The 138,605-nt window shown below is 42.5% G+C and overlaps 2 protein-coding genes, 1 long non-coding RNA gene and 1 pseudogene across 9 annotated transcripts; 3 read left to right on the forward strand and 1 right to left on the reverse strand.

Moving 5' to 3' along the window:
- The first annotated feature begins 8,130 nt into the window (after positions 1-8,130).
- On the forward strand, positions 8,131-46,223 carry LOC125111850 (UDP-glucuronosyltransferase 3A2-like; annotated as a pseudogene).
- A 2,847-nt stretch (positions 46,224-49,070) lies between these two features.
- Positions 49,071-81,564, forward strand: CAPSL (calcyphosine like). Of its 2 annotated transcripts, XM_047767160.1 has the most exons (6): positions 49,071-49,150; positions 65,284-65,420; positions 68,409-68,586; positions 68,860-69,069; positions 72,313-72,416; positions 81,003-81,564. In XM_047767160.1, exons 2-5 carry the CDS (start codon positions 65,284-65,286, stop codon positions 72,412-72,414), a joined length of 627 nt encoding a protein of 208 aa, XP_047623116.1. In that variant the 5' UTR covers positions 49,071-49,150; the 3' UTR covers positions 72,415-72,416; positions 81,003-81,564. The 2 variants fall into 2 exon arrangements, with proteins under 2 accessions (XP_047623116.1, XP_047623106.1); XM_047767150.1 differs by lacking the exon at positions 81,003-81,564 and having other exon boundaries at positions 72,313-72,581.
- Positions 81,565-91,822: 10,258 nt separating this feature from the next.
- On the reverse strand, positions 91,823-126,436 carry IL7R (interleukin 7 receptor). 4 transcript variants are annotated; one of them, XM_047767189.1, is made up of 10 exons: positions 122,072-122,286; positions 119,329-119,376; positions 117,563-117,701; positions 103,149-103,306; positions 99,733-99,786; positions 98,199-98,356; positions 95,310-95,478; positions 94,279-94,372; positions 93,292-93,367; positions 91,823-92,887 (listed from the first exon to the last, which is right to left on the reverse strand). In XM_047767189.1, the coding sequence occupies exons 4-10, from the start codon at positions 103,255-103,257 to the stop codon at positions 92,384-92,386; spliced, it is 1,164 nt and encodes a 387-aa protein (XP_047623145.1). In that variant the 5' UTR covers positions 103,258-103,306; positions 117,563-117,701; positions 119,329-119,376; positions 122,072-122,286; the 3' UTR covers positions 91,823-92,383. The 4 variants fall into 4 exon arrangements, with proteins under 4 accessions (XP_047623145.1, XP_047623154.1, XP_047623128.1 ...); XM_047767198.1 differs by lacking the exons at positions 119,329-119,376; positions 122,072-122,286 and adding an exon at positions 126,261-126,436; XM_047767172.1 differs by lacking the exon at positions 119,329-119,376 and having other exon boundaries at positions 122,072-122,283.
- Positions 98,692-118,022, forward strand: LOC125119764 (uncharacterized). Of its 3 annotated transcripts, none has more exons than XR_007133163.1 (5): positions 98,692-98,863; positions 103,635-103,682; positions 108,992-109,172; positions 114,754-115,464; positions 117,493-118,022. It is a non-coding gene; the product is annotated as an uncharacterized LOC125119764 (long non-coding RNA). The 3 variants fall into 3 exon arrangements; XR_007133164.1 differs by having other exon boundaries at positions 114,754-115,366; XR_007133162.1 differs by lacking the exon at positions 114,754-115,464.
- Positions 126,437-138,605: the final 12,169 nt, after the last annotated feature.

Consider the following 138,605-nt stretch of genomic DNA (forward strand, 5'->3'; position numbering starts at 1 on the left):
TGTGCTTTTTTGTTCTTGTTTGTTCCCTTCTATTTTGTTGCTCTCTTCCCTTGTGATTTGATGACTATCTTTAATGTTATTTTTGGATTCCTTTCTCTTTTTTGTGTGTGTATTACAGATTTTTGGTTTGAGGTTACCACCAGGTTTATATATAGTTGTCCACATATATGGGGTTCTGGGGTTTGTGCAGGCTTGATAGTATGTGAATTGGGTCTTCACATTGCCAGCTTCAGTGGTCCTGGAACTGTTGTAAGCCAATTGGTGGGTGGGATTGTGACTAGATCATTGGTGGGTAGAGCTGGGTCCTGGGGTCTCTGGCTGTTGGGCTCTGGCAGGGGGGCAGTTCAGGTTGATATATCAATCTGCTGGTGGGTGGGCCTGGGGTCCAGGGGTTTCTGAGGGGTGTTGTCTGCCCACTCATAGATGAAGCTTGTTCTGGGGCTAGAGCTGGCCCAGTGGTAGGTGGAGCCAGGTCCCAGTGTTTCTGACTGCAGGGCCCTGGGAATCCCAGAGTTGATGTCAATTTGCTAGTGGGTGGGGCCTGGTCTCATCAGTTGGCGGCAGGGTCTGGGGTTCCTGGGGCTAGTGCTAGTGCACTGATAGTCAGGTCTGGGTCCTGGGATCTCTGGTGGGTATGGCTGGATCCTGTACCTATAGGTTCATGGGGTAGGCATGGATGGCACCGTGTGCCCCCTTAGGCTAGCTGCTTGGCCTCAGGCATCCCAGCATTCCTGATAGGCTGGTGGGTAGGGCTGGGTTCTAGAACTAATAAACTAGAAAGAAGAGTCCAAAGTGGTGTTTGCCAGCACTAGTGTCCTTGTGGTAGATGAGCTGCCAATACTATGTCCCCAGGGTGAGCTCCAGGTGCTTCTTGCCTCTTCAGGAGACTCTCCAAGATCATCAGGTGAGTCTGACTCAGAATCCTCTCAAATTACTACTTCTGCCCTGGCACCTGTAGTATGTGAGATTTTGCATGTGCACCTTTTAAGAGTGGAGTCTATTCTCACAGCCTTCTGGCTCTCCCCAAAGTAAGCTCTGCTAGCCTTTGAAATCGAACATTCTAAGGGCTCATCTTCCCAGTTCAGGACCCCCAGACTAGGGAGTTGATGTGGGGCTCAGACCCCTTGCTTTTGGGGAAGAACCTCTGCAGTTGTAATTATCCTCATGTTTATAGGTTGCCCACCTGGGAGTATGGAACTTGACCACACTGCATCTCTACCACTCAGGGGCTCCTTCTTTATATATTTGGTTGTGGAAGAGCTTTTCTACTAGTCTTCAAATCTTTTTCATCAACAATTTCTCTGTAAATAGTTGTAATTTTGGTGTACCTGTGGGAGAAGGTGAGCTCAGGGTCTTCCTACTCCACCATCTGGCCACTCTCTTGTTGACTTATCTTTTTAATAATAAGTATGAAATAAAACCATAGCCAGAGGCAAAAGGAGAGAATTCTTACCAGCTGATTCTTTTTTTTTTTTTTTTTGTCTTTTTAGGGCCACACCCGTGGCATATGGAAGTTCCCAGGCTAGGGGTCAAATCGGAGCTATAGCTGCCGGCCTACACCACAGCCACAGCAATGCCAGATCTGAGCTACGTCTGCAACTTACACCACAGCTCATGGCAATGCCAGATCCTTAACCTACTGAGCAAGACCAGAGATTGAACCTGTGTCCTCATGGATATTAGTCAGATTCATCTCCTCTGAGCCAGGATGGGAACTCCACGTCTTAACAAAGCAAATACTATAAGATATACTTTAGGAAGAAGTGATCCCATAAGGAAGGTCAGAGATGCAAGAAAAAAAATAAAGAGCAGAGACAGAAAATGTATCGGCAAATCTAGGCAAGTATTGATAAACATAATATTTAAATATTAGTAATTCATATAATTAAAATATTAAATTATATGTAATTTATATAATACAATTAAAGTAAAAAATAATGTTTTCTGAGGTTAAAAATATAGACTCAAAATATGTGACAAAAATAACATGTAAGTCAGGAGAGGGTAAATGGAACTTCTAGGGTTCTTAAAGTTGCCCAGAAGTAGGTATAGATATGGGTTAATTTTTTGACCTTGACAAGTTGTAAAGCTATGCTGTAAATCTGGGATAACTTATTTGAAGAAAAGCAATAAGAGGGAAATCAATAAGGGAGAAAAACAGAGTGGTGAAAAAATATTCCACACTCCAAAGGAAGGCAAAATGGAGAGGAAAAGAAAGAATGAGAGGGAGAAATAGACGCGTGATAGATGTAAACCCATATACTCCAGTTCAAGTACAACGATTGGCAGACTTAACAGCATCAAGCCAATTGCCATTTCAAGAGGTACATCTAAAACATAAGGTTACAGGAGGGTTGACTATAAAAGGATAGGAAAAGGTAGGTCATGCAATGCTAGTGGCAAATAAGACCTGAATAATTAGGAATAACATCAGATGAATAGACTTGAGGTGAAAAGCTTTACTAGAGACAAAATTGGTACTTTTACAATGAAGGTTAGTTATTTCTCTGGGAATGTGTGGTACCTGATACTTTTAAAGGTATATGCATCTAATGATGTGACCTCAGAAACTGAAACAAGGAAAATTAGAATCATAGTGGGAGGGTTTAAAAAAAAACTTTTTTTTTTTTAAATCCAATCTTAGTCCTTCATTTTACAGAAGAATTTGTGTCTAAATGGGTTTTTTTGTCTTTTTTTTTTTTTTTTTTTAGGGCCAATCCCGTGGCACATGGAGGTTCCCAGGCTAGGGGTCCAGTCAGAGCTGTAGCTGCTGGCCTACGCCACAGCCACAGCAACGCGGGATCCAAGCTGCATCTGTGACCTATACCACAGCTCACGGCAATGCCGGATCCTTAACCCACTGAGCAAGACCAGGGATCGAACCTGCAACCTCATGGTTCCTAGTCAGATTAGTTTCCACTGAGCCACTCCAGGAACTCCAAAAAAAACTTTTTAATGACAGATTTCTAATATGCGTAAAAGCAGAACTTCTGCACATCCAACAAGCTTCAATGGTTATGAACTCCTGGAAAATTTTCTTTTCTTTATATTCCCACCCACTTTCATCCTTACCTTCATCCTCTGCCTCAAATTATTCTGAAGCAAATCCAAGACATAATATTTCATCTATGTTCCAGAATGTATCTGAGGAGACAAGGTATCTCCTTTAAATACCCATAATAGGAGTTCCACTGTGGCTCAGTGGGTTAAGAACTTGACATAGTCCGTGAGAATGCGGTTTTGACCTCTGGCTTTGCTCAGTGGGTTAAGGATCTGGCTTTGCCACAAGTTGTGGCATATGTCACAGATACAGTTCGGATCTGGTGTTGCTATAGCTGAGGCATAGGCCAGCAGCTGCAGCTCCGATTCAACTCTTAGCCTGTGAACTTCCGTATGCTGCAGGCATGGCCATAAAAGAAAAAAATAAAATAAATAAACATAGTAACATTGTGATGCCTCAAAAAGAATAATAACTATTTAATGCCATCAAATACTATGCTCCTTTCTCTGATATTCATAAATTTTAGAGATATTTGAATAATGCCATCAAAAATTGCAGTATTCCTCATACCTGACCTTCACATCTCCTTCTTTGTGTGATTTCCTTAGTAGCATTTGCCATTAAAATACTATAATTTTTATTTTATTTTATTTTATTTTATTTTTTTGTCTTTTGTCTTTTTAGGGCCGCACACGTGGCATATGGAGGTTCCCAGGCTAGGAGTCCAATCGGAGCTACAGCTGCCGGCCACAGCCACAGCCCCCGCAACACCAGATCCGAGCTGCATCTGTGACCTACACCACAGCTCATGACAATGCCATATCCTTAACCCACTGAGTGAGGCCAGGGATTGAACCCAAAACTTCATGGTTCCTAGTCGGATTCATTTCTGCTGCACCATGACAGAAACTCCAACATACTATAAATTTTAGTTATTACTGTGTTTAGCATCTGTCTGCCTAGCAGAAGAGTACCTGAAATATAATTAGCTAGCAATATAATTGTTGCATACAAATGAAATTAGGGTTAGATTTTTTAAAAAGCCTTTATTTTGGTAGTACATTATGAGAGGTACAAGAATAATATATGGGAGTTCCCGTCGTGGCGCAGTGGTTAACGAATCCGACTAGGAACCATGAGGTTGCGGGTTCGGTCCCTGCCCTTGTTCAGTGGGTTAAGGATCCGGCATTGCCGTGAGCTGTGGTGTAGGTTGCAGACACGGCTCGGATCCCGCATTGCTGTGGCTCTGGCGTAGGCCGGTGGCTACAGCTCCGATTGGACCCCTAGCCTGGGAATCTCCATATGCGTGGGAGCGGCCCAAGAAGTAGCAAAAAGACCAAAAAAAAAAAAAAAGAATAATATATGGGCTGGAGACCTTTGATGCCTTTAAAGGCCCACTTCTCTCCCTTTCTCATCACAATGGCCGAGGCTGTGTAAAGGATGCATCATCAGGTGCCCACCCTCTGACTCCTGCCCAGCAGCTGGTGGGCTGGACCAAATAAATCCTCCAGATGGGGAGTTCAGGGCACCTCAAGCTCCATGCCTTCCAGCAGCTGTGGTATGAGCAGTACCTGCTGGGCATCCTCTTGTTCCTGCTGGTGGTCACCCTGGGCACCGTATGGCTCTGTGGGAAGCTGCTGGGCCTGGTGGTCAGGTGGCTGTGTGGGGCAAGGAAGCTGAAGGAGGCCTGAGGCCACGCACAGTCTTGGGGGGATTTTTGGGTGGCCACCAGTTCTTTGAAAGCTTTCTCCAGCACTACCCCCCACTACCCCGCCGATGTCCTCCTGTTCACTTTCACTTGAAGATGCACATGCATTTCTCCTCACTATTTTCTGCCTCTGTTTAGAAATATTTATGAAGAACTCTTGGGCTTCTTTTAAAGAATATTGTGGTAAAATTTACACCACAGAAAATGACCATTTAACCATTAAGCATACAGTTCAGTGGCATTACATACATTCACATTGTGCAAACATCACTACCATCCAATTCCAGAATTATTTTTCATCTTTCCAAATTAAAACTTATACAGGTTAAATGATAACTCTTCATTTCTGTGCCCTTCACCAAGCTCCTAGCACTACTTCTGTGTCTATGAATTTAATCTCAGGACTTCCAATTGCCTCAACCAGTGGACCCCACTAATCAGACACAGCCTGCTTCCTTTGTACTCATAGTCCCTACACGCAGCACTCTGATGCCTTACCCTCCCTGTCCAGGAGCCTCCTCTGTCTCTTTCCCAATTTCTCCTTCTTTCACTTTTCATAAAACTCCCATGAGCTCTTTGGCCGATTCTTCCAAGCTGGCCTCCACTTGCATCTCCTTTCCATCTCTCCTCACAGCTCAGGACACCTGGCCTCTGTCCTGCAGCTCCGTAGGGACACACCTCCCAGGACCCTGTCTTTGGTCTCTGCCCAAGTCCCGTCCTGCACAGAACACTTCCTTGGTTGGTCAGGCCTGGAGCTGCCTTTGGTCCACAGCTAATGCTGCCCATTTCCCACCTTTCACAGTTGCCTCCTCAAGATCCCTGCTGCAGTAAACGAGGTCAGAGAAACCTAAATGGAGAAATGGAACCTACGTGTAAGGCTTGAGGGCCTCATGTCCAGGGGCCGTGGCCAGAACCAAGCCTCCTGATTTAGGAAACATGCATCTGCAAACTCCATGTAGCAGAGGACATCCATACATGTGGTTATGTGATGACACTTAGGGGTTACCTTCAGTTTCTAATAACAGAAACCAGAAAAAGACTGGTTTAAACACCAGGGCTTTTGATTGTCTGATTTTTCTTTCTTCGACAATGCCTGGTGGCCGGCAATGGAGTGCTAGTGGCTCTGCCATGTCTACAGAAGTTCCTTCTCTCTCCCTTTCTCTCCCTTTCTTTATACACACACACACGCACGCACATTATACATACATATTCTTTCGTTCTCTTTCTAAACTCAAGCACAAAACAGTCTGTCTTATACATACTTTTCATGAAATGTTTCATCTTCAAATGATTATGTTCCCCTATTTGCTTTTTCATTCTCAAGTGGAATTAAGTTTCTCCTTAAAACTTTCAAATATATGGTATCTGATGGGTTAAAAATATAAAGAAGAAAATATTAGATATGTGCTGGCCCTGGGAGGGCTATGGTTTTTGATTGCTTAATTCTAAGTTGATTAAATTGATCTTGCAACAATTAAAATGAAAAATGATGCAGCTGCTAGAAATACTTCCTGCAGAAATAGGGATGGTCCACTTGCCAATGCTAGGAAAAGATTTTCTTTGGAAATCTGCAGGACTGAGTGTTTGGTGTCTACCTTCTTTGTGAATTCTGAATCAGCAAGAATGTCACACACTGCCAGAAGCATGTCACATGGAGGAATGCGTGTGTGTGATACAAGATTTTATTTTTATAATTCTTATGAAACTCCTTGAAATTGTCTATGGTGATAGTCCCTTAAAAAACGGATGTGAAACTCACACTGCACTAGCACTTTTCATGAATAAGTTACTTTCCAAAGAAACTCTCTGAGCGATAACTTAAGTCTCTTTCCTTTGGGAATTAGCGTCTGAGATCCTGAGCTTGGGAAGCTAGGAGAGATTTTTAAACAGGTACCTGGGGAAATGGGCATATGAGCTTATTAGAGTAGTTCAAAAAGAGATGGCATCCCATAATTTCCAGATGGACCCCTAATAGGCAGTTGGATCTGAATCACTTGCAAGTGGAGCTTTCTTCAATGTGATATCCTAATGTCCCTACCATTCCTGGTTCAGAGTATTTTCTATCCAGAGGGTGTGGTGATTACCTGGACAGAGAGGGGTTAAGGATCAGCACACTAACCCCTCCTTCCTGCTGCCCCAATTAGGGGAGGGTGAGTTCTGGGACCAGCTCAGCAGGTGAGAGCTGAAGAATGGGAGCTATGCAACTTAAGAAAAGGTTAACATAAAACAAAACACAGAGACATTTATCTTAATCAGAGGTGGGAACCGAGGGACTCAAGGTCTCAGGGACCAAGAGCGCTGCCTCAAGAAACCACACTGCTTTTATGTGCTCTTGAGGATTACGTCAAGTGAGGAGGGGGCTATAGGTGCAGAATATAGTTTTTTTTTTCATTTTTTTGTTTTTTATAAAAGTCATGTACCTGGTAGCTGGTTAAGCATTTACTCTGACCTTTAGGCGTTTGACAATCTTTAGCGTTGAAGAAGCCTGGCATCAGCAATCTATGCATGGCATCTAGAGAATCACCATTGTGCTTCTATAGACGGCATGCCTATCTGCAGCAACCCAGCATTGCCTGGGTTTGCACCTAGTTCTCCTTGCTAAGGACCCCTCATAAACCCCTTGGGGCCATGAGGCTCATCTTCATCTAATCTTAACAGGACATATCATGCTGTGCAAACAGAATGCCTATCTGAACAGGTCCAGCAGGCTTAGACCAACACATGCCTAGGCCAATGCATTATGTCCTCATTCAACTGACCACATGAATAACTTATGCCTTTTGGTCTTCGTTCTTAAGCTTTTTTTTTTTGTCTTTTTGCTATTTCTTTGGGCCACTCCCGCGGCATATGGAGGTTCCCAGGGCTAGGGGTCGAATCGGAGCTGTAGCCATTGGCCTACACCAGAGCCACAGCAACGCAGGATCCGAGCCGCGTCTGCAACCTACACCACAGCTCAAGGCAATGCTGGATCGTTAACCCACTGAGCAAGGGCAGGGACCGAATCCGCAACCTCATGGTTCCTAGTCGGATTCGTTAACCACTGCGCCACGACGGGAACTCCCGTTCTTAAGCTTATTTACCAGCACTGCAACTGTTTTTCAAGCAGGAATATGGGGTAAAGTAAAGCAGGACAAGATGGAGTTTTCAGCATAGAAAATAGAAGCGGAGAGGCTAAGAAAAGATTGTAGAAATATGTCTCCCAACAGGTGAGGACAGAACATCCAATGGTGTCCTTACCGAGGGAGGTGGGGCCAAAGGGTAAGAGGATAAACCAAAGGGAAGAGCCAGACTCTTATTTTACCTCTTTCCCAAGCTCGCAGCCTGCGCCTTCATTCAGTGCCTGAATGCCCCGTGTACTGAGCTCACGCAGGTTCCTGTGCCCCTGGCACGTGGCACAGGACACGCAGCACAGGGCTTTGCTCCATACTGTCTCAGGAGTGAAGATGGGGGTGCAGTGGGTGCTGTTGCTAGTTGGATTTCTACTGCCCAGGCTCAAGCTATCAGAGGCCGCCAAAATCCTGACTTCAGTGGGTGAGTGCTTGGCTGGAGAATCCAGGCAGGCACGTTCCAGACTCCTGTGCCAGACTCAGGCAAATAGCCTTTAACCAGAGGTTTTCCAGACTGGGCTTGTGTCCCAGGCTGGAGGAGGGAGAGGTTGGTGAGGGCTGTGGGGCAGAGACAGGCCTTTACCACCAAGGTGAAATTAGTTCTGGAGAAAAGAAGAGATTTCTTTCCTCTCTTTTTATTTGCTCTGGATGCGCTTATCTGTGCACAGCTGGGGCCAGAAATTTAGATCCAGTTCTGAGCTTGGGACCCCAGGCCGCCTCTTCCATGGTGCCTGTGGATGTTCAGAGGCTCACCCTAAACTTCTGGGTGGTGTGCAGCAGTTACCAGGAGAAAGCAGAAGGTGAAGTCACTTTCAAGTTCTTGAAGCCTGGGGACAGGTGCTCCTGAGGGCTGTAGCACAAACTGGGAGTGTTTCATTAGTAGGAAACCTGGAGAACTGACCCAGCAGATGGGAGGACCCCAGGACAACAGAGCAGTGGGGAGCCTCTCTCTCCTTCACCCCAGCTGCTGGAAGTTTTTGAAGGACAGTGAAGCAGTTAATTCTGCATATTTTGGACTCAACTGTATTTCCTTTACTTTAGCCTCCAGGAGAACAGAAGACAAAAGGGAAACATTTATCAGGATAAGGAGTCCTCATAGGATGGAGTTTCTCTAAGACTTGTATTTGACCCATCCTGAAAGGACAGTACACTCTCTAGATCACTTTTGATCCCAGAGAATCTGGGCATCCTAATGATGGAAGAAACCACAGAATTCATCTAATTGGGTCTGAGAGGGAAACTGACGGTCAGGGAAGTGAGGTGCCTTTTCCAAGAGCACACCAGACCCCCTTCTTGGTACATACTGGGAACTTGCGGTTTCTTACCTCAAACCCATCCTCTTCCACAGATTCCACTCTTTCCCTCTTTACAGTGGAGATTTCTAAAAGCCAGTATTTAAACCGCCCCCCCCATTTAATTTTTTTTGTGTGTGTGTCTTTTTAGGGCTGCACCCGTGGCATATAGAAATCCCCAGGCTAACCATCACCCTAATTCCAAAACCAGACAAAGATACCTCCAAAAAAGAAAATTATCGGCCAATATCTCTGATGAATATAGATGCAAAAATTCTCAACAAAATCTTAGCCAACCGAATCAAACAACATATCAAAAAAATTATACACCATGACCAGGTAGGGTTCATCCCAGGTTCACAAGGATGGTTCAACATACGCAAATCAATCAATGACATACACATTAACAAAAGAAAAGTCAAAAATCATATGATCATCTCAATAGATGCAGAAAAAGCATTTGACAAAGTCCAACATCCATTCATGATCAAGACCCTCGCCAAAGTGGGTATAGAGGGAACATTCCTGAATATAATCAAAGCCATTTATGATAAACCCACAGCAAATATAATACTCAATGGGGAAAAACTGAAAGCCTTCTCACTCAAATCTGGAACAAGACAGGGATGCCTACTCTCACCACTGCTATTAACATAGTTTTGGAAGTCCTAGCTACAGCAGTTAGACAAACAAAAGAAATAAAAGGCATGCACATAGGAAGAGAAGAGATAAAACTGTCTCTGTATGCAGACGACATGACACTATACATAGAAAACCTTAAGGACTCAACCCAAAAACTACTTGAACTGATTAATAAATTCAGCAAAGTAGCAGGATATAAGATTAACATTCAGAAGTCAGTTGCATTTCTGTATGCCAGCAATGAAACATTAGAAAAGGAATACAAAAATACAATACCTTTTAAAATTGCACCTCAAAAAATCAAATACCTTGGAAATCACCTGGCCAAGGAGGTAAAGGACTTACATGCCGAGAACTATAAAACTTTAATCAAAGAAATCAAAGAAGATGTAAAGAAATGGAAAGATATTCCATGTTCATGGATTGGAAAAATCAATAGTGTAAAAATGGCCATACTACCCAAAGCAATCTACAGATTCAATGCAATCCCTACAAAATTACCCATGACATTTTTCACAGAACTAGAACAAACAATCCAAAAATTTATATGGAACAACAAAAGACCCAGAATCGCCAAAGCAATCATGAGAAACAAAAACCAAGCAGGAGGCATAACTTTCCCAGACTTCAAAAAATACTACAAAGCCACAGTCATCAAAACAGTGTGGTACTGGTATCAAAACAGACAGACCAATGGAACAGAAGAGAGAACCTGGAAATAAACCCTGACACCTATGGTCAATTAATCTTTGACAAGGGAGGCAAGAACATCAAATGGGAAAAAGAAAGTCTATTCAGCAAGCATTGCTGGGAAACCTGGACAGCTGCAGGCAAAGCAATGAAACTAGAACACACCCTCACACCATGCACACAAATAAACTCAAAATGGCTGAAAGACTTAAATATACGACAGGACACCATCAAACTCCTAGAAGAAAACATAGGCAAAACACTCTCTGACATCAACATCATGAATATTTTCTCAGGTCAGTCTCCCAAAGCAATAGAAATTAGAGCAAAAATAAACCCATGGGACCTCATCAAACTGAAAAGCTTTTGTACAGAAAAGGAAACCAAAAAGAAAACAAAAAGACAACTTTCAGAATGGGAGAAAATAGTTTCAAATGATGCAACCAACAAGGGCTTCATCTCTAGAATATATAAGCAACTTATACAACTTAACAGCAAAAAAAAAAACCAATCAATGGAAAAATGGGCAAAAGACCTGAATAGACATTTCTCCAAGGAAGATATACATATGGCCAGCAAACACATGAAAAAATGCTCAACATCGCTGATTATAAGAGAAATGCAAATCAAAACTATCATGAGGAGTTCCCGTCGTGGCGCAGTAGTTAACGAATCCGACTAGGAACCATGAGGTTGCAGGTTCGGTCCCTGCCTTTGCTCAGTGGGTTAAGGATCCAGCGTTGATGTGAGCTGTGATGTAGGTTGCAGACGCGGCTTGGGTCCCGAGTTGCTGTGGCTCTGGCGTAGGCTGGCAGCTACAGCTCTGATTAGACTCCTAGGCTGGGAACCTCTATATACGCAGGAGCGGCCCAAGAAATAGCAAAAAGACAAAAAAATAAAATAAAATAAAATAAAAAACTATCATGAGATACCATCTCACACCAGTCAGAATGGCCATCATTAAGAAGTCCACAAAGAACAAGTGCTGGAGGGGGTGTGGAGAAAAGGGAACCCTCCTGCACTGTTGGTGGGAATGTAAACTGGTACAGCCACTATGGAGAAGAGTTTGGAGATACCTTAGAAACCTATACATAGAACTTCCATATGACCCGGTAATTCCACTCTTGGGCATCTATCCGGACAAAACTCTACTTAAAAGAGACACATGCACCTGCATGTTCATTGCAGCACTATTCACAGTAGCCAGGACATGGAAACAACCCAAACGTCCATCGACAGATGATTGGATTAGGAAGAAGTGGTATATATACACAATGGAATACTACTCAGCCATAAAAAAGAATGACATAATGCCATTTGCAGCAACATGGATGGAACTAGAGACTCTCATACCGAGTGAAATGAGTCAGAAAGAGAAAGTCAAATACCATATGATATCACTTGTAACTGGAATCTAATATCCAGCACAAATGAACATCTCCACAGAAAAGAAAATCATGGACTTGGAAAATAGACTTGTGGCTGCCTGATGGGAGAGGGAGGGAGTTGGGAGGGAACGGGAGCTTGGGGTTATCAGATACAACTTAGAATAGATTTACAAGGAGATCCTGCTGAGTAGCATTGAGAACTATGTCTAGATACTCATGTTGCAATAGAACAAAGGGTGGGGGAAAAATGTATACATGTAAGAATAACTTGATCCCCATGCTGGACAGTAGGAAAAATAAATAAATAAATAAATAAATAAAATTGCATGCCAGCACTATTAAAAAAAAAAAATTTCCCAGGCTAGGGGTAGAATCAGAGCTGTATCCTAGGACCTACAGCCACAGCAACGCCAGATCCAAGCCACATCTGCGACCTGCACCACAGCTCACGGCAACGCTAGATCCTTAACCCACTGAGCAAGGCCAGGGATTGACCCAAGTCCTCATGGATACTAGTCAGTTTCATTTCTGCTAAGCCAGGAGGGGAACCTCTTAAGTCTGTTTTTTAATGATAGAAGTACTGGGGCAAAAAAGCTTCTTCCTTTCTTGAAAGTACACTGTTCTCCTGCCTCATACTCCAAGGAGGGAGTTGAGGTGGTTTAGGAGGTGCTGGAAGCCCTGCTTCTGCCCCAGAATGCACTGGGACTGATCAAGACCCACCTAATGGCTGTGTCTGAGCTGACCCCTTCTCCCTTGCACCCATTTCTTCCAAGAGTTAAATGAGAGGAAAAACAGGCAGTCTGAGGGCGAGGGGTACTGTCTTTTATATGATTTATGTTACCCCAGGCAACACAAGTATGTGTACAAAAACTAGAGTAGGCAGTTCCAGTCGTGGCTCAGTGGTTAATGAACCTGACTAGGATTCATGAGGTTCGATCCCTGGCCTCACTCAGTGGGTTAAGGATCTGGCGTTGCCATGAGCTGTCGTGTAGGTGGTAGACGCAGCTTAAATCCAGGGTTGCTGTGGCTGTGGTGTTTGCCAGTAGCTGTAGCTTCCATATGCCACGGGTGTGGCCCTAAAAAGCAAAAACAAAACAAAATACCCCAAAACCTAGAGTAACTACTGCAGATACACTGTTAATGTAATTCTCCACCTCTCTCTACTGTCCCAATCACTGTGGAATTTCATCTCCCAAACAACCCCACCTCCTAACTTTGGCAGATTCTATCCCTTCCCTCATGATCTGACTTTTTCTGCTGCAAAGACGCATAGATGCAAGAAAAATGCCCCATGATGGTACATGATTTTAGACAGGGTATTTGCGTGGTGAAACTTGTGCCTCTCCCAAGGATTAAGCTTCTCTTTCCTTAGGATCTCAGAATTGTTCTAGGATGGGTGATGTCCCAGTCTCTCAGGCATGTAGCATCCTGTAGGTTCATCCCATGGACTCCACAGTTACTCTGCATGTCTTAACGGATGTGAAAAATTCAGGTCCTAACTGAGAACTTCCCATCCAGTATATTTGAATCTCTGGCATTTTGGCTCTAAGTGATGGCTCCACAACTTTCTCTTCAATGGCTCTTTCCTAGACTCAAATGCAAGCACCCATATGTCTGATTCCTAAACTAGCATAAATTTCCAAAGAGAAGGATCTCAGAAATAACTCATTGTCTGTTAGGAACCCTTTACACCCACACACATAACACTGTGCCAGCTTCCACCAGGGCAGTTATTTCTTTGGGAAATGCTATCTCCTCAGGTCCCCAGCTAAAATGCTGTGTGTATCTTAGGATCAGGAACTCCTTAGGACCTAAGTTCCGAGAATTGCATTATACCAATGTGGAGGCCACAAGCCGTAGAGGGAATGTTTTGGTGGGAGATTGCTGTAGGTCAAAGATCTGGGCAAGCAAGATGTCATTATCTGGGCTGGGGCTTACCCAGTGTGAGAGCGGGATGGGAGAAGCCTGTCTTCCTCTACTTTCTGTCGGCTTGCTGTTACTTTACCCTGGATTTTCCCACACACCCATATCAGTTTTAGACCCTTTGTTCTCATCTTCCCCAAATCAATGTTATATATTTTTTTCTAGGTGGAAGTCATTGTCTACTGATGAACCGGGCATCTCAGATTCTGCATCTCAGATTCTTCAAGATCATGGTCATAATGTCACTGTGCTTTCCAATATGGGAAGTTTAATGGCCCAAGGTATCTTTCTTGTAATTACTGAATTCTTCTATCCCAGCCAAAGAGAGGCAATGTCTTTTGTATAGTACTGTTACCAAAAGTGGGGTCTGGTGGTTCACTGCTCTAAAGCCAATAAAAAGACAAGGTTGGTGGAAAGGAAAGTTTGCTTTGTTTTGGAGGCTAGCTATGAGGCAGGGGTAATGGGGGAAGTGTGGACTTCTGTCCAAAGTCTGACTACCTCCCACTGACAATTAGTGGGTAAGACCTTTTAAAATGTGTATAGGCTGAGGGGAGTTCCTGTCGTGGCTCAGTGGTTAATGAATCCGACTAGGAACCATGAAGTTGTGGGTTCTATCCCTGGCCTTGCTCAGTGGGTTAAGGATCCCGCGTTGCTGTGGCTGTGGTGTAGGTCGGTGGCTATAGCTCTGATTCGACCCCTAGCCTGGGAACCTCCATATGCTGCGGGGATCAGCTCAAGAAAAGGCAAACAAACAAACAAACAAAGTGTATAGGCTGAGGGAGGGGGCTACATGTAGAAACAGCACAGTCAGCTCTGACAGTTGTCTTGAAATTGGTCATGCAGTGGTTTGACCAGTTTCATCTTGATTGTTTTAAGTTCAGTTAATCTTTAGTTCCGGGTTTTTTTGGTTTTTTTTTCTCATTTCTTTGAGGCCAGTTCTCAAAATTGTGGCAGTTTATGTCATGGCTACTATCCAGTCATCATGTAGTTAACTTCTTCCACCTGGCAGGAAGGTTTAGTGTCTATAACACAGCTCACAAGATGTGGCTCAGAATATTATTTCTAGTCCTTTAGGCAGAACTTGACTTTGTTTAATGACTTAACTCTCACTCCTCTGATTAAGCTTATTCTTTGACTAAGAGTTCCTGTCATGGCTCAGCAGTAACGAACCTGACTAGTATTCATGAGGACGTGGGTTCAATCCCTGGCCTTGCTCAGTGGGTTAAGTAGCTGGCATTGCCATGAGCTGTGGTGTAGGTTGCAGACACGGCTTGGATCCTGTGTTGCTGCTGGCAGCTGCAGCTCCAATTTGTCCCCTAACCTGCGAACTTCCATATGCCGCACGTGTAACCCTACAAAGCAGAAGGAAAAAAAAAAGACACACACACACAAAAACCCCGTTATTCTTTGACTACAGTTTTTCTACAGACAAAAGGCAGGTGGAGGACATGGGTAGGGAGGACCATAGGATCATGTTCCATTTCGGTACTGCTAAGCACAAAATCTTTTTGAAGCTCATTGCATTGAAAGAGTAGACAAAATGTGTGTTTATGTTTGTTTGTTTGTTTGCTTGTTTTTGTCTTTTTGCCTTTTCTAGGGCCATTCCCACGGCATATGGAGGTTCCCAGGCTAGGGGTCCAGTCGGAGCGGTAGCCACTGGCCTACGCCAGAGCCACAGCAACGCAGGATCCAAGCCGTATCTGTGACCTACACCACAGCTCACGGCAATGCCAGATCCTTAACCCACTGAGCGAGGCCAGGGGTCGAACCCACAACCTCATGGTTCCTAGTCAGATTCGTTAACCAATGAGCATGGTGTTTATGTTAAGTGTGTGTTTATGTTAAATGCTGGATATCTTATTAGCCTCCACATTTTATACATCCATGCTTTACCCCCTTATCTGGGTGTCACTTAATTTCAGGGATCCATTAGTGCATTACTATTGAAAAGTCAGCGGCTTCTCATGAGTTATACATAGTGATGTCAGAAGTTTTTGGAGTTCCTGCTGTGGCAGAGTAATTGAAAATCCAGCTGTAGCAACTCAAGTCACTGTGGAGAAACAGGTTCGATCCCAGGCCTGAGGCAGTAGATTAAAGGATCCAGTGTTGTCACAGCTGCATCGTAGTTCACAGCTGGGGCTCAGATTCAATCCCTCGCATGGAAATTTCCATTTGCAGTGAGTACCACCGCAAAAAAAAAAAAAAAAGGTATATATATATATATATGTGTGTGTGTGTGTGTATATATATATATATATATATATATATATATATATATGGAAAAAAAGTTCTTGAGTCATTGAATCCAAAGATTTTCAGCTAAAATGAAGCTCATGAATCTTGTCAGCTCTTCTCTGTTGACAGACAGGGACACAGAGGCTCAAGGCACTTAAACAATTTGTTTGAGATCACATAGCAAGTTAATAGATTGGAGAATCTGGAACTTTAAGCTCTGGGTTTCTCTATCAGAGTTGCTGGAGCTTAAACAAAAAATTTCCAAAATTTTTTCAGCAGCTTTATTGGAAAAAAAAAAAGCTTAAGCAATTATAAAATTGTGAAAATGAACTTCAGGTTTTACTATTTTTCAGACTATTTTAAAAACAGTTTTAATTACCTTCTAAAGTGGGTTCTAGAGAAGGATATTGTTCACTGAATATCCTTTCTATTCATACCCCTTTTTATTTGCCTTGATTGTCAGTCTGTTTTTGTATCTGCCTTGACTGTCAGCCATGATGGTTCAGTACATGATCATTTTAGTTTGCTGGTTTCTATGGCTTTGAGAAGCTGCTGAAAGTTTAGACCCTCTATCTCTTTAACAAATATAAGCACTCCAAAATCTACACACATTTTGGGGGTTCCTAGATTCCCCTTAGTTTTATTCTTGGGTCCAAATTGTAATGGTCCAGAATTTCTTTCAATATTCACATATCAATGAAAATTCCTGAGGTTTCGAAGTGAAATATTAATTTTTCTCTTTAGCAATAGACTTCAGTAAAGGTCTGCAAATAAAGAAAACATATGCTTGAGCGATGTTTGCTGGCCTGACTCAAAACTCAGTGTACTGAAACATTTAAACCTGTTTTCGCTACCAGTTTGGGTAACTTCCCTACAGTGATTTTTATTTACAACTTTAATAAACAAATGACTTCAGAAATACTGAGGTAGCAGACATCTCTAATGCTTAGATGTAGTGTTGTTCTAATCAATAACTGAAATCACAAGTATCAGATGCCACCCTAAAAACAACCTAATTGTCTGAAGTTCTGGCTCTTCCCCTTTTCCTCAGACAGCTTCTCTATATCTTTTGGTCTACCAGGTAGATGTTCCCCAGGTAACAGGTACTCTTTGTTTTGCGGGGACTGTGCAGTTACATCTCTGATCCTCGGGAACTGGCTTACAGACACTCGAGCCAGTATCTGCCTGGAGGAACTTCGTCCTAACCTGACAGGTCTTCCTCCTTTCAGCCCGTTTGTTCTGCTTTCTTTGTCTGTAGGTAGGACAGCAGGGCAGCAGCTAAAATAAAGAAGCTGTATCTAGGAGTTCCCGTCGTGGCGCAGTGGTTAACGAATCCGATTAGGAACCATGAGGTTGCGGGTTCGGTCCCTGCCCTTGCTCAGTGGGTTAACGATCCAGCGTTGCCGTGAGCTGTGGTGTAGGCTGCAGACGCGGCTCGGATCCTGCGTTGCTGCGGCTCTGGCGTAGGCCGGTGGCTACAGCTCCGATTCAACCCCTAGCCTGGGAACCTCCATATGCCGTGGGAGCGGCCCAAGAAATAGCAACAACAACAACAACAACAATAACAACAACAACAAAAAAGACAAAAAAAAAAGAAGCTGTATCTTGGAATTCAGGATCTTAATGGGACTCATGGACTCTTTCCTTTATCTATCAAGTGGTGCACCACTTATCCCTGAGAGTGAGATATGCAATATCTTAGTCTGCTGTCATCAAGGTGAAGTCAGGGTTGGGGGTTTATAGAACTTAATAAAATATAACTTCCTTTCCCTCTGAATTTTATTTTATTTATTTATTTTTTTGTTTCTTTTTATGGGCCGCACCCGAGGCATATGGAAGTTCCCAGGGTAGGAGTCAAATTGGAGCTGCAGCTGCCGGCCTACACCCTGGATCCAAGCCACGTCTGCAACCTACACAAGAGCTCATGGCAACGCTGGATCCTTAACCCACTGAGCAAGGCCAGGAATCCAGCCCACATCCTCTGGATTCTATTAAGATTTGTTTCTGCTGTGCCACAATGGGAACTTCCCTTTCCCTCTGAATTTTAGAACCAACTGAGAGAAAGTTAATGGAGTTAGACAGATGAAGATCAAAATGTCACCTTTATCAGGCTGGTTGAGGAATGTGTCCATTTTTATTAAGTATCAAGTCTGAGTATGCTTAGAAAGAGTCCCTGAATAATCTTGGGGTATTATTCTATCTCATCAATGATGGTGGCCATTTCTGGCTTTGGCTGGTTTCTTCATATCAATGCATTGGAAAACTCCAGTTCCTGAGCTTTCTCTCTGTGCAGCTCTCTTTCGGTTTTCTGGCATTCTGCATCTTGAATTCTAGGTGCTATCACTTCCCCCACATCTGGTTTCCTCTCAGGGAGATGGCCAGGCCACGTTTGCATATGTCCTTCAAGAGCTGTATCATGGAAATTTTCTTTTCTTTTTTTTTCCTTTTTTGTCTTTTCAGGCCACACCCAAAGCATATGGAAGTTCGCAGGCTAGTGGTCGAATTGGAGCCATAGCTGCCAGCCTACTCCACAGACACAGCGGTGCGGGATATGAGCGGCCTCTACAACCTACACCACAGCTCACAGCAACGCTGGATCCTTAAACCACTGAGTGGGGCCAGGGATCGAACTGGCATTCTCACGGATACGAGTTGGGTTCTTAACCCAACTGAGCCGCAATAGGAACTTCCTGGAAATTTTCTTAATCCAGAGGTCAGTGTCTTGCACTGCTTTGTGTCCAATGTAAAAGCCATTTTTATCATGTATTTGGCCTGTATATAAATATGTAATGGTGCATATTAAATGTGTACATATACACAACTGTGAAACTATCAACATAAATAAGACAGCAAAATATATTTGCCACCCCCAGAAAATTTCTCATGTCCTTTTGCAATCCTCCCTCTTGGTCCTCCCACTTTCCTATTCACATTGCCAGTCAGTGATTCATATGTCACTATATTTAGTGAATCTAAAATCTCCTAGATTTTATATAAATGGGGTCATAATTATGTACTCTTATGTTTTGGTTTATTTTACTCAGCATAATTATTTTGAGTCTGAATATTTTGCGTCTGAATAATTCATTCCTTTATATTGTGTCTGAATAATTCATTCCTTTATATTGCTGAGTAATGTTCTGTTGCATAGATCATCACAAAGTGTTTATTTAGTTGCCTGTTGATGGACATTGGGGTTGTTTCCAGTTTTCAGCTATTAAAAATAAGGCTACTATTAACATTTATGACCAAGACTTTGTGTGAGCATGTCCTGTCTTTTCTCTGGGTTAATTGCTGGAAAAACAATGGCTGAATTGTATGTTAGGTGTATGTTTAACTTTTCTTTTTTCTTTTTTGCCCACGGCCAGGGCATGTGGAAGTTCCCAGGCCAGGGATCGGACCCGTGCCATAGCAGAGACCTGAGCCAGTGCAGTGAAAATGCTGGATCCTTAACCCGCTGCGCCACAAGGAAATTCCCTTAATTTTTAAAGAAATGGCCAACTGTTTTCTAAAACGGTTCACCAGAGGTGAATGCAAGTTCTATAAACACCAAATCCTTGTCAATACTTGGTATGGTCTTTTCAGTTTTAGTCCTTCTTGTGTAGGTGTTTAGTTATATTTCATTATGGTTTTCATTTGCATTTCCTTCATGGGTAATGATGCTAAGCATTTTTTATGTGCTTATTTTTCACTCATATATCAATACCGGTGAAGTGTTTGTCAAATTTTTCCCTTCTGTTTGTTTGTTTGTCTTTTCTAGGGCCACACCTGTGACATAGGGAGGTTCCCAGGCTAGGTGTCGAATCAGAGCTGTAGCCGCTGGCCTACACCAGAGCCACAGCAACACCAGATCTGAGCCGCGTCTTCGACCTACACCACAGCTCACGGCAACACTGGATCCTTAACCTACTGAGCGAGGCCAGGGATCAAACCCCCAACCTCATGGTTCCTAGTTGGATTTGTTAACCACTGAACCACGATGGTAACTTCTATTTTTCCCATTTTTAAATGGAGTAGTTGGTTTTACTAAGTTTTCAGAGTTCCTGATATATATTTTAGATATCAGTATTTCATCAGATATAGCTTTTGCAAATATTCTTTCTTAGTCTATGGCTTTTCATTTTCTTAACACCGTCTTTTGAAGAGCACCAGATTTAGTTTTGATGAAATTGAATTTCATGCTTTTGCTACATGTATTGGTATGACTATATGATTTTTTTTTGTTTATTCCACTAATATGATGAATTTCACTGGTTAATTTTCAAATGTTAAACTAACCTCATATTCTGGGAACAAGTCCCACTTGGTCAAGATAAATATTTCATCTTAAATATTTTCATATTTGGTTTGCTTACATTTTGGTTTAATATTTTACATCTGTGTTAATGTGGGATATAGTTCTGTGATTTTCTTAGAATTTTTTTTTTTTTTTTGTCCTGACATTGGTATCAGTGCAATACTTGCCTCATAGAAGTGTTCCCTCCTCAATTTTCTGGAAGCATTTGGGTAGAATCAGTATTATTTCTTCTTAAAGTGTTTTAGCCACTCTGAAAGGAGATAGGATGGACCCACCCCTGCATCCCCACCACCATCCCCCCTCACCCCCACCCCCTCCACAATCAGGATAAGATGTTGAGAACTAGGGCATAACATACATAACAAGAGGCTATCAAAAGGCTTGTTAACAACCTGATGAGGCTTCTTGGAAAGAGTAAGGCAAATCTACACTGGTCCAGGAATATATTGAGAGAGCTGGAAAAGGAGAGTAAGTTGGAATTTTTATGGTGGTTAGTAGTTGGGGCTGAAATGATGGTTTCCATTCACATTTAACTGATAACCAAAATGTGTTATGGTTCATTTATTTTCATTTGGACATGTTTAAATAAGCCATTCTGACATTTTGTGAGACCTATAATCTGAGGCTGTTGAGGGGTTGAAAGTTTCATTGAACATTTTATTCAAAAAAGACCAGCAATGTACATTTTGAGAAGTAAATTAATTGTGCCTTAGCCACAATCATTATGTTTTTTGCTTTTTGTTTTTGTTTTTCTAGGGCCACTCCCGCAGCATATGGAGGGTCCCAGGATAGGGGTCGAATTGGAGCTGTAGCTACCAGCCTATGCCAGAGCCAAAGCAACACGGGATCCGAGCCGTGTCTGCAACCTACACCACAGATCATGGCAATGCCGGATCCTTAACCCACTGAGCAAGGCCAGGGATCGAACCTGCAACCTCATGGTTCCTAGTCGGATTCATTAATCACTGCGCCACAATGGGACCTCCCACAATCATTATGTTTAGAAATCCAAAAAGGATAAGGCAGCCTTAGCTGTGTATTGTGTCTTTAGTGTGGGTAGAGATGTGTGTAAACTTGATTTATATTTTGGGTATCAATAATATAGCAAGAGATTCTCAGAATTCTTACCCAGATGGGGCAATCTTTACTCTTTATAGGTCTATTCAGAATGTCGATTTATTCTTGGGTTAACTTTGGTAGTTTATGTCTTTCTGGGAATATATCCATTTCATCTATGTTACCTAATTTATTGAAATCTTAAGTTCGTAATGTTCTTTTATAATCCTTTTTATTTCTGTTTGGCCACTAGTGGTGTTCTTTCATTCATTTCTGGTTCTAGAAATTAATCTTTCTCTCTTATTTGTTAATTTCCTTGATCTTTTTATTTCCTTGGTGTTTTTTTTTTGTGTGTGTGTGTTTTGTCTTTTTAGGGCCTACCTGTGGCATATGGAGGTGGTTCCCAGGCTAGGGGTCTAATCAGAGCTGTAGCTGCGGCCTACGCCAGAGCCCAGCAACTTGGGATCCAAGGCACGTCTGCAACCTACACCACAGCTCACGGCAATGCTGGATCCTTAACCCACTGAGCAAGGCCAGGGATTGAACCCGCAACCTCATGGTTGCTAGTTGGATTCATTTACGCTGTGTCGTGACAGGAACTCCAGATTTCCTTGTTTTTTGAATCTCAATTTGATTCGTTTCTCCTCTCATCTTTATTAAGTCTACCTTCTGTTTGTTTTAGGTTTAGTATGCTTTTTTAAGAGTTATAAGGCACAAAAAGAGGTTATTGATTGAAGTCCTTCTTTTTTAATATAGGTGTTTACAGCTTTAAGTTTCCTTCCTAAGTGCTGCTTTAGCTACATCAGTTTTGTAATATTGTATTCTGCTTTTGTTTACCTCAAAGTGTTTTCTAATATTCCTATTGTTTCATTCTTTACTCCATTGGTTGCTTAAGAGTATGTTTTTTCCTCCTAACTTTATTTATATGTTATTGACACATGACATGTATAAGCTTAAGCTATGCAATGTGATGAGTTGATATACATTAATATTGTGAAATGATTACCACAAGATTAGTTAACATCTCCATCTCCTCATACAATTATTATTTTTCTTTTATGCTAATAGAATTTAAGACCTATTTTCTTAACAACTTTTGAGTATATAAAACAGTACTGTTAACTGTAGTTATTGTACTGTACAGTAGATCTCTAGAATTTATTCATCTCATACATGGAAGTTTGCACCCTTTGACCAACATCTCTCCATATTCCCCATCCTCAGCCCCTGGAAACCAGCATTCTACTCTCTTTATATGAGTTTTGATTTTTTAAGATTCCACATATATGTGAGAACTTATGGCATTTGTGTTTCTCTGACTTATTTCACCTAGCACAATACCTTCAAGGTCTATCTGTGTTTTCTCAGGGCAGGACTTCTTTTTCTCTGCTGAATAATATAAGGGTGTGTGTGTTTGTGTGTGTGTGCACGTGCGTGCACATCACATTTTCTTTATCCATTAATCTACTGATGGACATGTAGGTTGTTTCCATATCTTGGCTAGTGCGAATGATGCTTCAAAGAACATGGGAGTACAGATATCTCTTCAAGATGGTAACTTCATTTCTTTCATGTATATTCTCAGAAATGAGGTTGCTAGATCATATGCTAGTTCTATTTTTAATTTTTTGAGGAACCACCATACTATCTTCCATAGTGGCTGTACCAATTTACATTCCCACCAACAGTGTAAGAGAATTCCTTTTTCTCCACATTCTTGCACCACTCATTATCATTTGTCTTTTTGATAATAGCTATTTTTAACAGTGTAAGGTAATCTCTGTGGCTTTGATTTGCATTTGCTTTTGATGACTAGTGAAACTGAACACCTTTTCATGTACTTGTTGGTCATTTGTATGTCTTATTTGGAAAAATGTCTGTTCAAGTCCTCTGCTCATTTTTTTAAAAAATTTTTTTATGGCTGCAGCTGCAGCATATGGAATTTCCCAGGCTAGGGGTTGTATCAGAGCTGCAGCTGAGGCCTTCACCACAGCCACAGCAATACCAGATCTGAGCTACATCTGCAACCCACACCATAGCCTGTGGCAACACCAGATTCCACAACCCACTGAGTGAGGCCAGGGATCGAACCCACATCCTCACAGAGACTACATCATGTCCTTAACTTACTGAGCCACAATGGGAGCTCCATCTCTGCCCATTTTTAAATCACATTATTTGGGATTTTTGTTTGCTTTTGTTTTTGTTTTTTTGCTATTGACTTGCATGGGTTTCTTATGTATTTTGGGTATTAACCCCTTATCAGATTGCAAATATTTTTTCCCATCTGTTGATTGCCTTTTCATTTTGTTGATTGTTTCTTATGCTGTGCAGAAAGAAGCTTTTGATGTAGTCTCACTTGTTTATTTATTCTTTTGTTGCTTGCACTTTCGGTGTCATAGCTAAAGAAATCATTGCCAAGACCAATTTCAAGGAGCTTTTTCTCTATGTTTCTTCCCTAGGAGTTTTAAAATTTGGGGTTTTACATTTAAGTCTTTAAGACATTTTGAGTTATATAAAGAAAGGGCCCACCCAGTACCACTCTTTGCAAGTGAATATTCAGTTTTCTTAGTACTATTTTCTGAGCATACTATCCTTTCCTCATTGAGTATTCTTGACTCCCTTGTCAAGTATTAGTTGACTATATGAGTGGGTTTATTTCTGGGTCCACAATTCTGTTCCATTGGTCTGCATGTCTAATTTTATGCCAGTACTATATTGTTTTGATTACTATATCTTTGCAATAAAGTTTGAAATCAGGATGTGTGATGCCTCTAGCTTTGGTCTTTTTTTCTCAAGATTGCTTTAGCAATTCAGGATCTTGTAAGGTGTTCCAAACAAGTTTTAGGATTATTTCTATTTCTATGAAAATGCTATTGATATTTTGGTAGGGTTTGCATTGAATCTATAGATGGCATTAGGTAGTAAGGACATGGTAACATATGAATTTGATCCACGAACACAGTATATCTTTCAATTTCTGTCTCTTCTTCAGTTTCTTTTATCTATGTCTATTTTCAGTGTGAAGATCTTGGGTGTCGAGAGGCATGTTTCTACAATCTTTTCTTAGCCTCTCCGCTTCTATTTTCTATGCTGAAAACTCCACCTTGTCCTGCTTTACTTTACCCCATATTCCTGTTTGAAAAACAGTTGCAGTGCTGGTGAATGACTTAAGCTTAAGAACAAAGACCTAAAGGCATAAGTTATTCAGCTGAATGAGGACATAATGCATTGATCTAGGCACACCAGACCTGTGTGGATTGGCAAGCTATTTGCACAGCATGATACGTCCTCTTAAGAATAAAAGAAAGAGGAGCCTCATGGCCCCAGAGGGTTTATAAGGGGTCGTTAGCAGGATATGCATTAGCAAGGAGAAAGGTGCAAACCTCGGCATGCTGATTGCTGCAGATAGGCATGGCTTCTGCAGAAGCACAATGGTGACTCTCTAGATTCTATGCAAGATAGCTGAGGCCAAGCTTCCTCAAATGCTAATAATGATTGTTAAATACCTAAAGGTCAGAATAAAAGCTTAATCAGCAACCAGCTATGTGACTTTTAAAATAACTTAACCTATATCCTGCACCTACAACCCCCTCCTCACTTGACGTAATCCTCAAGAGCACAATAAAAGCAGTGTGGTTTCTTGAGGTGGCGCTCTTGTTTCCTGAGACCTTGAGTCCCCTGGTTCCCACCTTTACTTAAGATAAATGTCTCTGTTTCTTGTTTTATGTTAACTTTTTCCCTTAAGTTTCATAGCACCCGTTCTTCAGCTCCATCCTGCTGAGCTGGTCTCAGCACTTGGGTAAATTTATTACCAAGCATTTTATTATTTTTGATGCTGTTGTAAATGAGATTGTTTTCTTTCTCCATTTTTTCTCAGAGAGTTCATTGTTAGTTCATCGTACAGAAACACAGAGGATTTTTTATGTTGACGTATCATGTAATGTTACTGGAATTTGTTTACTTGTTCTTATCATTTTGAGGTGAGTCATTAGGATTTTTCATATATAAGATTACATTAGGAGTTCTTATTGTGGCTCAGCAGGTTAAGAACCCAACTAGTATCCATGAAGATGCAGGTTTGATCCCTGGCTTGTTCAGTGGGTTGAGGATCTGGTGTTGCTGCAGGCTGTGGCTTGGGTTGCAGATGTGGCTTGGATCTGGTGTTTTTGTGGCTGTGGTGCAGGATGGCAGGTGCAGCTTTGATCTGACCTCTAGTTTGGGAACTTCCATGTGCGGCCCTTAAAAAAAAAAATCTTGTCATCTGCAGACAATTTTACTTCTTCTTTTCCAATTTGGATGTCTTATATTTATTTTTCTTGACTAATTGCTCTGGCTAGGACTTCCAGAACTGGGTTGAATAAGAGTGGTGAGAGTGGGCACTTTTGTTTTGTTTCTTAGTGAGAAAACTTTCTACCTTTCATTATTGATTATGATGTTAGCTGTGGGCTTGTCATATATGGTCTTTATTATGTTGAGGTCCATTTTTTCTAAACGCAATTTGTTGAGAGTTTTTTTTTTATCATGAAAGAACATTGAATTTTGTCAAATAGTTTTTCTGTATCTATTGCAATGGTCATATGATCTTTGTATTTCATTGTATTAGTGTGGCATATTACATTTATTGATCTGCATATGTTGAACTGTCCTTGCATACCAGGGATAAATCCTACTTGATCAAGATGTATAATCCTTTTAATGTGCTATTGAATTTGGTTTGATAATATTTTCTTGAGAATTTTTTCATCTGTATTTGTCAGGGATATCAGCATATTCTTTATTTTTTTTTTCTTATAGTGTTTTTATCTGACTTTGGTATCAGGGTAATGGTGGCCTTGTAAGATGACTTTGGGAGTGTTCTCATCTCAAAATTTTTGGAAGAGTTTGAGAAGAATTGCTATTAATTCTTATTCAGATGTTTGGTAGACTTCACCAGTGAAACCATTTCATCCTGGGCATTTCTTTGTTGGCGGTTTTTGATTACTGATTCAGTCTCCTTACTTGTTATCAGTCTGTTCAAATTTTTGATTTCTTCATGATTCAGTTTTGGTAGTTGTATGTTTCTAGGAATTCATTCATTTTTTTCCAGTAATAGTAATTTCCTGTGATCTTATGTATTTCTCTTATGTCATTTGTGATGTTTCCTCTTTCTTTTTTATTTTGAGTCTTCTCTCTTTTAATCTTGCTAAAAATTTATGTTTCATTTATCTTTTAAAAAACTAGCTCTTAGGATTTGTTGACTTTTTATATTGTTTTTCTTGTCTCTATTTTATTTCTGCTCTAATCTTGTTATTTCCTTCCCTCTGCTAACTTTGGGCTTAGTTTATTCTTCTTTGTCTAGTTATTTGAGATGTAAAGTGAGATTCTGAATCATTTGAGATCTTTCTTTTTTCTTGATGTAGTCAGTTATTGCTATAAACTTCTCTCTGTGAACTGCTTTTGCTTCATCCCATAAGCTTTGGTATGTTGTGTTTTCATTTTCATTTGTTTCAAGATGTTTTTTGATTTCCCTTTTGATTTCTTCTATGATCCATTGGTTGCTCTGTAAGATATTCTTTAATTTACATACATTTGTGGATTTTCTAGTTTTCTTCCCATTATTGCTTTCTTGTTTCATTGTCAGAAGTATATTTTGTCATATTTCAATATTCTTACATTTGCTGAGGCTTCTTTTGTAACCTAACTTATGATCTATCTTGGAGAATGTTCTATATGTGCTTGAGAAGAATGTGTATCCTGCTGCCAGTGGGTGAAATGTTCTGTATGTGTCTGTCAGATTCATTCAGTTAAGGGATAGCTCAAATTCAATGTTTCCTTAATGATTTTATGTGTGTGTGTATGATCTATCTGTAGTTGAAATATTGAATTCACCTACTCTTATTGTATTTGTCTATTTTGTCCTTCAAATCTGTTAGTATTAGCTTAATGTTGGGTACATGTATATTTACAATTCTTATATCCTTTGATGAACTTATCATTATATAATGACATTTTTGTCTCTTGTTACTTTTTTTTTTTTTTGGTCTTTTAGCCATTTCTTGGGCCACTCTCTTGGCACATGGAGGTTCCCAGGCTAAGGGTCGAATTGGAGCTGTAGCCCGGCCTACACCACAGCCACAGCAACTTGGGATCAGATCCGCATCTGCAATCTACACCACAGCTCACAGCAACGTCAGATCCTTAACCCACTAAGCAAGGCCAGGGATCGAACCCGCAACCTCCTAGTTCCTAGTTGGATTCACCAACCACTGCACCACAATGGGAACTCCTTGTTACAGTTTTTGACTGAAGTCTGTTTTGTCTGATATAAATGTAGCTATTCCTTCTCACTTTTGTTTTTCATTTGCATGAAATATCTTTTTCCATGCCTTCACTTTCAGTTTGTGTGTGTCCTTAAAGCTGAAGTGAGTCTTTTGTAGGCAGTATGTAGTTGGATCTAATTTTTTCAATCCATTCAATCACTATATATCTTTTAATTGGATTATTTAATCCAATTAAATTTAAAGTAATTGTTAATAATCTTTTAATTGGATTATTTAATCCAATTAAATTTAAAGTAATTGTTGATAGCTTCCTATTTCTGTCTTATTAAACATTTTCTGACTTTTTTTTTTAAGTTCCATTGTTGCTTTCTTCATCTTTTGCTATCTTTCTTTAAGTATTGGTGATTTTCAGTAGTGGTATGTTTTGATTCCCTTCTCTTTATCTTTTGTGTATCTACCATAGGTTTTTGCTTTATGGTTACAGTACGGCAAACATAAAAATTCGTATAGATATAACAGTCTATTTTAGGCTGATAACTTAATTTTGGTTGCATATAAAAGCTCTACCCTTTTACTCTTCACCTAATATTTTAATGTTTTTGACTTTACAGTTTACCTATTTTGATACTGTGTATCCATTAACAAATTATTGTTGCTATAGTTATTTTTAAAACTTTCATCCTCATTAGAGTTCAGTGCTTAACACACCACCATATCAGAATATTAAGAGTGTTCTAACTTTGAGCATATATTTAGCCTTACTTGTGTGTTTTACATTTTCATATGCTTTCATATTACTGATTAGCATCCTTTCATTTCAAGTTGAAAAACTCTTTTCATTATTACTTGTAAGACAGGGCTCATGGTGACAAACTCTCAGCTTTTGTTTGTTTGGGAAAGTATTTATCAGACCTTAATTTTTTTTTGTTTGTTTTGTTTCGTTTCTTTTTTCAGCCATACCCACAGCATATGGAAGTTCCCAGGCCAGGGACTGAATCTCAATTGGATTTGCAACCTAGGCCACAGCTGTGGCAATACTGGCTCCTTTAACCCACCATACTGGGCTGGGGATCAAACCAGCAACACCTCAGAGCAGCCCCAGTCTGTGGGAGCTGGCTAATTCTGGGATGTATTGGGAGCCTGGGTTTACAGGAGCCTTTTGGGAGCCTTGTGCCCTGGCAGCTAGCTGGCTCAGAGTGGGCCAGGAGCCTGAGTTTGTTGGAACATTGTATCACAAGGGCCACCTGGGGGCATGGAAGTCAGCTAGCACTAGGATGGGCCATGAGCCTGGGTCGTAAGAGCCTTCAGAAGTCTGGGGCCAATGTGGGGCCATGGAAGCTGGCAGGCACTAGGATGGGCCAGGGACTCGGATCTGTGGGAGCCTACTGGAAGCCTGGTACCATGGAAGCTATCTGTGACTGTGGAAGTCAGCCTGGTGCTGGGGTGGGCCAGTGCCAGGGTCCATGGTAAAGGTGGGTCTCACTTCACTTTCCTTCTTCCGTGGGGAAGGTATCTATCCATCCCTTTGCTGAGCTACCTGGGCTTGCTTGAGAGCTAAGATGGGTAACGTGTATCTATCTTTCCTACCCTCTTCAAAGCATTTTTTGTTCTCATTTCTGTGCTTCACCCATATGCTGTAACCCCTCACCTGGAATTCTTAGCTCTTGTGAAGTTATTTTTGTGCATGGGTAGTTGTTTAACTTTATGTTTCTGGGAGGGGAGTGGAACTAAAAATTCTTTTAAGACCATTTTGCTGATGTCACTCTAAGAGTATGTTTACTATCCAGTATTTGCAAGTTTCTCAAATTTCGTTCTATTTCTAGTTTCTGGAAGTTTCTGTTATGGCTTAGTGGAAACGAATCTGACTAGTATCCATAAGGATGCAGGTTCAATCCCTGGCTTCACTCTGTGGGTCAGGGATCCAGTGTTGCCTTGAGCTGTGGTGTAGGTCACAGGTGTGGCTTGGACCTGGCATTACTTTGGCTGTGGTGTAGGCTGGCAGCACTAGCTCCGATTGGACCCCTAGCTTGAGATCTTCTATGTGCTGTGGGTGCGGCCCTTAAAAAAAAGAAAAAAGAAATTTGTTTCTAATTTCATTCTACTATGGTTAGAGAAAATAACGGTGTATTACTTTTATTCTTTTTAGTTTACTGTTTGTTTTTTGTTGTTTTAATGGCTTCTGCATTGTGTATCCTGGAGAATTTGCTATGTGCTTTTGAGGAGAATGTATATTCTGTTCTTGTTGGGTAGGGTGCTTTATAGATGCCTGTTATGAATGGTTGGTTTGTAGTATTGTTCAAATGTTTGATTTCCTTGATATTCTGCCTAATTTTATAAACATTTTGTTTCCTATATTCTTACTTTTTAATCTTCTTTGCATTAAGTGGATATTTTCTAATTTAAGTTCTTTAACAATTTTTTTTCACTATTTTAAAAGTTTTTTCCTTAGCAATTGTTCTAGGACTTACTATATACACCTTATACTGTATACATCTTATCTCACTAGAATTACCTGCAGAATTTCAGTAAGATATAAAGAAGTTACTCATCAATAACTCTATTCCATTTCCTTCTTTTCAATGGTATTTTTCCTATGCAAATTACATATATAAGTAGTAAAGACCCAACCATAGTTTGCTATAATTATTACTTTTAATTATTTTTGTATCTTTAATGAAAGCTTAGAGAGGAAAGGAGGGCAAGTATATATATTATACATATATACTTTTGTTCTATTAAATTTACTACATTTAACTTATATTTTTCTTCATTATTTTCTATGAGTGTTTGTACCCACCTGGATTCTTTTTCTTGGCCCAGTATGGCTTTGCTCTTCTCCATTGCTTCAGTGCTGTTGGTGACAAACATATGACATTTCCCTATGTTATAGACACAATAATATATTATACATATTGTTTTATAGGAGTCCTTTTAAAATTAATTATGAAAACCTTTAAGTACATAGGTCTTTTTCAAAGAAAGACTAAATATGTTACAGTCTGCTACTCTGTGCTGCTTCCTGGAGGGTTAAGCCATGGTGGATCTGCATGAGTGGATGAAGAACTATTTCTTAATTTGCTCTATCCTTCTTTATCTTGTGAATGCAAATCATGTTGGCTTTGAAATCTAGATATGTTGGGAGCTTGTCTAACAAGTAGAGATCTTAAATGCTGGAGCCTCAGGTGTGGGGTTGAAACCCTTTGCTTCTTAGGAAGAAGCTAGGAGTTGTGAGTTCCCAGTTGTGAGTTGCTGTGTCATGGGTTGGGTTTATGGTAAGAGTGTGTCTCAACCTCTCCTACCCCATTTTGATGTGGATTTTTTTTTTCTTGCTCGCTCGTTAAGTAGGAGCTGCTCAGCTAGTTTCTGAATTTCTTTCAGAGGGAATTAATCCATATGTAGCTATAGATTTGACGGGTCTATGGGACGACTGGAACTAATAGCTTCATTCATTTGTACGTGGATATCTAGCTTTTCCAGTATCATTTGTTGAGGAGATTGCCTTTTTGCCTTGAATAGTCGTAGTCCTTTGTCAAAAATATTTGGGTGGAGGGCTCTCTATTCTATCCCATTTGTTTACATGTCTGTTTTTATACCAGTCCCATTCTGTTTCATTACTGCAGCTTTGTAGTAAATTTTGAAGTTAGGAAGAGTGAGTCCTCCAGCTTTGTTCTTCTTTCAAGATTGCTTTGGCTATTTGGGATTTTGAGATTTCATACGAGTTTTAGGATGGGTTTTCCCATTACTGCAAATGCATTACATCATTGGGATTTTGATAGGGACTGCACTGAATCTATAGATCATTTTGAGTAGTACCGACAGCTTAACAATATTGAGTCTTCCAATTCATGAACATGGGATGTATTTAAATTTATGTCTTCTCTAATTTCCTTCAGCACTGTTTTGCAGTTTTCATTTTTCAAATCTTTCACCTCTTTGCTTAAGTTAAATCTCATCTTTTATTCTTTTTAATGCTATTGTATATAGAATTATTATATTTAGAAAATATTTTTTAATATTTTCTAAATACTTCCTTTTTAGAGTGTTCATCTATAGTATATAGAAATGCAACTGATTTTTATGTGTTAACTTTTTGTCCTGCTATTTTTATGAAGTCATTTATTAGCTCTAATCTTTTGTGGAATCTTAAGATATAAGATTTCAACATATAAGATCATGTCATCTGTGAACAGAAGTTATTTTATATCTTCCCTTCCAATTTGGATGTCCTTCCTTCCTTCTGTCCTTCCTTCCTTCTTCCCTCCTCAACTCTTTCTTCCCTTCTTTCTTCCTTCATTCCTTTTTTCTTCCACCCTACCTCCCTTCCTCCCTCCCTCTTCCTTTCTTCCTTCCTACTTCCTTCCTTCCTTTCTCCTTTCTTCTCTTTCTTTCTTTCTTTCTTTCTTTCTTTCTTTCTTTTCTTCCTTTCTTCTTTCCTTTCTTCCAGTGGTTGAAAGAATGAGAAAGCAAAGAATCTTCAAAATGCAAACATTCAAATGTATATACAGTTATTGGAATAAACAGAGTATGCTATCATGCTAATACTGATCTGAGTTCTGTGGCATATTAACTATGTCTCTATTGTTGTCCTCTTAGATTTAGCAAAGAAGGAAAAATCATACCAAGTGTTCAGTTGGATTTCACCTGAAGATATTGAAAATGGGGTATGGAAATATTCTGATTTCTTTGAATGGCAGGTAATTTATTTTCTCAATGAAAGACCTACTGTTTTAGTGATACAAAAGAATGGATGGATGCATGGATACTTAGAATGAGTTTAAGAGAAATAGTTCGGTGGATGAATGGATAGAGGGAGGGATCAATGATGGGGTGGTGGGTGGATGGACAGAGTAGATGAGTTTCTCATTACCTAGTCTGTATACTGTTCCTCTTCCATGAAAAGCATGAGTGGATTTCTACATAGTGTAGGGGGATTATTTTTCCTGGATCTTCTTGGCAGTACTCCACCTACAGTCTGTGTATAAGCTCGCTAACACAGAAGGAGGGATAGACAACTTAATTTCTCATTGTTGATAAGCAAAGCAGAACTAACATTTATATGTGTATTTTATTCCCTTCTCCTCATCTAAATTCAAGAATAGAAAAACACTTGGGAACACTGATTTTTCATGCCTTGAAATTTTAGTCTTTTAAACCTATTAAAAAAAAAAAAAAAACCCAAATACCTGGATGATACACAGGAGGGATGAGCCTGAGAGTTTTTGTGATTACTTTTTGGGGATATATAGAAAGTTCTTCTCTTTGACAAAGAAGAGGAAAGACAAAAATCCATGCCTCTCTAGGTTAATTACAGTGGCTTAACCCCCCTCTTATTTCTTTAAAAATTTTATTCACCATCAAGGTTACGTTCAAATTTGACTTTTTCCCATAAAGTTTTCTTCCTCACCCAAATTGGAAGATCAGATTCTCTCTCTCTCTTTTTGGGGGGGCCATACCCACAGCATATGGAAGTTTCCCAGGCCAGGGTGCCACAGCTGCACAACACTGGATGCTTAACCCCCTACACCATGGCAGGAACTCCCAAATTCTCTCTTCTTCCAGAGAACTGATCTAAAGTACTCATTTGAAATTTTGATTGTGTCATCCTGTGTTGTTAGGGCTATATTTTTAAAGTATTTGTCTTATCTCTTCTCCCCCAGCTTGGTTTCTTTGAAGGCTGGTCCTACATACATGTTAAGTATGGTGCAATGTCCGAGCACTGATTAAGGGTCTAGTTTTGAAGACTTGTGCTTCATATTTTGAGTTTATCTACGACATTTGGCATTCTTTATGTAAAATCATGGAAAAAATGTAACAGGATGATTTCAGCTAATCATCATCACTTCAAATTGATTTTATTTTATTTTTTTTGGTCTTTTTCTAGGGCTGCTCCTGTGGCATATGGAGATTCCCAGGATAGGGGTCTAATTGGAGTTGTAGCCACTGGCCTATGCCACAGCCACAGCAACGAGGGATCCGAGCCGCATCTGCAACCTACACCACAGCTCATGGCAATGCCAGATCCTTAACCCAGTGAGCGAGGCCAGGGATCGAACCCTCAACCTCATGGTTCCTAGTCGGATTCGCTAACCACTTAGCCACGTCGGGAACTCCTTGAAATTGATTTTAAAGAGCAAGTCAAGGTCTGCATATTGTTAATGTGTTTTCAACCTGCGGGCCTTCTTAAGTGGGCTGATGTGGTGTAGTATTGTATAGGTTTTGCTGGGCCATTGATTGTCTCAGTCTTTTATTCAACTAAGAGGCCCATGGGTCTCCAAAATCCTTGCACCTGTGACCTCTGGTCAGAAGCATTCTTATCTGTTTCCCAATATGCTATACAAAAAGGATCATTTTCTTTGCAAGCAATGATGGGAAGACATTGAAGGAGAATATTTCCTGAAATAGTGCCTTATGGCACTGAATTAGATGTCAATAAAATTTTAGCATTAACTCTGTGAATACTCCAGTGAGGATGAAGTGGAAAGACTGCTAATAAGTTTCAAACAGGTTATTTTTGTTTGTTTTAAATCATTTAAGTCCTAATACTAGGAAGTTATAAATCTCATGTTCAGGTTAGACTTTAGATCCTAGTATTATCATCAAGAATTCCTTGTGTGAGACAATGAGTCAAGCGCAGGATATATAAGTTTGTTTTTTAAAAGGTGGTGTCGGGAGTTCCCGTCGTGGTACAGTGGTTAACCAATCCGACTAGGAACCATGAGGTTGCAGGTTTGATCCCTGCCCTTGCTCAGTGGGTTAAGAGCTGTTGCTGTGAGCTGTGGTGTAGGTCGCAGACGCGGCTCGGATCCCGAGTTGCTGTGGCTCTGGTGTAGGCCGGTGGCTACAGCTCTGATTCGACCCCTAGCCTGGGAATCTCCATATGCCGTGGGTGCGGCCCTAGAAAAGGCAAAAAGACCAAAAAAAAAAAAAGGTGGTGTTATCATCAACATTGGACTCTGTCATTAAGTTACTTCCACAGTTTATCTGAGAAATGAGATAGTCACTCATAAAAAGTCAGTATACAGATGAAAATTAAACAGAGAATTACAGAATATATCAAGTAGACATAGAACCATGAGTTCTGCTCCAGTCAACCACAGCTCCCAGAGCAAAGGGATCTTGAGTTGGCATTGATGGTGGGTGAATTTGGATTGGCCAGAGAAAGGGGAGGGGAATAAGTGAGACTATTTTAGGGAGTAGAAGCACCTGGACCAAGGTGTCCAGAGCAGAGGTATTTCTTGGACAGTGGTAAAACAGGTGGGTAAAATAGGCTGTTAGATATGGTCTTACCTCCAAAGAGTACTTGTCATTAATTTTTTTCTTACAGAGAAGCATTTGAAAACCTTATAAAGTTAATGGAACAACGTGGGACTCGATGCAGTTATTTGCTAAGGAGAAATGATATCATGGATTCCTTAAAGAATGAGAACTATGACCTGATAATTGTTGAAGCATTTGACTTGTGCTCATTCTTGGTTGCTGAGAAGCTTGGGAAGCAATTTGTGTCTGTTCTTCCCACACTGTTTGGCAGTATGGACATTGGACTACCAAGCCTCCTGTCTTATGTGCCAGCATACCGTTCCCTCCTAACCCACCACATGAACTTCTGGGGCAGAGTGAGGAATTTTCTGAGATCATTTGACTTGTCCATGAAGCACTGGCAAATGTACTCTAGCTTTGGCAGGACCATCAAGGAGACTTTCCTAGAAGGCTCCAGGCCTGTTTTATCTCATCTTCTAAAGAAAGCAGAACTGTGGTTTGTTAACTCCAACTTTGCCTTTGAATTTGCTCGGCCCCTGCTTCCCAACTCTGTATATATTGGAGGCTTAACGGTCAAACCTGTTAAACCAGTACCACAAGTAAGTAAAACCTGAGCAGTGGATTTGGATTTCATGTAAAGGCCCTCAGTGCAGAGTTGGAGGCTCCCCTGCTTTGTGATCCTGGGAGTGCAGTACAGTGAGACAAGCAAAACACCTTGGGTATACTTTTATTTTGTTTTATTATTGTATGTTTTATTTCACTGTTGTAAGAACATTTACTATGAGAGCTAATCCTTTAACAAATATTTAACAGTACAATACATTTTTCTTGACTATAAGTGCCATGCTGTGCAGCAGCTCTCCAGATCTTAGGTATCCTGTTTCACTGAAACTCTTCTTCCACTGAATAGTAACTACCCATTTCTGCCCTCCTCTAATCCCTGGAAACCAGCTTCCACTTTTTGCTTCTATGAATTGTGACTATTTTAGATATTTCATATAAATGAAATCATGCAGTATTTGCCTTTCTGTGACTGGCTTATTTCACTTAGCATAATGTTCTTAAGGTTTGTCCATGTTTTCATATATGGCAAAATTTCCTTCTTTTTAAAAGCTAAATAGTTGCTGGTAGTAGCACTTGTGGTCCTTTGTTATTTCTGTGGTGTGGATTGTAACTTCTTTTTTTTTTAATCTTTTTTTTAAGGGCCTCACCCACAGCTCATGGAAGTTCCCAGGCTCGGGGTTAGATCAGAGCTGCAGTTGCCGGCCTATGGCACAGCCACGGCAACTTGGGGTCTGAGCCGCATCTGTGACCTACCCCAGAGCTCACGGCAATGCCAGATCCTTAGCCCACTGAGTGAGGCCAGGCATCAAACTCGTGTCCTCATGGATACTAGTCGGGTTCGTTACCACTGAACCATGAAGGGAACTCCTCCTTTTTCATTTCTAATTTTATTGATTTGGGCCCTCTCCTTTTTTTTTTTTTTTTTTAATGAGTCTGGCTAAAGGTTTATCAATTTTATCTTTTCAAAGAATCAGATTTTAGTTTCATTGATCTTTTCTATTGTTTTTGTAGTCTCTATTTCATTTATTTCTCCTCTGATCTTTATTATTTCTTTCCTTCTACTAACTTTGGGTTTTAAGACAACCTATAGAATGGGAGAAAATATTGGTAAATGATATGACTGAAAGGGGTTAATTTCAAAAATATACAATTCAATACCAAAAAAATACCAAACAACCCAATCAAAAAATTGGCACAGGATCTAAATAAACATCTCTCCAAAGAAGACATACAGATGGCCAAAAGGCACATAAAAAAATGCTCAGCATCACTAATGATTAGAGACATGCAAATTAAAACCACAAGGAGGTATCACCTTGCACCAATCAGAATGGCCATCATCAAAAAGTCTACGAATAATAAATGTTGGAAAGTTGTGGAGAAAACACAGATTGGTACAGGGAACAGTATGGAGGTTCCCTAAAAAATAAAAGTAGAGTTACCATATGATCCTGCAATTCTACTCCTGGGTACTCCTGGGCAGAGAAAACTATAATTCAAAAAAGATATATGCCCCCCCCCCGCCATGTTCACTGTAGCACTATTTGCAATAACCAAGATATGGGAGCAACCTAAATGTCCATTGATGGATGAGTGGGATAAAGAAGATACAGTGGAATATTATGGATTATGTATAGAGTGGAATATTACTCAGTCATAAAAAATAATGAAATAATGCCATCACAACAACATGGATGGACCTAGATATTATATGAAATGAAGTAAGCCAGACAAGAGAAAGACAAATATCATATGATATCCCTTTTATGTGGAATCTTTTTTTGCTTTTTAGGGCCACACCCACAGCATATGGAGGTTCCCAGGCCAGGGGTCCAACTGGAGCTGCAGCTGCTGGCCTACACCATGGTAACAGCAATGCAGGATCTGAGCTGCGTCTGGGACTCACACCACAGTTCACGGCAGCACCAGATCCCCAACTGAGTGAGGCCAGGGATCAAACCCGCAACCCCAAGGTTCCTAGTCAGATTTGTTTCCACTGTGCCACAATGGGAACTCCTATGTGGAATCTTAAAAAAAGATGCAAATAAACTTATTCGCAAAATAGAAATAGACTCACAGACATAGAAAACAAACTTACGGTTACCAAAGTGAAAAGGTTGGGGGGGAGATAAATTAGGAGCTTGGGTTTAATATATTTTACATCATTTTTTTTTGGTATATACTTTAACTGCTTATTGTGGATGTAGATGATTTTACTACTTTTGTCTTTCAGTCTTCCTACTAGCTTTGTAAATGATTGATTTCCTACCTTTGCTGTATATTTGCCTTTATTGATGAACTTTTTCCTTCTGTAATTTTCATGTTTCTAGTTGTGTCTTTTTTTTTTTTTTTTTTTTTGCTTAGAGAAGTCTCCCTAACATTTTTGTGATATATCTGGGTTGCTGGTGCTTACTTCTTTTAGTTTTTGCATGTCTGTAAAACTTTTCACTTCTCCATCAATGAAAGCCTTGCAAGTAGAATATTCTTGTTTATAGGCTTTTCACTTTCATCAGTTAAAATACATTGGACCACTCACTTCTGGCCTGCAGAATTTCTGCTGAAAAGTCAGCTAATAGCCTTATGGGGGTTCTTTTGTACATAACTTGTTTGTTTTCCCTTCCTACTTTAAATACTCTCTCTTTATCTTTAATTTTTTCCATTTTAATTACAATGTGTCTTGGGATGGTCCTTTTTGGGTTGATCCTGTTTGGGACTATCTGCACTTCCTGGAACTGAATGTCTGTTTCCTTTCCCAGGTTAGGGAAGTTTTCAGCTATTGTATCTTCCAACATGTTCTCTACCCCTTTCTCACTCTCTTTTCCTTTGGGGACCCTGATAATGCAAATGTTAGTATGCTTGATGTTGTCCCAGAGGTCTCTTAATCTGTCCTTATTTCTTTTTATTCTTTTTAATTTTTTCTGTTGAGCTTCAGTGATTTCCATTGCTTTGTATTCCAATTTACTGATTCGTTCCTCTGTATCATGTATTCTGTTGATTTCTTCTAGTACATTTTTTCATTTCAGTTATTGTATTCTTTTTTTAAAAAATTTTATTAGTAACTCCTCATTTTCCCCTCCACCCAATTCCTGGCAACCACCATTCCACTCTTTAATTCTATAAATTTGTCTATTTTAGGCACTCATTTAAGTGGAATCTTGAAGTATTTATCTCATGTTTTTGACTTATTTCACTCAGCATAACATCCTCGAGATTCACCCACACTGTCACCTATTGCAGAATTCCTTCTTTGTTAAGACTGAATAGTATTCCATTGTATGCATATACAACATTTTCCTTATTCATCTGTCAATGGACATTTAGGTTGTTTATACATCTTGGCAATTGTGGATAGTGCTAATACCTCTTCAAGATCCTGATTTCAATTCTTTTGAAAAAATTTTTTGAATTGGGGTCTGGATCATACAGTAGCTCTGTTTTTAGTTTTGTTGAGAAATCTCCATACTGTTTTCCATAGTGGCTGCACCATTTTGCATTCCCATCAAGAGTGTACAATGCTTCTTATTTCTCCACAGCCTCATAAACACTTGTGTCTTTGGTTTTTTTAATAATTGCCATCTTGATAGGTGTGAAGTGATATCTTTCTGTGATTTTAATTTACATTTCCCTGATGATAAGTTGCATTTGTGGTATTGTGGTGACCAGAGCTGTTTCCCAATCAGATTTTATCAGTACAAGATAACCAGGCTTACCACACTGATTTGATATCATTCCCACCAAAAGCAAAAAATTTAAATTGTAGTTAGCCTTTGTAGCCTTATTAATATTTCCATTTAGCTCTTTTATATTGGAATATTTACTCATAAGTTGCAACTACTGATTATTGTTTTATTCTCTTGAAAGAGTCCATCTGAAAAGGAGAAAAAAGCTTTGTGCTAGAGAGAGAAAACTCAGAAAGGAGAATCAGGTAGTTGCTCAGGAAAGATCTCTATGTATATTTGGAACTTCTTGAGCACCTGAAATAATTCTTACAAAGTTAGACCTTTGATTAAACTGTAAACTAGAAATAGAAAACTTGTCCCAAAAAATGAATTAGAACAATTTCCAAGAAGATCACTGAACATTGCAATGTTGTTCAGTGGCATTTCTGGCATGGTCATAGTTAAGACAATGTCATGGCTAAAGCCAGGAAAACAAAAAAGTGATTAAAGAAGGTGCTAATAAATAGAGATTCTGCTCAAATTGGTAGGGGGAAGTATGCATCAAGTGAATCTGATATGTAGGCAGCATTGTAAACTACTGCTTGTAATCTCAAATTGTAGTTTGAGATAGAGGTTCTCAAACTAATTGTTGTATTCTTCATCTCTGTTTGGTTGTTCTTTATACTTTATAACTCTGTTAAAAGAAATTCTAACTTCTCACTTTGTTTATCCAATCTTCTCTTGAGTTTTTTGATTATCTCTATGATCATGACCTTCAACTCTTTATTTGGTATATTTCTTATCTCCACTTCACTTGGTTCTTCTGGGGTTTTATCGTGTTCCTTTGCTTGGAACTTATTCCTCTGTCACCTCATTTTTCCTAATTTTCTGGTTTACTTCTTCTTTTTTTTTTTTTGTCTTTTTGCTATTTCTTGGGCCGCTCCTACGGCACGTGGAGGCTCCCAGGCTAGGGGTCGAATTGGAGCTGTAGCCACTGGCCTACGCCAGAGCCACAGCAACGCGGGATCCAAGCCACGTCTGCAACCTACACCACAGCTCACGGCAATGCCGGATCGTCAACCCACTGAGCAAGGGCAGGGACCGAACCCGCAACTTCATGGTTCCTTATCGGATTCGTCAACCACTGCGCCACGACGGGAACTGCTGGTTTTACTTCTATGTGTGTGTTAGGTTTGGTTACTTTTCCTGACCTTGGAGAAGCAGTGTTTTGTAGGAGTCATCCTATGTGTTGCAACAAGCACTGCCCTCTGATTACCAGAGCCATGTGCTTTAGGGGTACCCTATGTAGGCTCCATGATCCTTCTGTTGTGGCAGGATGACTCCTTGGGCTGGTCTGGTAGGCATGACTGGGCCTTGGTTCAGTTGGTTTCTTGTGTGGAGGCTGTCAGCCACTAGTTGGCAGGAATGGGTCACAAGGCCACTGACTGCAGAGCCCCAGGGGATTCTGGGGCATAGATGACATGATGGTCCATATAAAAATCTGAAAGAGTAAAAAAAATTCCTAATAAGCAATTATAGCAATGTCATAGAATACAAGTTCAATTTACAAAATTAACCTCTTTCCTATATACCAGCAATAAACAGGAAGAATGTGAAATTTAAAACAATACCATTTATTTTAGCCTCACCAAAAATGAAATACTTAAGAATGAATCTAACAAAATATGTACAAAATTTGTATGAGGAAAACTATAAAACTCTGATGAAAGAAATCATAGAAGAACTAGAAAATGGAGAGATATTCTATATTCATGGATATGAAGACTCAATATTGTTAAGATGTCAGTTCTCTGTAATTTGATCTATAGATTCGATACAATCCCAGTAAAAATCTCAACAAGTTATTTCGTGGATATTGACAAACTGATCCTCAAATTTGCATGGAGAGGCAATAACCCTGAAAAGCCAATGCAATCAAAGTTGAAGGACTGACATTACTCAACTTCATGATTTACTATACAGCTGTAGTAATTAAGACAGTATATTGACAAAGAAGAGACAAATAAGTAGAACAGAATATAGATCCCAGAAATAGATATATATAAATTTAGTCAACTGATCTTTGATAAAGTGTTAAAGGCAATACCATGGAGAAAAGATAGTCTTTCCAACAAATAGTGCTGGAACAACTGGACATCCACATGCAAAAAAAATCTGGACTCAGATCTTACACACTCAACAAAAACTAACTCAAAAATGGACCACAAACCTAAATATAAAATAGAAAAGTATAAAACTCCTAGAGGATAACATAGGGAAAAAATCTAGATAAACTAGAGTTTGGTGATAAATATTTATTTATTTATTTATTTTTCCATTTTACAGGTGCACCTGTGGCATATGAAAGTTCCAGGGCTAGAGGTTGAATCAGAGCTAGAGCAACAGCTGCTGGCCTACGCCACAGCCCCTGCAATCCCAGATCTGAGCCTCATCTGTGACTATGCTGCAGGTTGCAGCAATGCCTGATCCTTAACACACTGAGTATGGCCAGCAATCAAACCCATGTCTTCATGGACACTATGTTGGGTTCTTAACCAGCTGAGCCACAATGAGAACTCCGGGTGATAACTTTTTTTAGATATACCTCAAGCACATTCTATGAAAGAAAGACTTATAAATACACTAAATTGGAATTGAAATTTTCTGTTCTGAGGTAGATATTGTCAATGAAATCAAAAAGGAGCCACAGACTGGGAGTAAATATTTGCAAAAGACCTATCTGATAAAAAAATGTTATTCAAAATATACAAAGCACTCTTAAAACTCAACATTAAGAACACAAATTGATCAAAAAATAAGCCACAAACCTTAACAAAAACCTCAACAAAGAAGATATGCAGCTATCTAATAAGCATATGAAGGAAACAAATGACAGGTATTCTCCCAGCATGTCCAGGTCAGCCTCCAGAAAGACCATGATCTCCTACTGGGCCAAGGACAGCATCATGCCTTCTCCCAAGCACTAACATCTCTAGTCTGACATTGGAAGACTCCCTAATGACCGTATCTCCCTGGACTTAGAATGAAGGATGAAGATGACTTTGATACTAAGGCCATATTTTCAGTGAAGAAAAAGAGATTCCCACTACCTCAACTTTCATCTTCCATAAAACATTGTTGGGAGTTCCTGTCGAGGCGCAGTGGTTAACGAATCTGACTAGGAACCATGAGGTTGCGGGTTCGGTCCCTGCCCTTGCTCAGTGGGTTAACGATCCGGCGTTGCTGTGAGCTGTGGTGTAGGTTGCAGACGTGGCTTGGATCCCGCGTTGCTGTGGCTCTGGCGTAAGCCTGTGGCTACAGCTCCGATTAGACCCCTAGCCTGGGAACCTCCATATGCCGTGGGAGCGGCCCAAGAAATAGCAAAAAGACAAAAAAAAAAAACCCACAAAAAAACCCCATAAAACATTGTTATATATGAATGGTCTGGATCTAGATGTTAGTGCTACAGTGTAAGTACCTCATGGACTCTAGGGGTGGCTGGTTACCTAATGCTCTCTTCACATCCATTAGTGAGTATTCAAAGTATACATATGAGAAAATGTGTCCGAAGGTCCCATAAAAATTACTGCAAGGCCATCCATCCAGGGGATCTGAGTATGGTGCAGAGGGCACTGAGCCTGTCTTAGGGTCTATGAGAATAGTTTCAAGGCAGTGAGCTCTAGTTGTTAGCAGGAGAGTGTATTCATTTCTAGGCTTTCATGAACAACAGTGTTCACCCCCTTTCCTTTTTTACCTCTCCCCAGGAATTTGAGAATTTCATTGCCAAATTTGGAGACTCTGGTTTTGTCCTTGTGACCTTGGGTTCTGTAGTGAACACCTGTTGATTAAAGGAGGTTGTCAAGGAGATGAATGCTGCCTTTGCTCGTCTCCCTCAAGGGGTGATATGGAAATGTACGCCTTCTCATTGGCCCAAAGACATAAAATTGGCAGCAAATGTAAAAATCATGGACTGGCTTCCTCAGAATGACCTCTTGGGTAAGGAATTCCCAGGTCTACTTCTCTCTTTCCATTTATGTATCTTTGGGGTTCATCAAGGCTCTGACCTCTGGTTGGGCAGTCCTACTAGCATGAGAAAGGGCAGCTGATAGCTAAAGGTAAGTTTTCTGAGGGCAGAAATGGAGTTCTTGAGGAATCAGTCTGTACTTACTAACGGGCCGAAACAGCCATTTTCCCTTCTTTTCTATTCCAGTTCTGACACCTACAGCTAGAAGTGATACTGTTTTTAGCTTATTTTGACCCCACTTTATTTGGCACTAAAGAAGGTCACCCAAACACCCTCCAAGAGTTTGTCAACTCTGAGAACACATACCAGGGCCATGTTGCCAGTATTTTCCATAGCCTCCTGAACACCTGTTCAGCCACGTGCTGTTATACAAACACATATCTGCACAGATTGATACATCTTCCTTAGCTATAACAGGTGTGAGCAAGTCAGACCTTTACAAAGTTTATGTCGATGGTGTTTGAAGGGTGTGCCATAATATCTGAGTGTGAGATTGAGTATCCTCACAGTATCCATGAAATTCTCTGGTGATAGCGAGCTCATTACATCCCAGCATGTTTTCTTTGTCCACATACTGCCACAGTCACTGACTGAGTCAGAGGTTCATAGCCAAGATTATGGCTCAAAAACATGTTGGGAATTTAAGATAGAGAGCTCTGCATGTTTAATTCATAGGGCGTAAGGCAGGGAAAGAGAAATCTCCTTTTCTAAGAAACTCAAGTGGATTCTGATTCACATTTCTGTTTGAGAGGCAGAGCTTGAGACGGAATCTTCATTATTAACATTCGTTTTAGTTTTCTCTAAATAAGGGTAGCGTGGTACAAGAACCAGAAATACTAAGTGTGTGGTCCCTCATTCCCTGCTTTAAAGGTTTCTCATAAAATTGAGGAAAAAAACACATGCAGTGCAAGTTTCATGAATGCCACATGAGCTGTGGTCTCAGTGAGAGTGTTAATAATTCAGATAAATGAGAAATGAATGAATAGTGGGAGAGAAGGAGACCTAGAGAGCCAGAGATCAATTTAAATGAAAGACACACACACACAAACAGAAAAGAAGAGAGTGACTCTGTGAGAGAGTAATAGAGAGAACAGAGATAAGAGAAGCAAAGATAGAGACAGGGTGGAGAGAGATGGATGGATGGATGGGTGGGTAAGTGGGAGAAGGGATATGCCTTGTATAACACTCTTCTCTGTAGCTTTCCCTGGGTTCTGAGTCTGAGTTGGATTGTGGCTGAGGTAAGGAGTCTCTGTACAGAGACAAAGGCAGAACTTTGTATCTTGTGATATCTACACCTGAGTGTGTCCTAAGCTAAATCAGTAAATTTCTTTTCTTTTTTTTTTTGTCTTTTTGCCATTTCTTGGGACGCTGCCACGGCATATGGAGGTTTCCAGGCTAGGGGTCTAATTGGAGCCTTAGCCATTGGCCTACGCCAGAGCCACAGCAACGTGGGATCCGAGCCGCGTCTGTGATCTACACCACAGCTCACAGCAACGTCGGATCCTTAACCCACTGATCGAACCCGCAACCTCATGGTTTCTAGTCAGATTCGTTAACCACTGAGCCATGATGGGAACTCCAGTAAATTAATTTTCTTTAAAACAGCTTGAGGTCCCTGGGTACATTCTTTTGCCCTTGCTGCTTTCCTCTTTTTTTTTTTTTTCTTTTTAGGGCCACATCCATGGCATATGGAGGTTCCCAGGCTAGAGGTTGAATTGGAGCTGCATCTGCTGGCCTACACCACAGCCACAGCAATGTCAGATCTGAGCCATATCTGTGACCTACACCATAGCTCACGGCAACGCCAGATCCTTAACCCACTGAGCAAGGCCAGGGATGAAACATGCGTCCTCATGGATGCTAGTCATATTCGTTTCCACTTAGCCACAACGGGAACTCCACTGCTTTCCTTTTTGTTCTGAAACTTTTCATCATGAAATGTGCTTTCTTTCTTATTTTTCAACAGCTCACCCTCACATCCGCCTTTATGTCACCTATAGCGTTGAACAGTGTCATGGAGGCCATCCAACATGGCGTGCCCATGGTGGGAATTCCTCTCTTTGAAGACCAGGGTGAAAATATACTCTGAGTTGAAGCCAGAAATTTCGGAGTCTCTCTCCATTTAAAACAGGTGAAGGCTGAGACATCAGCTCTGAAGATGAAGCAAGTCATGGAAGATAAGAGGTGTGCATCGCTCTAGGCTTGTGGTTACTTAAGCTGAGTGAAGACATAAACTAGTAAGGGCACCATGTGGGTCTGTTTTGCAGTAAACACTGAAACATCCAAGACACAGAATAGTATGTGTGCACTTTTATTTTTTATTTTTTTGTCTTTTGCCATTTCTTGGGCCGCTCCCGTGGCATATGGAGGTTCCCAGGCCAGGGGTCTAATCGGAGCTGTAGCTGCCGGCCTACACCACAGCCACAGCAACTTGGGATCCGAGCTGCGTCTGCAACCTACACCACAGCTCATGGCAACACTGGATCCTTAACCCACTGAACAAGGCCAGGGATTGAACATGCAACTTCATAGTTCCTAGTCAGATTTGTTAACCACTGAGCCACGATGGGAACTCCATGTGCATTTTTATATATAAGCACTTTTAGCATCAAGCATGGATCTTTGCATGCATGCAGGTACAGCTTGAATTTTTCAAGGGGACTCAGCTGGACAGTTGCAAAGAAAGGCCAACGGTTCTCCTGGAAAGGGAATCTTTAGTGCATGAGGTGGAAAGTGTGTGTGTTCCACAAAGTCTCTAAGACTTCTGAGACCACTTGAGTGACCCCTGCTCCTGTCTCTGCCAACAGGTAAAAATCTGTTGTGGTGGCTGCCAGCATCATCAGGCGCTCCCACCAGTCCCACCTGACTCCTGCCCAGTGGCTGGTGGGCTGGATCGACCACATCCTCCAGACGGGCGGTACAGGGCACCTCAAGCCCCATGCCTTCCAGCAGCTGTGGTATGAACGGTACCTGCTGGGCGTCCTCTTGTTCCTGCTGGTGGTCACCCTGGGCACCGTGTGGCTCTGTGGGAAGCTGCTGGGCCTGGTGGCCAGGTGGCTGTGTGGGGCCAGGAAGCTGAAGGAGGCCTGAAGCCACGTGTAGTCTTGAGGGGATTGTTTGGTGGCCACCGGTTCTTTGAAGGCTTCCCCCATCGCTGCACCCGCCCCCCCCCCCCGTCCCCCCACCCCTGATGTCCTCCTGTTCACTTTCACTTGAAGATGCACATGCGTTTCTCCTCACTATTTTCTGCCTCTGTTTAGAAATCCTTATGAAAATGTAAACCGGTCTCTTCTGACAAAAAGTAGACTAATGATTGCATGGGGCCATGGACTGTGGGAGGGCGGACTGTACATCAGGTGATGGAAATGTTTTGTGTCTTGATTGCAGTGGTGGCTTTGTACGGGTATACATCTGTCAAACCAGGCAGATGCAGTTTGCTGTACACACATTAGACCTTGAAACTGCGTTGAAAATCTCTATGGATGAGATAGGCTTTGAGGTCATTTTCTACTGGGGCACCTTACACTTTAGTGTTCAGTACAGATTAGCTGCATTTGAGTATAACTAAAAATGCAAATAGATAATAATTTCTAAAAGAGTAGAGCTAGTACAGTTTGGAAAGGGAGGAGATATATGTGTACAAGATGTAGGGCCATTTCCTGGAGAATCAGAGGACTAATGGCAAAAGCCTGGGATTAGGGTCAAGTTCACACACCCAGACCTGATTCATGTCTATCTTATGACTGGAACCTGGGGGCTTCCCTAAGTACAACATAGAATCACACATTTGAAAAATGATAAGCACGGGCAAAATATTTAATTTTTGCGCTTTAGTGGGCATGAAACAGGACATGAACTAAGGATATACATATAATGCCTGTTCGGGGAGGTATATATTAAGAATCAGAAGTGAAGTTCAATATAGCACTTAGGTTCCTTTCATTATGTAGTTACGGTTCTGCTTACCTATGTCTCCACTACTGCCCATGACAATCCTTTATTGATTTTTTTTTTTTGTCTTTTTGCCATTCTGGGGTCGCTCCCACGGCACATGGAGGTTCCCAGGCTAGGGGTCTAATTGGAGCTGTAGCCACCGGCCTACGCCAGAGCCATAGCAACGGCAGATCTGTGTAGGGCGTCTCTGACCTACACCACAGCCCACGGCAACGCCGGATCCTCAACCCAGTGAGCAAGGCCAGGGATCGAACCCGCAACCTCATAGTTCCTAGTTGGATTTGTTAACCACTGAGCCACAAAGGGAACTCCCCTTTACTGATTCTTTGTGTGCCTGTCTACACCACTGCTCAGTAGATGTGACTTTCTCTCTTGCCAGCTTCTCTTGTTTCGTTGAGCACCCCTCATGGCAGGCACGGTGCTTATGCTCTTTATTTCAATGTCAACCAAGTGTTCATTCATGTAAAAGGAAGGACGCATGCGTGGTCTTAACACAAACTTCTACTTGGTGCAAGGACTTCACTTCTTTTGAAAAGCAGCTTTTCATTGAAATGTCCTTCATATGAATGCATTTTCTCCAGTTCAATAATTTGATTCAGCCAACCCTGACTGATTTCATGTGTGTACAAGGTACTGTGCTGGGTCCTTTGGAAGCTGCAAAAATGAACCAGATTCTTTCCCAGTCCTCTGAGGGCTCTGGGTGGGTTTCTCACTGTCTTACGGATTAATGAAAAGGCATATTTATCTGTCATTGGTGGTGCATTTAAGTGATTGCTCCTTAATAGTTTGTTTAGCTTTGTAATTTCATTTAGTGAGACTCACAAGAAAGGCTTGACTCCATGATGTCACTGGCCACAAGAAGGGGTATTTGTGGATGAAACAGTTAATGGTGTATGGAAAAGACACTCAGAACTACCCTGGGGTAGAGCACGTTAATTCCTGCCGGCGTCACCACCTTCTTAGTACTTGGTATAGGTCACAGACCATAGGTAGGGTCCTCTGGAAGCAGCATCTAACCCCCAAAGAGAGAAAAGGACGTATTTTTGAACAAGTTTGCCTCTCACCTCACACCCTGCTGGAAATCCCCTCAACCAAGACAAATATTCATTCAAATCCATAGAGAATATCACCCCCTTGACCTCCAGGGCAAGTCTGAGAAGTTGACAAGACAGCTGTAGAGTCTGCGCTAGAGATTGTAGAAATCAATGACCACACGCACCTGAGAATATATAGAAGATGAGAACCAGTCTTCATAGTTCTAGTTGTCTGTTCTCTGCATCCTTCATGATGGAAGCAAGAGAAGGGATGGAGATGATGAAGGAGGGTGGATGTCACAGGTACAGTGATGAAAGGGAGCATAATTTAGGTGTTTTTTGTTTTTCTAAACCAGGTTACTTCTCACCTGGCAAACTTACTGTTAAGGAACAAATATAAAAAGAGGTGAGGAGTGAGGGAGAAAAAAGGAGAATAGAGAAAATCAAGGATGGAAACAGTGGGAAAGGACATCTTCTCAGTGCCTGGTTGTGGAGTAGGGGGACTTTGCATCACCTGCGGTCATTATATCCCTCTGCTCCTGTGTGTTGTGGTTTTAAATCTCACCCGCTAATAAGATACTCTTATTACCCTTATAGCAGTAAGCCATCTGGAGATAACAGAAGGGCAGGGAAAGATTTGCCTATAGAAGTAAGAGAATTTGCTCAACATTATCTTACAAAAACCCATGAGGCAAGTTTTATGCCCTTCTAGAAACCAAACAATTGCCGGCCAACTTCCTGCTAGCTTCTCTCCTAGGGCAAACAGCCTGGGCTTTCACAGTCACAGAATTTCCTAGGCAACAGAAATGTAAACTCGAAAAAAGGCAGGGCCAAGATAGGGATTGACAATGAGCTGAGCCACTGAGGCGGTAAGTTTTGCAGCAGTGATTCCAAGCCATCCAATGGACAGGGAGAGGGCAGACCAGGAGGTGTGAGGATGAAAGGTAAGAGGGAGGAGGAAAGGGGGGATGGGAGGGTACCCGTCTTCCCAGATGCAAGAGGGCGCGTCCTTAGTTTCAGTTCAGAGCAACTGGTGGCAACAGGTTAGCATTTAAGGTAAATCAAAGTTTTTATCTCTGGTATTGATTTGATTACTATTGCTACATTTTAGCTAAAAAAGAAAGAAGACCGTAGATGTTATTTTCTAAAAAGAAAACCAAAAAGTTGATGGGAGTTCTTGGCCGTCTGTCTAGGGAGGAAATAGCTTAGTACTGAGAGAGGCTTTTGTCGTCTTTGTATAAAGGTGCTCAGATAAAAGCGTACAGAAATCAATTGCGTTCAGTAAACAGGAGGGAAATAAACATCACTGTGCAGTCATCATGTACTGGCTACTCCAGTGTGATGTGTTTGGGTGAACTGTGGTAACTGGCCTGTATGACCATGAATAAAACTGGGCTTCAAGAAGGTTAACTATCTCTGAGTCAGAAAACAATGAAAAGATTGAGCTTTGCATCAGATTTTGGTGTGTCTGACATTCAAAGTTGTACTATTTCTGCTGTACCCTGCCTGCCAAAATGACCACTTAGAATCAGATATGAATTAGAATTCTTGTTAAACGGACACAGCCTGTTAAAAATGATATCAGAGAGTTGATTGGGTCAATCATGACTTTGAGAAGGACTTTAGGAAATGGCAATACCATTTATCCAGGAGTCCACCCCTCTTGTCTTCAGTGGGGGGTGCAGTTAAACCATATTAAGTAGATGGAATTATTTCTTGTTTTTAAAGCTCTTGTTTTTTTCCCCCAAATCTTACAATACAGAAACCTTTTAATTTTGTCATTGTGCCTTTTAAATAGTGATATTTAAATTATGAACTTTCCTCTGCATTTATATTCGAGTAGTAATTATTTAATAACAATAGTATTGATTAGTTCCCATGGCAGTCTGATAGCATTCTGTTAAGTGCAGATATTATGATGATGGGAGACACAAAGGATATAGCCCTTGCCTTTGAGGGCCTTTTAGTCTAGGAGAAGAGGCCATCCTGAAAGGAGAGGCCTAGGTCACAGTGCAGTGTGGATGTGTGTGGGCTTTGCACAGATTGTACAGAGGAAGATGCAAGCTCTTTTACTCTGGAGAGAGTGGTTATGTGAGGCTTCACCATAGTGATTCTACAAGGAAGAGCAGGACTTCCCTAGACCAACAAGGGAGGGAGGGCGTTCCTGAAAACGGGGCTCCAGGTGCAAAGGCACAGAGGTAGAGACCATTATGTTGTGTCTGGGGAATGCAAGTGGGTGTAGATGCAGGATAGATTTTGAAGGGGTGGAGATTAGGAGAAACAAGACTGAGATAGGAAGAGCCAATGTATACATCAGACACCAAGACATACCCTTTTTGCCTGTATACAAGGTGGGGGGGGGGCTGCCAAAGCGATTTAGACAAGAGTATGAAGTTCAGATTTCCATTTTATAAAGGTTGCTCTGCCAGTCATCTGGCAGATGGACTGGAGGCAGGGAACCAGCTAGGGGCAATTGCAGTAACGGAAATGGGGGATGACCAGGTGCTGGGCCAAGGTGGTCCCCATGGCAATGGAGGCAGGGGAAGGAACAGATTCAGGAGGTTGCAAGATGGTGAAATTTTATAGGAATCAGCTGATGATTCAAGGTAGAGGATGAGATGGAGTCTAAGATAACGTTCAGTTAATGACCTGGAAAAATGATGTTGCTGTTTCCTGAGGCAGGGAATAAGGAGGAGAAGATAGTGAATTTGGTTCTGGAACATTAAACTTGAAGTGTCTGTATGTCACTGAGGTGCACATTTGGTGCGGAAATTTGAAATCTGGCTCTGAGGCTCAGGAGAGGGAATGGGTTAGAAAAAACATTTAGGAGGCCTCACTGGCTCAGTGGGTAAGGCTGAGATTGCCTCGGGATGTATGAGAGTGAGAAGAGGATAAATAACTGAAGCCTGGGAAACATGGCATTTAAAAAGGCAGGCAGGAGGAATTCCCGTTGTGGTGCAGCAGAAACAAATCCAACTAGTATCCATGAGGATGCAGGTTCGATTCCTGGTTTCGCTCAGTGGGTCGGGGAACCAGCGTTGCTGTGAGCTGTGGTGTAGGTTGCAGATGAGTCTCAGATCTGTGTTGCTGTGGCTGTGGGTGTGGCCCTAAAAAAAAAAATGGTAAAAAGAGAGAGTCCAAATAGGTCAGATCTGAGAGGAAGGAAGAGAGATCCTGAGAGAAATCAAGGAATGAACAATCAATAGAGTCAACTGTTGGGCAAAATGAAGTAGGGACTGACAGCTGAAGCTGCCAGTCAGACTAGCAAAGCCTTCCTGAGAGTACGTTCTTTGGAATGACAGAGTGGAGACCAGACTGCTGTGGACTGAAGGATGAATGGAGCATGAAAAAGTAAAACACAGGAGGCTCTTTCAAGTAGTTTGGCTTTGAAGGGTGATAGCTAGAAGGAGCCAAGGGTTGAGGGGCCACTGAAGACCAAGAACTAAAGGGAGGAGCTGGTCACAGATATAGAGGGGGGAGGGGAACCATACAGAAGGGGGAATGCGAGTTACAAAATATTGGGTATAAGACAGGCTACAAGGCTGTCTTGCGTATCACGGGGAATACAGTCAATATTTTGCAATAATTGTCAATGGAGTGTAACCTTTAAAAAGTAAACTGTTCTCGATTTTAAAAAAATAATAAAATAAAATCCACCTGAAGTATGGAAAAAAAATAAAGGGAGGGGTTGATGGAGAGGAGGAAAGGGCATAGCAAAAAGTTGAGGGTCCAAGGGCAGATGGGATCGATCTGTGCTTTAGGTGGAGAGATTATCCTTAGATGCAAGGACATTCAGCACAGGAGAGTAAGGACGAAGCCTATACCTTTGTAGACTTGGAGAGGGATTATGGGAGTGAGTTCATATCTGGTGTCTCCATTTTTATTATGAATGTCAAGACAAGGTGTGAAGGAGAGTGGTAAAGGTTTGAATTAGCCTCTGGAAAGACTGGAAGAAGAATCTAACCAGTGTTGTATAAGCGTATAGCGGCATGTTTCTGAAAGCACTGGTCCACCCTGACATGTAGGTTTGTTCAGCTGCACTTTCCAGCCTGCCTTTAAGGGGAGGACACAGACGAATTGAGCCAAGTTAGGCTCATAAGGGAGGGTGGGAGATTGAAAAGTGAGGGCTGAGAGAAAGAAAGCACTGGTAAGGAGTGGTCAGAGTGGTGTATTAAGGTATCTGGAATGGAGAGGCAGGAAGTGGGTCCAGAAAGGAAAACAAGGTAGGTAATGGCTGCGGTGAAAACACAGGGTCAGGCATCTAGAGGTATCATCAGGTCACAAGCATCTATGGTTGGAAGAAGGAAACTGAAAGGTGAAAAGAATATGGAGGTTGAATCTTGAACTTGGAGAAGGGACAGCCTTGACTGGTGGCAGAATGTAAGAGAGGGTCTTGGAAAGCCGTGTAAAAAGAGTGGGCAGATGAAGTTAGTAGAAATCAAGGAGCTCCAGGAACCTCAGGGCTGCATGGTGGGTGGGCTGTCTAGATAAGCTCTGAGGTTCTGCAGATTGGTGGGGTGCTTTGGATGGAGAGGAAGTCTCTACAGCAGGACCCAGAGTCTCAGTGATTTAGGAAATGACAGAGCCAAAGAGGAATGAGGGGAGGATGTCCAGCTGGGCTGGACTTCAGAGATGGATGTGAGGATGGGTCATGATGTGGAGGTGGTGGGATTCCCCTTAGATACTGAGGTTCCTTAGTACTTAGCACTTGGGGTGAGAAGTATCTCCATCTGAGAAGAATGCTGGAGTAGAGTTCCTTATACAAATTCAGGTACCAGTCAGCCTCTTGGCGGGAAATGGGCAGTGCATTCAAAAGTAATAACAGAAAAAATTTAACAATGGACAATTTATAAAGACGTGGGTGGGGCTAAGGTACTTAGATAAGGGAAGAGGAAACTCCCCAAGGCTGTCACAGTGTGGGGGGAGGGTTGGTATTTGTCCTTGGACCTGAAAGGGCAGGAGGATGTCAGCAGGAGGGTTGCAGTAGGGAGGGCTGCCTTTGATGGAAGATTACAGTTACTGACAAATTGTTGGAAAGGAAACCAGGGACAAAAGGACCCCAACCTTTCTCCTCTTCCCCTCTGATCTCTTGCTGTTGCTTCCCATGGGTTGAATTCAGCTGGAAGCTCAAAAGCAGAGAAGTCTGATTAATGCATTTCATAGGGATCAACCTCCTCCTATAGCACAGATGTAGATGGAAAATAGATCAAAGGAGGGGCTGGGCAAACAGAGGGTTGAGCTCAGCAGTGGAGATAATCCAGATAATTGAGAGACCCATGAGAATAAGGAGATGTACAATGAAATAAGGGGTTGAGGAAAAGCTGGCTGTCTCTGTATGGAAGGAGCTCTTGGTCCTGAAGGCCATGCCTGCCTGGTAACTTGTGGTGGTGATGGGTGCACAGGTGCAAGGGGTGGGGGTGTTTAGTTCCCGGTTTCAACTGTTGTTTTCATCTCTGTGATTAATGAATTAAATAGACTTTACGCTACTGAATCTGCCCTGTAAAATTTTGCCCTTTATTCTGATCTCAGACAGTTCTGTATACTGAAAAATAATCAAGGTTCACAGAAGCAGTTTTCTACATTTCAGAAACAAACAAGCTGACATTTGTGAGAAGACAGCATTACAGAATGATTACTGTGTTAGAGAAAGGGCCACAGCTGCCTTCTCTTGATACCCTGATATCCATGAGCATTTCCACCATTCATGATATTCTTGGGAGAGGACTTTCTTGCATAGCTCTAGCCATAGTTCCATGGCCACACAGGATCTTGCTTTCCTACCAGTTTAGGGAAAAAAAACAAAAAACAACTTTTTTTTTTCCTATTATGGCTTTTCAAAATCTGAAGTCAAATGGAATTAAAAATTTTCACATACTGCAAACTATAGAATGTGATTTGATTGAGCAGGACAGTCCTTGATTGAAAGGTGGATTAAAGATGCTCTTACATTCTTTGGAAGCTCTGCTTTGTGTGTGTCATCTCTGCTGTTGACCTTGACCTCAACAAGAGCTCTTCACACAGAAGAAAGGCACAAGTGAATGCTCTCTGGTAGCTTACAATGTCAGTTATTCTTACTAAGTGTGCTTTGGCTTTAGTATTGCTAATAATCTTGCCTCAGTTTTTATATATGAGTGACTTTGGGTGACTACAGTGGTTCCTTGCTTTAAGAAAATGAGTGTTTTCTGAAATGTTGTGGGTAATTTACAAAGAACCCTGGGGAAGTGGCAGGCACAGAAGATCCCACGTAGAACCTTGGATCTGCTGTTTACATCTGAACTGGGATGACCTCTCAATCTCTTTGTACCTCAGTTGCCTTAATTTGTGAAAAAGGAATATTTCCTTCTAATGAATGTAGAAGTACTTTGTAAGCTATCAGAGTAATCCTCAAAAGTTACCTTGCACCAGACACATTTTCTGTACTGTCCTGACTGTGCATAATTTGTAGAACACAGGCTACCCCTTCAGCAGAAAGCCTGACAGAGCCCATGATCAATAAATGTCCCCTCATGCAGTTGAGGCTACCTTTGTGTGGTCCCAGGGGGCTATGCACTCTTCCCATGCAAGACCAAATACTAAATAGGTGAGTCTTCCTGCGCTGGAAGGTCACTGTTGCAACTATTCACCTTGGCTGTTGTGGGGTAAACAGAGCCACAGGGAACACATAAACACCCATGTGTGACTATTTTCCAATAAAACTTTAGTTACAAAGCTGGGTCGAGGGGCTCATTCAGCCTATTGATTGTTTGCTCTCCCCAGGTCTAGCTCATTTTAGGTCATGTTTGCCTAAACTCAGCGTACCCTTGATAACTGCCCATGTTAAGGTGAATCTTCCTTGCTTTGCCAGAACCAAGATGGAGGGGTGAGAAATCACTAAGGTGCTCACTTCTGCTCCCAGGACTTGGTTAATCTTCTCCATCAGGCGACTGGGTGGCTCCATGGGTCTCTGATAATGCTGTAGAATGAGCTGACTTAGAGGTGCTTACAATAAAAAAAATTTTTTTTAAATGTTTATGTTTTTAAAAAGTTTGTATTATAGTTGATTTACAATGTTCTGTCAATTTCTTACTTTCTGGAAGAATTCTATTTTGTCTGCCAACAGTGGCAGAAACTGCTAGTTGTCTACTACCAAGCCAGTTTCCTTCTCTTTATAAACAGAATCTGGAGAATGGTTAATGTCCCCAGCCTAAAATTAGGCTTCCCAGCTGTCTTAATCCATTTGGGTGGCTACAACAAAATACTGCAGACTGGGTAGCTGATAAACACCAGATCTTTATTTCTCATAGTTTTGGAGGCTGGAAAGGCCAAGATCAAGCCCCCAGCAGGGCCAGATGAGCGCCCTCTTCCTGGCACAGACATGGCTTCTGGCTGTGTCCTCACATGGTGGAAAGGGTGAGAGATCTCCCTGGAGCTTCCTTTGTAAGGTACTAATCCCACATCTGAAGGCTACCTAAGCACCTCTCAAAGGTCCCAACTTCTAATACTATCATTTTCAGGAGTTAGGAGTTCATCACCTGAATGTGGGGGGACACAAACATTCAGACCATAGAACCAGCCTCCTTTGCAGGAAAGGCCAAGAAAATTTAAGTGAAAGGAGTTGGAAGGAGTCTTCTGGGAACCAATTTACAAAAGACTGACTTGGATGGGAAGTGCCTTCTTTTTGCCTTTGCCCATTTTCTTCTCTGTTTTCTGGAATGCGGATGTAATGGCTGGAGCTGCTATGATTATTTTGTAACTTTAGGCAAATCTGAGGGGGAAAAAAACATGGTAAAGTAGAGAGAGAGTAGTTTCTTGGGACTGTGATGACTACCTGAACTGCCTCCAGACTTCTTTTACATGAGAGGAAAGTATACCTCTATCATTTTTAGAGAAAACTAACCTGTTTCTGTTATGAGTAGCTGGAAGCAATCCCTACCCTGGTGTTGACATTCTGATGTTGAATTTCAATTCATTAACACTTCTTGGTTTTCTGGAAGTATCAGTTAAGAGCACACAGGTTGAAAATAATTATCTGGGTTTCTAAATGGCTATAAAAAATTAAATAGAAAAATGATGCTAAAAGAAGCATTTTAAGTGACTGGAAAATAATTACTAAGTAGGTAATTTTGGTGACTAATGTTGCAAAAGGGCAAATGGCTTTTACACCCATCTAAAAAGTGGAGGAAGATGTACACTTGGGGTTTGTCTTTGCAGTGGGTTTGAAATCACTGAGGCTAAGGCCTCACGGCGCCTGAAAAACAGGATATTTAGAAGGAACGTGTTTGGTTCTAAGAGTGTAATAGAAACCAGGGAGTTTGGGAGAAAAGTCTTCCTTTCCTTTCTTTTCCTTTCCTACCTCCTTTTCTTCCTTTCCTTCCTTTGTTCCTCCCTTCCTTCCTTCCTTCTATTTGCATTTTGTACACAAATCCAGCCAAAGCTTTGCTTACCTTTATGTAGTTTAGATATTTTCTCACTCTGCTTCTTTTAAGTTCTGGCAGACTGCCTGAGTCAGAATAGATTGCAAGCAGTTTCCTGGTAAAAACCCCAGAGACATAAGGCAGAGCAGAGGGGAAGAGTGAGGTGGAGAAGGAGATGGCAATGAGAGAGCTGTTAAGACAGCTCCTGCATTTCCCAGGGGACACTCGTTAATGACAAGGACCCCTTAACCCCTGGGGCCTCTGTGTTTGTATCATATTGTGTTCATTACATGGATCCTTGAATATCATGCTAAGCAGTTTTCCCCACACTCTTTCATAGCCCCAAATGCTGCAAAGGCTGCTAAATGTTGATGAAATTCTGAGAGAAGAGTTTTACTGTGCTTCTCTTCCTAGTTCTCATGGGAAGTCAAGGCTCTCCTCACACTGGATTGCTAGTTATTTTACCCAGGTAAAGGCAGATATCTACTAGGTTCAACACAAACCCTGCAGGAATGAGCTTTTGCCAGTTCTATCAGGCATACTTTTGGCTGCAAGTTGCATTGACCAACAACGGATTAAGCAAATAGGAGCTTATGTTTTTCATATGACAGGAGTGTCGAGTCAGGCAGTTGCCTACATGTTCAGCAGCTCAGTGATGTTAAGGCTCTATGTTGATATCACTGTGATTCCCTTGGCTCTTTCCTCGTGATTGCAGAAAGACTGCCACAGCTCCTGACGTCACATTCTTGTTCATGGCAGGAGGAAGCAAAAGAGAAGTGAGAGCTCTCCCAGATCCCTTAGCACTTTCAGATGAGTCTCTTTGGCTGGAAAGACATGGCCACCCAAATGAAGGTGGAAAGTAGCAGAGAAAGCAGATTGGAATCAGCTGGTTGGCAATGTCTAGAAAGTCAGTGTAATTCAAATTTAGCAAAGTTAAAACTATCTTGAGGAATGTGAACTCCTTGAAGGGGCCTTGGCTGTCTCATGCTTTGCTGTTGTGTGGCATACAATAAGTGTTCAATGAATATATGTTGAATTCAAGACCAGGACTAGGGTGAGGCACGGCAGATGCCTAGGGCAAAATATTTAAGGGGATGCTCACTTTCAGGCTTGGGCAACTTCAGAGTTGACATGTGCCAAGTCCTGAGATTTGAGTACCTCCTTAGACCTAGATATATACTTTACCCAGTCCTGGTCTCAGCCCTGGCTGAATGACTATAAAATGAAATTTAAAGACGATGTGTGTTGGAGTTCCCGTCTTGGTGCAGGGGAAACAAATCCAACTAGGAAACATGAGGTTGCAGATTTGATCCCTGGCCTCACTCGGTGGGTTAAGGATCTGGTGCTGCTGTGAGCTGTGGTATAGGTTGCAGATGCGACTCAGATCTGGCATTGCTCGGATCTGGCATTGCTGTGGCTCTGGCGTATGCTGGCAGCAACAGCTCTGATTAGACCCCTAGCCTGGGAATCTCTATATGCCGAAGGTAGGCCCTAAAAAGACAAAAGACAAGAAAACAAACAAACAACAAAAAAACAACCCCCAAACCCGGAAGATGTGTGAAGTAAACACTATACACAAAAAGTTATGAAACACTGTTCTTAAATTGTGCCATACCATAAACATTAAAATAAAGAATTCACATTCCAAAGATTGGTAGAAAGAATAAAAGACTATGATTTAGCAGAGATGGGCTCTAGGGAAACCTGCATATTGACAACAGCCCAAATATGAATTTTAAACACCTTGAGAAACTGTATTTCTGTGCAGAGAAAATTTGGTAGGATGCCAGACTTCAATTACATCTTATTTCCACAGTATACTTATGTTATTAAAGGGAGAGATTAAATACCGTCATACTTTAAATCTTATGTGAAGGTTGGCAATCCAAACAAAACCCAGATGTTTCATATATTCCCACATTCAAGAAATAATTTAAAAAATAATTTGTTGGAAAAAAAGGGGGGAGTTCCTGTCGTGGCTCAGTGGAAACGAACCGGACTAGTATCCATGAGGATGCGGGTTCAATCCCTCGCCTCGCTCAGTGGGTTAAGGATCTGGCATTGGTGTGGCTGTGGTGTAAGCCAGCAGTTGCAGCTCTGATTCATACCCTGTCCTGGAACCTCCATATGTTGCAGGTGCGGCCCTAAAAAATTCAATAAATAAAAAAAATAGTAATTTGTTGAGGGGAAAAAAAACCCACCTTGCATATCACTTTATTAGAACAAACTAACAAAGCAAACAAGCAAACAAACACTACACTCCAAAAGGAAGGGATTAAGTGAAATTGTTCATCTCAACCAGAAGGAGTTCACACTGAGTCTTAAAGTATTGAAAACCTGAGCAAGGACCCCGAGGTGAGAGAGAGTATGAGAGAATATGTAGGAGCCAAGAGTGTCTTGCTTTGCTCTGTGCTGCTGTCACCTGCCCTCCTCTGTTGGGAAATCCTCCCAGCACCCCAGGGAATATTTTCCTTGAAGCCTTGCCTTTCCTTCTCATTTCATGGGCTGACTCTGATCTCCCACAGCGATTTATCAGCACCTTGTACAGCTGGTGAACATGGTGGCTTTGGCAGAAGTGGAGGTCAGCCTTGACTCTGCCACTGCCTTGTGGCACATTCTCAGGCAAGGGTTCTGGGTTTTCTGGATCTCTGCTGACTTCTGTCTCCTAGGACCTTCCACCAGGTGAGGTGACTGGCTGATGTGTGCAGAGCATGGAGCAAGGGCTTGGCTCCTGGCCTGGTTCTAATGGTCATTAGCTATCCTCTCTGCTTGCCTGCATCTCACCCTGAGTTAGTTGTAACCTTCCCTCTAGCCTTTCCCACAAGGTCTTCCTCCTGTCAGTCCAAGGTGACTTGGTCTCTCTTACACCTGAGATTCTCAGTCTTACTTGTGCATTAAAACCATCTGGAAACGTGATAAGGCAGATGCCCAGCACTCACAGCTAATTTGCTGTGTCTGGGGTGGAGGGTGGGCATCTTTATTGCTTACTGGTATCTCAGCTCCCCTGTGGGTCCCAGATCTTTCTCTACAACAGGGCTTCTCCACCTGGGCGTGACCAATATTTCGAACTGGAGAGTTCTCTGTTGTCAAGGGCTCTCTGCTCCCATGCTTAGCAGCATCTCTGGCCTCTACTGTCTAGATGCCAGGAGCATACCTCACCCCTGTTGTGACAACCAAAAATGCCTCCAAACATCGTCAAAGTTCCCCTTGGGGGCAAGATCATACCTATTTGGAATCACAGCTCTGCGATATCACCTGAAGAATCAGCACAGTCCCTCACATAGCCAGAGGTGCTCAAGGTCTGTTTAGCCGAAGGAAGCTCAGATGGTTTGATAAAAGAACTCTCATGACATCAACCACACAGACACACACCTGTCATTATGCCTTTTCTGGGCTTTCTCTGTCTCTCCTGCAGAGACCACAACTCTCTCTAATCTGTCTACATTTTGCATTTCAGTCTCAGACCGAAGACAGCCTAGCCATCAGATAGGCTACTCTAAGCATTGGGATCTAGTATTTATTCTGGAAAGGCACTTTCTCAGGGGAAACTTCCTCAGGAACCACGGGGTTTTTGCCACCTACCACGTTATAAAAACTAGTTTTTTGAATGGCTTGGAGCCCATAGATGTGGTATAATTTTCCCCAATCATTGCCTTCAAACGCAGTCCATTGTACTGAAGATCCACCTCTGTTTTGCCAATTGCTGGCTTTAGATGCAATCCAGGCATTGAAGAGAAAAATGAAAGGATGTAATTCAGCCTGTTGTCACTAGGTGGCAGCAAAGACAACTCAATAAAGTGCCGCCTGGGGCTTGAGCGTTTCCTTCTTTGCTAAAGGTTCAGCTTAAAGTTTTCACTGAACTTAGCAAGAGACTCGCATGAACTCCACTGAGAATCATGAAGAGACAGACTTCAATGCATTTTCAGCTTTCCAACCCGTCCTACAGTGACTGCTGAAATATAGGCAGCTTTGGCAGTGGCAGGCAGCTGTGCTCCTGGACAGTGGGATGAGGAAGCCTTAACTGGATGCAGCTCGATGAGACCTGGTGACCATTGCTGCAAGTCTCCTTTGGCTTTGCTGCTGGGGGCTCTGTTCAGCCTGTGTCCCAAATCTCCAGGCCTTTGCCATGTGAATGTCCAGTCCTTGGTGGTGAGGGTGGGGAGCAGCAAGAGCTATGTGTGGAGTTGGTACCCCTCCCCTCAATTGCCCTGTGGTTACTGTCCATCTTGGATCTTTTAATCTTCTGTCTACTCCCCAATACCTCCTTCCAAAACCTATCGCCTGGCTGTCATCAGCATGGTCTCATCTCCTACTGGTCAGCCTGTCCCACTCTTCTATCCCCTTTCCACACTTGATCCAGTGGGGTCTTTTTGTGTGTGTTTGTTTGAAGTATAATTGATTTTCAGTGTTGTGTCAATTTCTGCTGTAGAGCACAGAGATCCAGTCAGACAGAAACATAGATCCTTTTTCTCATAGAGGGGTCTTTGACAGTCCAAGCTGCTGCTACCTCACTTGAAACCCTTTGTGGTTTCCTGTTGCTCTCAGTACGGAATCCAAACTCGCTACTACGGTGTCTCAGGCTCTTGGGAATCTGATGTCTGCTTACCTGCCCAGTTACATCTTTCTCCACATTTCCACTTTTCAAATTCCCTCTCACTATCCACAGATCTGTCTCAACCCCTAAAAATACCCCTATTCTTCAATCCTACTGAAATACTTGCATTTCTCTAGTTACACTCTTTTCTCTCTCACTTTGGCCTTAGCACTTGGAAAACAGACACTGCTCTTCTTTCTCTCTTCCCCACAACCCTTGTCTGGTGGACTGCCACCCCCTTTTAGGGTTAAAGCTTAGACATCACCTCTTCCTCTGACAAGTCTTGAGGAAGCTCCACTTCAAGGCTGTTTAGCTGCCTCTTCCTGAGTTGCCCGCAGCTCAGCTGTGGGGTAGCTGTGAGCTCTGTCTGTCTTGGTCCCTCTTTCCCCCACTCCTAGCGCAGTGCCCACGCTTACTAGACGTTTCCTGCAGGAACGACCCAACAGGCTCCTGACCCCCAGACATACACTGAAGCGGAGCCAACACGAGGTGGCGCTGCGGCCACACGCATGGGGCAGCGGCTGGGGGAAGGAGGGGGGCAGCCTCTTCCCTACCCTGCACAGTAGGGGCTAGATGGGCTTTTGTCACCAAGCTCTTGCGCAGTGATCTGAGAGGGTCTTCTGGAGTCAGGGACACTTGTTCAGTGCTGCGATGTCGGTGACAGATGTTTGGGAACAGATTGTTGCCCCCGGTGCCTTCATGCAAACTTCAGAGGCTCGGAGTGTCGCTTTTCTTCACCAAAATTCTACCCCACCCTGCTTTCTTCCAAAGCCCCAGTTCTTAGCAGTTACCTTTCCTGCCCTGCTTAACTAGGGGGCTTCAGTACTCAGATGTAAGATTGTGAGCTGTTCATTCCAGGGCTTCTTTCTTGGCATAATCCTTCTGCACTGGTGCCCTGAAAATAGCACACAATAAATATTAGCTATTTGAATGAACTGGGTCATTCAATACTTAGACAGTGTAGTGAACATGGGCATTTCAAGTACCACGGTAGGCTGGGTGGCGGGAGAGAAAGTATTTTTTTTTTCTGGATATTTCAGATTAGACTAAAGAGGTAAATGCTTGCATGGCCCCAGGGTAGGGTGGGGTGCCCAGGTGCAGTGGGTGGGGTGCTTTCCTCGGTTCCACCCTACTCTCCTGTGAATGGAAAGCATCAAATTGTGCTTTGAAATGCTTTTGTGGTATTTCACAAAGGTGGATGGAGGGATACAAAGAACCCTGCTTGGTCAGAAGCCAGGAGCTTTGATGTTGGTGAGGCTTTGAGGTTGCTTGACCAACACAAACCCTAGTTTGCAGAGGAGGGGTGGCCTGGGATCAACTTTCAGGGTCCCACAGTCCCAATGGTGTGTGAATTGCTATGAGTCACACTGACTATGGGACCTGGGCAAGTCACCCAATTTTTGTGCTCCCCAATTTCTTCATCTAGAAATATGAATCACAGGAGTAATTAGCTCATAGGTTTTTAAAAAAATTGAGATGAAATTCCCATATGGTAAAATTGGCCGTTTAAAATATATAGTTCAAATACCTTATTACACAACCACCACCTACATCAAGTTCTAAAGACTGTCATCACTCCAAAAGGAAACCTGTATGTACCCGTTAAACAGTTACCCCCCCCCATGCCCCTCCTCCCAGGCCTTGGCAACAACCCACCTGTGCTCTGTCTCTGAATTTGCCTTTTCTGAGCACTTCATGTAAATGGAATCATACAAGATGTGACATTTTATGTCTGGCTTCTCTCACTGAGCACCATGTTTTCGAGGTTCATCTACATCTTAGCCACTATTAGTACTTCCTTCCTTTTCATCGCTGAATAATACTCCATTGTGGGGACAGATCAAATTCTGTTCATCCTTTTGTCCACAGAGGGACATTTGGGTTTTTTCTGCCCATTGGCTCTTGTGAACAGTGCTGCTGTGAACATGGGTGTAGGGAACTTATTATAGTCCCTGTTTTCAGTTCAATGAGAGGGTTGTTGTGAGGGCTGGATGCATGCTTACTGCATAGTGAGAGCAGGAAAACAGTCGTGATTAAAGCTGTTACTTTTAAATGCTGAAGGCATGCAAAGAGGGCCCCTCAGGGGTTCTTTCTCTGGCCACAGCTCGGCTCTCAGATTCCGGAGCCAGACCTGGCTTTTTCCAGGCTCTCCCCACCTGCTGCTTGGCTGGTGTGGAACGACAGGGCGGAGAGGGGAGGGTGGGAAAGGCAGCGGAAAATCGGGGAACTGAGGGCGGGAGGAGAGCGGCTGAGGCAACCGCAGGGCCAGTAGCGCTGGGGGTGGGGCAGGGGAGACCCAGGGCTGGGGTGGGTGTAGAGCAGGCAGGGCACGTGAGGGCTGCCAGTCCCTAACTCCTGCTCACGCGCGGGAGGGCCGGGCTGGTGCCACTAGCAGCAGATGGTCAGGGGCAGACAGGGCCCACGAGGAAGGGAACGGAGATGGCTGGACGGTGAACTGGTGGCCTTGCCCGTTGAATCCCTGAACACAGGATGGCGAGTGTGGCTGAGGTCAGGGTCGGCACCTGGGGACCAGCTCTGGGAATTGTCACCTTGAGATCAGGGGACACAGTAGTCACAGGCAGATGCAGGTTTTCAGCGTTAATGCTGCCGGGAAGGCACCTGATCTGGGCAGATGTCCTTGTTGGATGAGAGTGTGGAAGGCTCTCGGCACCGCCTGCCAGGAGGGCGATGCAGGCCCCTGAGGGCCGCGTGCTGCCGCCTGGAATTGTGGGAGCCTCTGCTTTCCGGGCTGGAGAAGGCACGGAGGGTTCACAGAGCGATAGCAGAGCAATTTCTTCCTAAAGTGCAGAAAGGCAGCTGCAACCTAGGCAGGGAAACGCCTCCTCTGCCTGGTGTGTGAGGGAACAGAGAACTGTCCCCCTTTGCCTCCGCGTGAAGGGCAAGGAGGGACCGGCCAGGTACTGTGGGAGGCGCTCTGGGAAGTCTGTCCTGGCCTGGGCTTTAGATCTGAGGTTCTCTCTCCCTGAAGTTAAATGAGGACTTTGTGGGGAGACCTTCTGGGTTGTTTTGGAGGGAGCAGCCTTGGAGGCACGAATCCGAGGTTTACCCTTGCTGAGGAAAAGAGAAGGTGCCAGCACTTGGGGGAGCCTTTGAGTCAAGGGCAGAAGCCTTCTCACAGCATGTTTTCCTGCGCCTTGAATGCTGTTTGTTTTGCACATCCATCAAGCTTTCTTAACTCCTTTCATTCACAACTCACCCTCAAAAGGAAATTTCTAGAATTCCTCCATTTACTGGGTAGGTGGGCTTATAGAAAGGTTACTTTCTTGGAGTAGAGATGGAATTTAAAGATCCTTTAATCCAGTCCTTTCATGTAACAGAGGAGAAGGAATCAGAGGCCCTGAGATTTGCTCAGACCTCACGGGAAATAGAACCCCTGTCTCCAGGCTCCCAGCAAAGTGGCTTTTCCACTATTGTGTGGGTTTCTCAAGCCCCAGCTGCAGAATTAGCACAATTCCTTGCTCACGGACTCTCCATGTGGTGTTCCCTCTCTCCTATTTCTGAATGTTTAAAACACATTCAGGAGAGAGAGAGAGTGAAAGAGAGAGAGAAAGAGAAAGAGAGGAAGGAGGAAGAGAGAAAGAGAGGGAGGGAGAGAGAGGCTATTTACCTTTTTCTGTCCTGAGAACCTAGTTAGGTATTAGTGGACACTCACCCATTAATCCAGGAAAACATACTAGTTACTAATTAGTAGGAATCATCAAGGCCTAAGTGTTGAGAATCTCAGTGAAGACAGAAGCAACAAAAATGTATGTTTAGACCAAAAAGAAGAATATTACATCTGGAGTCAAAGGGAATCTGGGGAATTCTAAATGAAAGAATAAAGCATGTATATAAGGATGGTTCAAATAGAGTTTAGAGAAATGGGACTTATTTTTTATGGCAGGAGGAGGGCTTCTGAAAGATGAAAGCGGCTGGGGGAATGGCTGGGTATTTAAAGCTATTGTCCAGGCTACAGCGGTCTAACGTTCCCAGGACTAAGTAAGTAAGTAATAAATATGCCAGCATGCACTTGATGTAGCGGAAAATGGGAAATTCTGGGAGGTTTGAGACTGTTCTCAGGAAAAGGGTGAGAGACCGTGCTGTGAATGTCCTTCTCGGCGGGGTTGCAGTCCCCCTGCCCGGCCAGAGGCAGGTGGTTGGGGAGGCCTGAGCCTGTTGACACGCCATGGATTCCCTCTCAGATGGCGGGGACGGCGCGCCACGACCGGGAGATGTCAATCCAGGCCAAGAAGAAGCTCACCACAGCCACCGACCCCATCGAGAGACTCCGCCTGCAGTGCCTGGCCAGGGGCTCTGCGGGCATCAAAGGACTTGGCAGGTAGGACCCGGCCTGGGGGAGACAGAGGACAAAGGCAGGGCATGGCCAGGTGACCTGGAGCACATCATTTCCTCCCAGGGGCTCAGCTCCTTGCTTGTACAATGCAGTTTGGAGGCACTGATCTCGAGGTCCTGTGTGATTGTTTTTTTGTTGTTGTTTTTTTAGGACTGCACCTGCAGCATGTGGAAGTTTCAAGGCTAGGGGTCAAATCAGAGCTGTAGATGCTGGCCATAGCCACAGCCACAGCAATGCAGGATCTGAGCCATGTCTGCGACCTACACCACAGCTCATGGCCAGGCTGGATCCTTAACCTACTGAGCGAGGTCAGGGATGGAACCCTCATCCTTGTGGATACTAGTTGGGTTTGTTTCTGCCGAGCCACAAAGGGAACTCCTGGAATGTCACTTTCTATAGTCCCCCACATCTCAGACTAAGCCCAGCTCTACCAGGAGCCCAGGATATGGACATATTCCTGGTGGCCAGGCTGTCACCGTCCAATCGGAGGACCAGCTTACTTCCCTTCCATACTGTACCACCTCATCTTCCATCTCTTTCATCCTGGGTCCACATCCTTGTCCTTGGTGCAAATGCTTCCTGAACACCACCCTCTTGTTGGCCCCCTAGCCCGTTCACTTGAATCTCTCCTGCCACCTACGCCTTCTCTACCCCCTACCCCTACCAGCCCTTCCGCTGTTAACCAGTCTATCACGAACAGTCACGGCCCATCCTTGGTATTCTGCTTGAATGTGCCCTCTGCCTCCTCTCCTTTACCGATCTGTCTCTCCCCTAAATTTCTTCTCAATTGAAGTGTTGGCTTCCCTTTCCCCCCCTTTCTATGATTATACTGGGGTCATGTTTCTTTGGGGACACTGAAGTAAAGTGTCATTTTCATCACATCAATCAAGGATGCACGCAAACTATCAATACGAATGATGGCTGTCGGTGTTGACCTTGATCACCTGGGTGAGATAGTCTGTCTAGCTTCTCTGATAGTTGCTCACTTCCCTGAGTTTTTATATTGGACTCTTTAAGGGAATTTCCTATGCAGAGGAAATTCCCTAGGGCATGGGGAGGATCCTCTCACCTTTTAGGACAGAGAATAAGCATCATTTCTTTGGAATTCTTCTGCAGAAGAAATTTGTCTCCTCTCCCACATTTAGCTATTTACTTAGTCATTTACTTACACCAATATTAACTCATGGATACTTATTTTATACTTTGGGTTATAACCCAGCGCTATTTTATTGCCCAAATTGTTCCTATTTTGGTCTTGGGAGCTCTTTTCAGTTGGACTTTTTGTCCCCTTGGATTATCTCCATCAATGTAGGGTTTTCCCCCCTTACTTTCTGGTATAAGATACTCCCAGCTCATCTTACATATTTCCTGCCCCAATTCTAGAATCAGCCATTTCTCCAAGAAGCTCAGCTCCTTTTTTTGGAGAAATGTGTTAGAAACCAAGATCTAGTCTCTAGATGTGCTTGTTCTTACTGGGGTGTTACTTCCAGGTCCTCTTAGCTGATAGAACAAGGAAATATATGTGTGTATGTTTATATATATGTGTGTGTGTGTGTGCATGTACACTTTATATGTATTCATCTATACTTGTGTTAAGATAAACATGAGTGTATACTGAAGTCTCCAACTCAAACCATTGCCCCTGCCACATGGATCAGATCATTCTGGCTTATCTAGAAATCCCCATTCCTACAGTGGGAAGAAAGCCTGCCTCCCACCACCCACCATCGATTCACTTAATTGTTCAGTTCCTGTATGCCAATATGGCAAATGAGAATTCTTAACTCACGTCTCCATGGGAACTATCTTTATTAGCTAGAGTGCAGTGCTTATGTGCAGTTCTTTTCCTCTTTACTCTTATAGACTCTACTCCTTTCCAGAGTTATGAAGTCAGCATCTTCACCCTCCCATCCCCCTTTAGGAGACTGTCAAACTTTCATAATACAGTTAGAGTCTCCTGTCACAGTCTGCAGGATCCTCTGACCCCCTAAATAATTTTTTCTTTAATGTGCACTCTATAAGGGTTACTCTTGGTCCTGGGAGGGTTTATGGGCTTTAGCAAATCCCTACTGTCATGGATCCCCCACTATAGTAACATAGAAAATAGTTTCACTGCCATTAAAAAATCCTCTGTGTTCACCTAGTCTCTCTCCCCTTTTTGTCATCTTTTAACCATCTTTTTGTTTTGTTTTGTTTTGTTTTGTCTTTCTGCCTTTTCTAGGACCACTCCCGTGGCATATGGAGGTTCCCAGGCTAGGGGTCTAATCAGAGCTGTAGCCGCCGGCCTACACCAGAGCCACAGCAAATCGGGATCCGAGCTGGTCTGCGACCTACACCACAGCTCACGGCAACGCCGGATCCTTAACCCACTGAGTGAGGCCAGGGGTCGAACCCACAACCTTATGGTTCCTAGTCAGATTTGTTAACCACTGAGCCACAATGGGAACTCCCATCTTTTAACCATTTTTATAGCTTTGCCTTTTTCAATTTTTTTTTTTGGATTTTTAGGGCTGCCCTGCGGCATATGGAAGTTCTCGGGCTAAGAGTCAAATTAGGGCTGTAGCCGCTGGCCTATGCCACAGCCACACCAGATCCAAGCCAAGTCTGTGACCTACACCACAGCTCATGGCAACACTGGATCCTTAAACCACTGAATGAGGCCAGGGATCAAACCCATGTCCTCATGAATACGAGTCAGGTTTGTTACTGCTGGGAACAAACCAGGTTGGGAACTCCCTAGTTTTGCCTTTTTCAAAGTGTCATATAATTAGAATCACACAGTAAGTTTTTAATGATTAAGTTTCTTTTCCAAGAAACTGGGAAGAGGCTCTTCAATCTGGGGGATAAGAATCTAAGAATTTTCTATTTTACTACAAAAAACCTTGAGAGTGGCCTGCGTTTTAAATCTTGATGTTTACATCTTGATCTATGTGTCCTTTTTATTCTATTTTTTTTTGTGTGCATTATCTTCAGAGTGTTTCGAATTATGGATGACAATAACAACCGAACCCTTGATTTCAAAGAATTTGTGAAAGGGTTAAATGATTATGCTGTGGTCATGGAAAAGGAAGAGGCAGAAGAGCTTTTCCGGAGGTTTGATAAAGATGGAAGTGGAACAATAGACTTCAACGAATTTCTTCTCACATTAAGAGTAAGTGGTCCATGAACCATTGTGTCTACTGAGCTTGGCTTTCACCAGGTTTAGGTTGGCTATGCTGAGGCTTTATTTCAGAAGCTGTGAGCACCCTGTGGAGGAGATGGGCAGGAGATTGAGGTGTAGGGATTTTTTGGAGCAGTCAGATCACACATCATTTAATGGCACTCAAACAACTGCACACCGTTGAGAGGAATAAGATATTTCATCATGGAAGACACAAGAAAAGCTCATCTGTGTGTGTGTCTGTGTTTTTTTCTATTTATCTAGCCTCCAATGTCCAGAGCCAGAAAAGAGGTAATTATGCAAGCATTTAGAAAGTTAGACAAGACTGGAGATGGCGTGATAACAATCGAAGACCTTCGTGAGGTGTACAATGCAAAACATCACCCAAAGTACCAAAATGGAGATTGGACAGAAGAGCAAGTATTCCGGAAATTTCTGGATAACTTTGACTCACCCTATGACAAAGATGGAGTGGTGAGTAAAAGAGCTTAATCTAAATGAAGTTTCTTCTGTCCAATTTGTGATCGTGAATGGGAAATAGGCTCTAAGCCCTAAAACATACTTCTACTGTATCTCATAAATAAAAGGAAAATGTTTCCTTGGTGACTATCTAGAAAGCTGAGAACAAAAGTAGTAAAATGGCTGTGTGTGTGTGTGGGTGTGTGTGTTTGTGCACATGTATAGGGAGGGGAGTCACAGACCACTAAATACCCGTCACCTGGAGACTGCCATATTTTGATTAAACATACTATTTCATGATCGCCATGTGTAACATACATGACTAGCCTAAGTCCAATGACCTCGATGATAATAACACATGTTTAATTTCAAAATGAGACCATACTGCAATCTGGGGGTTCATGATCCACAAGCCATTTCAGGATGCTGATGTGCCTTTTTTACACGTCCTCAGGAGTATCATTGGTCATCACACTTTGCTATGTGGAAACGCCATTTCAGGGAAGCATTCAGTGCAGGGAAGGCCAGGTTTACTTGGGTTTAATCTTTGGTGGGCTTCGAGATAAGCTTGCACCTCCAAAGGACCATGAACTTAAGAACAAAAACAACCACCTTCTCCATTTGTAACTTGTCTTCAAGTTACCAATGCATCGCTTGGTAGAGTGGGGAACTGTATCCCCATACCTATATCTTGGCTGAGATGGAAATGTCATCTGCTTTTATCAACAGCCATATGTGGGATTTTTTAACCCAGGACCAGTTCTGCTCTGAGGTGTCCTGAAGGGTATGGTGATGGGGAAAGGAATTCCCTGCATGGCTGATGCAGCAGCAGCCTGGGGAGGGTTACTCCTGATGCCTTTGCCACGCTGGAAGGATTCGTGGGACAGTGGGCGGGAAGAAGAGATGGTGGCGATAGGAAGAGGAAAGAAGATTTCCCATTCAGCAGGGAATTTCCCCCAATTTTTTTTTGTGAAACTTCATGGTGAATCTTACGAGTGAGGAGAGAAGGGGGTAGAAAGGAGATCTTTATGTCCTTTCCGCTGACATTTTCCTGCCAGGGACAGAGAAATTCCCTCCACTTTAGTCTGAAGTGATTGCAGAGATAGATAAAAAAGGAGCCCAGATTCTGTAGGGCTGCCAAATGTGAAGGGACAGAAACAACAGAACTGTAGGTTTTTCTTCCTATGTGGCTGGCCTTTGATGTCTGAGATGGCAGTGGAAAAATAGTCAACGGCCATTTCCCCAAATTAGCCCAGCTCATATGGGATCCCAGGGTGTACATACCTCCCTTCTGCAGGTGGTTCCTCCTCGTTGCCAGGGGAAACCTCAGCTGCCCTTTTCTCTAACCCAAGTCAAAGTAGCCAGTTGTTGTGATTCAGCTGATTTCAAGTTCCCACCCTGTCTCTTTTGACATTTATCTTAACATGCCACATTAAGTTCTCAAATACTCATAAAAGTATTTTTTTTTCTTTTTAGCAGTTGCAGCATTTGATGTCACCTGACTTTCGTAGACCTTGTATAAGTCCTCAGTTCTGTGTGTGCTAATCGGCTGGGGAATGGAGTCATAAATGTAGGTTGTTGGCTCCCCTGAAGAAAGGCAGAATCAGACTTTTTTAGGGGGGAATGAAACCCAAAGATTTATAGTTTCAATAAATGTCCCAGATGACTCTTACATCTGTATGTGAGGTCCTTGCCTCTAAAAAGATGCAGAAGTACCTGATTTAATTGCTAAATACATTCTGCACATTTAGCATAATTATAGAGCCAAGTAATATTTAGTGAGCACTTACTATCTCCTGGACATGGTGCTAAGGGCTTTACAGGGATACTCCATATAAAAGGCATAATGAAAACATTTCAGAAGAGTGACATGCAATTCAAACTTTTCCATGTTGACTTGTATATGCACAAGGAACTGTTCATATAAAGAACTCCAGATGGAGTTTAAGGCTGGATAACTGGGGAACGCAAAGGAGGGAAGAAATAAAGACATTCAAGAAAGGAAGACATTAAGGGTGTACTAATTTTAACAAAAGCTATGTGCATATATTATTTATTTCTACTTCCAGACACTGATACGCACAGTTCAATTAGTAGCTCTGTCCATCCAATGCCTTTCTTCCTACTGCTTTTTACTGTTTGTGGGGGGGAGAAACAGGGGGAAGAGTTTGGTACATGGAAAGAACTATGACACCTGTGACTTTTTTCTCTGTTCCCTTGTCATTTCGGCACAAAGGGCAAGTGGGTCAACCAACAATTCTTGGAAGAGATGGCTATGTTTCCAAAGATTCGGTAGGGGAGGAGTTTGCCATCGTGGACTAGAAAGGGATTTTGAATTATTTATGGACTTCACTTTTTATGCTGTTTTCAGTCAATTTGAGGGCTAACTGGAAACTCAGGAAGTTTCCAAAGCAGCCATCATTATAGTGTCTGCATCCTTCCATGTAAGCAGGTCTATACTTTGAGTTGAATTGACTCATCACAGAGATTAAACCAGAGGACAATTATGTCCCTGAATCAACTAATCGTGTCAGCCAACGTGGATGAATTAGCATCTACCTACCCCCTCCACCTATTAGAAAATAAATTGATAACTGTTTTTTTTCTTCTTTCTAAATGGAAAGGAAAATAAAATCCTAGTGTAGATGAACACATTAGTGGATGTTCCCAAAGAAGCAGACAGAGGAGGATAGAGAAGCCAGATGGGGTTAGGGGGGCTTGGAGCAAGGGGTTATCTTTGTAACTCTCTGTGTGTGCCTGGAGTGAGTAATGTGTTTCTTTAAAAAAAGCATGAAGCCATGGAGTGTTTAACAAGAAATCTGTTTCCTGACCCTCAGGACTGAGCTCTGTCTTCTCAAAGGTGAAACATCTCTTGTCTTGACACAAGGACCTGAGGTGGTGTTGCTGATGTGTCCCAGAAAGACGGCATGAACTGCAATTAAAGAACCCTCATTTCATAGTCTGAGTTTCAGGCTCCCTTATCTGAGCAGGTGGGCTTCTGCTCGTAAAGGCAGACTCGGCCTACATCTCATTTTCTGTTTTAGGTTGGTTTGGAAAATTTCAGGGCTTTCTTCCTCTCTTCCCTTTGGCGACCTTCAACCCCACTTTTTCTCTTGTTCTAGATCCGGTTCTCAGTAGTGTTGCTCAAAAGCCTCCTTGACTGAAATTTCCCTCCCTTTTATAGGTCCTGGAGATGGGCCTCCATCTAAATGGTGAGAAGCAAAGTTTTGTTTTCTGTTTCTAACTGTTCCGCTGCAGGTGACCCCCGAGGAGTTTATGAACTACTATGCTGGGGTGAGCGCGTCCATCGACACCGATGTGTATTTCATCGTCATGATGCGAACCGCCTGGAAGCTCTAAATGTATGGCTTGGGGATCAGGACCTTGAGTGCTGCCACGTGGCTCCAAATGATTAAACATCAGCTCAAACCCAGGATCTTACTTGAGTTCATGTTCATCCCAGTGTTTCTTCCATGTCCACACACACTGCATCTTCTCTGGCAGAAACAGAGACATCAAGTATTTAACTGTGACTTCTCTGAGGCTTCTTCCTTAGCTCTAAAACAGGGGTTAATTAAAATAAGATCCAAGAATCTCCTAGTGCCAGGCTGGTGTGTTCAGGTGTCTAGTTAACATTAGATTTCTTCCTGGGCTGTTGATAACATCTGAGTTTTATAATCCCACCCATGTCCCCAGTGTGTCTCTCCACCACCTATGAGATGGTCCATTTCTAGGTGGAAGACTTTATTTTTGTGACGGACTGTAAATCTTTCTGTGCCTCAGTTCTGATGTGGGGACCAGAAGGAGCCTCCACATTGGCTTCTATTTCTTTTTGTTTTAAGAGCCATGCCCATGGCACATGGAGGTTCCCAGGCTAGGGGCTGAATCAGAGCTACAGCTGCCAGCCTCTGCCACAGCCACAGTAACACCGGATCCGAGCTGCATCTTCAACCTACGCCACAGCTCACAGCAGTGTTGGGTCCTTCACCCACTGAACCAGACCAGGGATCCTCATGGACATTATTGTCAGGTTCTTAACCCACTGAGCTACAACAGGAATGCCTAGCCTCTATTTATATAACTGAATCTTGAGTTTCTCTGACTGTGGTTTTGGGAAACCTCAATTTGGTGAATAGGTTTAAAATGACATATTTGGGTCATTTTAAAGGCTCGTGTAAGACTGAAGGCCATTTCCTTGAGCAGTAGAGCAAGAGTTCCTGTGGTTAAATTGAGGCTGGGCCGGGCTCTCAGAATTTATGTGGGACATGTCGCCTTGTGAGTGGGCAGATCGTATCAATGGTCTGGTGGAATGACCAGCTCTCCCCTCCTTGCCGTTGGCCCATCCTGCCGAGGTTCCCACCGGCGCAAGGTGGTGGCGTGTGACACAGACTAGGATCACAGGCACGCTCCAAAACAGAGTTTCCATCTTGACACCTCATGGCTCAGAGCCTTCTCCTCCCAGGGCTAAGCTTTGGCTTCATATTGTCGATACGTGGGAATCTTCCCAGGAAAGACGTCTAAGCAAAGGCAGCTCCTACAGCTGGAAAGTAGATATTGAAATCCCAGCTCTTCTTGGGTGTGTTCTGATTCTGGGCCAGAGATAGAAACATGGTGACTGGCCCTCTGGCTGTGGGGCTGGAGGCAAGGACCTTGTTACTCAGGGGCAGTCCTACCTCTGGTCACTTCTGTCCCTGGCTGCACTCCTTCCCTGGTTTGGGGGACACAGGCAGGGGTAATGGTCCCCTTTAAGACCTTACGTATTAAAGTGGCTCTGGATTTAGGGTCAGAATCCACTTGCCATGCTTTGTGCCAATTCATTTGTTTACATTTTTAAATTTTTATTTTATTGATTTGTTTAGTAGAGTAGAATTGATTTACAATGTTGTGTCAATTTCTGTTGTCCAGTGTGGTGACCCAGTCATACTGGATGCTGGGAAGGCCTGGGTCAGGAATGAAACTCCAGCTTTGGAGAGCCGACTCAAAGAGAGAGCGGGGGGTGGCTACTCAAGAACAAAACTGGCGTTGGCCGAGAGGAAACAGCCTGGAGGGACAAGTCTAAGGCCCTCATATTTGAGGGTGTAAGCTGAGGAAATCACTTGTTTCCTTTTTACTTCGCAGATTTGGAACTTGAGATCAGGACCTACATTGATTTAAACATTGTGGAAGTAAGAATTCCCATCGTGGCTCAGCGGTGAGCGAACCCGACTGGCATCCATGAGGCCTCTGGTTCGCTCCCTGGCCCTGCTCAGTAGGTTAAGGATCCGGTGTTATCGTGAGCTGTGGTGTAGGTTGCAGACACAGCTCAGATCCCGCGTTGCTGTGGCTGTGGCGTAGGCTGGAGGCTATAGCTCCGATTGGACCCCTAGCCTGGGAACCTCCATATACCACAGGTGCAGCCCTAAAAAGACAAAAAGACCTAAATAAATAAATAAATAAATAAATAAATAAATACTGGGGAAGTAGAGGCTTCCAGATGAGACTTATAGCAGTCACTAAAGAGGACACCTGCTTTGTTTCTTGTTGAGAAGATAAACTCTCAGTTACCCTGACGACAGGCTGGAAAACGGACCTTTTTCTGAGCATGAGAGGACCCCGTTACCACCAGCTGTGGGGGCAAATTAATTGCATAAGTCTGGTTTTCCATCGAATTGATTATCTAGGCTTACGCAGAGGGTGGCAGTCCAAAAGATGCCAAGTTTTATGAAGAAGTATGTAGAAATGATGTAGAAAGCCAGAGGAATTAATGAAATGTACGGGGGGGGGGAGAAATCCATGTTTTCTGCAGCCTGCACCTTTAGATTGTGATGAGGGAGAGACCCCCGGTTCCCTGGGCAGGGTGGGTTTCAAGCGTACTGCTCTAGATAATTTGGGTCTTTGCTTCCAGGAATGACTCATGCCTCTGCTGAATTGGGGCTGTAGAACAAGCATGTGATTCTGAAGAAGGACTAGGTTGCAGTGATCAGCTTCACTCTCCTAAGTAGGACTTTGCTTCCTGTCTAATTGGGGCACATGGCACAGCTATCAGATTTCAGATAAACCGTGCCTCACAGTATAGTTGGTCACATTCAGTCACCTCCCTCCCAGCAGGTTAGGTTCTGGGCTGCAGAGAGGGTTCCACCACGTCCCCCTTACCCTCCATCAGCAGGATCTAATAACCTGACGGTCAGAGATCACTCCACTCTGTTCTCAGTCTTCACTTTGATTTCTGGCTGAGCCAGGAGTCATTCATCCTTTAATTCTCTTCCTTCTGATAGCAGTGGGAGGAAGAGAAAAGGGGCATCAAAAAATCCTTTGCTAATCTTTTCCTGTGTATATTTTCTTTTAACTTAACTTGTCCGTTTAAAAATTACTCCTTTTGCAATTAAAGAAATTTTAAAAAAGATAGACTGACCACTTGGGTCATAAGATAAAACACAAAGTCTCCAAAACAATGCTTAGGAGCACTTAATATGCTGAGCCTGGGCCCCAGAGAGGAAATCACACAAACAAGCCAAAGAGAAGGAGGCAATTGGCAGCTTTTCATAAAACAGGAACAACATATGTAATAATTCTGAGAATCAGGATTGGTCAGAACAAACCACCAGTATCAGCACTAAATCTGGGTTTCTAACTCCTCCAAAGGGAAAGAGCCAAGGAGACCCTGACCCAGCCACTGTCATGAGCTGGTGCACCCCCTCCCTGAATCCCAGTTGGAGGGTAAATGAGAAATCCAAGATGCATGAGTTGAATTGTAGACCAAGGCAGAATTCTTCCAGCTGGCCAGCAGGGCTTATTTTCACAATCACTGAAACCTTAATAGGATTTCTTCCCAGGCCCAGATGGCCTTCAGAGGACAATGTATGGTTCTCTGTGCTTTGGTGGCAAGCATGGAGTCACATTTCCTATGGCAATTGCAGCTTTTAAGGCGGAGCTGAGCCCCTTCCAAGTAGGCTGCAGGTTGGCTTTGCAAACTTCATGGTTTTAGGGTGAAAATACAGCCCGTCAAAAAATATGTATCAAGCCACTGCCATGCTCTATGTTCTGTTCTAGGCTATCCCCCTATTCTGGGGATAAGCAACATGCTAGAATAAATGCAAAAAAACCTGCTGGCTTTCAGACCAACCTAACTGCCCATAGTCTTGAAGAGATCAGAGAGGAAGGAAGCATGGCTTCTAAAGTCCCCTCTCTGAGTGTCATCTAGCTGGGGCCCCTCACATGGTGGGGGGTTGTGGAACTGTGTAGTAAATTTGATGAGTATAATGCCATCAGGGAAAATGTCCCTCTATTCTTGGAGGCAGATCACTGGGCTTGGCTTCTCTTGGCCAGTGTGGCTGGCCTCACTGAGCCACGAGGGTACAAGCAGGTGATAATTCAACCCTCATCAGGCTCCCTCCAGATGCAGTGTCGTCTGCTGATGTTTAATCAAGTGGAGGTTAAATGAACCAAATATATTCTCTCAGATGGTGTGTGGGTGCCATTCTATTCTTCATGAAATTCTCCTAACAGCTTCTGAGGAGTATACCTTTTTGGATTTACACTTACCTCTTTTGGGCATAGGAAAAAAAAAAAAAAACTTCACAACTTCCAGTTTTTCAGATTAGTCAGCAAACTTGCTTTCCTGGAAATTAGAGGCTGTTCTTTTAAATGAAGAGCTTGTTGAAAGAGGCAGCAAAGCTCTACATTTTAGAAGTGCTTATGATTCAAGGAAATGCAAATATGCCGGGGGTCTGACAGGTTGTCGTATCATGTTATTTTCACGTAATCTATCCTTTGAAAGCCACATTTCTAAGCATGGTTTTACTCTTCCAGGTTCTTTATATGAAAACTACGTAAACCTTGATGGCGATTGATGGAGATGGCTAAGTAGTTGTAATAAAAAAACCCCCACTAAATGAATCCCCTAAAATGATGGGTTTATAAGCGGATGACAGGTGAAACTCTGTTGAAAGAAACATAAACAAATGACTTTCGGGGTTTGTGAAGAGCACCGTGTGAGCAGAGTTCTTTTTGCCACCTCAGTTGGTGTGGTGAGAGGTTGTGGTGAAACAGCTCTTCCTCTCTGAGAATAGCACGACTTTCTTGTTTCATTCTCACACCTGCTTCTCCAAAGCCAGTATTTTCCCTCATCAATAGAGTGGTCCACCTGAAAATAGGAGCAACCAACCAGTGGCTGAGGTTGCACCTCGCCGCCACCAGCAAGGTCGATGGCTTCTGGAGGAGAAGTCCTCAGAATGTGATAGCCTATTTTCTTTTGCTCTGGATTCTTCTCCCCCTCCTTCATAAACACAGTCTATTCATTTATTAGGGCTCGGAGTATCGGCAATGTCCTAAGAGACATTTGAATCGCTGTGGATGCAATTTCTGTGTCCCCAGAGGTCTTGTCAGTACTGTGGATTTCCGGCTCCCCCTCTTTCTCCCAACAGTGGACCCATGGGAAGCGGTTCAGATGTGGGAAGGGTCGCACCCAGCTGCCCACAGAACCACCCTTCATCTCCTATTTCATCCTGCTCTAGACCTCGTAATAGATTTACTGGGGACCTGGTGACTCGTAAATTTCAGGCTCAAGCACCTGACATTTCAAGCAAGATCTGAGCTCGGTAATCTTGTCATCAAGGACTTGGGTGCTAATTTTTTTTGCTCATCTTAACACTTGGCACTCAGGGCCTGGTACTGATTCTGGGAACATCTTCACCTTAAACTTGAAAGGTCTGAGGTGCTGGTCTCCTAGAAACGGCTCAGGCCACATGCTGAACTGAAGATGATCAGTGCTCTGAAGGAGCCTTAGAACAGGTCTCGGACCTGCAGCGGAGAGAAAATTACAGGTACTGAGTGGCCTGTGCCTCCCAGGGTTAGAGTGAGCCCCAGAGTGCTTCCACCTTGATGGGATAAAGTGCTGCCTAAGTACAGGGTATTATCAAATGTCAGGCGTTACTTCAGGACATCAAGATGATTCCTTTAGTCTCCAAGGAAACTGGGAAATAAAATATCGTTCCACAAATTTCATACTTAGTCATGCCTCCAATCTCATTTGCCAATATCATTCAACATCCATTTACTTAAGTTTATCTTTGAAGCTGCAAAGTAAGGTGCCATTAATCCAGGCTCCAGGTATTGAGCTCATTTAGATAGGGTTTGAGTGGTAGTTTATGTTTCATCTCATGAAAAAGCATGGGACAGTCAAACAGGTCAGTAACATAAGGAAGGTTAGAAAGGCTATATCTGCCTATTTTCGTATATGTTTGACAGATGCTTGGAGATATTTATTTGCATATGAATGTGATTAGTATGCTAATCGAAAAAAGTTCCTACATACCTGATAAAACAATCCCAGGCCAATATTTAGTTAATAATACTTTATTTGCCTAAATGGAAAACAAGCGATCTTTTAGATGGTGAGCTCTTCCTATATAGAAATCCTTTCAATAAAATTTTTAAAGACATTGAATACAAGTTACGCTCAAAACAATGTTTTATGAAGCAGTTTTCCCAGATAGCTATGATATAAAAATTTAAATAGTTTGCTTAAAAATCTGTACATGCTCCTAGTGGTAAGCTAGGTATGTATTGAAAAGAAGAACTTGTCTTTAATGGTGATAGTTAGTATATCATTTCTAGGAACCAGGGTTTTTTGTTTGTTCATTTGTTTAGGGCTGCACCTGCAGCAGATGGATGTTCCCAAGCTAGGGGTTGAATTGGAGTTGTAGTTGCTGGCCTACACCACAGCCACAGCAATGCTGGATCTGAGCTGTGTCTGTGACCTACACCACAGCTCATGGCAATACCGGATCCTTAATCCACTGAGCGAGGCCAGGGATCGAACCTGCGTCCTCATGGATACTAGTCAGATTTATTTCTGCTGAGCCATGATGGGAACTCCAGGGGTTGAGAAGGTTTTGGCTTGCAAAGTTAGACATGGTTTAATTTATAATATTGACCTTGTCATTTTGTCACATTATCAGCCCATGCCTCGTCATTAACATGATTCTCATCTAATAGGATTTCTGCAATTTCAGTCCTTGCAATATCAGCTACTCTTGTAATAAAAGAGTTCATCTAGCTTTTCTATTTCCATTTTCTTTCTTTCTTTTTTTTCTTTTTTGGCCGCCCCATGACATATGGAGGTCTCAGGCCAGGGATCAGATCCAAGCTGCAACTGCAACCCAAGCCACAGCTGAGACAATGCTGGATCTTTAACCCACTGTGCGGGACTGGGGATCGAACTTGTGTCCCAGGGCTCCCAAGATGCCTCCAATCCCATTGTGCCACAGTGGGAATTCCTCTATTTCCATTTTATTTTTTATTTTTTTGGTCTTTTTGTCTCTTCTAGGGCTGCACCCGTGGCATATGGAGGTTCCCAGGCTAGGGGTCCAATCGGAGCTGCAGCTGCTGGTCTACACCACAGCCACAGCAACACCAGATCTGAGCCGAATATGTGATCTACACCACAGCTCACAGCAACACTGGATCATTAACCCACTGAGCGAGGCCAGGCATCGAACCCACAACGTCATGGTTTCTAGTCAGATTTGTTAACCACTGAGCCACGACGGGAACTCCTATTTCCGTTTTAAAGTGTCTCCCAGATATATTTCTTCTTCTTTACCATGTTACTTATCATGCTTCTTTAAAAGTTTACCTCCCTGACGGTACTTTTTTTCCTTTAAAAAATTTCATTTGTGTGATGTTTCAGTTACAAGTGATAAAATTTCTTTGAAAATGATAAGGCCCTGTTCAGATCATACTCTCTTATGCTTTTAAAAGGCCAAAACATATATTACCCATAAAATGATTATTTTGACAGCAGAGAATGAGAGTTGGATGTTATTACTTCTTTTCCTGCAGGGTTGGACAACGCCCGCCTAACCAGCCAAGCACATTCCCAGAAGGCCTAGTCTCTGAGGGTTGCTTCCAAGAGGAATAATATTTCAAGAGGAATATTATTCCTCTGGGGGCTGGTTGGTAAAGGGACAGAGGAGATTAAGAAGGAGGGGAGAGAGACAGAACCTCGGGACTGATTACTGTTCTTTGTGTCTTTGCCCTTAACTCTATCGCCTGTTTTAGGAAGCACAGGGCCAGCCATGAATTAGTAGCACATATCCTGGCCAAATTGAGGAGCTGGGAGAGGTTGCTTGAGGCACCTCCCATGTGGCTGGTCCCCTGCATCTTGCTGTTGAACTCCTGGTGCTCAAGGATCCCAAGTGATGCCCCACTCTCTAGTTTTATTTTATTTTTATTTTTTTTTATTTTTTGTATTACTCAGATGAATTTATGACATCTGTAGTTGTATAATGATCATAACAATATGATTTCACAGGATTTCCATCCCACAGCCCAAGCACATCACTCTCTAGTTTTAGCCCAATCTATGTATTGGGTCTCAACTCCCACTAAAGAGCTTTTCATCTATTCATTTAGGCTGTAAACTTCTCTACCCTGAAGTATTAATACGAAGCACAGGGATGATCCTAGGAAATCATCTCTAGAGCCACCCTGTCCAGTAGAACTTTCTGTGGTAGCTGTGGTAGTGAAATGTCCTCTATTGTGTCCTTTGAGGTACCAGCCACTAGCCACCTGGGACAGGTGTAACTGTGGAACTGAACTTTTCACTATATTTAATTTTAATACGTTTAAATTAAAAAAAAAAAAAAAACCCACATGTGGCTAGTGGCCTGCTGTATTGGATAGCACGGCTCTAAAGATTTTTATCTTAACATAAGAAATGATGGCCTCGGGAGAACTGCAGTTGGTCAGCAGGCAGGCAGGTCTTTGGTAGTTCTTGCAAAGACCTCATCTCAGAAAGCCACCTCAGGGGGAAAGGCAGGCCACCCACCTTGCCTGACTCTGCTTGACGGTCAGTGGCAAATCAGACTTAATGGAAAAGAGTTCAGGGAGCATGTAAACGGTTCTACTCTGAGGCTTGTGTTTTGACACTGTTTCCTTCATTTCCCCTTGCCTTTTATCCTCCTTAGGTTTCGAAGGAAGACTTTTTGAACTATTATGCTGGTGTTAGTGCTTCTATTGACACCGATGCCTATTTCATTTTAATGATGAGAAAATCCTGGAGATTATGACTTTTGCCTGTTAATTCTGTTGGGAATCAGGGAATGGAATGAATTCGAAAGACGTCCAATGCTCTAGATGTCGATAAGGTGTAGTCTAAAGAGCCGGAATGTTCAAAGAAATAGATCTTCAGTCATTTTACTTTATTACCTGGAACATGTTCATCTCCTTAAATGCCTGAGGATATATTTTTAAATCAGAACGCAAGGAAGGAAAAAAGGAAGAAAAGAAGAAAGGAAGGATGAAGAAAAAAAAAACCACGAAGTAGGACTGGGAGGTGTTTCTTAGGTGAATCAATACACTTCTCATTAGAGCTTTTCCTCTTATAGGTATAAACGTAGCTGTTTCTCTACACCTTCATTTTATCTGCTGTCCTTGGGGCCTGTAGCAGGAGGTGATAATGAAAGGATTGGAGGATAGGTGTAAAATTTCCTGAGCTTACTTATTTTAATGTTTCTCTTGATGAATACATGACAAATAAAATTTATTTTATTCTGAAATTCAGTAACTTTTTTGGTTGTAATTTTTATATGTTAATCCAGGGATTTAAATTCAGCAAATTGCCACACTTGAATGAACAGGGGAACCTAAGTGCCTCTTGTGACCAAAGGAAGGTGAGTGTAGAAGTCCACCTGCCTAAAGGCTGGGCTTCCATGGAATGAGTCACTTCCTGGATCAGCCCGTCAGGATAAAGGAGATTCACAAGGAAAAGATTAATACCTGTTGGAAGTCGGAGGCTTTTTGCATCTTTAGGGTAGACTGGGAAGGAAGACTTTGAAACTCTTGGGAATTCATCTCTTTTTGTTTGTTTGTTTTGCAGCTGTGGCATATGGAAGTTCCTAGGCTAGGGGTCGAATTGGAGCTGCAGCTGCCAGCCTATGCCACAGTCACAGTAATGCGGGATCCAAGCCTACACCACAGCTCATAGAAATGCTGGATCCTTAACCCACTGAATGAGGCCAGGGATTGAATCCGCGTCCTCATGGATACCAGTTGGGTTAATTTCCACTGTGCCACAATGGGCATGCTCCAGGGAATTCATCTTTTGAACCCATACTTCTAGGCTCTTCTCCAGGGCACATGTCAGCTTTCCTGACCCATTTCTCTTCCTCTAGTGACTGCTTCTCAGGTGACAAAACTGGCTGTACATACCCACAAGCCCTTCATCTTGGAAAAGAGGAAGAAGTGAGGGTGGGAGAGGAGATGGAAGGCTAACTCTGGGCTTCTCAAAATTCAACGAGGACACACATCACGGGGGAACTTGCTAAAATGCTAATTCTGATTCAGAAGTCTGGGGCAAGGAATGAACTTTCCAACAAGCTTCCCTGGGATGTTGATGCCTCTGGTCTTGGGGTAACAGTTTGAGAGGTGAGGGGTGAAGAGATACCAGCTTGGATATTTCCAGTGCATTTGGCTTATGATTTGCCCACTTTTGATTGGACATCCTAATTTATGTGTTGTGATTGCTGGCCATCCTCTTCTTGTATTTATTTTTTTATTTATTGTCCTTTTAGGGCTGCACCTGAGACCTATAGAGGTTCCCAGGCTAGGGGTCACATCGGAGCTACAGCTGCTGGCCTATGCCAGAGCCACAGCAACAAGGGATCTGAGCCATGTCTGTGACCTACACCACAGCTCACAGCAACGTTGGTCAGATCCTTAACCCACTGAGTGAGGCCAGAGGTCGAACCCACATCCTCATGGATACTAGTCAGATTCTTTACCACTGAACCACAACAAGCATGCCCTCTTCTTATCTTTAAAGTCACAGAAGTCTGAACAAGTACCAAAGACAATGTATGTGCCTCACAGGCAGGTGTAGGAGAGAAATAGCACTTGTGAGATGGTATTTCAACTGAAGAATTTCTCATAGTCCAAGACCCACAGTCTTCCAGCCTCAAAGATCTGAAGGCACCAGCCCAGATGAGGGTGGGTTCATCTCTTAAGAGAGACCTTCACTGAGCAAGCCTCATAGTCATTGATGCTGAAACTGGACTCCAAACCATTCATCTACCATGGAGAATGCAGTTCTCATGTTTACTGAGACCAAATTAGAGGACCTCGTCTGGGTTTTGAAGATGTGAGAATGACAGCTTAGCCCTCAGTTCAGGGTTGCTTTTAGCAGTTCAATCTTAGATACAATGAAGCCATGCAAGAGGTCATCCCTGTGGTATGTTAGGGGAATACTGACTTCTGTAACAAATAAACCTGCACACTGACAAAAGCTTGAACACAATGTACATTTAACTTTATCTCACGAAACAGTATTACATATCTGATGTTCATGGTCAGTAAACTTCTTTCCTCTGTGCAGAGATTTGGTGTTGAAGGACTCCTCCAGGTTGTGGTTCTGCTGTTCTCTAGGGCTTGGTCATCAGTGACATCCATGTGGTTAAAGGGGAAGAGGTGTAGAGAAGGCTGAAGAGATTTCTGAAAAGCTTTGGTCTAGAAGTGACACATATCACTTCTGCTTGCATTCCATTTGTTGATAAATAGTCACGTGAGTATGTCTAACTACAAAGGAGGTTGGGAGATGTAGTTCTGGGCAGGAAATATTCCCACCAGTGAAAATCTACCTAATGGCAGAAGAGTACAAATTTTGGTGGACAGCCAGCTTTTTGAATAACTTTTGAAATAGCAGTCCCATTGCCTTCCATTTTCCTAAGGAGGTGTGCTTCATGGTCAGGGAACCAACGTGGAGCAAGGTATTTGCTAGGGTGGAGGTAGAACGGAGCTCTCTCTATCCTTAGCCATGTTGGTGACAAAGAAAACAACTTCTACAACTATGTAAGAGATTATTCTGTAATCAGCAAGTCCTGTCCTTTGAGCCTCATTGCTCTTTTCCAGGCCTTGATATGCATGCTGCTATAGCACTGAGGCAAGTCAACCTTGATCTGCCCCTCCGAAAGAGGACCTAGGAATTTTCCACTGGGGCTTTCTGTGGGGCGTTAGCTATGTCCTATCACATACACTGGAACCAAGGTATTCATATCTGTAAATGAGAAAAGGTTCGCCCTAGGGAGAGAGCTCTTGTTGGAAAACTAATTATAATGACGAGGTTATTTGGTCATTGAAATCAGAACAAAGGCCATGAAGATTAAACTATTTAATCATATTAGGCAATGCAACAGTTTATTGCATTCATTTTGCCAGTGAGACCATAATCTTCTCCCAGCAGACCCTGGAGAGGACTAACAAAGATGTCTTCTCTGACCTGTCTCTTTCTCGGTGCTTGTTGTCTGACTAACAGCCCACAGGAGGGACATGCACTTCACTTTAGCCATGCTGATTAGGCAGGTCAATGAAATTACTCAGGATTTGGCCTCTCTTGCCTGCTTGGGGGTGATGTTTGTTTCTTCATGGTACTTTTATAAACCTCTGTTCTACTTCATTGTGTATAAAATATCACCGTTGTGTTACTGTCACCCGAGGGCTATATTATTTCCCTGTTATTCAGAGTGTAAGTTACTGTGACCTCAGTGAACCTTTTCTGAACAGAGAATTCAGGTACTTTCTTGTTTCGTCTTAGAGGGAAAAATTAAATCAGAAGAGAAGCATCTTATCTGGAGATAATTCATCAGAATAACCAGACAACATGGTTCAATGCCACCTGGGCAGGAGGTGACACAAGGTGAGCACCTACATGGTTTCAGGATGGGGGCTGGTCCCCAGAAAGACTAACCACATGATTAGAGAGTGGAAACTTTGGGCCACCCCAACCTCTGAGGAGGTGAGGATTCTGGAGATTGAGTTCAGTCCGATGGACAATGATTTGATCAAGCATGCCTACACGATGAGTCCCAGTGAAAATCTTTGAACCCTGAGGCTCAGTAGCATCTCCTGGTAGGCGAACAAATGGATGTGGGTGACACATGTAGATTCTAGGAGAAGAGCAAAGAGTACCCTCACCCCCCACCCCACCCCGTGTCTCCTCTCAAACTTCCCCCATGTCTCTTCATTTGGCTGGTCCTCCTGATTTGCATGCTTAATCATAAAACCATAATCTTAAGGAGAGTGCTTCCTTGAGGTCTGTGAGTCATTCTAGTGAATAACAAAACCTGAGGGTGTTGTCGGAACCTGCGTTTCTAACTAAATGGCTATTAATTTGAAACGGTAATATGGAAACCCAGCCTGAGTTTCTAGCTGGCCTGGCCTGCCCTGCAGAATTCAGACTCAAGAAGCAACATCAGATCTTACCTCACGACATCCTGCCCTGCAGGTTTTGGAAGTAAAAAGAAGTCTTCTCTCTCTCAACACACGCACACACACACATACACACACACTATTGGTTCTGTTTCTCTGGAGAACCCTGACTAATACAGAAGTCTAAGTATCCTGAGGACCCCTAAAGTAGGAAGAAAACAGCTGAAAGAAGAACATTATTGGGAGTTTCCTGGTGGCTCAATAGGTTGAGGATCTGGTGTTGTCGCTGCTATGTTTTGGGTCACTGCTATGGTAATAGTTTGATCCCTGGCCCGGGAACTTCTATGTGTTGGAGGTGAAGCCAAAAAAAAGAAAAAACAAACAAACAAACAAAAAAGGCATGGCCTAGGAAGAATATTCTTGTTGAGGATAGTGCCCTTTAATTTCTAGGACTTGCCTTAACTCTGGATGGTTACTGCTGGAAATGGATTGCACTATATCCAGCTGGGGTTGGAACAGTAACGAGCTAAGTCATTATTTGCTCAACTGGCTCCTACTTCAAGGTCCAGTTTAAAAGTGAAAAGATTTTACAAAGCTTCCCTCAATTTTCTAGCAAGATTTATTTGCTCTTTCATTTTCTATGTCCCTTTGGTTGAGGATATGCATATCTTTGTATCATAGCCTACTAGCCAGATGTATAAGGAATATTATTTTATTCACTCTCTATGCATCCAAACTTGGAGCACTCCCCCATTCAAGCTGGCTGGCAGAAAATGTAGCTTAAGTTTTTCTTGGGATTCCCATCTAAGCCTGTTCTATGATTCTTTTTATTTGTTTGTTGCTTTTTAGGGCTGAATGTAAGGCATATGGACGTTCCCAGGCTAAGGGTCGAATCGGAACTGTAGCCACTAGCCTACGCCACCGCCACAGCAACTTGGGATTTGAGGCAAGTCTGTGCCCTACACCACAACTCATGGCAACACCAGATCCTTAAACCACTGAGTGAGACCAGGGATTGAACTCACATCTTCATGGATACTTGTCAGGTTCTCAACCTGGTGAGCCACGATGGGAACTCCTACCTCTTTATACACACACACACACACACACACACACACACATATATGTGTGTGTGTATGTATATGTATTTTTTAAATTAAAGATTCTTTAGTAGTAGACACTTTTGTTTGCTTCCCCAACATCCTTGATTTCCTTCCTCCTTTGTCACCCCTCTTTTGGCCAGGTATCCATCTTATCCCCAGGTCCAGATGCATCAATCATAACTGAAGGGAAGAATTAAATTTCATGCTTAAGAGATCATTTTTCCCCACTTAATTTATGTAAGAAATGGTTACATTTTTAACTCTTGGACTAAAGGACCTGTACATATTGAAATCCTTCCATGGCCCAACCACTGCTCCTCTTTTCCCACATGTTCTCAAGACAGTTATAGACAAAACCCATTACATTAAGTAATGGAGAGAAGTGGCTATGGGCCTGCTACTGTTTGGATGAAACAGAAAGAACTTTCTCAGATGGAGACCACATTGGTGTCCTCCTGTATAGGTGGCCTCAGAACCGCCCTCACATCTGAGTGGAGCAGTTTGCATTAAGGGCCGTCTCTTCACTCCCTTCTCTATCCACCCACCGGACCTTAGCATTTGGAGTTTCCACACCAGAGGGAGTACATTTCTTCACCCCTTGACCTCGGGTTTGGCCATAGGACCCGTTTGACCAATAGGATGATGTGAAGTGGCAAGTGCGCCAGTTCTGAGGATAAGCCTCATGAGGTCCTTGTGTTTCTGAAATAAGATGAAGTACAGGTAGACAGTTAGTCTCAGGAAAAAGAGTGAACTCATGCAGCAATGGTATTCCCAGTGGGACCCTACTTCCATCTATGTGCAGATGCCTTTCTAGCTTATTCATCCGTCTCTGCTGAAGCATTTATTGAATTTCTATCTCATTAAACTAATTATTCCAAAGGTTATAAAAGTAATGTTTCATTGTGATCAGTGTCTTTAAGCTTCATGTTACAATATTTTCTGATGATTTTGCATTTTGTTTAATGACTTGTGCAGTTTGCACTTTGCACAACTTTGTGATAAAAAAGAAAAAAGCCTTCTTGCTCTCCGCAAGTTCTTTTCTCCTCTTTGATGAGGAATCTTTACCCAGAGTAGGAAGGAACTGGCCCTTATAATTTATGGTTGAGGGATTCACCAGGGTAACTCAATTGTTCCTGCAGCATTCAGCAGTGAAACTTTATTTTTTCAAACCTCAGGGGCTTTGCATGCTGTTTGCTTCACATTTGGTTTTTGGTCAATGTCTTGAGCAGTGTTAACATAGGTATCCTTTGGACTCACCAGGTTTTACGCATCACACTTTCTTTGATTTATAAAACTTCATTGCAAGCTGGGCACGAATCCCACAGCGATGCCACAAGCTGTTAAAATTCAGCAGCTGAGTTGGGCTCCAAACTTGGATCTCAAATACACTAAATAATTGGGCAAACAAAATAAATGCAGGTACTCATCAAAGAAATGAAGTTTTGGAAAATTCCTCCCCACCTCACCCCACCCTATTGTTTCTCTACTTCTGTGGTTACGGTGGTTTAAGACTGCAGCTGGGGAGGTAACTGTGGATGGAGAAGGCAACTGACTTCTTGCACGTGGCTGCCCAGATGGGCTATTTTCTCAGGGATACTGTGCCTGCCTCTGCCTGGGCATCCAACCCTGGCCTTCTTCTATTCTGAATGGCCATGAGGAAGTACATTGACTAATACAACATCATTCACTAATGTGTTGAGTCATGCATTCTACACTGATGCTTGAGCACCTTCTAGATTTTAGGTACTGTGTTTAGCAGCAGACATAAAGCCCCATAAGTCACAGTCCTCTCCTTGAGAGTGCTCAGAAGCCCACAGGGGAGTCAGGCAAATTAGGCAATTGCAAATCAGTGTGGTAACAACACAGGTAAGTAGAAAGTGCTCTGAGATTCTTCCATAAACCATGACACACACATAGAATTTATTATGCCACACCCCTGACTAAACTCCTCCCAAAGATCCCTTTCCCTGCAGACTAAAGCAAAACTTCCTAGACCTGCATGTCACACACTTAACTGCTGGCTCTACCAGTTCTGCCAAGTGGCCTCTCAGCCACCACTCTGCAGACTCTGGACCAGGCATGCTAAGCTGAGTAGATGCCCAGAGACATCTTCCGCTGAACCACTTGCTGAATGAACTGCCACACTCCGTTCTCTCTATGAGGTACAATGACACTTACGTTGAGACCTGGCTGCTGGCAAGTTTTCCTCTAATGCCCAACATGTAAGGCATAAACTCACCTAAGTCAGTGGTGTGTGTTCCCAAATTCATTTAGGCCAGTCGGACTTGTTACAGTAATTACATGATGCGAATTGGCCAAACGTGGATGCAAGGAGTGACTGCTGTTGATCCAGGAGAACCACTCCCTGGAATGGTGTGAAAAGACTTGATAAGGGCATGTTGAAAGGATATTGCTAGCCCATGGGGTGGGAAAGATTGGCATTGGGGGTTGGGCATGGAGATGTCTTTAAAGAGCTAGGTGTCTACACGCAAAGATCTCTGAAAGTGTTTGAAAGTTCTTTTCCATTTCAAAGAAAGCAAAACTAGAAGGAGTAGAGGAAGTGTTACTGGTGTGTCTTACTTAAGAAAGACAGCGAGGAACTACAACCAATGATCCCAGAGGAACAGCCTCGGCCTTGGAATGAAAGAGTGATGAATGGGCATATATTCAAATAAGATGTTCAAGGCAGAAACATTTTTTTATGACAGGGTCCCGTGTCTGATTTTCAGAAGGAACTGCCAATACCATCCTGTTCACACCTGAGACAGAGAAGAAGCCATTGCCTACTGTGTTTGGAATTCCCTGGGTGGTCCATACCCTGTTGTAGCCCCATCACTTTGAACATGCTGCTTCTTCTGCCGGGAAATGTCCTCTCCTCCAGGCTGTGTTACCTGGCACACTCCCACATATCTGCACGTCCTTCATGTCACCTCTTCCTGGGGCTTCTTCCCTGATGTGTCCTCCACGTACATTTCCCCCTCACCCAGTAGCAGACGCTCCTTCCTACATTTGGGGAACACCCTGCCCTGTGGGGCAAAGCCTGCCTCTTACTATAGGAGATGGAAATGCCAGCTGTTCTCCTCTCTGACTCCCACTGTGGGCGCCTGGACCCATGAAGGGACAGGGTCGCTCTCAACCACAGGCTCCAGTGCTGCCTTTAAACCAGAGCCAGTGATGTGAAGCCGCTGGAGGGGGCTGCTCAGTCTGCTCCAGAGCTGGTGGTGGCAGTGACGGTGGTGACTACTTTCGGCTTCTAGAGGTGCCTGTTGTCGAGACAAGGGGTGGCTCTGTGGCCTCCTTATTTGGTTCTTTGGCCCTCCCAGATATTCTGGGAGCCTTCTGAGGAAGCCTTTCATAAATTACTTTTCTGCTCAAATTTAGCCATAGCTGGTCCCTGTTGCTGAAAGCTAAGAATCATGACTGATATGTTGGCTTCTCACAATGCTATGACATCATAACACTTCCTAGGTGTCTTTGTCACCATGTGATTGTGAGCTGCGAACACCCCACCTCATTTCTGTAACCCCAGTGCCCAGCTCAGTGCAAAGTTAGGCAGTGCAGATCCTCAGCAGATTGCTGATTCATTAATTTGCAAATGAATTTTCTTAATGGGTGAAAATAGCTTCCTCTGAAAATTCCAGCCAGTAAAATGACAGCAAACGACACTAGAATGTTTTCAGTGGCCCATTTTTGGATAGCCTTTCATTCGTGCTTCCCACAGAAGACAAGAACAGTCACAGGTAGTTCCATAGCATTTAATTAAATATATGATGATGACACACATCGGATACTTAAAATATACTTAGCAGCTCTGCAAAATATTTGTAATGCATGTAGAAAGTACACGGTCAAATCAGAGACTTTCGATGTAGTGAACAATGGATGTTTTTAAGAATAATGCTGAAGGAAAACCATTGAGCCGGCAGAAATGCCATCTGATCGGCATCATTCTTGCTGTCTGATCATATTGGCTCACCGTCTTCCTGGCCAGTTCCAAGTCTTCTAGCCCCTCTAGAAATGCTATGAAAACAAGTATACACATCTGAAACCACCCATGCCTGGCTTTTCTGGAGCAAGTTCCTTTGGATATCAGAATGAAGGGAGAGGCAAAGGCTGGTGGGAAATGCAGTCGAATAAGCCAGGGCCCCCTAGGTTCAGACATGACGTTTGTCTAATAGACAACGGCTGCTGCCTATTTATTAGTTTTCTCATTTCATGCTATGCAGAAGCAGTCAACTGACATCTCTGATTTAACATTGTCTCTTACCAGGAGTTTTCTTTCTTAATGAAATCCCAAAAAGGGCCCATCAGAACAAATTTGTAATCCTGCATTATACATTGTCCCTGAGTATATAATCAAGCATTAGCAGCAGTTATGATTACAAGTATAATACGGAGATTTTACATGCTCCCAGTAACAGACAGACATTCACACACTGAATTCAAATGATAATCTGTAACAAAAGACATGGAAACAGGGTTTTAGAGCTCGAGGGACCTTGATCTTCCTTTAGACCTGTCTCCTCTTTTCTTTGAATAATTATCTATTTGCATGAGGGATACAAACTGACAGCTTCCAGTCCTGACTTAACATGCAAGGTTGAGTAACTTATCTGTCCTCTCTGGGCTCCAATTTTCCCACAAAGCAAAGATAATAAGTACTTCCTAGGACCTCTGTGAATAAGATGCAAGAGAGCTAGGCTGGGCATGAGGTTTGCTATGCATGACCTCTTCAGTGAGACTTGGCTTGCATTTCTGCAGAAGGAGAAGAACCTATGTCCACCTGGTGGGAAGTGTATTCTGCTGCTCACCTGCCAGGCAGATTCTGCTTTTCTTCCATGCAGATGTACATCACTCTGTGGCATTTTCCTTGACCTAACAGAGCACTTGGAATATACCTCTATAATATCATTTTGTGTTAACTATAATCATTTGTCTACAAAGCTATCCATCATTAGATTTTTTTGCTTTATGAGGCCAAGATCCCAACCTTGTTTGTCTTAGACCACCCCAAGCCTACCACTATGGTTGGCACAGAGAAGAGTTTTTTTTTCCTTTCTTTTTTTTTTTTTTTTTTGGTTTTTAGGGCTGCACCTGTGGCATATGGAGGTTCCTAGGCTAGGGGTCAAATCAGAGCTGCAGCTGCCAGCCTATACCACAGCCACAGCAACGCCAGATCTGAGCCATGTCTGCGAACTACACCACAGCTCATGGAAATGCCAGATCCTTAACCCACTGAGCGAGGCCAGGGATTGAACCTGCATCCTCAAGGGTACTAGTTGGATTCGTTTCTGCTGCACCACGACGGGAACTTCCTCTCAGTCCACTCTTTAAACTCCCTTCACAGACATCAGAATAAACCCAAGAAAACTTTTAAAAATTAAAAACACTTAATCTCCCCCCAAAACAAGCTAAAGACAGAACAAAGAAAAACTGCAAAACATAGACAACAACAAGGACAAACTCCCAAATGACAACATCAGTCCTGGACCAATGTCCTTTTTTACTTTCCCTGCTGCCTCCACCCTGCCCAGGTCTGGGAGCCTAAGGAGAGGGATCAGCTCCCTCCTGTAAGAGGAGATTGCTCTGTGGCCTTGATTTGGCTTGAAGCAGCCTTTAAAAATGTATGTAGACCAAGAAATGCAAGACAACGGGTCAAATACTAACAGTATGTCTCTTCTCTGTATCTCCAGGAGCATGGCCACCGTCGGTTCACTTGCAGCATGGGCTTGAAATTCTTCATCCCTGAAGTTTGTGGCAATGTCCATGGCAGTAGAAATCGGGACTGTGGATAAATTTGGGTTGCAGAGTCTCTACACGCATGGAAGGGTTACTCCCCAGCTCGCTGCTCGAATGCACCACTGTCCAGAGTCAGAAGCAGGTTTTCCCATCACCAATGGATGCAGTTGGGTGGGAGGAACAAGAGGACCACAGACATCTCAGGCTCCTGGAGGATTCTCCCTTGAGTACTTTTTCAGAAAAGTGAAATAAAATGAGCTTCGTGGCTTTGTCTTGCCTTCGCTACTTTTGGTAGATGTGGCCTTTCACTGGTTTTGGTAGAAGCTGGACATGGTGACATAGGCTTCTTCTTGACTAGACCCCAAGGAAGTGAGGATGGGCTGTCCCTGGCCAGAGGGGTTCAATGGCAGGATTCCTGCCTGGAAAGGAAACAGAGGGGCCAGGGTGCTGTTTGTGGTTCCAGGGCCAAGTAGCATGTCCTGGTACATGAGAGGTCCATTCTTGCTACCTTCCCTGCAGTTTGGGGACCTGGAGGAGGGGGGCCCAGGAGCATCGCCCACACTGACATTCCCAGCCAGGCATCTGAACGGTGACTCTCCTCTCAAAGTTTTTGGGGTGATGGCTGAATGCTTGGAGGGCCAGTTGGGACCTGGCATACTGGCTCCGAGCCTCTGCCTCTCAGAGTCCTCGACCTGTAGGGGAAGGGGGTCTTGCAAAAAGCTTTCTGCTTCATCCCTCGCTTGAATGCCATCCACTTTATGAATCTGACAGTCCAGGAAACTTTCAGGATTGAAACTCACATTCAAATTCTGCACCAAAAAAGAGAGAAGGCCTTAAGATGGCACCAGAGAGACACATCACCAAATGTTCTATTCAGGAGAAGAGCTAAAGAACTTTCCGATAAGGGTTTATCAGGAAACACTGAACAATCACCCACCTGTTCTAGCTAACTCTTTGCCTCTGGAGGTGCTGTGACCCTTCAGAGCTTGAAGTGACCTGGCCATGCCCTCCAGTCCTGGGAATGCCTGGGAAACACTGGGATTTATATCTCACTTTTAGTTTCCTACTTCTAGGAACCTGCAGTTGGCATCGCCCTAATGATGTGATGCACAAAAGACCAAAACTTGTGGTTTAGCTGTTCCTTATCCTGAAATATCATTAGAGGTGACCGAGATGCCTCCAGCACAATGACAAAAGCATCAGAAGCACTTACTTTTTTGGGTTTTTTGCACAGTTGCTCCAGAGTCTTCTTATGATCTGGGAGACTGGGCCATACAATAGGCTTAATTCTGAAATAAGGGACATAAAAGATGAAATGAATGGCAGAGGGAGCAAGCACAAAAGATCTTCCTACTTATCCTGAGCCAGCAGTCAGAAGACTTCTAGTCTTGGCTCTACCTCAACTAGGTGGATGACCTTGGACAAATGATATGCTTTCTTTGAACCTCAGTGTCCTACTGGTCCATAGGGGGTAAGACCAGACACCTTCGTTGGTAACCTGTGAACAAGACAACAAGAGTGCACTCCTGGGGAAGAGCCCTGGAACAAAGGAACAGGGCTTGGCAATGGGGTAGCCCTGAAATGAACATTCGATCTGTCTCCCTACTCCCCCATATAGGTGTTGCCATCTTATTTTTCTCTTCATTGGCAGCAATTTCTCTGCTCTGATTTTGGTGGGGGTGGGACATATTTTCTAAGTAATCTGGGGAAATTGCTTTAGTGTAGTCCTTTCCAAATTGGAGTCTCTTGGGGCTAAGTGACCCTGGGCTGAGGGCATCTTCCTAAAATGTTAATAACTTGACTGGCATGTGTCTCAAATATCCTTTTAATGATGACACAAGCATGGCCCTACCATGGGTAGGATGCAAAAGTGCCATGAATTTGTGTGCTGAAAGCCAAGGCTTGGAAAACATTCTGCATTTCCCAGGGGTGCCTCCAGTCACCCAGGCACTCTGGAGGGATGGGTGTTACTCCTTTAGGACACCTCAGAGGCAAGGTTTTGGTTCCATTGATGTACTTGTACCTCTTATGGAATTTACTGTGGAAATTCACCAGTGCCTGAGGATGAGGAGGGATGTGGGACACAGTCAGTCCTGAAATGCCTTATTTCCCCTTTGCAGTTTTCTCATTGATAAACAGGATTAGAACTCTTGACAGTCTGGAAGCTCACATAACCTCTCTCTTGATTAAAGACATTCACCTTTTTTTCCACAACACACAGGCCAGAATGACCATCAGAGCCACAGAGAAGAAGCTCAGAATGCTGATGGTTAGTAAAACAGGATCCACCTCCCCTGGAAGGTAGAGACAGATCTTGGTTAGTGATCATTCAGTGAGCAGCGGGGGAGACTTTCAGCAGGCTTGGAGTCTATAGAATAACTTGGGCCCATGCATTATTTCTTGAAAGCTGCTCTTCAGCAAATAGGATGATGTATTAGCTTTTGGGGGTGGGTGGGGTTTGGGTTTCAGTACGTGGCATTGACTTAGGTGGCTGGGTCCAGAACATCTGTCACTTGACATGTAAAAGGGACCTAGCATGAAGGACAGCAGCACTCTCTTCCTGTCTCCCACCACCAGGAGAAAGAAGCCGAGCAGGGGGATGGCAAAAGGATGCTCAGCCCCGCAGCATCAGCAGTTTCTAGGGTGAGGACCGGAGGCTGGTATGCAGAGATGCTCCCTTTATTTCCCAAAGGGAAGGTATATATGGGGTGCTTCTCATCCTCAGGGGTCTGACTGAGCTGTGTTCTTTGGTCTTTCTGGCTGTTCTCACTTCCTAGACCCCTGGAATAACTTCATTATTCTAGGTAAAGAGGAGTGGGAAAGCCACACCAGCCTGCCCACCTGCCATCTGCAAAGATTTTTCCCTAAAGGGGCCTTTTAGGACTGGTCGTTGGGATCTCAGCTTTAATAGGTAAATGAGAGGGAGTGGGTAGGGGTTTTGGTCAGAACTCACAGCTTCTGGGAGCACCCAGGCAGCAGAGTCCAGACACCCTATATCAGCAGATGCACGACTAAGAACCCCACTTCCACCCCACCCATGTCTTCACAAAAGGGCAGAGATGGCAGGTCATTTTTCCAGAGAAGGTGTCAGAGTGCCCTCCTGGAATCTTAACTTTGGGTCTCTTTTATCTCTCTGGCTCTCACTTTTGCTGACAGACTTTCCCATGCAAAGCACTGTGGGGGTGGGTGCGGGGGGTGCGGGGTGAAGGCGCAGGCTCTGGTCATGCTTACCTGTGCTTTTGGTCTCTGGCGTTCTGAAGTGGAAACTGGGACTCCAATCACTCCAGAAACCTTCAAAGTAGTTGGTGTTAGGGATGGACCGAACTTTAATCTCATACATCGCATTGGGTTGGAGCTTTCTTTGTAGGAGTGTCAGCTTTGTACTGGACAAGTTCATGTGCTAAAGAGCGAAAAGGGCCACGACATTCTTTAAGATGGAAAAAAGAGGCGCTGCCCATATCTCCCAAATCCTTTCAAGCTGAGTGTCTTTAGTCCCTCGGGCACTCTCTCGAGGTTCTCTTGTATTTGTTAGGAAAAGGAGCTCTGACCTGGAGGGGTGGGCAGCAGAATTGGGGCAGAGTGTGTGAGCTCACAAATGATGCTCTAAGTGGCCCAGGAGGGCAGTGGAACAAAAGGTCTTTGTTCAGATCAATTGGGCGCTCCTACTAGGGGAGGGAATAAGTCATTCCCAGGCCCCCCGCTTTCTTTCCCCACTCCAACCTCTTTCTTTTCCTCACTTTTTACATCCCAAGGAGAGATGAAAGGGAACGGTAAGGTTGCTGAGTGAGAATCATTTTCCTCTGGAAAGATGTCATTCTACATTGTGAATAGCAATCTGGAGAAACAGTCTCTTCAACAGGTGCACTATCCTTAAGAGGAAGTAGTGCTCTGTTAATTTGAGGGGTCAAAGGTAATACCTATTGTTATTTATTTTATATTCATCTGTTTGCTTATATTTATTGAAGTTATACATTTGCTCTTTTGTGAGACTTTGCTTGCTAATTTTTTGTTATATTTGTCCTCCTCCTCCTCCTCCTTCTTATTTTGACTGCAGCATGCAGCGGCTTGATGTAGGATCTCAGTTCCCACACCAGGGATTGAACCCTGGCCACAGTGGTGAAAGTGCCAAGTCCTAACCAGTAGGCCACTAGGGAACTTCCTGTCTTTTTTCAAAGGATTTATAAGACCTCTTTATATTTTAAAAATACTAACCACCTGATACTAACCATCTATCTGTTGTATGTGTGTTAATTTAACCCTGATTTCTAATTTGCCTTACAACTTGGATTATTCTGTGTGCTGCTATTTACAAGTCTATATTTTTATGTCATCACATCTTTCCATATTTTGCTTTCTTTTACTGCATTTTGTTATGCTTAGAATGTTTTTCTTCATTTCAAGATTATATAAACATTCACCTACATATTTTTTTAGTCTGTTTAGAGTTTCACTTTTACATAATTTCCTTAAATCATCTTCTGTTTTATTTTGTTTTTTTGTTATATGAAGCAAGTTAGGCATTAAACTTATTTTTTCCCAGTTCACTGATTGTTCTGGTATCAAATCCTTCCTTTTTGTACTGTAGCTGCTTTTCCACTGATTCCATTTTCAGATGAAAGAGAGGAAGAGCAGAGGAGCAAGGGAGCCTATGTGGGGGGTGGGGGGCAAGGAAGGAGGTTCAGGGCGGGCACCACACTTATGTATGTCATATAGGGTAGCAGCCTGCAAACATACAAGGCTTGTGCTGCTGAGGAAAGAGGGTGGTATGGATAAGGTGGATCTCTTTTCCCCTTGAGAAAGCAACTAATAGCTGCTTTCTGTTCATGTGGTACAAAAAGGATGAAAATTAAGCCAGTGACTTCAAAAGATCCTGAATCCCTGGGACATTCTGTTTTTCTTTCACTTTCTCCCTCAAACAGATTGCAGGGACAGCCAGAACCTTCCACTGCCACAACTCATACAGTCTAAATAACCCTCCAGATTATGAAGCGTGAAAATTAAGCTGTTACTTCAAGGATTTAAGAAGGCAGGCTTAGGAGTTCCCATCGTGGCACAGTGGTTAGCAAATCCGACTAGGAACCATGAGGTTGTGGGTTTGATCCCTGGCCTTGCTCAGTGGGTTAAGGATCTGGCGTTGCTGTGAGCTGTGGTGTAGGTCGCAGACGCGGTTCAGATCCCACGTTGCTGTGGCTGTGGTGTAGACCAGCAGCTATAGCTCCAATTACACCCCTAGCCTGGGAACATCCATATGCCGCAGGAACGGCTCTAGGAAAGGCAAAAAGACCAAAAAAAAAAAAAAAAAAAGAACGCAGGCTTAAAAAGAAAATGGAGAAATTGGAGTTCCCACTGCAGGCTTAACTGGTTAATAACCCGACTAGTACCCATGAATATGGGGGTTTGACCCCTGGCTTCGCTCAGTGGGTTAAGGATCTGGAGTTGCCCCATGAGCTGTGGTGTAGGTCGCAGAGGTGGTTCGGATCTGGCATTGCTGTGGCTATGGTGTAGGCTGAAGCTGCAGCTGTGATTCGACCCCTAGCCTGGGAACCTCCATATGCCACAGGTAAGGCTATAACAACAACAAAAAAAGAATAAAGCATAAAGAAAATGAAGAAATAAATTCCACCTCCTCTTACTTACACATCTACTTACTTTCCACAACCCAACAAACCAAACTGTGGCTGTGACTTGGTGATTTTTTTTTTTTTTGCCTGATTTGCCTGTGAGAGTTGTGCTAAATCTGATTCTTTTTCAGGCCTCCAGATAAAGAGAATGGATTTGGTCTTGATCTATATGCTTCATCTAACTATTTAATTGGAAATATTACAAAGACCAAAAAATAGGGCAAGAAAAAAAAATGAGAGCTAGAATAAGAATGGGCCAGAGAAGATCCAGGTATTGTGAGGTCTAAACCTTTTACATTTTGGGGACTTTCTTTTAGTAAAAGGCACATTCTGAACACAAAATTGCTAGGGACCCTCCCCGGGTGAATATAACATACATAGCATTAAGTTTCTATTTTATACTTTTATATGTTTTAATCTGTACGTGTAACTTATTAGGTATATTTTTACATACACATTCATAAATTTTATAACACATAAGTGTAGGTGACCTACATACCATCCAATCATTTTCATTTTTTTCCTGGCGGTAGGCTACCTCATGCATTAAATCTTTCACATACTTCTTGCGCAAGTGCGATGTATTAAATGTCACCACAAAGTCATTTGCTCCCTCACGGTAGGTGACTCTTATGTCAAAAGGAGCCTCAGGTTTAACTGAAAAGGAAAAAGAAATAAGGTCATTCTATATTGCAGTCAAGGAAATAATTATAATGTTTAAAGTTCTTCTACTCTGGAGTTCCCTGGTGGCTCAGCTGGTTAAGGATCCCCTGTTGTCACTGCTGTGGCTCTGATTACTGCTGTAGCACGGGTTTGGTCCCTGGCTCAGGAAACTTCTGTATGCCACAGTGTGCCCCCCCACCCCCAATTTTTTTCATCTACTCTGAAAAATCACATTCCTTTTCTGGGTCAGTAAAAACCATCTCTTCTTCCTGGTTCAAAGCCTGACTACATTTCCCAGGTTCCCTTGCAGTTGGGTGTGGTCTTGGAAGGATGTGGGCAGAAGAGAAGGTGTACCACCTCTCATCCTGGTCCAGAAACCCCACGTGTGTGACCCCAGGCTCGTTTCTGTGCTCAGCTCTCCACTTGGAGTCACATATTGAAGAGAGTGGAGCCACAGGATGGAGGAGCCCTGAATATTGCTTGGAGGAGCACCGCCCACAGGTTAGAAACACCCATTTTGGCTCTTCTGTGAGCAAAAAATAAACTTATGGGATTTGAGATATATACTTTAGGGCTTATTGGTTACAGCAGCTGCTGAATAATTTTACATAAAAACACATTCTCTTCCTCTTTTGAGTACTATATTTTAGGGCTTATTGGTTACAGCAGCTGCTGAACAATTTTACTTAAAAACACAATCCCTTCCTCTTTTGTGTACTAGAGAAGTTGTTACTAAGTAGCCCCAAAGCAGGAGTATTTGAACGTTGTCTTCCTTATTCCAATAAAAGCTGGGAGCCTTACACCTAAGGATCTGCGCCATGGCCCCGGCTCCCAACTCTGTGACTGTGGGCAGCCCCTCCTTCAGTCTTGTTTGCAAGAGCTCTAAACCCCTTTCTGGCATATTTCCCCAGCCTGCCCGCCTAGGGTCGAATGCTCTATATATGAAACGCAGTTGGAGGGAGATAGGTATTATTTTAGGCAGAACAAACCTGGAGCAAGTATTGAAATCCCAGGAGTGCATGTGCTTCAGTCAGGCCATCTCCTGCCATTGACTTGGGGCTTCCCTGTCTTGGCCTCCTCACTGCTCTCTCGCTAAACCCGGGACCTGTCGAGGGATGGGGCAGCCACGTGCTTGCATGGCTCATTTCAGACAGAGACTGGGGATGCGGAGGTTAAACTCTAACTGCAACAAGTATTCATGAGACAAGTACGAATCTGAGATGAGTATTAATGACGAGTGTGCGTTCATCACAAGTTCACTCAGTAGACTGAGCTAGATTCAAGGCTCTAAGAGCTGGGCTTTGAGAATGGGTTGCCGCCCCAGTCAAGTGAGCTCCTGTGCTAAAGGTGGACCCCCTGGCTGTACTCACTTGCTGGGGGTGGTGGCTGCCTAAGTGTCTCCTGCTTTGATTTCCCCCGAGGTACTGAAAAAGAGGAAGCAGTTCCTTCTTTACCCTCAAATGTCTTGTGAAAGGGGAAGTGTGCCCTTTTCTTTTACCCTTAGATGCCCTTAAAAAGGGAAGATACCCTACAGGGAAGCAGGAAGAAAGGTAGCGAGTGGGTGTGGACAAACAGACCAACAGAGAAGACCGTCAGCCCTTGGACACCAGTTCCTACCGCCCATCCAGGGAAATGATTAATATGCACATTCTCAGCTAAACCCCTGACACTCAATTCCTTGCCCGGCCCCACCTCCCAAGCCCTCTCAGTAACAGAGGCATTAAGGGAGGACCAGACTGATACTAAAGATACACCCACCATTGTGCCAGCTGCTTTCCTTATGCCATTTTGCATCAAACAATCACTCATCACCACTATACCGAGGAGGGAAATGAGTCTGAGAGGTTGATCAGCTTAGTTAAGGCCCCTGTAGGATGAGTTCGTGGGATTTAAATCCGCTTCCGTCTGACTCTGAGTCGTGCTCTCCTTCATTGGCTGTGGCCCCTGTGCTCAGCTGTCTCAGATGGGCGTCCAGGCCTGCTCCGCACAGGTCTGCCTCTGATCCCAATGGCGTATTTCAGTAGATTAGACAAAGGCGCTCATCCCTCTAACAATATTTTTAAAAGTTAATTTATTCTCGGGACAACCTGAACTACTCTATAGATGTACCCTGACAAGAAAAGTAGGGAAACAGAAAGCCACCCCTCTAGCTTTATTGGGGGCCAGCATCCAAAGGAGGAGGGTTAAGTGAGGGAGCAGGTGGTTTCATCAGAAGCACCCAAATCCAATTTAATTAAAGGACAGTTCTATTAATGAAATGGCACATTAAGAACCAGAAGAAGAGGCTACTGGGAGACACACCCACACCACTGCTTATCCTGCTTGCCTGGGGTTAAGGGGCACTTTTCAAAGGGGTGCTTACACCCCCTCTTCCACAGATGCATGCTGCCAGTGGTGTGCATGCCCTGTCTCTCCCCCTCGCCCCTCGGATGAGGTAGCCAATCAAGTTTGCCATCTACTGGGTGGTACAGACTCTGGACCTTTAAGAGCTTTGGCCTTATGAGAGTTGGGGAGTCTGAGGGGGCAGGGTGCCACCGGGAGCCTGCGGGTGCACCCTGAGGGTTCACATGCTCATCCTCTAAAATGCATGTGGGTCCTGGGTGTTGCTGTGAGCTACTGTAAGAAAGGGCTCTCCCCTGGGGCTCTAGGACTCTGTCACAGGACTGAGAATCTCTGCCCTCCGTCTGCCCTCCCGGAGGGAAGACATATTTGCAGTGTGAATGGTGAACCTTTAGATACCAGGCACTCTGTACACAAACTGAACTTTCATCCATAGAAGCCTAATCTCCAAATGCTCAAAACCCAGCTTGCTTGTGTCCCATGTCTGAGATACCCCCACCCTAGATGGCATTCCTTCTGCTTGAGCCTGATGTCTCTTTTCCACCACCTCCGCTTCTTTATAAGGTAGTTGCTCACACATGGAACTTCTGCTTTTACCCCTCCCTGTCTTAGGGATACAATGCTGGGGATAGATTCCAAGCTTCTCTTTATTGTCTCTAATGAGGATTACTCTCTTACCTTTCATTTTTTTTAGAAGGGTGAATAAAGGGTTTGGAGAATAGGGAGAGACAGAGCCATAGTGTTTAAAACCAGCAAAAGAATGCACCTCTTCGATCACTTTGAACAGTTTTTCCTCTCTGTATATTGTTCGACTTGTAAATCTCCATAGGGGGAATGAGTACAACCAGTTAGATTCCATTGCACTGATGATATCAGAACTGGTTTAGACATTCCCCACCACCAGGGATTTCTGAGGTTTTCAAAAAGAACCTTCTTCAGTGTCATAAATCTGTAAGTAATGGGAAAAACCTTTTGTGTCTATATGCCCCATCTTTCTGATTGTTTTGATTTACTCCCCTGGTAACTGAATTGGTAATTAATATTGACTCATGGAGTTCCCATCGTGGCTTAGCGGTTAACGAACCTAACATCCATAAGGACGCGGGTTCAATCCCTGGCCTCTCTCAATGGGTTAAGGATCTGCCGTTGCTGTGAGCTGTGGTGTAGGTTGCAGACACAGCTCGGATCTGGCATTGCTGTGGCTGATGCGTAGGCCAGGGGTTACAGCTCCAATTAGACCCCTAGCCTGGGAAATTCCATATGCCACAGGTGTGGCCCTGAAAAGACAAAAATACAAAAAAAAAATATATATATATATATAGACTCATAACCAGATCATTGAATGCATTTAATGATTCTTCTTCTTATATATATAGATATTATATAGAACCAAAGGAAACATGCAGATGAATCTAGTGACTCAAATTGTAATTTATTTGTAATATAATAATTATCATTTTGGGGGTCCAAGTGTAACATGTGTACTTTAGCCCAAATCAGATTTAACTACGTATCACTTCTTGATACTACATTTCCTAGGAAGGTGTGATAGTAATTTTATGTGTTAACGTGGCTAGGCTATGGCGCCCAGCTGTTTGGCCAAAAACTAGTTGAAAGGTTTATTCTTAAAGACATGGGTTAACATTTAAATCAGTAGACTCTGAGTAAAACAGATTACCCTCTAAAATGTGGCAGGCCTCATTCATTCAGATGAAGGCCTTAAAAGCAAAGACTGAGATTCCCTGGAGGAGAAGTGATTCTGTCTTAAAAATGCAGCATAGAAACCTTGTTTGAGCTTCCAGGCTGCCAGGTTGGTCCTGTGCAATTTGCATTTAATATTGCAATATCCACACTTTCCTGAGTTTCTAGGCTTCTGGCTCAACCCTCATGGGTTTCAGACTTGCCAGCCCCTACTATCATGATACCCAGTTCCTTAAAATAAATCTTTCTCCTCTATCAATCAATCTTATATATCTATGCATCATCTATCTATCTATTATTGGTTCTATTTCCTCTGGAGAACTCTAATACAGAGGCATATTTACTTTTGAAAATAACTTGATAATTTAGCTAATATGTTAGATATAAGGGGGAAAGGAATCCAGGAAAAGGAAAGATAAGGAAGGAAAGGACATACGTCGGTGAAGGACAGAAGGACCAGCTCCAGCGATGCATTTCGCATGGATGAACTCTCCCTGCACTAAGTGCCAATCACCTTTTTCATAGCTGAGTTTGAAGACCCTCAGTGTTCTCTCACAGTCAGAATGAATCCTAAGCTTCAAACTTGCATTTCTTTTAAAAATTACATGCATTAGAGAATTTGGTATTTTCTATTGTAAAGAGTTTTCATGATTTGACTACTTTTAACATGCAGAAAGTTTGGACACAGATACTTGTCTTCAGGTATCTGAAAAATGGCAACATTCTCCCAGAGACAACTTCTTACCTATTTTGACTATTTTCATTTTTCTGCAAGTCATGTTCTTTCCTCCAAGCTTCACACATATTTTGCTGTCTCCAATCAGTAAGAATTTCTTTGTCTTGATGAAATACATCTCTTGCAGTTTATTAAAACTCAGGCAATTTATGTCCAAAAGGCCCCCACTATGGAAACAAAAAAGGAATTTATTTTAATTCAAGTAGGAGTTTCTGTATAGAATGGAATAGCATCAGAGGTACATTTTAGTTATGTAGCTTTAACTCTGACCATAAGGTAGGTGCATATTAGGGAAAGAAAAGTAATTAAAATAACAGCTTTTTGCTGCCATTATAATCAGCATAGATTTACTGAAGCTTTAGATGCCATGGAACCTGAAATAGTCAAAGTGTGTTTGTGAAAATAATGGAAAATTCTAAGCTTTTAATAATTGATACTGGAAGATAAATACTATGTTTAGGTGGGAAGGTAACTGCTTTTTTCGATGTTCTGCAGGAATAAATTGAAGAAATAAATCCTCTAAAGAAACATTGACCAAAAAAGGTAAAAAGAAATGATAAAATAGCCTAAAGGATTGTATACATGAAACTGTATATACTTGATGCATAATTTGAGGATTTTCACAGGTAATTTTGACTGTGCTCCACTTTTAACTAATTAACAGACTTTAACATCAACCCCTTGCCCCATGCTTCCTAGATAAGTATGCAGCAATGCTCTAGGAATTGAATTATGTCACTTCTGTAACCCTCTATTCCCAATTAAGATCAGGCTTTTAGGAAACTGAAGAAAAGAGAAAAATTGCCTAGTATGCAACTGCATCAAAAGCTCCAAAGTGTACTCTCTTAAAAAAATTCCTGTTTAAAAAAAGTTTAGGAGTTCCTGTTGTGGCTCAGCAGTTAACGAACTCGACTAGCATCCATGAGGACGTGGGTTTGATCCCTAGCCTCACTCAGTGGGTTAAGGATCTGGCATTGCTGTGAGCTGTGGTGTAGGCACAGACAAGGCTCAGATCCTGTGTTGCTGTGGCTCTGGCGTAGGCCAGTGGCTATAGCTCCGATTTGACCCCTGGCCTGGGAACCTCCATATGCTGCAGGTGCGGCCCTCAAAAAGGCAAAAACAAAAACAAAACAGTTTAAGTTTTAGTTCCACTAATGGCAGAGGAGCTTATATCACACTAACTCCCCAACATACAACTACTATAAACCTTGAACAAGATATTTTTGAAAGTACTATTTAAAAGCATTGGAGAATAACCAAAAGCAGGCAGAAACTATGGGGCATTTAATATTTTAGAAAAGGGTGGAGTAGATCCGTGTTTCTCTGTTGTTATTTGTTTTGTTTTGTTTTGTTTTATCTGAGGGCACTTCTCAGGTTACATTGTGATAGGCATCTAGAATCTAACAGAAAGCCAGTTTAACTGCCTTGAGAAGTTAGAGGACAGAATTTTGGTTTGCCTGAGTGGCTGGGTACTTTTAAGTGGGGCCAAGACTAGATATGAGGAAGTTTTAGAGATAGAAGATACCGAGTCTGCATATAAACTCTGCTTAAATTATTATTTGTCCTCTTAATTGTGCACATGTGGAGGAAACTCCAAAGAAACCATGGCAATAGATAGAAGGCTCTGGAAAGGGACTAAGAAGAAATTTTAGGTGCTGCCTCAAAGGAAGAATTTGGAGAGTAATCCAGCCAAGGTAACAGAGCTAAAATTAATACTCACCAGAGGAAGTTATCAAATTCAATGGAAACTGACCCCAAGATGACCTAGATGTTGGAACTAGCAGAAAAGGGCTTTTCAGCAGCTTTTGTAAATATGCTCAAGAGCTAAACAAAAAATATGGTCATACTTATCAAATGGATGTATAATCTTAGTCAAGAAGTGGAAACTACAGGGATAAAATGAGAATACTATAATTGACAAGTACGATTTAAACATTTAAAAAATTTTCTGGAAAAAATGTATAGACTTAATAGCAGATAGAAGATGGCAGAAGGAAAAGTTAGTGAACTTGAAGACAGAGCAATAGACATTGTTTAGTCTGAAACAACAGAAAGTCTCATTGACCTGTGGGACACTATCAAGGGGACAGGTAAATATGAAATAGAGCTCCAGGAAAAAAAAGAGAGCGAGAGAGAGAGAGAGAAAGAAATTGGCTGAAAAATATTTAGAGAATTAATGTCCCCACATTTCCCAAATGTGGCAAAAATATCAACTTTTAGGTTAAAAAAAAAAACTCAGGAAATCCAAACAGGATAAATACAAAGGAAACCACACTTGGGCACATCATAGTCAATGGCTGAAAAACAAAGGCAAATAAGACATCTTGAAAGCATCCAGAGAAAAATATCCCTTATCATCAGGAATTATGTGAACCAAATACACTGGGATGATATCTTTATTTATTTATTTATTTATTTATTTTATTTTTTTGTCTTTTTGTCTTTTTGCTATTTCTTTGGGCCGCTCCCGCGGCATATGGAGATTCCCAGGCTAGAGGTCGAATCGGAGCTGCAGCCACTGGCCTACGCCAGAGCTACAGCAACACGGGATCCGAGCCGCATCTGCAACCTACACCACAGCTCACGGCAACGCCGGATCATTAACCCACTGAGCAAGGGCAGGGACTGAACCCGCAACCTCATGGTTCCTAGTCGGATTCGTTAACCACTGCGCCACGACGGGAACTCCTGGATGATATCTTTAAAACTTTGAAAGGGAAAAAAAAATGTCAACTTTTGAATCCTTATAGTACAAAATATTTTTCAAAAATGAAGACAAAATAAAGATATTCCAGCTATATAAAAATTGAGATAATTTGTTTTAGGAAGTTCTTTAGACCAACAACAAAAATTGAGATAATTTGTTTTAGGAAGCTCTTTAGACCAAAGAGAAATAGTATTAGGTGGAATTTCGTATCTCAGAAAGCAATTAGGTGTACCAGAAGGACAATACATACTTTTTTTCCCTCTTAAATTCTTTAAAGATCGTTCAAAGCAAATACTCTAACGCTATTGTGGCATTTACAATATATGTAGCTACAAAATATATAACATTAATACGAAAGCTGGAGTGTGATAAGTGCAACTCTACTGTTCAAGTTTCTTATATTTTACATGAAATAGTACAACATTAACTCTAAACTCTGATAAGAAATGGTTGAATATTGCAACACTGAAATCAATCTCAAAAGAGATATTGCCCCAAAGTGAAAATGTGGAAGAAATTTAATGTTTCAATAGTTCTATTTCTTTCAAAGAAGTTAAATTTATCATAATTTTTCTCATAAAGAAAACTTCTTTCCCAAAAAGCTAGTGAATTCTATCAAATATATATGAAATACTACCAACCCTACAAAATTCTTTCAGAAGGTAGAGGAGAAATGAATGCTTCCCACATTATTTTATGAAGTTACTTCAAGCCAGGTACCAAAAGCTGGTAAAAATATTACAGAAAAGAAATTTATGAATTAATATTCCTCGAGAAAATGTTAACACATTGATGTTAACATATAATGACAGAGTAGAATGCATTGTAGGATATCCAGGTAGGCTTAACAATCAAAGATCAATCAATATATTTCACCACATGAACAGAATAAAAGACAAATAATCTGACCATCTCAAGTGATGTAGAAAAAGCATATGACAGAATTCAACGTCCATTATGATAAAACTCTCAGCAGACACTTCCTCAACCAGATAAAGAGCATTTACAGTAAGTCTATAGTTAATGACATACTTAATGTTGAGTGGACAGTTTTCTCCAAAGGTAAGGACAAGGCAGGAATATCCATTTGTACCACTTTTATTCAACAGTGTTAGACCCAGTGCATAAGCAAGAGAAACAAATAAAAAAGCACCAGTTTGTAAAGAAAGAAAAGACTTTCTTCACTTGCAGATATGTTTGTTCACATGGAAAAGATTCTCCAACACAATTATAGAAACTAATATAGTGAATTCATCAAGGTCCACATACAAAAGTCAATTATACTTTTATATATAGACTAGTGTCCCGAAATTGGAAAATAAATCTGAAAAATATCAACTCCATTTATAATGGCAATAAAAGCAAAATGCTTAGAAATAAAATTATTAAAAGATGGTCAAGCCCTTTGCAATGGAAATTGCAGGACATTTTTGAGAGCTATTAAAGGGGATCTAAATAAATAGAGAGCTACATTCATGGATATGCAAATGCAGCAATGAAAACATTGAAATTTCCCCCAAAAGGATGTATATAATATTAATCAAAATCTCAGCAGGATTTCCTTAATAAATAGGCAAGCTGATTCTAAAATTTATGTTGAATTACAAAAAACTCAGAATAGCCAACAACACTGAAAAAGTAGAACAAATAAGGAGGACCCAGAGCACCTGACTTCAAATTTACTAGGAAATTATTATAAACAGGACAGTTTAGGAGTTCCTGTCGTGGCTCAGTGGTTAATGAATCTGACTAGGAACAATGAGGTTGTGGGTTCGATCCCTGGCCTCGCTCAGGGGGTTAAGGATCCGGCATTGCCGTGAGCTGTGGTGTAGGTTGCAGACACGGCTCGGGTCTGGTGTTGCTGTGGCTCTGGTATAGGCCAGTGGCTACAATTCCGATTCGACCCCTAGCCTGGGAACCTCCATATGACACGGGAACGGCTCTAGAAAAGGCAAAAAGACAAAAAACAAACAAACAAAAAACAGGACAGTTTGGCACTGGCACAAGGATAGAAATATTGATCAATGGAAAAAACAGAGGGTTCAGAAATAGGCTCACACATATAAGGTTGATTGATTTTGTTAAGGTTAAGTGATTGTAAATGTATGCACCCAGTCAGTTCGGTGGGAAATAAAAAAATTCTTCGACAAATTGTCTTGAAAAAACTGAGCACACGTATGGAAAATATGAATCTCAATTTTGCAAAAAACTAATTGGGTCTGGAGGATAGCTCTAAATATAAAGGCTGAAACTATGAATTATTTAGAAGAAAACATCAGAAAGTATCTTCCTAGTTTTGAAAGTAGATAAAGAGAGTTGTGACACTAAACATAGAAGAGAAAAATCAAATACCCTGGCCTTCATCAAAATGAAAATCTTCTGCTTATTAAAATCTGCCATTAATAAAATGAAATGGCCAGCTATAGGCTGGCAGAAAATTATTGTGACACATAATCTGACATTAGAATTGTATCCAGGAGTTCCCGTCGTGGCGCAGTGGTTAACGAATCCGACTAGGAACCATGAGGTTGCGGGTTCGGTCCCTGCCCTTGCTCAGTGGGTTAACGATCTGGCGTTGCCGTGAGCTGTGGTGTAGGTTGCAGACGCGGCTTGGATCCCGCGTTGCTGTGGCTCTGGCGTAGGCCGGTGGCTGCAGCTCCGATTCGACCTCTAGCCTGGGAATCTCCATATGCCGAGGGAGCGGCCCAAGAAATAGCAACAACAACAACAGACAAAAGACAAAAAGACAAAAAAAAAAAAAAAAAAGGATTGTATCCAGAACATATAAAGAATTCCCACCCATCAATAAAAAAAGGACAAGTAACTCAACAAAAAAAGACAAAGGACTTTAACAGATACTTGCCAAAAGAGAATATACCAACAGTTCCTGGGAATAAAGTCAACATTATGTGTTATTTGGGAAATGTAAAAAAAAAAAATCATGATTCTATTTCAATGCCAAATATTGGATATGCCCTGTATCTCTCATATATTGCTGGGAGCAGAGTGGAATGGTATAACCACTTTGGAAGACTATTGGGCAGGTTTTTTTTGTTGTTGTTGTTAATAAAGTTAAATACACACCCACCCTATGATACTGTAATTCTACTCAGGTTTGTTTGTTTCTTTGTTTGTTTTACCACAGAGAAATGGAAATGTATATTAACAAACTGATTTGTACAAGAATGTCGATAGTAACTTTAGGAACAAATCATCTCACACTTGAAAAAACCCACATGCCCATCAAGAGAAGAAAAGATGAAAAATGTGTGATATTTTTTGAATAGTGGAATTAACCCTCAGCAATTGAAAAGATGAGCCAAGAGGTAGGCATCAGCATGGATAATGATGGATTATTATCTCAAAACATTTTGCTGTGTGAAAGAAGTCAGAAGAGAGCGAGTGGTAGGTTATTTCATTAATAAAACTGATGAGAGGAGTTCCCGTCGTGGCGCAGTGGTTAACAAATCCGACTAGGAACCATGAGGTTGCGGGTTCGGTCCCTGCCCTTGCTCAGTGGGTTAACGATCTGGCGTTGCCATGAGCTGTGGTGTAGGTTGCAGACGCGGCTCGGATACCGAGTTGCTGTGGCTCTGGCGTAGGCCGGGGGCAGCTCCGATTGGACCCCTAGCCTGGGAACCTCCATATGCCATGGGAGTGGCCCAAGAAATGGCAAAAAGACAAAAAGAAAAAAAAAACCAAAAACCAAAAAACAAAAAACTGATCAGAAACTGGCAACACCAAAGGGTGATGGGATTCAGATCTGTGACTGAGCCCTGGGGCTGGGGACAGATGAGGAGGAGACAAGAGGAATGTCTGCTCACTCGGCTGAGGCAATGGCTACGTGTTAAACACATTTCGCAAACCTCACTTACTAGCTGTACGTTTTATAGTAGGTCATGAACTGTCCTTGAAAAAGAAAGTAAAATTACATTAATAAACTACATGAAAATTAAAGCATGTCTTCTTTTAGTAAAAGTAATTAAACAATACAGAATAAAAGTGAAATTACTCATTTCTCAGCTTTCCTTCAACCCTCAGTTTCACTTACCATAACGCCTGTGATAACCGTGGTTACCAGTTTGTTTTTCCTACATGCTCTTTAAATCCAGACAAAAAGCCCTCAAAAGAGCTATAACTGGGTCAAATTGGAAGTGAGGATTGTGGAAGAAAAAAGTTGTTTCCATGAGGAGAAATCTTCTCATTAATCAGATATTAAAAAAAAAAAAAAAAAAACTCAAACCAAAACAAAACAGGAGTTCCTGTTGTGGCGCAGTGGTTAACGAATCCGACTAGGAACCATGAGGTTGCGGGTTAGATCCCTGGCCTTTCTCAGTGGGTTAAGGATCTGGCGTTGCTGTGGCTGTGGTGTAGGCCGGCGGCTACAGCTCCGATTGGACCCCTAGCCTGGGAACCTCCATTTGCCACGGGAGCGGCCCTGGAAAAGGCAAAAAGACAAAATAATAAAAATAAAAAAGTAAAAAATAAAAAAACGACAGAGAATATATTCTAAAAACTGCATTCACATTCTGCAACCTAGAAATGTGTGTTTGTTTTCCGTGTTGAATTGGATGTGTGCGTGCTTTTCTCTGTCTTTGCTCATGTGAGCCCTTGCCAGGCTCGTTCTGAACTCTGAACAGAAAGAGCATATTTGTGTGGCTTGAGGTGAGGTGGGCATGGAGTTAGAATCTGAAAAGAATCCCTCAAACTAAGGTGCAGAATCTCTCACTTTTGGACTGCTATGGTCTGAGTAGTTAAGCTCCTACAGTCAGGAAAAAAACGGAGATTGGTGAAGAAATTTTATTAATTGGATAAATGTATTTATTGTGTGTAAGACATTCCTTAAAATTGTCATTCCCCCGCACCCATATAGTTTTTTGTTAACTGCTATCTCCCGCACCCATATAGTTTTTTGTTAACTGCTATCTTTTTGGCTATTGTAGTTGTTCTGGCTTGTGTGTGTGTTTTGGAGTTGTAGAGTATGTCCTATGCTGGGCTATATGGCTTTTCCCATTTGGAAGAGTGAAAATAAAAAGTACTATTTTTGACATTAAAAAATTATAGTTGATTTAAAAAATCAAATTAAAAAAAATTTTTTTAGGGCTGTACCTGCTGTATATGGATGTTCCCAGGCTAGAGGTCAAATCAGAGCTGCAGCTGCCCGCCACAGCTGCAGCCACAGCAACACGGGATACGAGCGGCATCTGCGAACTACGCCGCAGCTTGTGGCAATGCGGGATTCTTAACTCACTGAGCAAGGCCAGAGATCGAACTTGCATTGTCATGGATACTAGTCAGGTTCTTTTCTGCTGAGCCACAATGGTAACTCCCCACTGAAAAGCAAGTTTTAAGATAAGCTAGAGGGATTCTGGGGCATATGCTTGGGAAGAATGTTAGAGGAAAGTTCTGAAGATGGCAACACCATCATGATTTGTTGAATAAGGACAGAGAGGAGAACTGGGTCTGGATCTCATTCTTGAATTTTAGGTAAAGGTAATGTGGAGAAATTAGAAGGACATGGTTTGTACTTCAATCATTGAGTTTAGAATATATTTGAAGTAAAGCATATGTGGAATGTTCAATTGCAGATTCTTAACTTGTAGCAAGGTTGTATTGCTGTTGGGAATTTAAGAAGAATCTATCATGGGAGTTCCCGTCGTGGCTCAGTGGTTAACGAATCTGACTAGGAACCATGAGGTTGAGGTTGAGGTTGAGGCTGTGGGTTCGATTCCTGGCCTTGCTCAGTGGGTTAAGGATCCGGCGTTGCCGTGGGCTGTGGTGTAGGTCATAGACGCGGCTTGGATCCCGCGTTGCTGTGGCTCTGGCATAGGCCGGTGGCTATAGCTCTGATTCAACCCCTAGCCTGGGAACCTCCATATGCCTTAGGTATAGCCCTAGAAAAGGCAAAAAGACAAAAAAAAAAAAAAAGAAGAAGAAGAAGAAGAATCTATCATGGTATTCTCAGTTCATGCTTGCTTTCCAGGGAATCAGGATAATAAGCACCAACAATGAAAGATCACCACATGGTGGTCTTGTCAGCCTGAGTCCTTTAAGGGCTCTTGGCTCCAGGAGCTGCCTTATGTTGGAGGGGAAGCTGTGCCAAGAGACTAAGAGAAAGCCGAAATCTAGAACAGATAGCCTTGCTCTGTGCCACCACAGAGCTAACTAGAACATTAAAAATGGTTCAGGATTATATCGCCCAATGCAATAGTCGCTACCTCACATGTGGATACTGAGCCCTTGAAATAGGGCTAGTCCAAATTGAGATGTGCCCTCAATATGAAATAGCAGATTTGAAAGATGTAGTATGTGAACAGAATGTAAAATACCCCAGGAATAATTTTTGTTCATAACTGCTGATATGCTGAAATAATAATATTTTGGATATATTACATTAAATAAAATATGTATGTATTTTTTGCTTTTTTAGGGCTGCACCTGGGAAGTTCCCAGGCTATGGGGTTGAATCGGAGACAGTTGCCAGCTTGCGCCACAGCCACAGCAACTCAGGATCTGAGCTGCGTCTGTGACTTTCACCACAGCTCACGGCAATGCCAGATCCTTAACCCATTGAACCCACATCCTCGTGGATACTAGTTGGGTTCATTACCACTGCGGACAATGAGAACTCCAAAATATTATTATTATTATTATTATTATTTTGTCTTTTTAGTCCTGTGCCCGTGGCATATAGAGGTTCCCAGGCTATGGGTCGAATTGGAGCTGTAGCTGCCAGCCTACACCACAGCCATAGCAATGCGGGATCCTTAACCCACTGAGCAAGGCCAGGGATTGAACCCACATCTTCATGGATACTAGTTGGGTTCATCATTGCTGAGCCACAATGGGAACTCCAAAATATTATTAAGGTTAATTTTAGCCATTTCTTTTTCTTTTTTCTTTCTTTATTTAATTTGGCTGCATCTGTGGCATGCAGAACTCCCCAGCCAGGGATCAAACCCAAGTCATAGTAGTGACAATTTGGGATCCTCAACAGCTAGGCCACCAGGGAACTGCCCCCCTCCTTTTAAAATGTGGTTACTAGAAAATATTAAATTACATACATTACTCACATATTTGTGGGTTGAGAGGTATTTCTGTTGAACAGACCTGTTCTAGGGTATTTTGGTGGGGAGAAAAGAGCATTGCAAGTACCCAAGGGATACACTAGGCTGGCAAATGTAGCCCCATAGGACCTTCCCAAGGGAGATTAACCCTAAGACACTCACACAGAGTCTTCTGTCCTAGAAACAGGGAGAGACTGACGGCTGGGGGCCACAGCATCTGACTCCTCCTCCCAACTCATCCTTCCTAAACCCGCAATCTCATGTCCTTCAGTGTGATAAATGCATTTCTCTTCCTGGCGTAAACAAGGAAATCCGAAAAACAAAAACAAACTGTAGTTTTATTCCTCATTGGGCCCCGAAAGATAGAATCTCTCCCAAAAGTATTAAACACTTTGAACATTACTATGGCTTCCTGTAGAAAGGACTCAATTAAAAAACGACTTGAGGGATATTGATAGTGAGGACATGAGGTGGATCTGGCTGGGTGCAGCCTGTGATATTGCTGGTAATAGATGAAAACAAAAAATGACGTATTTATGTGGTATCTGTAGGCGGTACATGGGAGTGACTGCGGTGCCCCCAAGAATGTGGAAATCAAGGAACTACAATGTCCTGAGAGCTGACTATGAAAATTATGCAAACACCTAAAAAGCAAGGCCCCAAATTTACATGTCTGTTGTGTCCTCACAGGTAATATAATTGAGAAAAGTGGGCATAATTTCAGGACTGCGATTTAATTCTCCATTCACAGAAGCAATCAGAATTCTGTTCAGCTAATGTTTGCTGTCTGGGCCTAGAATTACCAAAACTGATTATTAAAGAGATACTTAGATTTTTTTTTTTTAATGGCTGCATCCTTGGCATTTGGAAGTTCTAGGCCAGGGATTGAATCCAAGCTTGCAGCTGCCATCTATGCTGCAGCCGTGACCTACGCCATAGCTGTGACAATACTGCATCTTTCAACCTACTGTGCTAGGCTGAGGATCAGACGCTTGCCTCTGCCGTGACCTGAGCTGCTGCAGTTGGATTCTCTTTTCTTCTTTTCTTTCTTTCTTTCTTCCTTTCTTTCTTTCTTCCTTCCTTCCTTCCTTCCTTCCTTCCTTCCTTCCTTCCTTCCTTCCTTCCTTCCTTTCTTTCTTTCTTTCTTTCTTTCTTTCTTTCTTTCTTTCTTTCTTTCTTTCTTTCTTTCTTTCTTTCTTTCTTTCTTTCTTTCTTTTCTTCCTTCCTTCCTTCCTTCCTTTCCTTCCTTCTCTCTCTCTCTCTCCCACGGCATATGGAGGTTCCCAGGCTAGGGGTCAAATTGGAGCTGCAGCCACTGGCCTATGCCACAGCCACAGCAACACAGAATCTGTGCTGCATATGCAACCTACATCAGAGCTCAGCAACGACAGATCCTTAAGCCACTGAGCAAGGCCAGGGATCAAACCTGTGTCCTCATGGATGCTAGTCAGATTTGTTTCTGCTGAGCCATGTGGTAACCCCTGCAGATGAATTCTTAACCCGCTGCACCACAGCAGGAACTTCAAGATACCTAGATTTTTAAAGGCTGGCGACTGATTTAAAAACAGCCACTTTGCGATCTGAATAAAGTAACTCTAGTCTTACAATCGACAGACAAATTTCCTTTGTTTTGCTTCGGTATTTACTAGACAACCTTCGGATTGCATTTTTAACAAAAATCAAACAGCAATGAGAGAATCAAGTACCACATATAGGCACTGACCATAAGCCCAACACTAATCCTTCTATCCCTGATATAAGGTGCTTGTTATGATCAGAGAGCTTCAATGGGCATTCTCACCTCCATGCCTTTTCCAGAGCCTCTTCTTTGTCATTCTAGGTACCAGAGAGCTGCTTAGAGTTCTGGTGAACGAAACATTTCTTGGTCACCTAGTATAAGTGGATTTATCTTGATATGAAACATACTGGCCCTTCTGCCCCCAAACACCTGAGCCTGGAGGTCCTGAGCCTGGAGGTCCTGAGCCCACCGTGAATATTTGGGCTGCTGGGATTGTTGCATCAGCCCATGTGAAGTTGTAGGGTGGTATGCTGCGAATCCAGCTCTGTGACTTTGGCGAATCCAAGTCCATCCCTGAGAGACGGCTCTGCACATTGAACACTAAGTAATTGGTTTCTAAGCCTGGGAGGCTGGAAGCCAGATCAGGCAGGTGGTACATTCTTGTCAAAAAATGCCGCTGGTAAGGCCTCCGGGAAACAACACCTGTTGTAGTCATTACCTGTGTAATGACTTGGGCAGAATGCACTGTTTTCAGTGATTTCCAATTTCTTTCTTTAAAATTTAAGTTTGCAGGAGAAGAAAAGCTCTGATAAAGCTAGTGTCATTGTGGAAAAGGAGCCCAACCTAACCTGCAAGTACGACGCTATTCAAGCAGCTTTAACTCGAGCTATGTTGCTGCTCTGAACCCAGGAGTTGCATGAATCTCCCCTTCAAGGTGTGGATACCTTTGCAAAACACCTGTTCTCTAGAAGCACCTTAACCTCTATTGAAGAGTTCATTTTTGCGGAAATGAATCCGACTAGGAATCATGAGGTTGTGGGTTTGATCTCTGGCCTCACTCAGTTGGTTAAGGATCTGGCGTTGCCATGAGCTGTGGTTTAGGTGCTCATGGCTCTGGTGTAGGCCGGCAGCTACAGATCCGTTTGACCCGTAGTCTGGGAATTTCCATATCCTGAGAGTACAGCCCTAAAAAAAAAACCAAAAACAAAAAAAAAAAAAACCCCAGAAAAACCAACAACAATGAAAAAAGCATTCATTCTTACTGTTTCACACTGAAAACATATCTTTTTTTATCCCACCTGTACCTACGGCATATGTAAGTTCCCAGGCCAGGGGTCGAATCAGAGCCACAGCTGTGACCAATGCCACAGCTGCAGCAATGCTGAGTCCATAACCCACTGCACTGGGCCGGAGATTGAACCAGTGCCTCCACAGAGAAAAGCCAGATCATTAATCCACTGAACCCTAGTGGGAGTTCCTGAAAATGTATCTTGAAGCAATTGCCTTCCAACTGAAATATTTGAATCCAACTGAAAAACCCAAACAAACAGAGACTATAGCTGGGTTGAAATACAACGGGAGAATAAAGAGACTTGTTAAAGGAAGTGGGCAAGTTTGTTCAAATGGTCAGGGAAGTGGTCAAATACTGTTGTGAGTGAAAGTGGACAGAAGGTCAGCCTCAGCCTCCCCAAGAGAAACCACTGCAATTCACCACCCTGCTGGCTGGAGAGCCCAAAGCAGGTCTGTGTTGGAGGGGGGTTTAGCCCACAAAAAGTGGTGCATCTTTTGAATGAGTCGTTCGTCTGTTTTAGTGGAGTCTAGTTGCTGCACAGATTCTGGACACTGCAGGTTCCTTGTCTCTCGATATAATTTTATTCCTGGAAATCGTGTTTATTGAAGTGAAGGGTTAGAGGCAGACTGAGAACACACTATGGAATTCAAGTCTAAGGTCATGTTCAACGAACGGCTTGCAGCAGGAGGCCCTCCGCGAACAGATGCAGGGAATTAACATAAGACATGGGATTCAGGGCTTGTGTAGGCTGGGGATTGTGGGGATTAGCTGAGTGTCTATGGAATGTAAAGAGCCCTCTTTTACTACTGATGGATCTTGACTTGCCTTACTAGGAAACTAACTAAAATTAGGTCATCTGATAAGAATATGGAAATAGCCACAAGTCAGAAATTCATAGTAGAGTGTGTTTTGTTTTTTTTTTTAAAGTCATCAGAGATAGTAACCCTGGGCAACAAGAGATGATTTGTAGAATAAGGAGAAAATAGAGTTTGAAGCTCTTTGCCAAACTTTCAAACCAGATAGAGATTTCCTCTCTATTTGCCTCTCCTTGGAGGCCCCATGAAACCAAGAGCCAACTTAATTCTGTCTATTTTTGGAAAACTGACTCTCTGAAGTCAAACTGTGTCAAGAACATGGCAGTTAGGTCAAGATTCATTGAGTTTTGCCTTAAGGCCTCTTTTACATCACTTATTACGTATTGAGTATGTTTTCTAATTAAATGATTACAGTATTAAATTATTTAATCATCACAACCTCCCTATGAGGGAGTATGTCTCATTTAATAGGTAAAGAAACGGAAGCATAGAAGAATTATAGAACTTGGCTGGTATTGGGGTTGGAACCCAGGCACCCGTCCTCGAAGGCAGCTTGAAGGCACTAGATTGTCTCATGTTAGGCAGAGACGGTGGGGAGGAATGTCCCAGGAGAACCAGAATTTAAATTCTGCCACGGGAGTTCCGACTGTGGTGCAGCAGGTTCAGGAATAGGCATTGTCTGTCTCTTCAGTGGCTTGGTCAAATTCCCTATGCTGCGGGTGCCAGCAAAAACTAACAAACAAACAAATAAATAAATTCTGCCATGAAGTCTGGAGGGAGGTAGGATTTCCAACATCCATAGCCTCATTTGGCTGTAGCAGCGGGACCCGAAAGATGAACTCATGTGAGTTTCTTTGCTTGGCTTTTTGGTGAAGGACAAGGAGTTCTAGGAAGTTTTTGGAATTATTCAATTTTAATATTTGACAACTAGCCCCGCATTCCCTTTTTTTGCAGCTGTGGCCAAGTAGCACATGAAAGAGAGATGGAGGATTTCCAAGCACCCATTCAAGGCAACATTCCTCACCATATTTCAAATTCCAGATGGGTGCTGTTGACATCCGGGTCATCAAATGAGCAGGTCAGCAAGTGCTGAGGTCCATCCACTTCCAGCTGACTGTAGCACGAGAAGGAGTAGTCGTCCGGCTCTGCGTCGTCAAAGTCTCCTGGGAAGGAACAAACCTACAGCTGTTAATGAAGCCAAGAAATGCTTCTTTTTGAAATCTGGAGCGATGTTGATGAAATGGCAGCCTTTTGTGGCAGATGTGAAAGAGTGATGATTGTTTATCTGAAGAAGGAAAGCTGGAGGGCAAAGGCAATAAATAGGATTAAAAAAAAATCGACACAAAACCTAGCGAGCACAGATTTTTGCTGATAGAAAAGAGTTATCACGATGAATACATAGCCTAGAAAGATTTCCAAATATCTCTGCCATTGAGTGCATTAGAGCTCTAGAGTGAAATAATAAACATACACTTTCTTTTGTATACATGGGAATTTCTTCTGTTAGTTTGTACATTTCAAATAAGAAATACTTTATTATTCATATGCTACTGAATCTAGGCTTTGGCTTTATTACAAATCTTCATTTATTTCCTCCTCAACATTTTTTTTTTGAATGAAAGAAGATGATAGCTATCTTTTAGTCAGAAGTTCACTTTTTAAAGCAGAAGCTTTCCTTTGCCCAAGTAGATATCCCAGCTAAAAGTTCCATTGATTATCTCCAATGTGTGAATATTTATATAAGGCAATTCATCTTAAGTTTCCAAATGAAACAAATATCTTGAGAAAAAAATTACATGACAGGACCCAGATCTGGCAGACCTTCCCATGAATCTTAAGAGATATTGCTTCTGTGTTTACACAGCCTTCTTGTATAAATATTGTATTTTATAGATATTAGCAAAATTATGCAAGTATGTGGGGAACTAGAATTTTTCACTGCCACTTTGGAAAAGTACTGTCTATCGGAAATACTTGATTTTTTACACTGGCATGAGGCCCTGAAGGTTAAATCAACATTTGTGTGTGTGCGTGTTTTCCGACATTTAATAGAGAAGAATCTGTCAGCAGATCTATTCCAACCAGGACCTGAGAAAATGCAGAGTAGCTAAAACCATTCTCAGAATGGCTGAGTGTGGGCTCTGACTGCTTCGATGTCCATTGATACTAGAAATTATTTTGGCCCATTGATACTACAAAATAGATGTCCATTGATACTAGAAAATAGCCCTTCTAGGGCTTTAAATAGCATACAGAATATATTAAAAATCAAACCCCAGTTGAGCATCCTGAAGTCCATGGAATTAGAAACAGCACCCTCTTTACTTAAATAACCTAGTAGTTCTGTGAGAAGGTTAGTAAAGCTGGTTCTGAGTGGACCAAAATGTTGAGAGAAAGGCTGGTTCAGTCAAAGCAACAAATCTCGAAAAGCCACATCTAGATAAGAGCTGTGGATACTGTTCTTTCTGACCCTATCTAGAATCCTTCTGGCTCACAATTCTGCCACCTGCAAAGATTCCTTATGTAATTTCAGAAGGGTATGACACTCTTGTTAATGACAGTTGTAAATAGAGAGGAGCAGCCCACCCCTGAGGGCTCCCATTTCAAAACATGTTCATTCTTAATCTTATAGAGTTAGATCTCATCCCCTGATTGCTGGCATCTTTCTTGATGGAATAGTTCTGGGTGGTTTTCGCCTGCTTTTACATGGCAGTCCTCATGCTCTCTTTAGAAGGCTAAAATGTTTCCTCTTCTTTGGAATTTCCACCAATCCCATACAACAGAACCTACCTTATTGTTTGGATTCAGAATCTGTGGGTCAGCTTTGTCTCCAAAATTCTTCAACATGCAATGTAAGCCAGAGATAGCACAGTCAAGCAGATGCCACACCTCAACAGGACAAAGCACTCCCACTACTCTTAGCCAGCTGGTCTTGCAAAGTGAGTTTGCGTCTATTCTTATACATTATATAAAGCAGTGGTCACTTACAATAGCCAAGACATGTAAGCAAGCTAGGTGTCCACAGGCAGATGAATGGATAAAGAAGAAGTGGTGCATATACACAATGGAATATTACTGAGCCTTAAGAAAGAATGAAGTAACACCATTTGGAGCAACATGGATGGACTTAGAGATTATCATACGAAGTGAAGACAGAGAAGGACAAATATCATTGGATATCCCTTATATGTGGATTCTAAAAAAAAAAAATGATACAAATGAACTTATTTACAAAGCAAAAGTAGACTCACAGACATAGAAGCAAATCTGTCATTACCAAAGGGGATAGCAGAGGGGAGGTAGAGATAAATTAGGAGTTTGGGATTAGCATATACACACTACTATGAAAATAGGTGAACTACAAAGACTTGCTGTATAGCACAGGAAACTATAGTGAATGCATTGTAATAACCTCTAATGGAAGAGAATCTGAAAAAGAATGTGTGTGTGTGTGTGTGACTGAATCATTTTGCTGTACACTTGAAACTAATAAACATTGTCAATTAACTACACTTCAATAAAAGAGAAAAAAAAGCAGTGGCCATCCAATTAAAATGGCCATGTTTTGAAACACAGTGCGTTGGCTCTTCAGCAGGTATTACTGAGCCAAGCTGCTTTGTAGAGACAAAAAGCCCCCTATAGCCTGCGAAATCACCTGGCATTTTGCAAAGAGAATATACCTTATCTAAGCTGGAAAATTCTTAGTTAAGGGTCATACACAACACAGTGGTTAAGAACCCTAGCACAAGGGCTGGATGATGTGGGTTGACATCCTGGCTCTTCTATTTTGTAGCTGTGGTTGTCCATCAGGTTATTCAACCTCTCTAAGCTTCAGGGTTCTGATATTTAAATTCATGTTATTATGAGGAATCACTGAATAATGTATGCAAAGACCTCGCTTAGAACACAGCAAGCACCCAGTAAGGGTGAGATATGACTATCACCTATTTGGAGAAATAAATAATGAAAAAGTAAAATAAGAATTCTAATTCTGAGCATATACACGAAACTTCTGGGGCCCCTCCGAAAAAGGTGTTATTATGACTATGGCTTTGAAATTACATAGAGGTTTTGAACAGTGAATTAACCTATTATGTTTAAATGTTCACTATAAAAATTAGGCTTTTTGAAATATGTATTATAGACAAGGTGGTGTGGTTTAGAAGTTTCCCTCCTGAAAGGGATTCGTTGATTAAAAGTGTAAATGGTTTGGATTTTTCAAAGGTCTCCCTTTCTTCTCTTGATTACCCTTCCGGTTTTCAGAGAACTACTTTATTTTTCAACAAACAGCAGTTAATTTTTTTGAATTCCTGACACCCCAAACCGGGAAGGATTCTGGTGTAATCATGGGGATGGGTGGATACAGACCTCCTCAAAAAAGCTGAAATTTAAAGAGCTGATGTGAAAACTCAGCTTTGCCTTAGAATTCCTAATTTTTTAAAAAACGAATATAACCACTAGGGAGAAAGAGAAGGGATATATTATATTGCAAAGAGTGAGGCTTAGGTATTACCTGCCAAGCCTTTTATCTGTACAAATACAACATTTACCATGAAATCATCATCCTTCCCCATGGACTGATTCACACTGTGAGAAAGATCCACCCTCTGACCATTCCCTTAATGAAAATATTCTAGGGATTTCCATCCTTAGTAATTACATGACTTATGATGTCTAAGCTGAGTCATTAGGCTGATGTGTTTGCGAACTCTGATAGGCAAATACTTTTTAAGTCTTAAAGTGAAAGTGCTTTAATTTTCAGGAACAAATTCATGGGGGGCTAAGTTTCCAGGAGGCTCTTCGGCTGGTACTTCACTTTTGGGTACAGTTTGGTTAGAATAACAATGTATTTACAAAGTAGACAACATCTGCTTCTAGACACTCAGTATCTCAAGGATCCCAAAGAGAGCTGGTATATGATGTTAAATTTGTTGACATGGAGACAGCTGCATGTATTTCAAGGAGACCACTCACTCAGATCAGTTCTTCACCAAGAATACCACACGACTCTATTGACACTGAAGCATTTTGGAGAAATCTTCAAATAGTTAATCAAATGTCTACTATGTTCTAGACATCAGTTCAGGTACAAAGGTAAGTGCAAACAAAGCTGTTGTTTCTGGATATAATTTTATCTTGGGAGTGAAGCTTTCGGAACCTCCAAAAAAGCTGAACCCAACAAAATGAGCTTGATCTTTTGACAAGGTAAAATTATCTTGAAGATTCTCCAACAAGCCGAAGCACCATGTCTACGTGGGTGTTCTTTTTTGTAAGAGCAGAGACATCAACTGACATTTAAGATCCACATGGAGAGAATCAAGTCTCTCCCTTGACAATTCTAAGCCTTCATAAACCACGCACGGGGTCATTCCCAGGACTCCCATCCTGGTGGTTGAAACAGACAGAATGACGGACCATGTGGTAAGTCCTCCTACCCAGGGACCCCCGTCCACTCTGTTAGGGAATCTGAGCAAGCTTGAAACAGATGCTAGAGATCATCTGAAATCCTAAAGAAAAGTTGAAAATGACTCACCATTCTCTGCATAGCCACTTTCTCCAGAAACAGCTTGAAGTAAATAGAAAGCCATACCAAGAGTGGTACCTAGAATCATCATTCTGAGAGAAAGAGGAGAGAGCAGGCGTGTGAGCCTACGCATAGGAATGAATGAGAGAGAGACTGCGAGAGCGACTTCAATCTATAGCTTTAGGGCTTTATATTTATTTGACCACAGGGGGGAAGTATTGGGGGACGTATCAACAGCAGAAAAGAAGGCAAGTGTCAGAAACAGGAAGTGTAAGTAAAAGTCTTGCTGCTGTAAGCAGAAGAGGAGGAAAGGGAGGGATGGTACCTCTGTGGTACCCCTGGCGGCCTCTTAACCTTCTATGCTTATTTCAGGCTAAGGTGGTGGATTTGATTCTAGGATCAAATCTCAAGATCTCTTAGGTCCACTTTAAAAGAATCATGACACAAACATTGAAATGTACAAAGCTTATCCATTGTTTGTCTGGGGTGGGTTTTGCTTTAAAGAAAGATTCTGCCCTTAATGAAATTGTTTATGGCAGGTACATTTTAAATCTCTCACTGCCACCCACCCCCACCCCCAAACATATATGCTAGAGAGTTCCACAAGAATGGTGACTTTTCTGTTTTGTTTTTTTTGCATATCTCTGGTGGTTACTTTTGCCTTACCTATCAGAATAGGCATACCAGAATTGTTTGTTTAATTTAGGAGTTGGCAAGACTATGGCCTAGGGGGCCACATTTGGCCCACTACTTGTTTTTATACATAAAGTTTCATTATATAATTTTTGTGCCACAGCAGAGTCGAGTAATTGAGATAGAAACTATACAGCATACGGCATACACAGTGTGTATGCTTCACTCTCTGGCCCTTTACACAGAAAGACTGATGACCTGTTGTTTAAGGGATTAAATAGTTTTGTATCCCATGTATTTAAAAATAGGATTTTATTTGTGAAAATCTGACTGCCACAACCACACAGCTTTGCAGGAACACATGGTACCTGCGAACCACATGGGTACTAACATAGACACGGCAGAAGACTAAGACAATGACAGATGTCATTCAGACTCTCCCTCTGCTAGTTTATCTGTCAAAATTGTCCTCAACAAGGCCTCAAGGTTAGAGCTGTGGTTGGGAATTCCCTTGTGGTTCACTGGGTTAAGGATCAGGTGTCACTGTAGGGGCTCTGGTTATTTCAGTGGCTCAGGTTTGACCCCTGGCCAGGGAACTTCTGCATGCTTGGGGGGTACAGCCAAAAAAATTAAAAAAAAAATTTTTTTAAATAAAGCAGCAGTATTTGTTAAGCCTGGCTGACTTCTTAGTACTTGTTGGATGTCTCCCTTAAGCCATCATTCTTATTCCAAGGCACAGTTGATGGCATCAACGGACAGGCAGCAGCGAGTGCTTCTGCTCAGGGCTTCTTATGGATAATCTACCCTGGAGTCCAGCCATGAAACACTACTGTCTGGATTGGCCAAGGCTCTTTTAGAAAAAAAGCCACAAGACTACGATTATAAAGTGATGCGCACAGAGATGCTGAGTGGACAGTGAGTTATGAACTTTTTTTTTTAAATGGCCACATCCATGGCATATGGAAGTTCCCAGGCTAGGGGCTGAATTGGAGCGGCCGCTGCCGGCCTACACCACAACCACAGCAATGAAGGATCCAAGTCACATCTGTGACCTACACAGCAGCTTGGGGCAATGATGGATATTTAACCCACTGAGCGAGGCCAGGGATCAAATCCTCATCCGCACAGAGACTATAACCCAGTGAACAGTAATGGGAACTCCAGAACTTCTGTTTGATTTACTGTTGTTGGGTAGAATTAGTCCTGTGGGGCTGTAAAAATGGCTATATTGGAGTTCCCGTCGTGGCTCAGTGGTTAACGAATCCGACTAGGAACCATGAGGTGGCGGGTTCTATCCCTGCCCTTGCTCAGTGGGTTAAGGATCCGGCGTTGCCGTGAGCTGTGGTGTAGGTTGCAGACGAGGCTCGGATCCTGCGTTGCTGTGGCTCTGGTGTAGGCTGGCGGCTACAGCTCCAATTTGACCCCTAGCCTGGGAACCTCCATATGCCATGGGAGTGGCCCAAGAAATGGCAAAAAGACAAAAAAAAAAAAAAAGGCTATATTAACCAAGATGAACAACCACCCCCACCCCCAACCCCAGCCAAGTATAAGACAGAAAGTCTTTGAAAGCTGCACCAGTCAGCCTGTCTTATCGTTGCAGTTACTGTGACAATCTCAAGACGAGAAATGAGGAGGTGGGGCCATTGTACCAGTCCCTGAAAGGCCTTCTTCAGCATTGAGGCAGATCTAGCGACAGAGATGGGGGTCCTGTTTATAATGTCACACATTGGACTACAAGCTCGAGGAATATTTCAGAGCAAGAACCTACTGAATGGGGCATAATATATTTCCTCCATCTGCAGAGGGCTTCTTTTGACATTTTCATACATTTTCCAAGCCAAGTTAAGAGTGCCAATTTTGTGCATCAGATGGCAATTTGTATTCTCGCTTCTGATTTTGTTTGGAATGTCAGGCAGACAATCATAAGCTGGATTCACAAAAATTGGTAAGTTTTGCATATTGGGCTGACTACCCTTTCAAAAGAGCTGTAATTATAAATTCCTATAACTAAAAAAGTGTTCAAAGAGAACTCACAAATGACATCCGTCCATGAACAGAGACCTCATGCACTGCTCACAGATCGTCACCCCATGGCTGAGTAATTGGGTCATGTCTCTTTAAATTCTCTTGTTTATCATTTAAGTGGACTATCATTTTGATTGTATCTCTTTCCTTTAGTTGTGAAGATGTAAAAGAACAAAGCCAAGGCACAATATTTTGGTACAGCATGTGCTCGTTTGCTCAGGGGATTTCCATGGGTGTACTTACTCTCTTTGGGTGGGGCAGAAGAGGCTGGAGGACCTCAGAGAGAAACCTAGACAAAGTGTGGGGAGTTCAAAGAAATCAGAAGCCTCCTTAGTCCTTCTAGAGATCCTGGGGAAACAATGGGACCTTCTCTAAGTTCTTCACCCAGACTTCGCTAGACCTTTGGAAACCGAGAAAAGCTGGGCAAGGACCTCCTTCCTCTACCGATCACCTGACAGAGACTATTACTCTATTGCCTCGTCATTATTGTCTAGGAGAGAAGTGAACAGATAAGAATAGAGGATGTGGAAAGATGCCCAGGGCACTGAGCCTCTAACTGCGGAATCAGGATCTGAGCAACGCAGCAACGCAGCCCTTGGATGGGGCGGCTTGGTTGTAGCTTACATCTTTTCCTTCCCTTCTCGCATCACTTCATTGCATCACTACCTTTCTCTTCTTTCACATGTTGCCTTCCCTTAGCTTTACGAGTTCCTATGATGAGGTGAATCTTAGCCAAGCATTGTATTGTTTCTTTTCTACAAGCTGAGCAGAGGGTAAGACTCCAACAAGCAGCCGATCACGTCTCCTTTCCTCCTTGTTTTGGGATCCTTTGGACTATTTGTTAAGCTGGACAAAGCACACAATGAAGATTTTCTTTTCATTGTCATACTGTAATAAGTCACTGTCCTTTGTGTCTCACTGGTTAGCGTGCGAAAGAGCTCTGAGAACTGACCTTCTGGCAAAGAGCAGAGATTCTGGGATGTTAGCCTTGGAGAAGCGTGTGCTCTCTTTTCTTTGTTGTTTGCTCTCTTGGTGAAAGCCCGTGTAGTCTCTTTTTTCCAATCAATAAAGACAAAAATGTTCCTGGACAAATTCAGGCTGAGCATCTTAACATAGGACTAATCTGCACTATCTTGATTATTCTCTTAGGAAGGGACATTTTATTGCCATTTTTGACAGAAGTGATAGTGTTAGTGGGACAGACACCCATACACTGCCTCTTTTTAGCACCCTGGGGATACAAACTGTTCTAAGAGCAAATATATTCCTGTGAGTCAATTTTTCAATGAAGGTTATACAACAGCCCCTAAGCATTGAGTAACGTGTCTTAAAGGAGAAAGATGTAAAAGTCACTCCCCTTGAGTTTGAATATTAAAGGACAGTAAAGTAGAACAGCAGCAACAATATTAATAATCGGCTGTAGGTTGCTATAGGAAGATAAAGGGCAAGATCTGATGTTGGAAAAATACTCAAAAGTCCCCAGATATATTCTTTGAAATCTGCATGAACCTCTCGCACCTCCCCACCCACGGTCACTTACCTGCTTTAATTTATGGTTAGATTTTATCCATAAGGTGGAAAGTCATCCTGGGCCCTGGCTTCAGCTGGAAAAGGGACATCCAGGCCAGCTCCGTGGAGTGACTGAGGACCCCCAGGAGCTATGGAAAAGAGAAATAAAAGCACCCAAGGCTGTCAAGTAGGCCAGGATGGCTGTGGAGAAATCTAACTTTATTAGTCCTAAGTGACTGTCTGTAGTATCTTATGGGTATGTGCTGAGTCAGGGTTCTTAGGGGGAGTCCCAGCATCATGAAGTTTCATTTCCAGGAGCACACTCCTTTCCTTGTTGTGGCTCTTTTTCATTTCCCTTTCCTCCTTACCCCACGTCTTTGCCGTAGCTTGTGTTCTTTCTGAGCAGAGGGGGGCCTGCCATGGCTCTTTTGTCTTTATGAGATTTCAGTCTCTGTCTTTGGAGGCAACAAAAATGGAACTTTTGAGCGCCAACCACTCACTCTTTGCTAAAGACCTGCCTGCCCGGAAGGGAGTATTTTGATGTCTGGACATGCCCAAATTTCGATAAAGACAAAAATGTCCATTCTTGGGGAAAATGGCACACTTTCCGGCGATGACTGCAGACCACGGAGCTTCTGGAGCTTCTGTGAGCAGCTGGCCCGGGAGGTGGGTCTATCTACAGCCCCTGGGCTCTCTCCCAGGTCTTTCCTGAGATGGTCCATGGCAGGATCCTCTTCATCATGGTCAGGAACAGCACCCTACTGCGTTTTGGAGAAAAACCCGGATTAAGTGACACCATCCTGGGCTGTGGCCCACGGCCTTGCTCAGATTTCCTTGCCTTGGGATGAGCCCCTCCCCTCCCCAAAACACTTTCCGAAGAACTGCCATGCTGATCGCCACACCATCCAAACCCAGCTAAGTGGGAAAATGAGCAAGAACCCTCAATTCTGCATTGCACCCTTCCCCCACCCTCTTAGATCCCAGTACTTCTGAGAACAGCATTGGTGTCCTACAATGACCCATGTGGAATATGCAACATCCACATGAAAAGTGAGTCATACTATTCATGGAATTGCCCCAGAGCAGCAGCTCATGTTCCTAAAAGAGGAGGAAGGGATCTGTCTGTTCCCAGACCATATGACCTTGGGCCAAGTTTTTAAGATACAATTGTCAGTTCCAGAAATTTTTCAAGAAAATACTCCTACTTTGGCTGATTCACAAGTGGACTTTATGCTCTTACTTACTAGCCTCAGGAGACTTTGGAATTGAATATAGGATGTTTTTGTGTTTTGTATGTATTATTTGGGCTAGGTGGCTAAAACAAGGAGACCCAGAAATGCAGTGGCTCTCACACAGATGCAAATGTATTACTCTCTCATAGTGAACAACCCACGGCAAGTGGGCAGCTCCACAAGTTCATTACTTAGGAACCCAGCTTACTCTTTCATTTCCTAGTACATCACTTCTACTTGAGCAATGTATTTGAGGTGAGCTTATTGGCGTCATGATCCTACTCCAGCCCTTGGGAAGCAAGATACAACAAGAAAGTGAGGAGAAATTAATTCCCCTTTCAAGACATGATCTGAAAATTGCATATATCATTTCTACTCTTATTCCTTTGGCCAGAAAGGAGTTACCGCGGCCATTTTGGCTGCAAGGGAAGAAAGAAAAATGGAGTCTGAAGTGGGGTAACTATGTTACCAACTAAAACCAGATTAGTAAAAGAAAGAAGGGCAGACTAAATGTTGGGGAGAACAAGTAGCCTCTGCAAGAGCTGCATACTCAGTAGTTTTGCAAAACTTTGCATGAGGAAGCTCACAGGCAGTAGATACTATCTCCACTGTGGGAGGGGACAGTAGTCATTCCATTTTAGGATTAAAGGATTTGAAATGACCTATCAGGTGAAAGAACCTACATCTAGGCAGGGCAGAGCTTGCACTTGGCCATTGGGGAAGTAAACCTTAGACTACTCAATATCAGAGCCATTTTCTCTGATCTCTAGTCTTTGATCCCAAGAGAATCAAAATCTGTGTCTTCCTTGAATCTCTCAAAAATTTAAGCACCATCTAGGGGTAAAAGGTCTTTTTCTTTTGTTAGAATCTCAGAAGGGTCAGTGACTCAACACTTTCAATTCCCATACTTTGACCCAGAGGGGGACACCATGCTGGAGCAGTTGACTTGTCATCCTGAGGACCCTGGACTATGAAAGACCAGACAGAGACTGTTGATTTGCGTTTCTATGCTTTGAGATACTTCGGGATGGTGACCAGAACCCTCCTCTCAGTCTTGGCAGGTAAAGGGAGGTATAGCCAAGACTGCAACCCAAGCATTGAGTACTTGTACCTTCCCCACCCAAGAGCCAATGGGAGATGACGGGGTCCTTTCTTATTCCAGCCTAGGTGACCGGAGGGATGCCTTGCTCCTGGGAAGGCTTCTCACCATTGCTTTCTTTCTAAGCACTGCCTGTGCCTTTTCCCAAGCCATTCTCTTCCTCTCTATAGACGGCATAGCCTATTCCCTAACTCTGCCCACATCCTCTGCTTTCTTAGCTAAACTCTCCTCCACTGCTGGAAACAGAGAGGAGGGGATTCTCTTTCTGCTAAATGTAGGATAATAAAAGGGCAGGGGGAGGCAGAGCTTTAGACTTTGTACCAGTGAGCATCTGGTACTTGTTTTTTCACTCAAAGGACTCAGTTTCTCCAGTTCATTATGGGAATGTGAATTTTGCCTGTACTGCTCATTTTATAATGTCTTACCCAAAGGAAGAATCCTATTTTAAGTAATATGTTAGGCCATTCTGGGCAGTGTTTTGTGCCCAAGTTTCCAGTACGTCCTTTATAAAGGTCTTAGGGGCCACCAAGGAATGTGGGAGGAAAGGGGAGGGGGCTGAGCCAGTGTGCTGTGTGGGTCTAACTCCAGCGTGCTGGTGTTTTCGAAGTTTTTTTTTTTTTCTTTTTAGGGCCTCAGGCGTGGCATATGGAGGTTCCCAGGCTAGGGGTCTAATCAGAGCTACAGCAGGCCTACACCACAGTCACAGCAATACAGGATCCAAACTGCTTCTGTGACCTACACCACAGCTCAGGTGATGCTGGATCCTTAACCCACTGAGCAAGACCAGGGATCGAACCTGCAATTTCATGGTTCCTAGTTGGATTCTTTTCCACTGTGCCATGATGGGAACTCCTGTTTTTGAAATATTAATCACTGCTCCTCCCTACCCCTGCCTATGGGTTTTTCTTCCTTTTTTTTTTTTTTCTTCTTCTCATCCCTTCATGCAAGAGCCAGGCATTTTGAACTCCTGACTTAGGGACAAAACACACCAATTGAAAACACTGAAGAGCAGCATCTTTTCTAAGTTTTTGAAGTTCAAAAACCTGAGCTGTGGAGGTTAGGAGTGGGATAAATAGGGTTCCTAAAGAAAGGATGCTCACCATCCATTGCTCAAACTAGAAAAGTATTCCTACCTGGGAGAAGCAAATGGAAAGACAGGAAAGGAGGGCTGGTTCCCAGGCCAAGAGGGAGCAATGGGGGAAAATCAGGTGGCAAGTGACAGAGCCCACAGGTGCAAGCCATACACCAATACCTGGGACCTCCTCTCCACTCTGCGGTCCCCTGCACACCGCCATAACCCAGACTTGGCCAGCTCTCCTTTCCCGAGGGCCACTGAGGACTTCGCTTCAATACAGCCATCAATTTCCCCTTGCCCAATAGGGACACTGCTCTACGACGGTCTGACTGGTCCCCCAACCAAGTTGCAAGTGATTGCTATGTCCTGAGCAGAAAAGCATGGTTTTGCACGTTCCGATGGGGAGGAAATAGGGAAAAGAAAATCCACATCTTATCCTTACCATGGACTTGACCTTGAGGGGCTGAAGGAAGCAAAGTGAAAGTATTCTGAGTCAGAACGGTAATCTCCCTCCTGCATAAAATCGGTTTTATAGTGTAGTTCTCTGGGCAGGGTTTTATTTGCAAAATACCTGGGTTCTACTGCTTAAAATGTAAAAGACTCTGAATTCTGGTGCATAGGGCATGGGCTTGGATTTACACTTGGCTTCCAATTCTGTCCCTGGCAGTGCCTCTCACCTGCACTTACCTAATCTGCAAACTAGGGTGATAGTATTGAATTTTGAGGGTGTCTCTGTGGCTGAAGCACATGGTTTAGTGCCTGTTGCACAGGTAACCAGTGTCTGTAAATTTACTCCACCATCTGCTTTCATCAAGATGGTAACAAATGTGGCAAACGATGCTGTAAAATATTAAAACACGAGTCTCCCTTCCTCCTCCAGCAGACTTGTGCCAAGTGCAAACTGTGATACTAGGAAGCAGGCATTTATTTTTAGAATGTGTATTTGCTTTTTTAAAAATAATTATTTTATATTAGAGTATAGTTGATTTACAATGTTGTATTTGTTACAGGTGTACAGCAAAGTGATTCAGTCATACACAGATACATTCTTTTTCAGATTTGTTCCCATATAGGTTATTACAGAATATTGAGTAGACTTCTTGTGTCCTAGAGTAGGTCTTTATTGATTATCTATTTTATATATAGTACAATATATGATGTACTATATATAAACTCCTAATTTATCCTTCCTTCTCTTTCCCCTGTGGTAACAAATTTGTTTTCTAAATTTGAATTTGTTTCTATTTTGTAAATAAATTCATTTGTATCATTTTTTAAGGTTCCCCATATAAGTGGTATCATTTGATATTTGTCTTTTTTTTTTTTTGTCTTTTTGCCTTTTCTAGGGCCACTCCCTTGGCATATGGAGATTCCCAGGCTAGGGGTCTAATCAGAGCCGTAGCCACTGGCCTACACCAGAGCCACAGCAATACCTGATCTGAGCCGCATCTTCGACCTATACCACAGCTCATAGCAACGCTAGATCCTTAACCCACTGAGCGAGGCCAGGGATTGAACCTGCAACCTCATGGTTCCTAGTCGGATTCATTAACCACTGAGCCATGAAGGGAATTCCAGGATTCTGTATTATTATTTTATTAATTTATTTTGCTTTTTAGGGCCACACCCATGGTATATGGAGGTTCCCAGGCTAGGGGTCGAATCGGAGCCGTAGCCACCGGCCTACGCCAGAGCCACAGCAACTCGGAATCCAAGCTGTGTCTGCGACCCACACCACAGCTCACAGCAACGCCGGATCGTTAACCCACTGAGCAGAGGCAGGGACTGAACCCGCAACCTCATGGTTCCTAGTCAGATTCGTTAACCACTGCGCCACGACGGGAACTCCTGATATTTGTCTTTGATCTGACTTACTTCACTTAGTATCATAATCTCTAGGTCCATCCATTTTGCTGCAAATGGCATTATTTCATTCCTTTTTATGGCTGAGTGATAGTCCATTGTATATGTATACCCCATCTTCTTTATCCATTACTTTGTCAATGAACATTTAGGCTGCTTCCATATCTTGGCTATTGTAAATAGTGCTGCCAAGAACACTGGGGTGCATGTATCTTTTCGAATTAAGAGTTTTTTCCAGATATACGTCCAGGAGTGGGGTTGCCAGATTATGTCATAGTTCTATTTTAGGAAATAGAGACTTTATATTACTGGTTTTCCATTTCAAAAGCCACACTCCCCAAGACAGGAAAGATTTGGAACAATTGTTTTTCGAGCAAGACACATTCTCCCTTCCTCCCCTTGTCTGAAACCAATCCAGTTTTCTCTTGCTCTCTCTCCTCCTCTCTCACTCTCTCAACTAAATAAAAAGGATCTAACTGGGGAAGAATAGGAGATAAACAAGAGAGCGTGGGAAACAGAGACTTGAGTGCTGATGTGCACTTATGAGAAAGAGCCCACCTCACTGCATTGTCTGTCAACACAAGGAGAAGCTCCCTAGGGAGACGTGGGGGCTGTAAAAGTAGAGGGGACCTCTACTCTCCCCTTCTCACTTGCATGCTGGGAGGTGGCTGACCCCACAGATTTCCCTACATAACCAGGACCCTGGAGAACAGAATACAGATGGCCACCAAGGGTGCTGATGCAAAAGTTTGAGCTGGTCTCAGAGTCTTTGTGTATCCTAAAGCCCCAGGGAGAAGCTTGATGTGTTTCTCACATTTCTGATGGTAACATGGATATGACACTGAGATGCTCTGGGATGAGGAACTACTGTCAACAGATTCCACATGCGTGGAGATGTTGGGGGCCAGGTAGGACCTCAGATACCTCAGCCCAGGCCCTTGCGGAAAGGTAAGGGGCCTGATGTCTGGGTAAAATGGCACATTCCAGAAGATGCCAGCAAGGAGGAAAAGCACTTTTGGAGGACCATGGGCTCAAGGGCCATGCTACTCTACCCTGATGACCTGACATCACAAAACCATCACTCAAGTCAAACCGCAGACAAAGCTAAAAGTCAACCATAGAAGAAGAACCTGGAAAGGATAAAACCTCAAATGAATTAATGTAGCTGAACAGTAGAACTTCAACACTGTAAGTGGGGGGGTGGGGATGGAATGTGTTTTGTTTACTTGGATCCCCTCTTACTAGAGAGAAGTAAAGGAAAGCAAGCCCAAGTTTAACTGCTTGTCTAAAGAACTGGTTTCAGAGGTCATGGGGCAATTTTATAGATGGTAGATGCTTTTTAACTGCTGCAGGTAGATGAATTAGGAAGTTACCTAAAATTAGTTTGGTTCTGCGAGAGCTTCTGTAAAACAGGAGATTCCTGAAGAGGTCCTGTGAGTCCTAAATGCCCAGCCCCTTCTGCTATAACTTGCCTTTGTTCCTGTCCATGTGGAGACTGCACTCTGTTTTTCTATCCACAGAGAATGCTTTGATTTTCAAGAGATGTGATCCTTCATTTCTGTAACTCAATTTTTTACCTTGAGTCCTCTGTCTACCGATAGTGAAAAACTTGACCCTGCCAATTCAGAATACAATCCGTATGTTGAAATGACAGTTAGGTTCCAGGCTTAACAGTGATCTGAGTTTCAGGAGATGGACATATCTTAAAAAAAAAAAAAAAGAAGTAAATCTGAGAAAGGCAAGAGATTTGTTTAAAGCATGGAGATCTGTAGGTTTCCCTGAATTCCCAAGAAGTCTGTAACTAAGAAGATGTTAAGAACAACTGCCTGTGTGGCTTAAAGTGGATGGTGGGAGGTTGAACACAAGGAAGTCAGGTCAAGGGCTCAAGCTGCCACAATTCCTTCTGACCCCCCTGACTCTAGAATTTCCTTTTTTAGTGGTTTTCAATCCTGGCTGAGCATTGGACTCACCTGTGGTACATGTAAGACTTAGGCAGCCCAGTCTTACCCTAGACCTGTGCCTCAACTTCTGCTAGAATGGAGCTGGGGAGTCTACTGGAGATTCTGGATACAGGGATGATGGAGAGCCACTGCCTTTCTCTTTTTCCACTGGTTCCTTCAAACAAGCTGAGCTGTGGTCGAAGCTTTGACCCTTGATCTTGAATGCTGGTGCTTCTGGCCACTCTTTACTCTTTTTTCTTTTTTTTTTTCCTGGCTGTGCCCATCTGTAGCATGCTTCTACCCAGGCTAGGGATTGAACCTGCACCACAGCAGTGATGACACCAAATCCTTAGCCTCTAGGCCACCAGGGAATTCCATGCTTCTAATCTCTTTCTCTCAGTTTAGTAGAATTGGACTTTTTAAAAGGGATCTTAAGTGGGAAATTTTTTAAGGGGTTTAGGGAGCATAGTTTTCTTTTCCTTATTTAGATTTCCTAATGAAGCCTAATGAACAATTGACTAATAGTCACACAACTCAAATTGCTTACCCTTGCCTCCATCAGTCCTGACTGGCAAACTCCCCCCCCCTCCCCCCTCCCCTGTGTCCTGGAAGGTCATTCCTACCAGCTTTCATTTCCTCTGGTAATGACCAAAGCTCTCCCCACTCCACTCCCCAAATAAATTCTGAAGAAGAATTGGGGCATCTACTTCCCCTCAGTATTTCCAGGTACCTGAGCCCCCTGGACCAATGATGCAGGGCTGGTCCACCCCCATCCTGGATGCTGTGCTGTCCTGCTCTTTCCTCCATCCTTCATCACATGCTCTCATGTGCAACCTTGTCACAGACATGTGACAAAGAGAGAAGGCCCTCTCTGAATCAGAATTTCCAACTAAATCAGCCTGCCTAATGTGATACTTTCTCTAGGGAGGGTCATGGAAATGCTTCCACAGCTTAGTTAGAGAACATCTGTGTGTTCTTCGCTACTGGTAAGCATCTTGTATCCTCTCACCCACTTTCATCCATCCCCCTTTCCCTCTCCTCTCACCACCGCCCCCCTCCAGGCCAGGCTGGTGGCAGCCTTTGTTTCTCTTACTGAAAAGTCTTATTGGTGGAGACTCAGCATATACCAGCAGTCCCAAAGTTCTCCTCACCATTTCTCTAGGGAGAATTCTACCACATGCCAAATGAAAAAGAATACAGTCTTTGGCATATGTATATACAGTCTTTGGAAAGTCTATTTGTTGCAAATACTTTTCTTTCATTTGTCTTGGCACTCTTGCCTGAAATCAATTTTTTATAAATATAAGCTTATTTTTTACCCTCTCAATTCTATTCCATTAATATATATATTTATCTTTGAGCCAGTACTACTTTCTCTGTATTACTACAGCTTTGTGGTAAGTTTTGAAATCAGTAAGCGTGAGTCCTCTAGCTTTGTTCTTTTTTTTTCCTTTTTTTTTTTTGGCTATTTTGGAACCCTTGCATTTCTGTGTGAATTTTAGAATCAATTGGCTAATATCTACAAACAAGGAGGCTGGACTCTGATAGGATTACACTGACTCAAAAGTCTATTTGGAGAGTATTGGCATCTTAACAATATTAGGTCTTCTGGTACATTAATAAAAGGAGTTTTTCCTTTTTAATGTTTTCTTTCATTTCTCTCAAGAATGTTTTATAGTTTTCAGTGTAAAAGTCTTACACTCTTTTTTGGTATATTTCAAAGTCTCAATCTTTTTGATGGACTTGTCTTCTTAATTTCCCTTTCAAATTGTTACTTGCTTGCATAAAAATGCAGTTGCTTTCAGAATATTGATTGTACATCCTGCAATCTTTTTGGACACATTAGTTCTAATAGTTATTTTTTTTCCCTGTGTATTTTTAAGGATTTTCTCCATAAAAAAATCATGTCATTTGTAAATAGATGGTTTTACTTTTCTCTTCCCAATCGGTAAGACTTTCATTACTTTTACTTGACTAATTGCTTTGGTAGGATATCCAATACAAAAATAAATAGAACTGGAGAGAGTGGACATCCTTGCCCTGTTTCTAATCATAGGAGGAAATCATTCAGTCTCTCATCATTAAACATGACTTTAGCTATGGATTTTTCTTGGATAACTTTTATCAGGTTGAGTAATTTCCTTCCAATTCCTACTATGTTGAGTATTTTAATCATGAAAGCATGTTTTATTTTGCCAAATGCTTTTTCATGACTCTATTGAGGTGATTATGTGTGTTTTGTCCTTTATTTTACTAATTTGAATTATTACTGTTATTAATTTTCCAGTGTTAAACCAAACTTCCATTCCTTGGTCATGGTCTTATTTTGCTGTTGGATTCAAGTCTGCTAGTATTTTGCTGAGGATTTTTACATCTATATTCGTACAGAACATTGATCTGTAGTTTTCTTTCAGTGTCTTTGGTTTTGGTGTGGAGTAATGTTGGCATCATAGAATAAATTGGAAAGCCTTCCATCTTCTATTTTTTGGAATAATTTGTGAAGAACTAACATTAAATCTTTGGTGGAATTTCTCCTAGTAATGGTGAAGCCATCTAGGCCAGGGCTTTTCATTGTGGGACATTTTAAAATTACTAATTCATTATCTTTACTTGTCTGGGGTTAATCAGATTTTCTGTTTCTTCTTGAGTCAGTTTTGGTAGTTTACATCTTTCCAGGAATTTGTCCACCATCTCGGTTATCTAATTTATGGGCATACAGTTGTTTATAGAATTCCTTTACAATCTTTTTTTTTTTTTCTAATTTTAAGACCAATAGTTTCTTCTTTCATTCCTGATTTTAGTAATTTGAATCTTCACTCTGTTTTCTTGGTCTAGTTAACGGTCTGTGTAAATTTTGGTTGATCTTTTCAAATGTCTTTCTATTTATATAAGTAGTTTTTTCTTTCTTTTTTTAAAGAGAATAGTTAGCAGGAGAAAAGAAAGGAGTGCAATATCTTTGTGAGACTCTCCCTTAAAGTCCCATTCTGATATCTGGGGAAATTGTTACCAACAAAAGAGTCATATTTTAATATTCTAGTGTGATTAGCTAGAATCACAACACAAATACAGGAAGAGATGAATCATGGTTCAGATGATGTGATTTGGAGAATTATATGTTGTTTATGCGACTCCAGTGAAACTGATTGAAAAATCTCTCGTTGATTTTTAAGTGATAAGCTCACAGAGGTGCACAGGGGATGGTGATCTCCCTTTGTTACTGTGAGTTTTTGTTTTTTTCCATGGTAGCTACAAGCATGGCAGAAAGCATTTTGGACTAATAGAACACTGAGCTGCTCTCTTTGGGTCTGAGAAACCAGACAAAATTAGTGTGTGGCTGAAGGAATGGTGGCTGACTCTCCAGGGGCTTTGTCAGAGGCACAGTGATCATGTGAGGCTGAAAACCAGGTGTTAGTATAACTGGACAGCTGGCTCTCTCTCTTTTACTTAAGAGAAGAAATGGCTACTCTGTGTATGTGGGGGGAAATATGGGCATGGATATGGAGAGCTTGAGTAGCCAGAGAAGAGAAGGGATTAGGAGAAGAAGGAGAAAGAGACACATTGAGCTGATGTGGAATTGCCATATGGCACAGACTTGGATAAATTTTGTCTTATGCTATGTAATGGTGTGTTGTAGCATATAATTGTTCTGTTCCAATTTCCCAGGAAAATTTATATATTGGTTGTTGATAGGTTCCCAGGAGGATGGAGACAGACCCCCCACCCCCCAAATGTGGCTGTTCACCTTGGAGACCTGCCGTGGACACGGGTAAGGCCCAGCACAAGGTTTACACTCTTTCCCAGAATGTGGGGCTCAAGTTGGGGAGCAAGAAACCATGGTCTGTGGAAAACAACTGCCTGCATAGATTAGCCACCTACAAGGATTAACTGCCCTCTGTCATGGGACTTAACCCCTCCCTTGATCTTCCCCTCCTCCTTCTTCATCATTCCTGCCACAAATTACCGCCATGAACTCCAGCCACAGATCCTTTGTAAGCCTAGCACCTCCTCACAGTCAGAGCTGGTGCCATCTTGATTTCAGCCCCCCCACCCCTACCCCCCAATGCCTTAATAAATCTCTCTTGCTTTACCAATTTGGCCTTGTACATTCCTCTCTTGGCAAACCTAACAATTACCAGTGTCTGTTCCCTGTGTGTGTGTGTTTAATTTGATTAGTTGTAGACTGGCTCTTTGGCAGGAAGAGGGTTATGAAATGTGTTTGATGGTTTTTGCGGAGCTCTAAGCTTCTATAGAGGTCCTTGGGGGACAGTGGGAGAGGGTGGCAATAACACCACCTGCTTTCTCTACAATTAGTACAAGTCCCTTATTAATTTTTTAATATATTGCAATTCTTTTTAAAATTACCCTTTGAAGAGAAAATTTCACTCTTAAAAACTTTTGACTGAAAAATATGGAACTGGATGATCTCCAAAATCATTGCTGTGGCATTGTGGAATAAATGTGAATATATGAACGAAGGAAAGCAGAAGGTACATCCAAGCTTTTGAATTTTCTGGTAGTTTCCTTATTAGCAATAGTAAGGGAGAAACAGATGGGGGCAGTGAACACTCAAGGGTGATAATTAAAAGTCTTAAAGAGGCAAAGTTTACTTCTGCAACTTATCCCTTCCCTCCACTTTTTGGACCCTCTTCTTGGTCTTCTAGAAGCGTTGGCACTGCCTGTATCTTCCCATCTGCCTTCCTTTGCATTTCCTCTTGATATTTGATGTGAAAATCAGAAGGTACGGCAGTATCTGAAATCTGGTAAACTGATCCAAGAAGGTAAAACTTGGCTGTCTTCTCTTCTTTTTCTTCTTTTTCTCCTCCTCCTCTTCCTCCTCCTCCTCTTCTTCTTCTTCTGCCACTCCCGTGGCATATGGAATTCCCAGGCCAGGGATTGAATCCAAGCCACAGCTATGACCTTTGCCACAGCCACAGCAATGCCAGATCCGTAACCCACTGGGCCACAGCAGGAACTCCCTGTCTCCTCCTCTTTTGACTCTAGTCTTTGATACATTCTGTCCTAGGCTGTGTGCAAAGAGGAAGAACAGATAGTAATAACAGCCTTGTATAACAGATGCTTTCCATAACTGACTCTTCAGGTTAGCCAGTGGTTTCTGTCTTCTCTGTAAACACAATATTTAGGGCACACTGACCATTCCAGATGCATT

This window comes from Phacochoerus africanus, chromosome 1, assembly GCF_016906955.1.
Source record: "Phacochoerus africanus isolate WHEZ1 chromosome 1, ROS_Pafr_v1, whole genome shotgun sequence".
Classification (NCBI taxonomy): domain Eukaryota; kingdom Metazoa; phylum Chordata; class Mammalia; order Artiodactyla; family Suidae; genus Phacochoerus; species Phacochoerus africanus.

Excerpts from the sequence above, each read along its gene's own strand:
- IL7R (XM_047767172.1), bottom strand. The coding sequence starts at position 122,195 with ATGCGTAGGCTCACACGCCTGCTCTCTCCTCTTTCTCTCAGAATGATG. Across the intron at positions 117,702-122,071 it reads AAGTGGCTATGCAGAGAATG|GAGACTTTGACGACGCAGAG; the intron begins GTGAGTCATTTT and ends GTTCCTTCCCAG. Across the intron at positions 98,357-99,732 it reads GCAGCCACCACCCCCAGCAA|TTAAACCTGAGGCTCCTTTT; the intron begins GTGAGTACAGCC and ends TTTCCTTTTCAG.
- CAPSL (XM_047767160.1), top strand. The coding sequence starts at position 65,284 with ATGGCGGGGACGGCGCGCCACGACCGGGAGATGTCAATCCAGGCCAAG. Across the intron at positions 65,421-68,408 it reads GGCATCAAAGGACTTGGCAG|AGTGTTTCGAATTATGGATG; the intron begins GTAGGACCCGGC and ends CATTATCTTCAG. Across the intron at positions 68,587-68,859 it reads AATTTCTTCTCACATTAAGA|CCTCCAATGTCCAGAGCCAG; the intron begins GTAAGTGGTCCA and ends CTATTTATCTAG.